The 144179-nt window shown below is 34.2% G+C and overlaps 11 protein-coding genes and 1 pseudogene across 22 annotated transcripts; 7 read left to right on the top strand and 5 right to left on the bottom strand.

Moving 5' to 3' along the window:
* Window positions 1-30073: 30073 nt before the first annotated feature.
* LOC122597843 lies at window positions 30074-31325 on the top strand. Its single transcript, XM_043770414.1, has one exon. It carries the CDS (start codon window positions 30192-30194, stop codon window positions 31095-31097), a length of 906 nt encoding a protein of 301 aa, XP_043626349.1. The 5' UTR covers window positions 30074-30191; the 3' UTR covers window positions 31098-31325.
* Window positions 31326-35050: 3725 nt separating this feature from the next.
* LOC122596860 lies at window positions 35051-38653 on the bottom strand. Its single transcript, XM_043769505.1, has 6 exons — window positions 38558-38653; window positions 37082-38239; window positions 36348-36935; window positions 36173-36257; window positions 35644-36065; window positions 35051-35359 (listed from the first exon to the last, which is right to left on the bottom strand). The coding sequence occupies exons 1-6, from the start codon at window positions 38651-38653 to the stop codon at window positions 35051-35053; spliced, it is 2658 nt and encodes an 885-aa protein (XP_043625440.1).
* Window positions 38654-54537: 15884 nt separating this feature from the next.
* Window positions 54538-60630, bottom strand: LOC122598185 (5'-nucleotidase SurE). 6 transcript variants are annotated; one of them, XR_006323552.1, is made up of 12 exons: window positions 60377-60630; window positions 60209-60303; window positions 59628-59692; window positions 58258-58301; window positions 57835-57912; window positions 56788-56941; window positions 56547-56720; window positions 56373-56432; window positions 56169-56289; window positions 55700-55799; window positions 55261-55537; window positions 54538-54716 (listed from the first exon to the last, which is right to left on the bottom strand). XR_006323552.1 is itself a non-coding variant. In XM_043770788.1 (10 exons), exons 1-9 carry the CDS (start codon window positions 60520-60522, stop codon window positions 56179-56181), a joined length of 927 nt encoding a protein of 308 aa, XP_043626723.1. In that variant the 5' UTR covers window positions 60523-60630; the 3' UTR covers window positions 54538-54716; window positions 56169-56178. The 6 variants fall into 6 exon arrangements, 3 of the variants coding, with proteins under 3 accessions (XP_043626723.1, XP_043626722.1, XP_043626721.1); XR_006323550.1 differs by lacking the exon at window positions 55261-55537; XR_006323551.1 differs by lacking the exon at window positions 55261-55537 and having other exon boundaries at window positions 55700-55795.
* A 6967-nt stretch (window positions 60631-67597) lies between these two features.
* Window positions 67598-68746, top strand: LOC122596859 (probable receptor-like protein kinase At5g38990). The gene has a single exon (XM_043769504.1). The coding sequence runs from the start codon at window positions 67598-67600 to the stop codon at window positions 68744-68746; it is 1149 nt and encodes a 382-aa protein (XP_043625439.1).
* A 409-nt stretch (window positions 68747-69155) lies between these two features.
* On the top strand, window positions 69156-75870 carry LOC122596858 (annotated as a pseudogene).
* Window positions 75871-89212: 13342 nt separating this feature from the next.
* LOC122595828 (5'-nucleotidase SurE-like) lies at window positions 89213-93295 on the bottom strand. 3 transcript variants are annotated; one of them, XM_043768279.1, is made up of 10 exons: window positions 93069-93291; window positions 92805-92899; window positions 92509-92573; window positions 92279-92322; window positions 92088-92165; window positions 91783-91936; window positions 91534-91686; window positions 89803-89862; window positions 89609-89723; window positions 89213-89450 (listed from the first exon to the last, which is right to left on the bottom strand). In XM_043768279.1, the coding sequence occupies exons 1-9, from the start codon at window positions 93224-93226 to the stop codon at window positions 89619-89621; spliced, it is 912 nt and encodes a 303-aa protein (XP_043624214.1). In that variant the 5' UTR covers window positions 93227-93291; the 3' UTR covers window positions 89213-89450; window positions 89609-89618. The 3 variants fall into 3 exon arrangements, 1 of the variants encoding a protein (XP_043624214.1); XR_006323257.1 differs by lacking the exon at window positions 89213-89450 and adding an exon at window positions 90085-90170 and having other exon boundaries at window positions 89693-89723; window positions 93069-93295; XR_006323258.1 differs by lacking the exons at window positions 89213-89450; window positions 89609-89723; window positions 89803-89862 and adding exons at window positions 89868-89935; window positions 90085-90170 and having other exon boundaries at window positions 93069-93295.
* Window positions 93296-97326: 4031 nt separating this feature from the next.
* LOC122595441 (5'-3' exoribonuclease 4-like) lies at window positions 97327-106373 on the bottom strand. The gene is made up of 21 exons (XM_043767799.1): window positions 106292-106373; window positions 106021-106209; window positions 105535-105654; window positions 105368-105430; window positions 104691-104822; window positions 104436-104600; window positions 103782-103859; window positions 102855-102935; window positions 102610-102672; window positions 102211-102299; window positions 102071-102107; window positions 101662-101732; window positions 100288-100416; window positions 100089-100165; window positions 99941-99981; window positions 99771-99845; window positions 99302-99453; window positions 99110-99214; window positions 98962-99034; window positions 98729-98798; window positions 97327-97718 (listed from the first exon to the last, which is right to left on the bottom strand). The coding sequence occupies exons 1-21, from the start codon at window positions 106337-106339 to the stop codon at window positions 97597-97599; spliced, it is 1980 nt and encodes a 659-aa protein (XP_043623734.1). The 5' UTR covers window positions 106340-106373; the 3' UTR covers window positions 97327-97596.
* A 9590-nt stretch (window positions 106374-115963) lies between these two features.
* Window positions 115964-117702, top strand: LOC122598092 (general transcription and DNA repair factor IIH subunit TFB5-like). Of its 2 annotated transcripts, none has more exons than XM_043770700.1 (3): window positions 115964-116163; window positions 117123-117201; window positions 117303-117702. In XM_043770700.1, exons 2-3 carry the CDS (start codon window positions 117167-117169, stop codon window positions 117478-117480), a joined length of 213 nt encoding a protein of 70 aa, XP_043626635.1. In that variant the 5' UTR covers window positions 115964-116163; window positions 117123-117166; the 3' UTR covers window positions 117481-117702. The 2 variants fall into 2 exon arrangements, with proteins under 2 accessions (XP_043626635.1, XP_043626634.1); XM_043770699.1 differs by having other exon boundaries at window positions 117118-117201.
* Window positions 117703-118432: 730 nt separating this feature from the next.
* LOC122596856 (F-box protein At5g07610-like) lies at window positions 118433-120532 on the top strand. Its single transcript, XM_043769503.1, has 2 exons — window positions 118433-118491; window positions 119206-120532. The coding sequence occupies exons 1-2, from the start codon at window positions 118433-118435 to the stop codon at window positions 120530-120532; spliced, it is 1386 nt and encodes a 461-aa protein (XP_043625438.1).
* Window positions 120533-121085: 553 nt separating this feature from the next.
* On the top strand, window positions 121086-123128 carry LOC122596855. The gene is made up of 2 exons (XM_043769502.1): window positions 121086-121714; window positions 122039-123128. Exons 1-2 carry the CDS (start codon window positions 121086-121088, stop codon window positions 123126-123128), a joined length of 1719 nt encoding a protein of 572 aa, XP_043625437.1.
* A 2292-nt stretch (window positions 123129-125420) lies between these two features.
* LOC122595537 (transcription factor PIF3-like) lies at window positions 125421-129902 on the bottom strand. Of its 4 annotated transcripts, none has more exons than XM_043767912.1 (9): window positions 129609-129902; window positions 128990-129159; window positions 127953-128901; window positions 127763-127867; window positions 127263-127328; window positions 126832-126897; window positions 126343-126688; window positions 125910-125994; window positions 125421-125830 (listed from the first exon to the last, which is right to left on the bottom strand). In XM_043767912.1, the coding sequence occupies exons 2-8, from the start codon at window positions 129067-129069 to the stop codon at window positions 125951-125953; spliced, it is 1656 nt and encodes a 551-aa protein (XP_043623847.1). In that variant the 5' UTR covers window positions 129070-129159; window positions 129609-129902; the 3' UTR covers window positions 125421-125830; window positions 125910-125950. The 4 variants fall into 4 exon arrangements, with proteins under 4 accessions (XP_043623847.1, XP_043623848.1, XP_043623845.1 ...); XM_043767913.1 differs by having other exon boundaries at window positions 125421-125804; XM_043767910.1 differs by having other exon boundaries at window positions 125421-125804; window positions 126338-126688; window positions 129609-129901.
* Window positions 129903-141261: 11359 nt separating this feature from the next.
* On the top strand, window positions 141262-143257 carry LOC122598044 (glutathione S-transferase T3-like). The gene is made up of 3 exons (XM_043770650.1): window positions 141262-141367; window positions 141887-142105; window positions 142366-143257. Exons 2-3 carry the CDS (start codon window positions 141916-141918, stop codon window positions 142677-142679), a joined length of 504 nt encoding a protein of 167 aa, XP_043626585.1. The 5' UTR covers window positions 141262-141367; window positions 141887-141915; the 3' UTR covers window positions 142680-143257.
* The last annotated feature ends 922 nt before the right edge of the window (window positions 143258-144179 follow it).

Below are 144179 nucleotides of genomic sequence, written 5' to 3'. Positions count from 1 at the left end.
TACTTGGTACTTGTATTACTGCTTTATCTCTCAGGTTGAGCCTAAGAATGTTGGAATGGCTCTTAAGGAACCGTCATGGGTTGAGGCGATGCAAGAAGAATTGGCTCAGTTTCGGAAGCTTGAGGTATGGAAGTTAGTTGACTTACCTCCGGGTGAATCTCCTTTAACAACGCGTTGGGTTTTCGTTGTAAACGCGATGACAGAGGTGTAGTTACTCGAAATAAGGCTCGATTGGTGGTTAGAGGATTTGAGCAACAAGAAGGTTTTGATTACGATGAGACATTTGCACCTGTAGCTAGACTTGAAGCTATTCGATTATTTCTGGCATATGCTAGTTATAAGGGTATTAAGGTGTATCAGCTTGATGTAAAGAGTGCCTTCTTGTATGGTGATATTAAAGAAGAAGTGTATGTCGAACAACCTGCCGGTTTGAGGATCCAGACTTTCCTAATAAAGTATATCGTCTCGATAAGGCTTTATATGGTTTACATCAGGCTCCTCGATCATGGTATGAAAAATTGTCAACTCATTTGAAGGAAAGTGGTTTTACCAGAGGTTCTATAGACAGCACGTTGTTTATTAAATGGAAAGGGAAGGACTACTTGCTTGTACAGGTTTATGTCGATGACATCATTTTTGGTTCATCTGATGACCAAATGTGCAAGGAATTTGAACACAGCATGAAGGCTAAGTTTGAGATGAGTGCTATGGGGGAATTAACCTTCTTCCTTGGACTACAGGTGGATCAACTGAAAGATGGTTTCTTTATACATCAGACCAAGTATGTTAGAGATTTGCTTACTCGGTTTCGCATGTCTGATGCTAAGGATGTTGTTACTCCCATTAAGACTAATCATGGGTTGTGTCCTGATAAGCCTAATGATCCATCTGTCGATGCCACTCAATATCGAGCTATCATTGGATCCTTGATGTATCTGACAGCCTCACGTCCAGATATTACCTTTGCTGTTTCTATGTGTGCTAGATATCAGGCTAATCCGAAAGAGTCTCACTTGAAAGCTGCAAAAAGAATCCTTCGTTATGTGAAAGCCAAGCCTCGTCTAGGTCTTTGGTATCCCATGTATGGTTCTTTTGACTTTGTAGCTTATACTGATTCGGATTATGGTGGTGACAACTCGGATAGGAAATCAACGTCAGGTGGATGTCAGCTTTTAGGGGGGAGAATTGTATCGTGGCAGTGCAAAAAGCAGACATCTGTTGCACAGTCATCCTGTGAAGCAGAGTACATTGCTGCTGGATATTGCTGTTCTCAGGTGCTTTGGATACAGCAACAACTGCGCGATTATGGTATGAATATCTCTAATACTCCTATTTGTATTGATAATAAGTCTGCCATAGATATTACCAAGAATCCGAAAAACTTTAAAGTCACCAAGCACATAGATATAAAGTATCATTTCATACGTGACTGTTTTGAGAAAAAGCTTATTCATTTAGAAAAGGTTATTACTGATGATAATCTTGCTGATTTATACACTAAAGCTTTTGATGGACCTCGTCTTGAGTTGTTATTTCAACTCAATGGTATGAAGAATGCCGAGTAGTTTCTCTCAAAGAACTTAAATGTATTTTTCGTGTCTTTGTAGTATAAGTTGTACATAGATAGTGTCATAAAAATACAAAAAGAGTTGTCTTAGTATAAGTTTGTATATATCTAGTGTCAAGAAAAAAAAAAAAAATATATATATATATATATGAATAAAGTAAGGTTACTGCGCTAAATGAGTAGAAGTGACGATACTTTAGCTTTTAAGCCTGCTTAATCGTAATATAACTGCTTAGTTCAGTGATTACAATTTGGGATATATCGGTAGACACAAAGTACCAAGGTTTCCTTCAATCTGAACTTAAATTATATAATGTTCTTGTGGGAAACATATTCAATATATGGCTGAGATTGCTTGCTTTTCAGTAATGAATTGATCTAGTCCTTAAATTTTGTGAAAGATCTAGCATTACTATAAGATTTGTTCAATGAATAGGCACGAACCTCTACCAATCATGAACATAAAAGTAAATGTGATATTGTTATGCAAATCAATTATATGCAAATTAAGGGGCTAATGTGGTCTTTGAGATTCGGACAAGTATGTCCTCGGGGTATCTTTGTATACCTAGCCTACCTAAAGCTTCCAACTTGGGATAGGTTGTCAGAAAGTTCGCTACATGGATCTCATAGAAAATCACGGGTTCCTTATAAATCATGAAATGCAGAAGCATATATGTGAAATCACAAAGTAATTCAATTCAGTTATCCACAAAGTGTCTCATGATTGGTTAAGGATGTTCTTGAATATATTGAATATTTTTTATCTTAGTGCTTGTATCGATTACGAAAGTATATCTGAATGTGGGTTACATAAGTTCGCAAACTATTCAAATGGCATATTAGGCTACTCGGGTTACATGGTGACTGTCCTTGGCCAGGGTATGTCGAAAGTGTCATAACTCAATGGAAACTGGATGTACCGAGTGTTTAAGAGGACAAACATACCGGTAATCGCTGTTGGGTCACGGTTCAGAACTTATAATAAGAGAATTATTTCTCACTCGCAGGCTTATGTAACATGCTATACTGATCTAATCAGCAGTAATCATGCTTAATGTGAATAATGTATAAAGTCTAGTTAATTAGAATTTAGATTAGTTTATTATTCTGCAATTTTTATTCTGTGTTATTTTTCTTTTTAATTGAGTCAAAATAAGTATTTTTATAAGTTCTTATTCCATGAGAGATCCTATTCAAATTCTGAGTATATTTTTGCTGAATTCCTTCATGTGAATTTTTAATGAGGTTGTGTAGACTGTTCACAAAGAAGATTTTCTAATATGGACATTAATTTGTTTAAAGTTTAGAAAAGGATCTTTTCAAGTGTAATGTGAAATGTCAAAGTCATTTGAAATCTCATGATTTTCACTTGTCACCAAATTATTAATCGGTTTGTTTAAATTTGTGTGGTGACATTTTAGGGTTTGACAAGAAATGACCTCCCTTGATCTTTTGTTAGATTTTTAGTTATTTCATATTTGTTAACCCTGATTGAGTATGATTGTAACTTGAATTTTCTGCATTATACTGTTTTGTTCTCAATGCGTTGATGAGTTCTGTGGTAAGTGTGCAGTGTTCAGGTTAAGAAGATAACGTTGGAATGCTGACTTCTGTTACTGCATTGTTATTTACATGGATGATATCATTACGATAAGATCCTTGGTGTGTAGTGATAATATTTGTGATGCAGATTAGAGCATGTGAAGGATGAATACATGAACTGGTTTTTGGAATAGTTATTTATTTATGATTCATGTATTTAATGAAAATAATCAAATTTGATATTAGTTTCCTTTGAATTTCATGCTGTGATTTATGACATACTTTTGGAAACTTTACTAAGTTCTTCAGTGAATTTTGTTGGATAGTTCATTGTTTGTTAAGTCTTGTAGACGGCATTTAGTATGGGACTTAAGTGTTTCAAGATGGTTTGCTGTCATGCATATCTATGATCCAAGGAAGTTCTCGGTGTCATAATCATATTGGTAATGAGGTTCATATTTACATTGATTATTTTCAGGATAGCGTTTAAACCATGGGTTTTCATTCAAGATTATAATGTTCGGTTATCTACGTACATTATGATTATGAATTTGGGTGCTAAGCAAGTTTTTAGTACAAGGCATGAACAGGTTGCTATCTAACGAGTTTTTGCTATGTACAGATTGTGATAAAGGGTTGTGTTTTGGAAGATTGCTTGGATGAAACTCTGAAATTTTTGCTGAACTACGGAATATTTTCAGATTTGTTCTTACGAAGATAACTGCTATCTTCGTTCGACACACCTTTGTTCAAACGAAGTTTATCTTCGTTTGCCTAACTTCGTTTGTGAAGTTATGCCCGATCCATAGTTGGCCCATTGTTAGTTCCATATATAAAGGGGTTTTTCTTCGTTATTTCTTTATCAAACGAAAAATACTCTTATTTTCGAGCAAAAACCCTAAAACACAAACTTTTTTCTTTTTTCTCACTTTAATTCGTTTTCTTGATTCATTGTCCAAACTGAGATCTAAGTAAGTTTTTAATGTTCTTTTCATTCACGAATATGATTTAGGTTTCCATGTATCTTCGATTTGATTTGTGTTGATTATATTTATAAAATTCTTGTAATCATTCACCTGGTTTGATCAAACGAATTTAGATTTGAATTGAACGAATTTACCTTGGGTAGAAACGAAGTTACTTTTATGCCTTACGAACTTAGACCTAAGTTGATGAGGAACGAATTTAGCTTAACACCCTTAGGTTATTCAAACGAACTTAGAGTTCGTTTATAGGTTACGAACTTGCATGTACAGTTTAGTCTTAACGAACTTAAACTTCGTTAGGTGTTAATTTAGGTTTAATTCTTACGAACTTAAGACCTATTTTCGTTTAGTTATTGCTTACGAATTTAGCTTCTATCTTCGTTCTGTCTACTTAACGAATTTATTGGTTATCTTCGTTCAGACTTATTTTGCGAAATTAAGAATTAGGGTTTTTCAGATTAGAGTTTTTTCAACTTAGGGTTTTTCAATTCTGCAATCCATTTATCATGATTATTTATATTTGTTTCGATATTGTGATTGGTTTTGCAGAAATGGCTCTTGCTCCTCGTCAATTTGTGAAAAAGCACAATCTTGCCCTGAACCTAGATCCAGATCAGCATAATTGCGAACATTTTCATGAAATGTTCAACTACATTGCTCGCTCACGATTATCTTTTGCTTTCTGTGATTCGCCGAGACTGATTAAGCTGTATATTGATTCTTTCTGGTCTACTGCTCATGAAGTCATGATTGATGGCCAAAGTTTTGTACGAGCAACTGTTGAAGGCACAACATTTGATTTCAATGCTGAATCGCTTCGAACTATTTTGCATCTAGGAGCAGAAACAGACGTAGATGAAGAGGAAGACGTTGAAATGACTTACGAGTTCGAACTCCTTCTTCGCTGCTTTCAGAGAATGGGTTTGTTGGCCAGGTCAAACTTCCTTTTGACAAGAGTGGTTTTCAGGGAAGATGGAGGTATCTGGCGTATGCATTGCTTGTCTGTTTGAGCAATCGCAAGGCTGGCTTTGATCAACTATCTGCACAGATTGCGTCGCAGATGGTTGCTTTGGTATATAATCGCCCTTATCCTTTCTCCCGATATTTTTATCAAGAGTTTGTTGATCAGATTAATGCTAGGGGGAGAAAGCGATTTCTTCTGTATCCTCGATTTGTGATGGCTATCGTTAGACATTTTTGTTCAGACTTAGACTATGACCAAGGTCCCCGCTACGTTCTTCATGCTTGGCCTTCGCGTCTTTTTGCTGATCTTGAAGCCAATACGAGTAATGTGGCTGGTCTTCATGATCCACCACTTTTTGGTCACCTGATTAATCCAAACTATCGATCTCATCTTGAGAATGATATGTTTGTGGATGATGTTGATGACGATTCTGAGTCTGGTGATTCTGAAAGTTCGGATGATTCTGTTGATGGTTCTGATGATGACTCCGGGGATGAGTCTGCTGGTTTGGATGTTGGAAATGATGGAGATGATGTTGATAGTTTCGACGGTTCTGCTGCTACAAATGCGACAGACACAGATGATTCTACTACTGCTGAACGTCGAACTAAGCTGATTCATGATGTCGCCGCTGCTTCTGAAAGTGATCATTCGCATGAGTCGTTTGATCAAGAAGGTGTTGCGTTTCATAGAGAGCGTCGAAGCAAGAATTGTCATGCCATTCCTGCTCTTTCAGATTCAGCTGTCTCCACTCCTGCTGTTGCTGCTGAGATTGATCCTGATGTTGCAGCTCAGCATGACTCTGAATTACGTGAGATTTTTGAGGATATGGAAGATCCTATAAACAGAGCAAGTTCGGTTAGTCCAGCAAAGAGGCAAGGGAGTATTGATCTTCAGTATACCAGAATTAAGCGTCGACGTGTTGTTGAAGCTTCTTCTGTAGCAATGCCTGATTCTCCACGACCGACTGCTGCTGTTGTTCCTGTTCTTGGTCATCGAGTTGATCTTTTGGAGACCAGAGTTCGCACTTTGGAGTCAGATCTCACTGCTACTCGCGCTGCCTTAACATTTTTGATCAACTGGGTCAAGAATCAAGGGGGAGAAGTTCCGGAAGAGGTCTGCAGATTGTCAGCGGTTCAACCACGACGTCAGAATGACGATGATGATGCTGATAATGCTGCTGCAAGGAATGTTTCTCGCCCAGTTGAAGATAGAGGAAAGGGTGCAGCGATCGAGGGGGAGACAGGAGGTGATACTTCTCAAACTTCTCAGCAAGGTGCTTCTGGTTCTGGTGCTGGTCCTTCTGGTGCTCCTCGTGATTCAGGTTTCTAAATTTGTCTATGATAAAGATTGATAGATAGAATGTATACTTGATTGTGTGTAATAAGTTATGACATTTTATGTAATGAAAATGTAATGTATCTTATTTTAATACAAGTACATTTCATCTTTATTATAATTATTATGTTTATTCTTTTATTCTGGTGTTCATTTTGTGTAAATTTAAATAGATGATCCAGATTATACAGATTTATTCTTTGATGGTGATGAGCTCGAGGAAGGCGAATTTGTCCCTGAACCAAATCTAGATATATTCAAGAAGCCTTATGGGTTTGATGAAGTGTGGGACTCAATTCCTGAAGATCCGTTGATTGAAGAAAATAGAGTGTTGGATCAGCAGAGATCAGATATTAGAGAAAGAATGCTTCAAGTCCCATTCAGCAGCCTAACTCAAGTTCTACATTTTGTTGTGTATGCTAAGAATGGTGATGTGTCGATTCCATCTGAATATGAGATTAATGTGACAAGACCATTCAATTCAAATGATTTTCCAGTTTCTCTCAGAGATGATGATTCATTACATATTGTGGATCGACGTGTTCCCGAGAAAAGAGTAAATGATTGGATAGTACATTGGGAAACGTGGAAACCGAATTTGTATTGGACTCATATCTCAGATAAAGATGCTGCAAAGTACAAGACAATCATCTGGAGTTGGTTTTATGATGATGAATTGAAGTTGTTTGTGCTTAAAAGACCAGAAGGTTGTCAGTACTTAGCATGGTGTGAGAGACATTTCAGAAGTTTGTGTGAAGAAGATTTACATGAGCTTGGAAATAACTGGATTATCAATCCAAGTGATGATGGCTTAGTTGACGTTGTTGGTAAGAATCTTAGAAAAGATTTTTGGTTAAGGAAGAACATGAAAGATTCTGATAAACCACAATTTAAGATTGAGCCAAGATCGAAGAAAAGAGTGGTTAAACCAGATAAAACAGTTGAGTTTGTTCAACATGATATTAAATGCATGATCAAGGTTCCTGCCAAGAAATGGGCACAAGATGTCTTGGACAAGATGGATAATTGGGAAATTGATCGAAATTCTGGTGAAGCCAAAATGTATGCAGATTCAAAGAAGCAGATTTTGTTGAGAAGAGTTTATGATCCGATGCAGCTGGTGAACTTCTCAAGAAATGATCTGAGGAAGTTATACGATACGGAGTGCTCGTTTTTGCCATTTTGGAAGCATGAAGAAAGTAGATATCGTAAGATACTTCAGCTCTGCTTACATGAAGATATTCATGCAAATAGCAAAAGATTGTTGTTTGATGAATGATCAGATTTTGAAGACTAAGAAATCGAAGGTGCTGCTGTCAAGGGGGAGTTTGTTGATGCACGTTGATGTGACAACAGCAACTTAGATTTAATATGTTGTTTAGATTGAGACATTATGTTAATTTATGTCGTATCTATATATGTAATTGATAGATTATGGACTTTATGTTTTGGTAATGATCGATTACATGTTTTGGAGTTGTATATATATATGTGTTATGTATGATGTTTGTTGTGTGATATACAAGTACAAACATAATATGTGTTAGGATTCCTTAAGATGAAACACTTAGGAATATAACCAAGTATTACATCTAACGAAGATAAGGTATATCTTCGTTAGAGGCAAACGAAGATAAACTTCGTTTGGTACAAACGAAGATTAACTTCGTTAGATGGGCTGGCAGCTAAGTTCGTAAGAACAAAGCCCAGCAAGCCCAGTTCGACCTGAAACATATATATACGAACGAATACCCTAAGATAATACATACGTTCGACATACAAGTACTCCAGACACCTAAGTTCGTTCTATAGCTTATAGAAACGAAGATAGCACAATACGGCTGATTATTTACTTGATAATTAGCGATATACCATTTTACTAATCAAAGTAGTTATCTCGTGAGGATTCCGCACTCACGACATAATCATAGACGATCTCGAGAGCGATCTATAGCTATCGAGGGACTTACACTCCCTAAGGGGGACTGGAGAGACCCAGGAGTATACCCACATTACTAATACCCACTATTTTTTAGTTTGTAAAAATAAAAGACGCACGAGTATTTTAATTTGTATATATATAAAATAAAAAAATTACACTTTCACGATTTATTTTATAACTAAAAGAATAGTTTGAGGTTAAAATTGACATCCTTTAAATTTTCTTTTCGGACCTAAATTTTCTCCTACTTATTCTATATCTCTCTTTTTTTTTCTGGAAAGTTTTTAACTTTTAAAGATATATTTAGAAAAAAAAATTAAGAAATTTAGTTTGTTGTCAATTGTAGTTTGATTATGATTTCTTCTTCTATTACAAATGAGTTTATTTTTTTAAATTTGTTTTGTTCATGTTTTGTTATTTTTCATCTATTGGTTATTTATTATTTTGATATTTATCGTTGATATATACTGTTGAGACTACCCGTTTATCAAATGAACCTAAATACTAGTACTACTCTATTTGAAATCGTGTATCTTTACTCCTTTATAAAGTATTTTAGGTTTTTTATATATGGTATATTTTAAGAAATTAAACATATTTTTTTTATCACAAAAAACCTCTTTCGACATATTTATGGTTCCCAAAATATTTTTCTACACACTTACAACATTGCATTATCATATCTACTCTTTTAACAAAATTCCACGGGGGTAATATGGTCGTTAATTCTCATCCATATTATTGACATGCACATAGATGTATTTTACATGAACTTTCATGGAGTTTTTTTCCAAACTAGTGTAATGAGAAAACTTATTTACCAAAATAGTATAATTTCAAAAATATTTACCATTACAGTATAAAACCTAATTAAAATTATACTGATCAAATTTAATAATAGAAAAAGGATCCTGTAGTGTAGTGTATCAAATCTCAGTGTTAGTCTCCCATGTGTTCTCATATTGACCACACTGGGCATCATCATAAAAACTGTTAGGTCCAGATTTACTGGATTCGCTCCAGACATGATTACTGGAGCCCTCTGAAAATTTGTTCAAAAATTATGTAAAGACCAGTGAACAACTTACTTGTACAGGAATCTGGATTCCACCAGATTTGTTCACTGGACTTCACTCGAGTCAAGATCTTTCCACTGAAGAACATTCTCACTAAAGTCGAAGACTGAAGTCTGAAGAAAGAAGTCTGACAAATAGCGGAGCTCACTAGAAGACTTACCAGATCTCCTGACTGGAGTCCTTGTCAGTGTTCTAGACCTTACAAGTCTGAACACTGATTACGAGGAATTGACTTTATGCCTTTACATGCCTTTACCCGGACAATCCATTTGTCCTTTGTTAAAAGCCTTACTCGCATGTAAATGTGGTTCGGACAAGTCACTATCATGTGATTTTATTCTTGTACTTTAATCAATGCATTTAAGGAATTAAAGTAATTTCCTTAAATGCATGTAACCATATTTGTACGGCAAAAAGAATATTATATTTATTCTTTTTGCCTATAAATACCAAGTCACTTCCCTCGTCCAATATACACTTTTGCAATTTGGTGCTTTTGCTCAAATACTCTCGATCTAAACAGTTATACTTCAGAACTTTAAGTATTTCGATCAAGGAGTTTATTTAGCAAAATTAGATCACTTGTAATTCATAGCTTGTTTAGATACTTACTTTGTAATATCTTGTTCCGCAACAACCTTGTATTTTATTTAACATCAATAAATAAAATACACTTGAAAATTACATTGTGTCTCACAATTTAATTTACTTGCTTATCTTTTTATTACTTTATATATATTCTTGCATTTATATTTATTGTAATACTAGTACAATCTAGTGCTTACTTGAAGTTTCATACTAGTCCTATCTAGTGATTACTTGACTTGTTGTATTCTACACTTGTGGGTTAAACCATCGAGTGAGGGACTTCACAAAAACAACTTCAATGTTTGAAGTTTAAACATAACTAAATTACTATATGTTGTTTCTTCACATAAAGTAAAACTTTTCTAATCCAAATCCAACAGACATTGTAGTAGCCACATCTGCCTACACATTAGAATATGTGAAAGTTTTAGAAAATTAGTAAAGGAACACCAAAAGGAATACAAATAATCATGCTCGAGTGTAGAAAAAGATGCTATTAATCATGCTTCCAATAGTTCCCCTGTGGTTAGTCATACTGAACCACCCTGTGCGGCATTAATGTCTTCTGAGAATGTACTTCTATAAAGAAGATGATGTCTGAATTAATGGATTCTGGAGCCATGAATAATATCTCTCCAGATTGTGATGAAACTGAAAGTGATGATCTGATGGCTATGATGGCTAAAACGTTTAACCGTTTCAAAGCCAGAGCTAACAGACCCACTGGATACAATGCACCCAGTTCTTCTACTGACAAGACCAATTTGACATGCTTTAAGTGTGGCAGAAAAGGTCATTTTATGAAAGAGTGCAAGTCCAATCAGTTTGTCTCTCAATCTGGTCCATCAACTTCTTATAACAAGCCTGATGATAGCTACAAATCAAAATACAAAAAGCTTAAGGCTCAAATTGCTCTCATGTTTGCAGAAAAAGATAATAATAAATGCATGGTTGCTGAAGAAGAATGGGTTCCCTCTGATGACTCATCAATTGATGATGAAGAGGAAAGAGATTGTTGTTATATGGCTCTGGCTGATGAAGAGCATCTGGTGAAATAAGATGTCACATCTGGAAGATGGCTGGATATTGTTATTAAGAAGGTAATAGATTATGACAAAGAAACTGATCCTGAATTAAAATTGGACATTGCTGAAGCTTTAAACTCTGATTTGATTTTTGTGGAAACTGTTCGTTCAGAAATGTCAAACACTTTTGAAACAGATTTTTCTGAAATGGCAAATTTACAATCAAAGTTAAAAGAATTGCAAGATATTGAACTCGCTTTTAAAGCACAAGTTTTGGTTACTGAACAACTGGTCCAGGAAAAATAAGAAGTGGAAAATATTTTAACAAAAGAAAAACACGTTATCCAGTCATCGCTTGAGACCAAGAAACCGTATGATGCTGCACGTAAGCAGTACCCCTCCCAAAAACGTGCAAACCTGGGGGGTGATGTCAATGCTGCTGCATTAATACCTGTTGTTGACCGATTGCCTGAAGTGTTAAAAACTAGCACTATTTATGATGAACCAACAACACCCAAAACTTGTATTATTCCTCCTGTTCAACTGGTCCAGGAAAAATAAGAAGTGGAAAATATTTTAACAAAAGAAAAACACGTTATCCAGTCATCGCTTGAGACCAAGAAACCGTATGATGCTGCACGTAAGCAGTACCCCTCCCAAAAACGTGCAAACCTGGGGGGTGATGTCAATGCTGCTGCATTAATACCTGTTGTTGACCGATTGCCTGAAGTGTTAAAAACTAGCACTATTTATGATGAACCAACAACACCCAAAACTTGTATTATTCCTCCTGTTCAATTGTCTGAGGTTAAGACTGGAGCTTCCCAGATGAATGCTCCAGTTAAGAAGGTTAAGTAGAATAAACCTTTGCCTCAATCATCTTCTAAAGAACCTCATGTTCAGAAAAACAGGAATGTTGTTCCTCCACCTAAGCCAAAAGTACAGTCATCTGGAAAGGCTATGGTATCATCTGAAGAAACTATTTTGTTAAGGCTGGAGAGTCAGTTTCAACTACTGGCTCGTCAAGTTCAAAGTTGCAATGCAAGAATCAACAATTTTGAGGGTACTTCATCTGGCCCTAAACAAAATACAAAACCTTTTTTCAAGAAAGAAAAATCGAGCACACCTGTTGATAAGAAAAAGAAAAAGGTTTCAAAACTGTCAGTTCTAGTGGTGTTTACTGAGAAACCCACTATTTTTGAAAGTGAAATCAACCAGATACCAGCTGGGATCCATCCTTGTGGATCCAGAGAACCCATCAGTCGATGGGTTCGCAAATCTTTAAACTAATAATCTGGTGGATGTGCAGGGCGATCGAAAGAAATATATTTCGTATATTGACAGCGCTGCTGGCAGGACAATGACCGGATGTAAGACCCTGCTAGAGGAGTTCGTAGTTTCAGACGGACCCTCTATTACTTTTGGGAATGATGGTTCTGGAAAGACTGAGGGATATGGTGTTCTGAATAACGGCCAAGTCAAATTCAGACGGGTGGCTTATGTAAATGGTTTGAAAAATAACCTCATAAGTGTGTCAAATATAAGCGAAAAGTGTGTCAGTTAAGAAGTGACAATGGGACAGAATTCCCGAATGCAACTCTGGAGAAATTATGCACTGACACTGGCATCTCCCAGAATTTCTCATCAGCACACACTCCAGAGCAGAATGGAGTTGTAAAAAGAAAAAACAAAACACTGATAGAAGCTGCCAGGAGTATGCTTGCTGAATCTGGTCTTCCTAAAATGTATTGGGCTGAAGCAATTATAACTGCTTGCCATACCCAAAATCGCTCAGTATATGTGAAAAGACACAAGAAGACATCCTATGAAATATTAAGAAATAGAAAACCAAATATTGGTTATTTTCACGTTTTTGGATGTCCTGTATACATCCTAAACGACTTCAGTCAGCTAGGCAAATTTGATGCCAAAGCTGATGAAGGATATTTCTTAGGATATTCAGCCATTCGCAAAGCCTTCAGAGTCTACAACAAAAGACTGAAAAAGGTCCAGGAGTCAATTCATGTCACATTTGATGAAAGCCAACCCTTAATTCTCCCACAGAAAATCCAATTATCTTTGGTGAATCTGATCCTATCAACTATAATAAAGATTCATTTGAAGATGTTTCCAGTCATCCTGACTTGGAAACAGTGCAAATCGAAAAACCTCCAAGTAATACTTCATTTTGTCCTTCAATAAGTTTCAAACTACCCTCTGAACTTGTTATTGGATCAGATGTTCGTACTACACCACCAGTATCAGATCCAATTGATTTTGAGCCAGTAATTCAAGAAATGCCTTTAAATGAAGAATTTCATGATGCAAATCGTGATCTTACAGATTCTGATGAAGATACTGAAGTTGTCTGGCAAGATCCCATTCCAGAAAATCAATTGAATTCTTGCACTGATATTGTTGTCAGAAACAATCCTGGTCAATACTCTAAGTGGACAAAAGCTCACCCAATCAACTTGATTATCGGTGACTCCAGTAGAGTGGTTCAGACTAGAAGTGCCTCCAGTGAACAATGTTTATATGTCAGCTTTTTATCACTGATTGAACCGAAGAAGATTGACGAGGCAATGGAAGATCCAAGCTGGGTGATTGCTATGCAAGAAGAGCTTCACCAGTTCGAACGAAATAAAGTTTGGAATCTGGTTCCTCCAGTTGGCAAGAAAGAACCAATCGGAACCAGATGGGTCTTCAGAAATAAGTTTGATGAAGATGGACACGTGATAAGGAATAAGGCCAGATTGGTGGCACAAGGGTACGTCCAGACAGACCTTGACTTTGAAGAATCATTTGCACCAGTAGCAAGGTTAGAAGCCATCAGAATGTTTTTAGCCTTTGCTGCTCATCATAAGTTCAAGGTCTACCAGATGGACGTAAAGAGTGCATTTTTGAATGGAGAATTAGAAGAAGAAGTTTATGTCAAGCAACCTCCAGGCTTCATTGATGAAAAGCATCCACATTGGGTATATCGTCTGGAGAAGGCACTGTATGGCCTCAGACAAGCCCCTCGAGCCTGGTATGATACTCTAACCAAACACTTATCAGAAAACGGTTTCAAAAGAGGTGCAATTGACAATACCTTATTTATTCTTCGTGAAAAAGGTAATCTTCTGTTGTTATAAGTTTATGTTGATGATATTATTTTTGGTTCTACTGATGAATCTTTGTGTAAGAAATTTTCAAAAATCATGTCTTCAAAATTTGAAATGAGTTTGATGGGTGAATTAACATTTTTTCTTGGACTCCAGATTAAACAAACCAGTGATGGTATTTTTATTAATCAAGATGAAAATGTTAGAGATATTTTAAGAAAATTCGATATGAATTCTTCACCTTCAAAATCAACTCCAATTTATGCACCTTTAATAATAGATTCATACCCTGATGGGAAGCCAGTGAACACCACTGCCTATAGAGGCATGATTGGTTCACTAATGTATTTAACTGCCAGTAGACCAGATATAATGTTTGCAACATGTCTTTGTGCCAGATATCAGTCTAACCCAAAAGAATTTCATCTGGCGGCTGTAAAGCACATTCTGAAGTACCTTAAGGGTACTCCCAGTTTGGGTCATTGGTATCCCAAAGGCTCAGGCTTAGATCTAATGGGTTATTCAGATTCAGATCATGCAGATTGTAAGATAAACAGGAAATCCACTACTGGTGGATGTCATTTCCTTAGTGACAAACTGGTGAGCTGGACCAGTAAGAAGCAAACTTCAGTCTCTATATCCACTGCTGAAGCAGAATATGTGTCTGCAGCTAGTTGTTTTGCTTAGATACTTTGGATGAAGCACCAGTTGCTTGATTATGGTATTAAGTATTCAAAGACCCCTATCTTTTGTGATAATACCAGTGCCATTGCTATCCCAAACAATCCAGTCATGCATTCTGATATGTCCATTTATATGCATATTCCCATATCGTTTCTAAGTCGTTTTAAGCTTAATTATGTGCAAATTACATGTATATTCGATGCTTTGATGGTATTGTTAGTGATTTCAGGCTTAGAACAGGTACATTGACTAAAAATAGTTTTTGGAAGGTTAAAAGATGCATTAGGATGATTCTTGGATGAGTACGAGTGAAGACGAGTTGAAAAATACAAGTTTTGAGAAAACTGGAAGCTTGTGCGGCCCACAAAACAGGCATGCGGCGCACAGAAAGTTGTGATTTTGGACAGGGAATTTGGCGATTGTGCCTGTGCGGCGCACAGGAGAGACGTGCGGCGCATAACGGGTTAAGGAAAGTCTGAAACATGGAAATCTTTGGTTTTGTGCGGCGCATGGATGGTTTGTGCGGCGCATAAACAAGGTCGGCTGAAGGGTTTTTGATTTTTCACTATAAATACAAGACAATAACCCTTCCATTCGAGAGAGAATCACCTCTAATCGATTTTAGGGTTCTTTGGGGCTATTCTCAGCAGCTTTTTCGTCCATCAAGGTCTAATGGTTGTTCGTGAGCTTCAAGGCATTCGGTTATCGATTTTCTTAGCGTTTACTTGTTTTCTACACATTGGTACAATATGTTCTTCTATATTTTTACTCTTTGTCCTTTGTTTATGATTATGAGTAGCTAAAAAATTCGTCATCCACTGAGATGAAGTGATACATTGAATAATGGTTGCATAATATTTTGAATTCAAGTTGATTTGATTTAACGTTGGTGTCGTAATCTTAGCTTATTAATTCTTTGTTATTTAACTCTTAATTGCGGATAGTTTTTGCATGATCCTAGTGGTAACTTAGGTTGTGTAGAAGTTATTTTGATTGCTTGGTTAGAAGCAATTGTTTCTATGACGGGTACGGTAGAAAATAATTAATAGTTAATAAGGGTTAACGGGTTAATGGTTGGGTACAATCAATAGACACAATTGTTATCTAAATAACCAAAACAATTAGTTGGCTAGGAAATTTATGAAAGGCGTCTTGGGGTACCAGTCTTAGTAATGGAACTAGTTAATTAAGGGAATTGAATAAAGTAACGAACTTGACGGGTACGGGGTGAGTCTTTGTTAGTTCTCGGTTATAAATCAACATATTTGAATTGGTTCTTCAATTATATGCAACCTAAATAATGTGTATCATGGAGTCGAAGTGGATGATCTTCTCATCTCATTTGATTTAAAACAATTTTCTTTTCGATAAAATCTTAGGAATTTCTAACTCTTTCAATCAACTAACTTTTAATTTAAAATCAAGATGACGTGGTGTCTTTAAAAACCAAACTCTTTTTAACTACTTAAAACTCGCTAGCTCTTTGTAGTCTCTGTGGAACGAACCTTTACTTACTTTAATCTATATTGCATACGAACGGGTCCACTGCCCGATTGTGTGTGGTAATCGATTAGGAGTATTTTTAAGGATTTTAATTTAACTAGATTTTCACACATCACATTCCAAGACGAAACACATTGATGTCAGGTATCATTTTATTCGTGATCATGTAATGAAAATGATGTTGAAATCCACTTCATCCCCACTGACAAATAACTTGCTGACATATTTACAAAACCTTTAGATGAGAAAACTTTTCAAAATCTTGTCAGTGAGTTGGGAATGTTGAACCCTTAATCTGGAACCTTGTTATGAACGCCTTTGTGACACTGGCAGGATTCTTTGATTCCAGATTTATAAATCTATACCAGTAAAGCTATCGAACGCCTTTGTGATACTATCTTTGCACTGATAGATTTATGGATCACCATTCTAAGGGGAAAGACTCATACCACATTTTTTTTATATATTTAAGTTTCAAAGGGAATTTATTAATTTATTTTCTCACTGGACAAATTTTTCTAGAAAATGCTTCCAGTACCATGTAAATGTGTCCCTCTCATTAATATTGGATAAGTTGATGTGCATGTTTGGAGTGACTTCAGTCGCTTTGTAAATGTGTCCCTCTCATTTGTTTATATTAGTTGATGTGCGTGTTTGAGGATTACCAGAATGGTCTAATCTGGGTACTTACTGGAGTGTCCCTCCAGTGTACCATTAGTGCATATTCTACTGGCCTAATCCACCAGTGAAACTGGAGTGTCCAGTCAACCTCCAGATGCAGTAAAATGAGTCTTTGTGTGTCAAATCATTATATTTTTTAATACTTGATACTAATGCATGCCAACCTTACAATTTTTCATCTGGACAGTTACTGTTCAACTTACGTGGCATAACTTTTTCAACTTAAATGATGGTTTTGTTACCTTGGGAAGACAAAAAGTGCAAGTTGGTAATTTTTGTGGGTTGTCAACCGTCATACATTTATGTGTGATGGGAAACATTAAATGCGGATGTCAAAACCGATCAAAACTGTTTTGAAATTTTTCAAACTTACCGTTTTGAATTCCATTTTCTCTTTCCTCTATAAATACCCATATTTACCTTCACTTTCAGTTTCATCTCGAAAATCATTTACTCCCAAATCTTCAAATTCCTTCATTTATTTCATTCTTCATTTACTCTCCAATCATCATCATCTCTCTTCTTAAATTTCTTTCCTTATCAATATTCAATTCTTTCAGTTTCATCTTCAAATATCTCTAATGGCTCCCAAACCTTCTCCAAAAAATCTCTTAGCCACAAACTATGCTCCGGCTGCCACTGTTATAAAGGCAAATCAGATCTCTCTTTCTGCCGATGCCATCAGAATAAATATGAACAATTAGATGGCCAAACTCTCAACAAATCACTCGGCAACATCTATTATTGGAAGGTTAAATACCTTTTTTTTTAAGCAGTCCCTTATTTGGTGCCCTAACCTTAAATCCGGGCAAAATGTACCATGATTATTTGTGTGAATTTTGGTACACTGCTGTGTATGTGGAAAGTGATGAATCCATCCACTACACACTTAAACAAGGCACCAAGAGCTTCACCATCACTGTTGATTCCCTCAGAGATGCCCTGAGGATGAACTACTTTGATGATAATGAGATTCCCATTGACATTCCTTCTGGCATCAATACCAGGGAAGTGTGTAGGTTGATGGGGCACACTGAGATTGTGGATAAGAATGGCCAGCTGCTCAGGAAGGGCACTGTATATATGAGCAGGCTGACAGATTCATGGAGATATTTTTTCACTCATCTTGTTGAGTGCTTGGGTGGCAGTTCTGGAGGTTTAGATCAAATAAACCAGACGCAGCTCTAGATTGCCTACTGTTTATGGCATGGGTATAGGGTGGACTTTACCCAAATTTTCTTCAATGATCTGGTGGACAGATTGAAGGTCAAGAGCAGGAAAGCCTTCATTCCCTTCATTCGATTTTTGTCCATTATATTCAGAAGGGTCTTGAAAAATGAGTACTCTGTAAATACAACTCATTTTTCATTATGTGAATATCTGAGGGACCTCAACCAGTTGACCTCATCTCCTACTGAGGTTGACATTCCATCGGTGATGTTATATCAGTTCAAAATTCAAGAAGAGGCAAATGCATCATCACCAGATGAAGAGGTTGCTGGTGAGCCTCAAAACAATGAAGAAAATTCTGAAGTTGTTACTGCTGAAAGGGTGCTACCCATTACTCAGGTAGCCCCTAATCCCACCAGGCCAAGGAACAGAATTCGTCGTCTTAGGAGAGACGGAGTTTTGGTATCATCTCTTATAGAATCCTCTCATCTGGATTATGGAGATCTTGTTCAGGAGATTGCCCAAGCAACCATTTCCACAGTTATTGTAGAAGGAAGTGGTGAAGAAGAAAGAGGGTCTGGCTCACCTCTTGTTATACCAGTCTCAACTGCTGGAAGTGGGGACATTATGGCTACTGATGGGTCCTTAATTATTGAAGAGGTTGAAGGGAATAGGATGTGCAGACTGAGAGAGAGAATTTGGAGCAAGGGGCTCAGATTGATTTGAATATAAGGGTGGAGAATGTACAAGTAGAGGACCAGGCAGGTGGAACTGGCCCACATTGGGATATGGTTGATTCTCCACTGTCTGAAGACAATGACTTTGATGTGAATATGAGTTTTCTAGTAGAAGAAGAAGTTGATCGCCCCGTCCATTCTGTCTCCCAGTTAATTCTTACAGATATGCCTCCTCCACCACAGAAAATACACCAGCACCTCTTCCAGAACAAACAACAACTCCAACAACTTTTGAATCACGAATTGCACCAGAATTTCAACCATCTCAAACTTCTGAACCATTGGCAGTCACCCAATCAACTGAAAATATTACAAGGGTGTTGCCAGTATCGTCTATCACCAGAATCACCAATCCTTCCAGTGGTCTCTCCTCTTCTTCTTCAACCGAGGTCCAAGGCCTTTTTGATAAGGTGGCGGACCTGGAGAGATCACTTCAGGCTTCTTCTCAGGTTATTTCTGACTTCAAATCTCTAATTTCTAATAATCTTAAGTCAGAAATGAACATATTTGCTGGAAATGAGAAGATGGTCTTTGAGAAGCTGGATGAACTTGTCGTGGCAACAAACAAAAATTCTGAATCTATACAAGTTGCGGTCCAGGGAATTAAGGAGGATATGGTGACAGTTGTTCAGACTGCCATTAAACCCGAAGTTGTTCAACCTCTGGCAAGTCTGACTGGTGAGGTTCAGAATTTGACCACCAGAATAAGCTCTCTGGAAAGCAGGCCAACCCTAGAGAAAAACTCTGTTGTCAGCACCCTCAGTGATGAAGTAGTTCGAAAATTTAGGGGGGATATGCTGAAAGAAATTACTGAAGAGGTGTCTGAAACTCTCCTTAGAAATCTTCGTGATGGGTTGTTGCCTGAAGTAATGAAGATGATTGACACCCAGTTGGCTCGCCACTTTCCTCAGGATCTTGAAATTTGTAAAAACGTGTTTCAGCACGTTCCCGGATCGATTAACACGAGATCTAACAATCATAGATGTGCGGAATCCGTCTATGATCGTCTTTAGGGTTAATTAATGATTATCATGATAAACACACATGAAGATAATAAGAACAGGAGATAAACATGAAAATACTATCATTAATCATATGATTACAAGGTGAATCCGTCTGAAAAACATCTACAATGATTACGGATTACAATCATTGAGACGAATCGTGATAGTTTGGGCGGTATCTCGAGGTATAGATCTCTACCTCGAGAACCTAGTGAATGACTCTATGTTGCAACTAAATCATCAACTTAAATTCGTGACCTAAGACTTATATTTATAGGCTGTACAAACGGACTGGGCCTTATTAACTTTATAGTTCTTAGCCTTTTAGAATTATTGCATCGGACAACAGATTGTGCACTTTATGTGCTCTAACAAACTCCCCCTTGGCCGGTGCAATCAATTCTTCACAAACCGATATTAATTATAGAAAGTCTAAATGAATAGCCTCCCCCTTAACTTGAGATATCGGCTCTTCAATGTTGAGACTCGATCTTCTGAAACTGCAATCTCATCTTCAACCTGCAAAATCTCTATATCTTCATGAAAACTAACCAACCCAACACTTCTCGCTGTAGTTCTCCCCCTCAGTAGTAGCACCTCCAAATTAAACATCAGCAATCTTCCACCCTAGGATTTATTGCCGGAGACTCTGCTCATCTTGCTTAATTGGCATGTAATGGCGGAGTTGAATTTCCAACAATCAACATCAAATCAATCAGCTCTCACAAAAATAAGAAACTCTGTAGCTTGAATCACAAACTGTAGTATCATGAATCCTGTCTCAACTAGCAGTGTCTGACTCTGTCTTGTATCTTCACAACTCAAACATTATAATACTTTAATCACCATCAACCGTTAAACTGAATGAATGAACAGAATAACCTTTGATCTTCAATGAATGTCGAGTAGTTCATATTTTTGCTTAGAAATACCGAGGACTGAAAGTTTTATCCCCCCCATTTCTCTGCAAAAATCTTGAACTTCAGCCTGTCTTAGGTATCTCCTATCCTGTATGAGGTTCCAAATGGCCTAGAGCATATAACAACTGCAAACTCTTCGCCGATAACAGGGTACACCATTTTCCCTCCAAATTTTCTGGGAAAAACACCTTTACGTGAAACATTGGTATTCACATAAATTATTGAATCTAAGATGGTAGGAAAAATCTGATGATTGTCGAAATTTTGTGCCAAAACCGTGCCAAATATGCGCGAAAACGGACCAAAATTTTCCAACCATTACCAAATTTTGAATCTCGCGTAAAAATCCACTTCTAAGACCATAGAAGAAAGTAAATTTTACTCGAGATTTCCCGCCTTTTTTTTTTTTTTTTAATAACTACCCTGTTGTGTGCTTCCATGTAATTGATCTTCTGATGTTGAAACACACTGAACCTCTAAAGTAGCTTGAGAACATCTTCGTCGTCGGATAAGAACCATATACGAACTTGTCTCAGCTAGAACGACTATCTTCGTGATGACATCAACTCTCAGTTAAACTAACTTCTGGATGACATCAGCACGAACTTAGATGTTATCTTCGTAAGAACTAAGTCTGCATGAAACGAAGTTTAAGTTCGTGAGAACAACTAACTTCGTAAGTGCAATCTAACTTCGTAAGAACAAAGTTACTTTGCAACCAAATGCTAAGTTCGTAAGTGTAAGTTCGTGAGGTGAAAAGGGTTAAGTTCGTGAGGGTTTTTGGCTATTTTGGGTTAAGTTCGTAAGGTGAAGACCTCATCTGTACGAAGTTAAGACTTAAGTTCGTAAGCACCACTAACTTCGTAAGTTAAATTCGTTTCTTATCTTCGTGAGATGAACTTAGAACGAATTTAAAGATAAATTCGTTTCCTATCTTCGTGAGATGAACTTAGAACGAATTTAGCAGATCTGGTCGAATTCTTCATCAAAAACCTAATTTTCAGATCTCGTTTGAGGAAATATCATCCTCCAAAGCTCTGATACCACTTGTAAAAACATGTTTCAGCACATTCCCGGATCGATTAACACGAGATCTAACAATCATAGATGTGCGGAATCCGTCTATGATCGTCTTTAGGGTTAATTAATGATTATCATGATAAACACACATGAAGATAATAAGAACAGGAGATAAACATGAAAATACTATCATTAATCATATGATTACAAGGTGAATCCGTATGAAAAACATCTACAATGATTACGGATTACAATCATTGAGACGAATCGTGATAGTTTGGGCGGTATCTCGAGGTATAGATCTCTACCTCGAGAACCTAGTGAATGACTCTATGTTGCAACTAAATCATCAACTTAAATTCGTGACCTAAGACTTATATTTATAGGCTGTACAAACGGACTGGGCCTTATTAACTTTATAGTTCTTAGCCTTTTAGAATTATTGCATCGGACAACAGATTGTGCACTTTATGTGCTCTAACAAAATTATTAAAAAGGAAGTGATGCAATTGAGGAAAACTGTGAATAATATTGCTCCAGTGTCTGGTCGAACCTTTGATTCTGCTGACAGACATAAGCTGGACCAGGTGTGGAATCATCTTCAATCTGGAGATGCTTCCAAGGGGGAAGGTTCTGGAAAAGAAAAGGTTGGTGATCTTCAGAAGAAGATTGAAGTCTGGAAGAAGGTGATTGGAAAGGATGTCACTGGTACTGATGCTAGTGGACAAATTGAAGAAGAAGCTGTTGGTACTGATGCCAGTGAGCCAGTGTTTGAAGAGTTCCCAGACATCCCAACCACAATGAAAAGATCAAGAGAAAGCAAGTGGTGTCTGGTGAACCAACAGATGAAGCAGAAGAAGAGTATATTTCTACTGATGAGGCCAAGGCAAAAAAACTAGAGCAAGAGTGCATCTTGATTGAAATTTTCAAAAAGAATCTGAAGGATGACTTGATTGCTCACCAGTTAGATATGGCCAGGCATGGGACTCTAGATTCTTATAACGCTGGCATGTTGGGCGTTTAAATTGAAGTATATAAAAAGATGAAGGATGATCCCAGGCTTGACAAATGTCTGGATGCCTTGGATGATGTCTATATTCGATCCATGTATGCTCAAGATAAACAAGTCTATGATTCTGAAATCTATGGTGTGAGCATACTGGATCTCATTGCCCAGAGAAGAGAAGAGTTGAAAGATCTCCAGCAACAAGTAAGGAGTAATGCTACTGCTCTAGAGCATGAATATAGAAAGAAGATCAAGGTTTTGCCGAAGGCACCAGCCAGAAAATCCAAAGCTGCCAGAGATGCGGATCTTAGCACCTTCATTCCCTTGAACACTTCAGAAAGAATCTGATGTGCAAAATCGAGCTTTAAATTTATAAAACTAAAACTACCCAAAAACTCACTACTACGCACTCACGGGCAGTGAACCCGATCGTTTGTAATATAGTTAAGAGGTAAGCCTGAGCTCGTTCTTAGGGATTGGGAAATGATTAGTTGCTAGTAAAATAGTTTGGAAAACGGGTGTTGCTTCGAAAAATCCTTTTGACAAATAAAGTAAATTGGTTTGCAAAATAATCGCATAAATTTAAAAGAACACTTCAGACAATATACTTAAAAGTCATCCACCCCGACTTCCCTCGACTTCAAATGTGATTGCATTTAACGAAGAACAAATTCTCTAGAGTTTAAAGATAATCGTGACAAGATTAAGCTACTCACGTGGTACCACCAACCGTGAACAAATTATCGAACACCTAACTACTAGTCGAATTACCCAAGCCGGTACCACCAAATCTAAGACAATTCTTCTAACAATCAGTTTTATTGACTATCAAATTATCAATCGAACCTATGTGACAATAGCGTGGTACTACCAACCGATATCAATCACGTTGACAAATTATTAATCTTTTCTTAAAACGATATTCACTATCATACAAATTATTAATCTTTTCTTAAAACGATATTCACTATCATACCATGAACTAGTGATAATTACTTATAGACAAGTAACTATTTTAAAATCACATACACATTCAACTGGTACCACCAACGAAGAATCATATGCAACCAATATCGAAATTAATTAATGAAAAGAATTAGTATCATCAAGATCACAGAACAACGATAATTAAATAAACCCTTTTGAATTAAAAATATTCCAATCACATTATCCATCTAGTTTCATCAAGGTGGATGATTAAACGTTTAGCCACTCATGATCAATTCACAATAATGAATAAAATAGAAGAGAGACATGATGTACCAATCGTTTGAAGAAAATAAAATGCAAGACAATAAGTAGATACGATCTAGATGGGTGCCCGTGAATCTTCAACGAATCCGCCTAAGAAAATCTTGATTGGAGGAGTAAGAACCCTTGTAGAACAGCTCCTAGAAAGATTTTTGATGCCTTATTTTCGACCTAGGGTTTTGTTTATATACCCCTCCAAAATCTGATGCAGAAACAAGGAAAGGTCTGTCCTCCCGTGCACCCACTGCGGCGCAGTGGGGTTGAGCCTTCCCTCACTGCGCCGCAGTGAGGTGATGTTGACCTTTGACTTCAAGTGACTGCGGCGCAGTGGCTAAGCAAACCACCACTGCGGCGCAGTACATTTCCACGGCCTCCTTTCTACTTTACTTGACTGCGGTGCAGTCGTCTCCTAGCTATCCCTACTGCGGCGTAGTGGGGGTTTGTCCATTTATTTCCGTGGATCAGGGCTGCGGCGCAGTCACGAGCTTGTATAGAAAACTTATTTCGATCTCGATTACTCGCCAAACTCTGCCGTATCTTCCACTCAAATCAACTCTCATAAACATAACGCACTTCCTGGCCAATAATCACCCGAAAATGTACCAAATGGACGCGTAACCTGTTCAGAGACTGTAAACACTAACAAACACCATAAACGCGCCAAATGCATACAAAAACGACTTAAAACATATAGTAAAATGGCCAATAACGATGTGGGTAATGGGTATAAAGTAGTCACATCAGAATCAATAAAGAAAAATTTCAACAAGCTGTTGAACAGAGAAAGGTGTCCAGGGAAGTGGATGAGATGGTAAAAAGGGCTCAGACAAAGGAAATGTATGAACATTTGTCACAATTCAGAGCTGATGTCCGATCTATACTGGGTGCTGAGATCCATCTGGCAGAAAATCATGATAACTTCTCAAAGTTCCATGTCAAACTCTTCAGAGAAGGGAACTTTACTGATGAAAGAAAGGATACGTCAATAAGGGCATTTGGATGGTCAGAACTTAGAGAGATTGGCCTTTCCTACAGAGGTAAAGATGTTTTCCAGGATGTTAAGTATTTTATGAAGAGGATTGGCAAGGAATGGATGAGGAAGGAACTAATGGAGATGGAGTTGGGCTTAAGGACTACTCTTACTACTTCATCATCTCCAGGTTTAAAGAGGAAGGCCACAGAAGAGCCATCTGGGCATGCTGAAAAGAGAATGGCCTGAATCTGATATTGTACTTGTATTTTTTTTATGATTGTAACTTTCCTCCAGTTGATGTCTGTAAATATAAGTTGCAATTCTTATTTTTCACAAGTACTTATCCAAATTAAGTATAGAAATTAAATTGTATAAACTGGGAACACTGATGATCTATAAAGTGGCTCTCCAGTAATTCAAATTAGACTTAGTCAAATTTTTCCAAGGATTTTTTTAAGTACAAACTTGTATAGATAAAAGCTTGAAAATCCTTGCATAATTTCTAAACAAATAGGGGGAATTTGTTAGGTCCAGATTTACTGGATTCGCTCAAGACGTGATTACTGGAGCCCTCTGAAGATTTGTTCAAAAAATATGTGAAGACCAGTGAACAACTTACTTGTACAGGAATGTGGATTCCACCAGATTTGTTCACTGGACTTCACTCCAGTCAAGATCTTTCCACTGAAGAACATTCTCACTGAAGTCGAAGACTGAAGTCTGAAGAAAGAAGTCTGACAAATAGCGGAGCTCACTAGAAGACTTACCAGATCTCCTGACTGGAGTCCTTGTCAGTGTTCTAGACCTTACAAGTCTGAACACTGATTACGAGGAATTGACTTTATGCCTTTACATGCCTTTACCCGGACAATCCATTTGTCCTTTGTTAAAAACCTTACTCGCATGTAAAGGTGGTTGGTTAATTAGAAGACAAGTCACTATCATGTGATTTTATTCTTGTACTTTAATCAATGCATTTAAGGAATTAAAGTAATTTCCTTAAATGCATGTAACCATATTTGTACGGCAAAAAGAATACTATATTTATTCTTTTTGCCTATAAATACCAAGTCACTTCCCTCGTCCAATATACACTTTTGCAATTTGGTGCTTTTGCTCAAATACTCTCGATCTAAACAGTTATACTTCAGAACTTTAAGTATTTCGATCAAGGAGTTTATTTAGCAAAATTAGATCACTTGTAATTCATAGCTTGTTTAGATACTTACTTTGTAATATCTTGTTCCGCAACAACCTTGTATTTTATTTAACATCAATAAATAAAATACACTTGAAAATTACATTGTGTCTCACAATTTAATTTACTTGCTTATCTTTTTATTGCTTAAGTACATATTACTTTATATATATTCTTGCATTTATATTTATTGTAATACTAGTACAATCTAGTGCTTACTTGAAGTTTCATACTAGTCCTATCTAGTGATTACTTGACTTGTTGTATTCTACACTTGTGGGTTAAACCATCGAGTGAGGAACTTCACAAAAACAACTTCAATGTTTGAAGTTTAAACATAACTAAATTACTATATGTTGTTTCTTCACATAAAGTAAAACTTTTCTAATCCAAATCCAATAGACATTGCAGTAGCCACAGCTGCCTACGCATTAGAATATGTGAAAGTTTTAGAAAATTAGTAAAAGAACACCAAAAGGAATACAAATAATTATGCTCGAGACAAAAACATTATATAAGAATAATGTTTTGAAGGAAATCCTCCAACCTGAAAGTGAAACACATTTTTAGGTCATATTCTTCTTGAAACACATATATATTATGGCCAACTGTCGAATACTTTAATTGCATCACATACAATTTCTATTAGTGCCTAATAAACACATTTAAAGATATAATGAACTTAGCATTATCAGTACATATGTGAGAATAACAAAACAACTATACATTTCAACAGAGGTTCTATAAAGGAAAGTGGGCCACAAATGCAAGTAATGAAAAAAGAAAACACAAACTTAAAAGGGAAATAAAATACATGGGCTAACACGGGACTCAATTTTTGTTTTTAAATTTGATCAATATAATTTTAATTAAATTTTATACTATAATGGTAGGTAAATATTACGGCTAAACGTTACCACGTGAGAAACAAATTAAGAAACACGTATATAGCTAGCCAATAAAATCAAACTCAATATACATACAATCAAAAAATATATGCAGTCTTTTGTTGAAGACCGGTATCCTCAATACGGATTTAATGAAAAATAGTTGAAGACATTGAAAAATAGCTGAAGACCGACATTGGAATCACCGCCCTTAAGTCCCAAAGCCACCTGTATAAAAAGTTAAAGCCACGTATTGAAGTTCAGGGTTGGAGATGCCGGACTTAAAAAGATGATGTAGTTCGGTGTTATAGATACCGATTTTTTTAGTTTTCCAAAATTTTATGAGTAAAATACTAAAAATACCATTAGCTTTGAAAATGTTCCTAGCGGTACAAATTTTTCATGATATTACAATAGGCATAATGCCATCATTTATACATGAGTTTGAGAATTCAAAAAGAGAATAAAAATCTGTCTTGTAAATTATGGTCGAAGACAAAATCTTCTAAAACAAGAAATGATAAATTTCTTTTCTTAACACTCCCCCGGCAGTGGGATCACCAAATCTTCTATTACGTTCATTAACACTGCTCAGATGTTATATATACACACTCTATATTAAGTTAGATGGATGTGAATATTAACTCGTCTGCGTGGTGAGTTATTATTGGTCCATTTTACACCTTGTATTACTTCTTTGGTTTCTTCTCAGGCGAGTTATTATTTGTCCATTTCACACCCTATATAACAGAAGTAAATAGTAACTCGCCTGTGTGGCGAGTACTATTCGAGTATTCGTCCATTTCACACCCCTACTACTATTCGGATTTCACCAAATCACATCTTGTTCGGATTTTCTACTACGAGTTACTTCTTGGTTTCTTCTCAGGCGAGTTAGTATTCGTTCATTTCATACCCCGTATAACTATTCGGATTTTTCAAGTTGCATCCCGTTCGAGTTTTCTACTACAAGTTACTTTTTGTTTTGTTACAATTTTTTTTTCCTTTTGGGTTTTCAAATAATTAGATTGACAACTTTTATTTTATTTTCTTTTACCACTATTCCAATATTACCACTATTCAAATTTTGTTTGGGTTTAAAATTACGTGTTACATTTTGGTTTATTACATTTAAACAAACCTATCTAAACCGTTAATCAGGCAACATGCGGAGCCTTAAAATTAACTAGTTTAACATATTGCGAGGGACCAAAAATGCCTATTATATGTAGCAACATTTTTCTACATTTTTATATTTTAAGAAAAAAGGGACAAAAAAACACAACTATATGTAGCACATTGATGAAGTTGTGGTACCACCCACTTCATTAGTTTTCGATATCATCAATTCTTTCAAGCATGGTCGTCCCATAGATTATGTAGACCATGTATATATAATTAAAAAAGTATACTTATTGAACAATATATATATATATATATATGGGTGGGTTATTTGTAGTACATGTATTTTTTATAATACATTTGTAACATGTGTAACTTAACTTACACACTTCTTCTTCCTTCTTCCTTCCAACTCCGACCACCACCATGATTATCTCCGACCACCACCATGATACTCCGGCGACGGCGACCATCTCCGGCGAAACTTACACATGTGTAAGTACAACTTTTATTTAGCATTTTAGCGTTTAAAATATCTAGGTTTTTTCCTTCGCGAGACAACCACCACCAGCTACCATCATCCCTGACCACCCAACGACAGCGTTGGCGTCGGCAACAAGGGCGGAGCCCATACCGTACATGCATTAAAAAAATTACAAAAAGTACATGTATAAGTTAACTTACTTCCTTCTTCCTTCCATCTCCGACCACCACCACTACCACCACCAGCATGACCATCTCCGACCACTGTCATGATCTTCCGGCGACGACGACCATATTTGGCGAGACTTACACATGTGTAAGTTATATGCACATGTGTAAAGTTATATACAACTTACACATGTGTATATAACTTACACATGCGTAAATTTCGTCGGAGATGGTCGCCGTCGCCGGAGGATCATGGTGATGGTCGGAGATGATCATGGTAGTGGTTGGCGGCGGCAGTCTCGCCGGAGAAGAAAGAAGAAGAAAGAAGTAAATTAATTTACACATGTACTTTTTTAATGCATGCACTATAAATAACTCACCCATATATATATATATATATATAACAAGTATTAAAGTAAAACAAATAAAACAATAGGTGAAAATCACCATGCATAATGAAAATCATCGTGCATTAATTGGTTCGTGAATCTTCGTGCATCATTTTAACGTACCATGATCTAAGGGTTAAGATCTTGTCTTATTTGTTTTACTTTAATACTTGTTTTAAAATATCCAACCCTTAAATATATATATACATAATAAAACAGTAGTTATCCTAGCTTTCTAAAACTATCCACCTATACTTAAAGTTATCTTTAAATATTGACACATAGGAGAAATCCTATCCTGCCAACTTTAAAGTAAAAGTTGACCTTTTTTCATTTAAGAAACAAATAGTGAAAAATATATCAACCTTAAAGACGAAAAGTGTAATTTATCCCACTTTTTATGACACAATCGACGAATAAAACCAATAAAACTGTTGTAACAAGCCTTAAAAATATACTAATACCGTTCAAAAAAAATTAAAAATAAAAATATCTACCGATATCCACAACTCCATTTTAATATTGTTGTAGTTCACCCTATACACTTACATATAAATATTCCCTACAAAAAGTATTGGGGCCGGCCAGCGAATTTGTTGGTTGGCACTAGTAATTTTTTTGAAATACAGGACGTGACATACACGATTCTTTATATGTCTTTTTCTTTCTTTATGACCAAAAAATAAAAAAGCCAATAAATTCACTCCTCTCTCTGCTGCATATAACATTCCAACTTTTATTATTTTATCATTTTTCTAATTCCTTGCTTCAAATTTTCTGTCTTCTATCTAAAAATATTTAATGGGTCTCTAGATTTCATCAAGAACTCATCTGGGTATCTCTTAAAACATCAAAAAATGAAAGATTTCCCATCTTGTTTTGGTGAAAATGGAGTACAAGTTGCTGATGCATCATGTACAAGTGCTTCTTCAATATCAAGTGCAGCAGCATCTATATCTAACAATGTAAGTAAAGCTAGAGCTTCTCAAAATATGGTTACATGTGTTTACCAATGTAAGTTACTTGGTAAATCTAGATTAATAATTATTAATTGGAGTAAAAGTTTAGTTGGACATTGTTTTAGTGTTGAGATTGAAGATTTGTCACGTAAATGTCTTAATAGAATTGATGTTAAGCCTTCTCTTTTTACAAAAAGAAGAGGTTTAAAGTCATTACAAGTTGATTTTGTTACACTTGATGTGTATTGGGATCTTACTAATGCGAAATTCGGGTCTAGCCCGGAGCCCGTTGAGGGATACTATTTGGGCCTTGGTTACAAAGGTGAAATGATTTTGTTACTTGGTGATTTAAGAAAGGAAATGTTGAAGAAAACTAAGCATTTGTCGAATTCTTTGAGGATATTGAAAAGGGAACATGTTTTTGGGAAGAAGTTTTATGTTACTAAAGCCCAGTTTAAAGATAATGGGCCGGTTCATGATTTAAGGATCGAATGTGATACATTCGGGCTAGATGACCCAAAACTTGTGGTTCGGATGGATAGTAAGATAGTTATGCAAGTTAAGAATTTGGTATGGAAGTTTAGAGGGAATTTCACCATTTCAGTTGATGGGCTTCCTGTGGAAGTATATTGGGACGTGCACGAGTGGTTGTTTGGATCAACGACGTCAAGCGCGTTCTTCATGTTTCAAACGTGTCCGGGGTATGGAAAGAGTGGTGCATTCGCTGATCGGTCTATAGTTCCATGGTCTTATTCGCAGGGTTCTAATTTTTGTTTGACACTTTATGCTTGGAGGAATGACTAGAAGATTGCAAAGGTTGATTTTCTTTTTGGCAATTGCTAACTTTGTTTACATTTGTGAAAACTTCCGTGAAGTGCATTCAATCCTTTGTTTCCGGGATTGAATCTGAACTTTTTGTCCAAGATACATAAACCTTTACCAATTGGGCTAACTCCATACTTGTTTTCGGGTTTATGTTAAGTTTATACGGCCCAAGCTATATAATCAATGCATTTTACTGTTTATATTTAAGTGTGATTGTTTATCTATCCTATATCTGATGTTTATATGTGATCTCCTTTTTTACATTGTTAGATTCTGAAATATCATTTTGCGTCCAATAGCAAACATATTCTTCAATAGCCAAAAACTTGTACTCAGAGACTAAGACCCATAGTAGTAAAAAAAAATTAAATTAAGTGTTATATACTTGTATACTTAACTTAGAGCCTGGATAAAAATTTTCTTTTTTTTTTTTAACGACATGCTATTCTATTCTTATTTATACATTACACAAATGTTTGAAATGGAACTTAAAACTCTCTAAGATATATTCTTTTTCACTTTTCACCATGTTAGAATAAGGATTAAGTTAACACAATCAATAACTTATAGTTTTAATTTTATATAATCGTACAAGGATTCTCAATTGGATAACTAAGCGTAATAAATAACTTCTCTTTTCTTGTTCATATCTTTAACTTGTTAAAAGTTCTAAGATTCATTTAATTTTTTAAATACTAAATACGACTTTTGATGATTAACTTTTCCAAAACCTGTATTACGATTCTTGGATATAAAAACATGAATGTGAACATGAAAATTGTAAAAGCAAATAATCTCAACATCTCTATACTAAATAAAAAATTTTTTTACAGCATCACTATTTTATATAAATAGATTATTTGTCATTTTTAAATTGATTCTTAAAAGTCTTTTCTTCTTTACTCATTTTATTTATTTATGATGTCATAAACATTTTCTTTTTTAAAATTTTATGCATTTTTATTTTTGTTATTTTATGATGTTTTTTTTTCAATTTATTTTCTTTTAAAAACTTCAATAATTTATACGTGGTTTTTTAAGTTCAATCATCTAAATAATTTTGTCATAATAGATTTTTAATTATTAGCATATTATGCGGGTTAATAAGTTAATTTTAAGGTATAGTTTTCGAGGTTAAGAATACCGTAGGACTACCGCAACATACGCTTCTATAAAATTTTTATAATATATCCGGGTTAAACCTAGATTAATTAGCTAGTGTTGGAATAAGGGACTTTTGTTCAAATAGCCTCGCAAGTTTCATTTTAAAGAGTCACAAGTTTTCTTCATAAATAGTACGGAGTAATTTGTAAGCATGCAATTTAATTTGCACATATCCAAGTTCTCTCAATGTTTATTGGGCCTATTTTATCAATTAAGCAAATGACCTCAAGAAATCATTAACATGGTTTATCACTAATACAACAAATGCACGCACTACAATGACATCCTGACATCGCTATGCACTTCATTCCCGGCGTTTCGTTGCATCTTATAGCACAAGTGCCAGGATCGCAAGCATCTGGTGCATAATCATAAGCATAAGTTTTGAAATCGCCAACTGTATGATAACCAAAATATATGTAAATTATAAGCATAAACAAACAACGTCATGATTGCAATACTTTTCGCTACTATTAATATATACAATAAAAATAAGTAAAGAGGATAATACGAAATAAAATCAAACCCTCAAATAAGTTATTACCATAGACTTGACACATTTCTTCTGGAGTGTCCGAAATAACATTAATAAAATCTGTAAATAATATGGAAAAGAAGAATAAACACATTACATGTTTATTCATTGTTAACCTAGATTCTAGATTATAGCTTTCGTTGAACTGAAGTATCTATATTTATAGTGATCATTTATAATATTTGATATTGTATATTTACTAAAGAACAATTTTAAATATATTACATTATAGCATATTATATCATATATTATAGTATATATATATACCGTATTATATCACATACTATAGTATATCATATTATATCATGGGAAGTAGATATAAGGTTGTTATACATCCAACTAAGATAGGAGAATTTCTCACAGTAATACATAAAAAATTTGGAGGCTCAATTATTTATTTAAAATTTTAAAAAATTAACATGTGTTACGGTTTTCACTCGTATAACTTATACTCACGTTTTCCTTATATCATATCATATTATCATATCACATATTTACCCATTTATAATAAAAAAAACATGATTATAGAGTTCTTAAATTGTCGAAGAAAACTAATTAAGCATTTGTTTGAATTATATTTTTCATTATAGGTCAGTGGTTGACCAACTTTACATGCTGGAGGTCTCGAGTTCGAGAAATAGAAAAAACATTTTAAAAAATTTCACAATAAAGTTCTTCAGCAAAGCAGGTTTAATTGAGTCCTGCAGAGGGGTAGGGTTTTATCCTAATTAAATGTCGTGCCTTCGGGCGGTTTAGTTGGGAGTTTGTCCTCTTACTAGGTATTGAGGGTGAAAAGGCTCACTAGCACAGACCCGGTTAAAACAACGTAAGTTAGATCCTTTGTTGAGAGCAAATGATCCACACCTTTCAAAAAAGCATTTGTTGAATTTTGAGTGGATATTGAAAAGGAAACATGTTTTTGGGAAGAAGTTTTATATTACTAAAGCCCAATTTAAAGATAATGGTTCGGCTCATGATTTAACGATCGAATGTGATACATTCGGTCTAGATAACCCAAAAGTTGTGGTTCGTATCGATACTTAGATAGTTCTGTAAGTACGCATTTGGTATGGAAGTTTAGAGGGAATGTCACCATTTCACTCGATAGGCTTCTTGTCAAAGTAGATTGGGACGTGCACAAAGTGGCGGTTTGGATCAAAAACGTCAAGCGCGTCCTTCATGTTTCAAATGTGTCCAGGGTATGGAGAGAGTAGTGCGTTCATTGATTGGTCTTTAGTTTCATGTTCTTGAGCAGACAAGAAGATTGCAAAGCGTGATATGTTTTTGGCAATTGGTAACTTTGTTTACATTTGTGAAAACTTGAGTGAATTGCATTCAATCCTTTGTTTCCAAGATTGAATCTAAATTTTTTTCCGAGAGGCATAAACCTCTAACAATTGGGCTAACCCCATATTTGTTTCCTAGATTACTGTTTACTATATACTCGTACGATTTACGTACAATAGCTATATATACACTACTACAAAAAAAAGAGGATAGAGACCGGTTAATTAAATATAGATCGGTTATTCTATAAATATGTGGTCTGTATACTTATACAACTAGTCTATATATACATACGTACATATAGAGACCGGTGAAATAAATTTCCTCATTTAAAAACTAAAGATAGAGACCGGTTAATTATAAAAAATAGTCTCTAAAGTTAAAAAGTTTAAAGACATGTTCCCTCTGTAATTAACTGGTCTGTATACTACTGGTCTGTATACTACTCTAACCACCTAGTTTTTACTTTAAAACTTACACTCATTTTTTACTATCTCCCATTCAAGAATGTGTCACACAAAAAAAAACACACCCATTACCTTCCCCTAATCTCTCATAAGAATCAAATCTCATCCACTACTTTAATTACTCTAGCCAGATTTATATTTTCTTCATTCCCTATTTTTAATTTTAAGGGTGAATTTCATTGACATGCACAAAGTTACAATCTGTACAAAAACAATATACACAAATTACAACCAAAAAACACATTCTAACCTATGACATTCAGCTCCAAGACTTAAAAAATGTTGTACAAAAACAACAGACACCAACATCTAAAAACAACTCAAATACACCTCAAAAATTCCAACAAAGCACATTCAGGTCAGAAAATCCAAGGCAAACAAGATTAATGCTAGAATGAGACCAAGAAGCGTCATTTTTCACCGCTCTCTATTCTCATTCGCACACATTAATCCACACGTCATCCTGTCAAAAATCATCCTCAATCTTGTGCAGAATCAGCTACCAAAACATTATTACTCCAAGTTAAATTCCATCTTTTAGCCACTAAGTCTACTGTCCAGGACTTCTTGACACTAAGAGACATAAGCTTATACTTGATTGTCTCATTTATTAATCTGCATACCAACACCTCACTTCTTTCTTCTTTATTAAACACCCTTCGATTCCTCTCTTGCCATATAAAGTACACAGTTGCAGCCAACAACAATTTATTCACCGCCACCACAATATTATTCTGTACTCTATTCTTAGCAATTACATTCACCAACTCCTGCAGATTAGAAACATTCTGCAATAGTGGAGTTTATTCAGTCATATTTAACCAAACCTGCTTTGCATAATCACATTGGAAGAACAAATGTGCATGACTGTCTTCTCTTCCTTTACACAGAGCACACTACAGTGTGACATTATGCTGCCATTTCATAATCTTATCCTGCGTCATTAATTTTTCTTGTACAGCAAGCCAAAGGATGAAGGCATGTCTTGGTATCATTTGATTAGACCAAATGAGATTCTTCCACACTACCTTCGGCCAATTACCTCTTAAATCCTCCCATGCATTTCTGGTACTAAATCCACTAATTCAGCTTTATTATTCACCCACATAACACCATCATTCTTCTCCTCCTGCAAATTTGGAATTCTAATATTTCTCAGAAAATGAAATTTATCCATCCAGTCTACAGGCCACATCCAATTTCCTCCCCTAAACATATCAGCAATTTTAAAATCATCCCCCAATCTGGCGTTATATACATCTCTTCTTGTAATTTTCTCATACAGAGGTCCATCCTCATACCACTTATCATACCAAATAGATATTTTCCTCCCATTTCCAATCACATATCTCACATGACCTCTAATCATATCTCTAATATCCAACATTGTCTTCCAACCCCAACTGTCCTGCTTATCAATTTTGACAGTCCAAATGTTGTTGTGTTTTAATTTCACCACATTAACCCACCTGGCCCACAATGATTCATTGTCTTCTAAAATTTTCCAAAAATGTCTAATTAAAAGCAGAGTTCCATAAAAAACTATTTAGGTTTACATACATTCTTCCAAGCCACTCTGGCTTTTCCTTTAACTGAATTACCAGAGTTCCATAAAAAACTTTTGAAGCATTTTTCAATTTCTTTGATCACAGTGAGAGGTAACATGTAAACAGATGCCCAATATAACTGCATGGAAGTCAAGACAGAAGAGATCAACTGAATCCTACCTGCATAGGTCAGACTCTTATTCCTCTAACACTCAATTTTGTCCTTAACTTTCTCAACTAACATCCTCCAGTCTGCAACTCCCAATTTTTCGGCAAGTAAAGGAACTCCTAGGTATCTAACAGGTAATTTCCCACACTTAAATGGTAGAATTTGCAGTAAATCTTGTCTTTCCCTTTCTGCAATACTTCCAAAGAAAATAGTGCTTTTTCCAAGATTAGGAACTAATCCTGACACACTTGAAAATTCCTCCAAAGGCTTTTTCACAACTTTAACAGATCCTAGATCACCTTTGCACAAAACTAGCAAGTCATCAACAAAGCATATGTGGGACAGATTTAACTCCTTGCAACCAAAATAATATTTGTAGTCTTTTGAATCCTCAATATTCTTGCACATAATCAAATTGAACACTTCCATAACTAGAGTAAATAAGTATGGAGAAAGTGGGTTACCTTGTCTCAAACCTCTACCTCCTTTAAAATACCCATGCATTTCTCCATTGAGACAAATAGAAAACTTGGTAGTTGTTACACAAGTCATGATCCACTGCACCATCTTCTCATGGAAGCCAATATTATTTAAAATTTCTCCCAAAAAACTCCAACTAACAGTATCATAAGCCTTCCGTATGTCAATCTGCATTGCACACCTTCCTGAGCAATTAGGATATTATCTTGTATGTGTCTTCCAGGAACAAATGCATATTGGTTAATACACACAATTCTACCCAGTCCATTCTACACTCTCTTAGTCAGAATCTTGCTAATGCACTTATAAAGTACATTACAACAAGCAATGGGCCTAAAATCTGACACTCTATTTGGTGTGGCAATTTTAGGAATTAAAGCTATAAGAGTAGCATTCAAATCACCCAACAACTTACCATTTAGGAAAATTTCCTTTATACCATCACAAACATCCTTACCAATCACATTCCAAGCTTTTTTAAAGAAACCAGAAGTGAATCCATTAGGTCCTGCAGCTTTATTACTATCAATATCAAACAGTGCCTCTTTAATTTCCTCATCAGTCACATTTCTCACCATTGCATTAGCTTCCTCATTACTGAGCACATTCTTAAAAATACCTTCCATTAATGGTTCAACACTAACTACTTTCTCAAGAAACTTTTCAAAATGCTTAAAAAATTGATCAGCCACCTCTTCTCCTTCATATTTATTCCCCATATCATCACAAATAACCTCCACTTTGCTCTTATTTCTTCTTGCTTTCAAAATACTATGAAAATAAGCAGTATTTCTGTCCCCCTCTTTTAACCATTGAACTTTCACTTTTTGATGCAGGAGTTTAATCTCATCATTAGCAGCCACCATATATTCTTTAAGAGTAGTAACAACTTCTCTTTTGAGCATCTCATTATGAGGATTTTTATCACATGCTTCCTGATCTTTCCTTAATTTTTCCTTTAACATAGATACTTTCTCAAATACATTTCCATTCTTCCAACTCAATCTTTTTAAAGCCTTTTTAAGCTTCTTAAGATTCTGCACCAGTCTATACATATGAAATCCTTTCCCTTTTCCTTCCCATTCATTCTGAATCAACTCCAAATAACCTTCCTTTTCAGTAATGAAATTTGAGAACCTAAATGATCTCCCCTTTCTGTCTACTTCCTCTTTAAAAATTAATACAGCAGGGCTATGATCAGATATGAGATAAGGCAAAAACCTCCCATGTGCTTGAGGATAGCTGCTAATCAACTCATCATTCACCATAATCCTATCTAATTTCTTTAAAGTGCTACATTGTTTGCTCTTTAAAGATTTTGTCCAAGTAAAAAACATTCCACTGCTCCCAATATCATCAACTTCTAATTTATTTCTGGCCTCTCTAAATTCAATCATATCAATGGTGACATTAGATCCCCCAACAGAATGCTCATTGATGTTAATAGTAACATTAAAATCACCAATAATCACCTAAGGCCAGTTTCTTGCAAACTGCTTATGTTTCTCCAAATCTATCCATAATAATCTTCTTTCAACTCCACTATTACTTGCATACACAAAACTACAATAAAACTTAATCTTTCCCTGACAAGCTTCAATATAACACAACATACTTTGGTTATTCATATCAATAACCATAAATTTCATATCATTTGGGTTCCACCCAACTAAAATCCTACAACTAGGACTATATTGAACATTAGAAACCCAATCCCAATTCTTAAATACTTTATTCCCAACTTTATTCACAGAATGCAATTTTAAATGAGTTTCAATTAAGGCACAGACCTGTAATGTTTCCTCTTTAACAAATCTCATAGCTTCATTCTGCTTAAATTCAGTATTCATTCCTCTTATATTCCAGCAAGCAATTGCAAAATCCATTACAAAACTAAATTGACCTTCAATACTCAATTTAATAATTGAGTATCACCACCACCTATCTCATCTGCAGCCAAATTCTTGACTCCCTCATTCTCAACCTCCCAAAATTCTCCTCCTCTTCATTCTCACATTCCTGATGTTCAGCTTCCCATCTTATTTTAAAAAACTTGATCATCCTTTTTGACTAACTTTTAGTAACTTCCATTGATGGCTGCAGACCCATCCCAATATATTTTTCAACTATCAACTTCTCTTCCTCACCAATTCCATTCTCCTCATTCTCCTCTTCTACAGCTAAAGCTGCATATTTGTTATTATTCTATTTATCTTTTCCTTTATTATCATTCTGTTTATTATAATCCTTATTATTCACATTCCTTCTATCAACTTTATTCTGCCATATTTTCCTAGGCTTCCCAGTTTCCCACTTCTTTTGATTATTATTAATCCAAATATTTCTTGACTGGACATCATCATTTGTTTACTTGTTGATCTCCTTTTCCTTCTCCCCATGTTCTTTCTCAATACTGGCCAACTTTTTCCTGTTACAAAACTCATTAGAATGCCCAAAAACATTACAATGACCACAGATATCAGGCTTCCAATCAAATTCTACAACAACAACTTTTGTTCTCTTTATATTATTTTGACCATCCTTATACACTACCTCAATCCTATCCTGCAGGCCTTTATTAGCATCCACCTCCACCAAGACTCTAGCATATCCTAATCTCCCAATTCTTTTATGACACATATTAGTAGTCATATTATCCATCTTCATAGGTTTCCCCAACCTACTAGCCAAAGCACTAATGCCTTTTAAACTCCATGCCTCTAATGGCACATTCATCATATTTATCCACAGAGGGATCCTACTATGCTCAGTTTTACTGATGTTTATATCAGCACTCCACTCCTGAACTACAAGAGGATTCCCATTTACCATCCAGGGACTTTGTTCCATCACCTTATTCATACCTTCTAAACTCCTAAATTTAAAATAACATATTTCATTCAAATCTTTCAAAATCTCTCCAACTCCATACTTTCCCCACATTCTTCTCAAATGATACCACAAAAAATCCACATGCAGTATTTTGCCATTTCTTACTTCCATCTTCCACTAATTCATCCTCAAAAATGACAACTTCTTCTCCTAATTCATTAATCTCAGTAGGCACAAAGAACAAGTTATTATCTAACTCTGTCCCATTCCATTTAGTAATTTGAGCATAAGAGATATTATTATCCTTTACTGCACTTTTACCAATATTTTGATATGACTTATCCCCTAAACTGCTCAAACTGTCAACATCTACACCTTCCTCCTCCACATTCTTCTTCACTCCTTGATTACTTTCAACCTCCTGATTCTCCTTTGTTCCATTACAGTTATTATCCTTTTTACTCTCTAATTCAACAGTAATATTGCCTCTTTTTCCATTTTCACCTTCTTAAACAGAATTATTTTTCACTGAGCTGACGTCATCTTTATCATGAATGCAATTTACATCATTGTTCTCTTTTTTATTATTATTATTCTTATTATTCTGTATATAATCATCTAAATTCTTTGGAGTTTTACTATTTCTACCAGAAACTCTTTTTTAAGACATATTTGAAAAAATCCCAAATTCTAGGGTTTTTATTTCATCCGAAATTCCTCAAAATTACTCCAATAGATTGATGCGGAAATGGAAATAGAACAAAAATAGAAGAAAAACGAAGAAATTTGTTGTACAAATGATGAAGAATCGAAGGTTTATTAATGGCGGTTTTTGAAACTAACTTTCCCGCTAAAATCGCCTAGCGGGGAGTAATTCTAACTACTCCGTATCTTATCCATATTTCATTCCCTATTTTTCCTTTTACTAATCTAATGAAATGTTCATAAATCATGGAAGAAAGATACAGGTTATTGTTAAAAATAAAGATCGCCGTGAAACGGCTTTTTTTATAGCTTTGGAAAAACAAAATAGGTTTTCGGTCACCGGATAACATGTGATAGTGATGATTTTAAAGATTTGTTAGCGGCGGCATAAATCCCATCGGACTATCGGAGCATGAGGACGCATATTGCATGCGGCTGGGATGTTGGATATTTTGGTTTGTTGTATAGATAAACCTAGAATCTTGGGATGTTTTTGCGGTGGTAGTGGCTGTTGCAAAGTTGTCAGATGTAGATCCCGCTTTCGGTTAACACTAGTAGCTTCTTCTTTCTCCTTTTTCTCCTTTTTTTAATAGTTATATCTACGGATGTTCATTATAATTTATAGTGATGTTGTTATAAAAATGGTTCATCAGATCTGCCGCCGCTGTTTTCGGTGCGGTGGGTGTTGCCGATGCTGGTTGTTGCCGGTGCTGGTTGTTGGACGGCAGTGGTGAAGGAAGAATTATTTATGTATGTGTGTATGTCTTGTGGGTATGTCTTAATGTTTATGCTTTAAAAGTTGTATCTTGTGTATGAGATGTTGTACAGTATTAAACTAAACCGGAGAAATTAAACCGGCTACAGTACCAACTGAACCGGTACTTTAGCTGATGAAATTGGGATTGTTATATATATATATATATATAATTATTAAAACAGTACGAAACCGAGTCTTCTAAAGCATTCTTCAAACTCAAAGTTATTCTAAAAAATTGCCACGTAAGATTTATGTTACGTGGCGTCTCCATAAATTTTCTACAATATTTATATGTGAAAAAGAAGAAACTATATTTATTTCATTATTTAGATTTAATTTTATAAGGCATGTATACTCTTTCATTATATTAAAAAAAGATTTGCCATGCACATTATTGTTTCTCATCGATCAACTAGCACAAAGTTTATTTTGTATACTAATGCATAAAACAATAAATTTTGTCATCATTTCCTTTAATAAAATATTTACCAAAGTTTCTAACGAAAATTTCATACAGGACCATTTAATGTTTTGATGTTTATGTGAGCTCTTTTAATAATATTAATATTATAATATCATATATAAAACTCTTTTGTTACGTGATTCATAATTTATTTATTTTCCTCTAAGTGAATTTTGAGTAAATTCGGGTTGCACAACTACAAGAAAAGAAGGTTTACTATTTCAAATTCTTATGGATTTAGTATTTTAGTTTGAAGGTTTTAATTATGGGGGTGGTTGTTTGTTTGATAAGTTGTAAGATGACCCCTCATATAATATTTAGTTTCATAAACATTGAAGAACGTAAATGTTATGTAGTATTTGGTGTAAATGGGTTTTTCGTTGATATGCAATTGTGTTTTTGCTACAAAAAAGTTTATGGATATTTTTGTTTCAGTAGAAAGTCATTCTTAAATTTATGTAACTTTATTTATTTGCTTCTATTAAATTATGTATATTTTGCATCATCTAATTTTCTTTTTTTCGTTTTTATCTAAATTATATTTATGTGTAAACATTATTTCCCATCTTTGTATGTATCTCCAAAACATTTTGATAACTTGATATATTTCTTATATTCATATTTAACATTGTTTTGTTTTTATTAATGTGTTTGCAAAATAGATAATAATCGCATTGAACTAATTAAACAAAATATTAGTTATTGTGTGTGTCTACGTCAAAGGGTTTAAATTAACACTAATCTAACAATAACTTATAATATTTTGTGCATCGCGCGGGGTAAAAGACCTAGTATATATATAATTCTCTATCTCCAAACGAAGATGTGGCATACCTCTTTGCTCGCCACGTCATATTTTTCCTACGTGGCATTCATACGTTGTTGGTCTCTCATATGTTGACACGTAAGCAACCATCTATACACTTTGTATTTATATCATCTTTGTTATAAAAACTTTGTATTTATATCATCTTTATTATAAAAAAAAATAAAAAGGTTAGGTGGGACTCGAACCCATGCGCCCAAATCATCAATTGACATATGCATAAAAACCAATTCTTCTAAATTAGTTTTTGTTAATTAATTCATATTCGAAAATTAATAAAGCTCGCTACATCCCATAACTTTTTTATGCAACAAAGAATGTCACCAATTTTCTAATATTAAAATAGTAAGCTTGCTATCTTGCCAAATTCTTTCTAAGCAAGTTTGTATCTTAGATTGAATTTGGTAAGAGATTATTAAATATTTAGAATGAACAATTTATAAAAATTTATCGCGATAACTATATTCAATTAAAAAGTGTAAAGTTTTAAAAATCTATAATTTTAGATGTGGACTTTCAAATCTAATTTGTCACATCATTTTTACCCACACCTTTTTAGTTCAATATATTTTTTACACACATAAAAACATAAAAAAATTTTATAATTTATTCATGCTAATTAAAACTGTAGATAACTACAATAAAACTTATAGTGTGAGTTTTATGTATAACTAGAATAAATATACCATTTTGTTTTACCTATCACCCCATTATAAGTAGACAAATAATAATCCAGTCAACTATCACATGTTTGTTTTTAATGACAAGCACAAGCCACTTCATCTAATGAGATTTCTTTCTAATCTTTTGCAATATAATATATACGCGGTCCAAAACTTCACATAAAGTATTAAAAAGACATAAATCGAGTGGTGTAAGTTAATATAAATGCAATTGTTGTAAAGGTGGTAGTGAATATTTTGTAATGGCTTAGGGTGTAAATGAGTAAAGTGAGAGTTTAGAGAGTAAATTAGTTAATTAAAAGTAAATTGGGTAAAAATTTTTATATACGTTTTAAAAAGAGTGGAGGTTCATCAATAACAATTGAGTCATTTACAGTGTCTCATTTTTTCTCAACATTTTCAAAAAAAGAAAAGGGGGGGGGGGGGGGGGGGGATTTTATAAGGTAGTATAGATTATAAGGCCTCTCCTTATACCGCGTTTTCCCGGCGTCGGACGCGCGGCGACTCCTCGCCGCTAGTAGCACCGCTACGTCTTGGGACGCGTCTTCGCCGTTTCTTCCAAATTTAGCCGCGCGGCATAGGAGTGAAGTGGGGTCCGCTTGTGTAATAAAGTAACATTAAAAAAAAAATTAGAAAGTAGCCGTTGCTTTTTTGAATCACGTAGCCCGCTCTTTTTTTTTTTTTTTTCCTATTTAAACCACCACCACTTCTTCCTTCTTCACATTCATCCACCATTTCACATACTCACATCTCCATCATTCTCTCAATTTCAAATTCATCAAAAACCTTCTTTCTCACTTCATCCACCATGCCTAAAAGAACCAACAAAAACCAAAACCAAAATCAAACCACTAACCAAAACCTTAATCAAAACTCACCCCAATACCATTACCAAAACACTATCGATGAATTTGATGCGTTACTGGTGGGATCTCCCCCGTCCATGTCGTCGTCTAACATGATGGGGGCATCTAGTAGCTCGGGTGCTATGAACCAATCATATACGCAGTTGTTGCAATCGCCACTGCTGAACGAACAGTTTCAGTAGTTCATGTTAATGCAACAATTTAATCAATTCCAGATTCCTCAATTCCAGAGGCCTATAGGTGAGACTTCGTCTCAACCAACACTACTAGTGTCGCCTCTGTCGAGGAAGAAGTAGAAGAAGTTCCTGCACCGCCCAAACGGTTGACGAAAAAAGGGGTTGCTGTAGCAGATAAGGCGAAGTGGTCAACTCAGGAGGCGGTTTTGTTGTCGCAGGCGTGGACACATGCTTCTCAAGACTCGAAAGTGGGGGGTAAGCCAAGACGAGACAATGTTTTGGGCCAAAGTGGTCGAGGGGTTTCAACAGTAACCGCCCAGCAGGAGAGCGCAATAAAAGTCAACTACAAGGCAAATGGAGCAAGATCAAGAGAACCACCAAGATGTATGGAGCAATCTTGAAGAGATTGCTAGATCAAGGTCGTTAGAGCAGGGCAGATGACAGACAAATTTATGTTGCTGCTCATGAAATTTATGAACGGAACCATGGGCCACCCCGATATCCATATGAAGAGTGTTACGATGTCCTGAATGATTGTCCTGCATTTTGGCAAGACCATAGTGTTGCCAAAAGAACTGCAGCTGATTATGTTGATTTAGGAAAGGATGAGGGGCATGTTGGGGCTGGTCCGAGTGTGCAACCAGATGCGCCTTTGAATCAGTTGTTTAGATACGACCCAATTAGAAGGCCACCGGGTCGTAATGTTAGCCGCAAAATGTCTAGTGGCTCGGATGCAACTTCCAGCCGTGGAACCGGTTCGAGTGGGTCAGATTTGGCGTTGGCCAAGCTTGATCAAATGCTCCAGATGCAACAAGAGTCGATGTTTAAATTTGAGGAGGATAGGAAGAGGATAGAGGAGGAGCGTCAGGCGAGACAGGATGAACGCTTCCGGAAGCAGGTGAGGAAGGCGCTTGGGCTTCTGCAGTAGCCAATTCCGACCGGCATTGACGAAGACGAGTTGGAGCAGATCAGAAGCACCCGCAAAACCTCATCGATAAGTACGGCCCATATTTTAAGGATATCTAAATGTAGTTTGTCTTTTCCGATTAAGTGTGTTTTAATTATTAGCTTTAATATGTGTTTTTAGGATGTAATTATAATTTCAATGTATTGTTTTGTGTTTAAGAATAAAAATGTGTTTGTTTTAAAAAATTGAATGTGTTTTTATTTATTTTTAGTAAAAGAAAATGAAATAATAAAATAATAAAATGGATAGTGGAAGAAGTGGAGAAGAAGTGGTAGTATAAGGAGGAGGTGTTCTTGGGGTGTTCTAGGAGAGAGAAAACTGATGAATAGTAGAAGAAGTGGGTAAGAAGTGGGGAAGAAGTAGTATGTATAAGGAGGGGCCTAAGTATCATTAAATTTAATAAGGAGTGAAACAAATTCGATGACTTCGTTATCTCAACCGGGTCCACTTTGAAAGCCCCCTCGCATCCCTAATTTTAACCTCTAAACAAGAAACTTTTGTCATCTAAAGATCTTTGAAGAGAAAACCTTACTTAGTCTTACCATATGTAAAAATTAAATACATGTCCCGAATATGTGTAAGGCAAAACTCAAACCTGAGGCCGTTTTTTTAAATGTTATTATATGCCATATAAAATACATTCTATCTATAACTACTACTACAATAATTTAAATGTTATCATATGCCACATAAAATACATTCTATCTATAACTACTATTAGATTAATATTTATTACATTAATATATATTAATGATTCATATATACATGATATATCTTTTTATATACGTATAATAAAACATTTTTGTATTAGGAATGTGAATATCATTGTAATCATATGTTATGTAGGTGTAAGTGTCTCCTCATTTCACTGTTTCCACTTATAAATGTATCAATTTTTCTCTAAAATCGTCATGAGTTATGTGTTTAGGTTACAAGATTTCACAAAAGAATATGTTTGTTCTTCAATGAAAGTTGTTTTCTTATATTAAGTTATTTGTTAGAATTTTATGTCAGGTCGTGCAACGCACGGACCAAAAGCCTAGTATATATATATACAGTATATATATATATATATCTACCAATAAACTAAAACATAAGTGAAACATCTATTAATCGACATATGACATATTATTTAAGCGACATGTGTACTGTATTCCAAATTATTATTATTATTATTATTATTATTATTGTTGTTATTATTATTATTATTATTATTATTATCACTTTCCTTATTGCAACTTAATACTTATTACTTTCCTACGACAATCCCATTAAGTTATTTAAGGTTTATCTCTATGTGTTAGTTTGGAATCTCTTTTTGCAAAAACAATTAGGAAACTTTCATATATATATATATATATATTAATTAACATTTTTCTTTTTAAATATACAGGCATCAAATTAGGAAATATATATATTTATCTATATCAGATTTTCTCCTTTATTCTGCATAAAATCAAAGCTAAATTCTTAATTCGTAAAGTCCAATCCTTGGCATAAGGTAATATTATCTCATTGGTTTGTATAATTATTATACGAGCATGGTACCCGCGCAATGTGGCGACAGTGTGGAAGGCGGTCTGCTGATTTTGGGTAGTTACTGGCCTAAAGAAAAAAAAAACAAAAAAGTTTAAAGGCAAATAAGGTATTTCAAAGACAGAAATATTTAAAAAGGGAGGAATTTGCTTTATTAGGGAGTAGAGATTATTTAGTTCTTTTTCATAAAAATTTTATATTCTAAATTAAAGATTATATGATTTCTTCTAATGACATTATATATTGCTTTTTGTAAACATGTATATGTGTTTTTTTAGTCCTTTGTTTAGTGATTTGTTATTGTTTCATTATTATTTTGCATGAAACTTGTGTTTGATTTAAGAGTAATTCATCAATGATACGACATATATGATCAATCCGTACATAATACAGGTATTAGAAATAGTATATATACTAATAATAATAATAATAATAATAATAATAATAGATACGCCTGAAGTTATATACGATAGATGATGTTTAGAAAAACGCTCATGCTGTGGCAATTCCACTCATGATATTAACGGATTACTCCTATAGCACATTCTTGCACAATGTTTAAGGCTCATCTCTTTTTTCTTGTTTTTTTTTTTTCCAACATTGTTAGATTCTGTACGTAATACCATTTTGTGTTTAATAACCAACATATTTTTTATTTCATCTATTTTCTAGGTAGCCACACCATAAACTTTGTTATCGCATTGAGTGCCTAACGAACTTTCAAATCTGTTCACAATTACATCGCACTAAATTATTACCATTACTAACTTAAAATAGTTCAGACATGGTCATTAAAATTTCAGAATTTGTACATTACGGTCGTTAGGAAATTAACTTTTGATGACCATTTGTAAATGTTAAAGTCAATCTTAAACTAACTTTAAATTTTTAATGGTAATAATAAAGCACGATATGCATATGTGAACAATTTTTAAGATCCATTTAATTTTTTTAATCACTAAATACAATTTTGATGATTAACGTTTCCAAAACATGGAGTATTATGGTCCTTAATCCTTATATATAAAAACCATGAATGTGAACGTGAAAAATGTGAAAGCAAATAATATTGTAATATGGGACTTTTGTTCACATGGCCTCACAAGTTTTGTTTTAAAATCACAAGCTAGTTTTCTTAATAACAATAACAATTATATATTTATAAGCATGCAATTGTGTTATGTCATTTTTAGATGGTTTTGAACAAGTATATCAATTTTTGCATTATTATCAATGAAGCCTTCACTACAAAATAAAATGGGCATTTGCTGGTATACAAAAAATGTCACAAAAATAAAAATGGTGCCACTAAGCACATATTCAAGTTCTCTCAGTATTTATTGGCCTAGCTATTTTCTTATTAAGCACATGACATCAAGAATTTATGGACATTTATCATAACTAATACAACAAATACATGCACTACAATGACAACCTGACATTGCTATGCATTTCATTCCAGGCGTTTCATTGCATCTTATAGCACAAGTGCCGGCATCGCAAGGATCTGGTGCATAATCATAAGCAAAAGTTTTGAACTCACCACCTGTATGATAACCAAAATATATAATTATGAACATAAACCAATAACCCCATGATATTTGAACATGCAATACTTTTTGCAACTAATATTTACACTTAATAGATAATAGAATAATAATGAGAATGTTCAAACCCTCAAATAAGTTATTACCATATATTTGACACATTTCTTCTGGAGTGTCCGAAATAACATTAATAACGTATGTAAATAATATGCAAGAGAAGAATAAGACCATTACATGTTTATTCATTATTAAACGAGATTTTAGATTATAGTTGTGGTGAACTGAAATACCTATATTTATACTTAACAACTCTATCATATCAACACCATCCCAAATATGTTTGCTTTAATATTCTTAGACATTAATTATAAAAGTTATCTATGAACTTAATTACTAATTAATGTAACTTAATTACTAGACGACACAAAATCATAAAATAAAGTCAATAATACTATAATAATATTACAATTTTCTATATCTATCACGAAGTAATATATTCAGATCAAAGACCAAATATAATTGCGGAGTAATTATCTAAATATACAACTTATATTTATATTTATTTTTTAAAAGAAAAAATTTAAATATCCTTGTAACTTCATAGTAAATTGATTTTTTTTAATATAATTTTTTTTAACAAAGTCACGTACCACATTAAGGGACACCTCATTATACGTGGTGAAGTTCTACACCTATTCTGAATTACAAGATATAAATTATGGGTCGTTACAAAATATACCAAAGAAAAACTAATAGAATGTACCACTCCAAAGAGTCGAACCTTTACTTCAGGTAAAATTGAAGATGACTACAGCAAGTAAATCTAACTAACATTTATCATAATTAAAAAAATATTATATATTGAATATAACTAATAAATGTTTAACAACCACTAAATCATCTAAAATACCATTTAGTACTGATTAAATAAAGAATTACAAATGACAAAATCAATGTTAGCATTAATGCATATATGAGTCGTTAAAAAATATCAAAAAATTAATGACAACAAACAATATATACCATCTATATCTATATTTTTATTATAAAAAAAAAGTCCTATGTTGAAAATTACATTGGAAGAAATGTCTAATATACCTTTAATTATTATATTATACTATCGGTGCTTTATCTTTTAAAATATTTTTATTAACCCTTTAAATCAATTGCTTTTATATCAGTTATCAACACCACCCACCTCAACTACCACATGGTCACCGCATTGTGTAGGTACCGTGCTATTAACTTCAAATTTGTGATGAGTCAACTACGTAGATAACACATAAATAAATTAATCAAAAAGGCATTCGGAATACTCGATCGCAAGAACTTAGTTTTAAAACCATGTCTGATGCCAATGGGTTGGTGGCCCCTTGGTAAGGTCTTTGACCTTGGGGAAAACCACCAGGGTTTGAATCTCATTTTCTACATGTGTAGGAGTGGATTATTATGGGAGGTTTCGAGATGTCCTGGGTTTCATCCCAGACATGCGTGGTTCGTGCATCGCATACTGCCCAATTAGATGTCACTGTGGTGTCTCGAATGCTAACTGCTAATTAATAACTAATAACTCGCTGCTTAAAAAAAAATAATGGTTGGATAACCATTTCTACCAAGGATGTTAATGTTTTCCATTAGCTAAAACTATCCAAATGTTTGGACCTGCAATGAACATGACCTTTATATGGAAAAACAATTAAAATAAGTATAAAATATCAAACAAAGTATTTTGAGACTTGAGTTGACAGTCTCATAAAATAAATTTTCAATATCAACATTTTGAGTTCAGAAAAACTTAAATTCTAGAGTAAGATACAAATTAGTTTATAATAATCTGATAGGAATATCACTTTTACGCCACTAACTATTTAGATTTTAGAGTCATTTAAATAGTATTCATAATATGTCATAAATACAATCAAAAAGAGCTAGGTACGTCTTGATTTGTATACTTTCAGGTTTCTACTTTTTTCTTAAGGTGTGGGAGAGCTTTTTCACTCCTTTCCTTCCCTCCCCGATTTTTCTTCTCTTCCCCTTCCCTCCCCTAATGCTAGGAGCGCCTTGCCACCCCTCCCCTCCCCTCCCCACCCTTTTCTATTTAATTTATTTTATTTTTATTTTTATTTTAAATAATAACTAAAACTAATTTTAAATAATAATAATTATAATAATATTATTATATAATTTATAGAAAACTAAAGAAAAAAAACAAAAGACTTTTGTATCAATTTAAACTTCAGGGTATAAATTATAAAGATGAATTTAATTAATTAACATTAATATTATAGATATAGATGGATACGTGGGTCGTGGGGTCTGTCTTCTTCTCCCCTGCAAAATATAGATATAACTATGTGTATATATAAATATATATATATATATAAATGACAGTTAGCTTAAAACAAAAAAACAGATCCAACGGTCAGATATAACGGTCACAACATAGGCAGCAAAACCGGCACCACCCTCCCCATCTTCCTCCCCACCCAACCAGTACCGGGGGGTTGGCGCGGTGTGCCAACCGGTACCGGCCCGGTACCGGTTCCCTCCCCTTTCCACTCCGTCCAACCTTATGGTTTATAAACTGGAACAAAAATACAAAATAGTTACTATTGATTGAAATTAGTGGTTAAAAACCTCGCTACTTAGGATTTAACTTGCATTCTTTGTTTGGTTGAATATCAACCATTGTGACAATAATATTATATCGTGTTGAAGAACTAATAATATTTCTGCGCGATGTATTAAATACAAATTTCGTTCTTGTAGTTGTTCAAAAAACGGCTCTTTCATCTCTCTGTTAACTTTTGAGTTTTTTTTCATCCCTGTGGTTTTTTGAATAACCATATGGACGAAATTTGTATTTAACCCAAATTATTATATACAGAAATTAATATTCTATTTCATTATAAATCCACGATTTTATGCCTCTTAAACATGTTATTGAGGCGAGGATGTAATCAGTTCGACACTTCAGTTTTACTACGTACACCTCATTTTTTGTTATAAAAAGGCAAGCATTATCGGTAATATATATTGGCTCTATGGTGTTGATCATTGTTTACTTTAAGAGCGTGTTATGCGACCGTTTATTTTTTTTGGTGTAGTGTCAAGTTAAAGTTCACCAGAAACCTATGTGTTTTTTTTGCCTTTTATTGCAAGAAAAGATGCCGGAAATCGATATGCCGGTGCTCCTCAATGTTCGACATTATTTTAGTGAGATCCTAAACCAGTTCCGAAAACAGGAAAGTGGAAACTCCAGAAGAGAAGAAAGAGTACGGAGAACCCAAAGGGACACAGGACTAAAGTAAAGTGTAACCTTATAGAATAGGCCATAAATCTTTTAGCAAATTCTAGAGCACTCACGTTAGGGCTATTACTTTTCTAGCGACCCTTTGTTTTCTTCATTTGGGGTTTCCAAGGTTGTTGGTTTTAGAGCTTTGCATCTCCTTGTATGAGGGTTTGTATGTCTTTGATTTTAGGTTTTTTTTTTATCTCTACCTTGTTTTCGGCCCATTATTTAAAAGCATGCTTAGTTTAACGACAACCTTTATAAAGTCAACATCAACTTTTTCGAACTATCATACGAGTATTTTTTATTCCTAATACATATGTGATCCATCAACCAAGAACATTGTAAATCTTACCAACTGTTTTAGAATTTTAACTAAGCTTTTATTTTCTCATAAGTTTTGAACATTTTGCAATGGTACAAATAAAAATTGGTACAATACGATTGATGATTTGTTTGTCCTCAGTTCTCACCCATAATGTTTGTAACTTCCAAAGTTTACCTTTTAGAGACGGAACAATTTATAAAAATCAAAGACAAATTGAAGCAGTGTATTGATTGAGTAACATATTTCTAATAATGCCAAAATGAAGCATAGCGTGTACCACCGATGTACTGGTTATAATTCATATTACTGCTATCTGGTCACTTCAATATATTTAGCTAACATGAGTCTAATCAGATATGTTAATCACATTTTTGGTGATCACCGGTGATAGTGATATGTTTAAAATTAAACGAGAAATTGAATCGTTTAACTTTGGGCTTCTACAAGAGCATGGGTCTTGGTTGGTTCATAAGAGTTGTATCAAGAAGAAGATGAATGATTCGTTACTGTATATTAAACCAGTTTTATGGGTTATAGGGTGGATCACACCCTTTTTTTATATTAAGTTGTGAATTATAAAATTTAACACGAGAGCTATTTATTAAGGGGAGTAATATTCATACCATTTTTTTTTTATGGATGTGACACAATTATGCATTACTGGCTTGTACTGTCAGTTATACAATATATACATTGTGATACATTAATCAAAGATAGTGATACGAATATCACTTCCTATTTATTAATCTTCGTAAAGTTATAAGCATCCAAAGCTGTATATATAAAGTTGTATAAAAAGGTAAAATGATGATGACAACTCATTAAGCACTTAAGCAGTTAAGCGCTGAAAAATTGTATGTAAAAAAAAGGGTTAAGAAGAAAACCTTGTATCCGGGTATCATATTGACATATTACCTCCCGGTAGGATTTTTGATGCTAGCTAAATACCTCTATAAAGATCAAACCCACGTCATTTAAGTCTTTTATGTAAGCCTTAAGCTTCATTGGTAAGAACGAGGGTTCGAATCTCACTTTCTACATTTGTAAGAGTGGATAACTAAGGGAGAGCGCTCGAGAGTCTTAAGTTTCATTTTAGGCATGTGTAGTTCAAGCTCTACAAACTGCTTATTTGGATGTCATTATGGTGTCTCGACTGCTAACTACTAACTCGTTGTTAAAAAAAAAAGTTAATACGTATTACCAATGATCTAACTATATCTATCGAGATTTTTCCATTTCCTAAAGAGTCCATATACAATTGCGACTTTATTTTTGCTTTTTACAAAAATGTATATTTTTCATATGAAGTTGGTTATATGCACATGTAAGGTCGACAATTGCTCAATTGGACACTAAAATGTAGCTTTGTATATCCCAATTAAAAATTTGGTTGCAAAATCTTTATCTTTTTCTATATACTAAAAACAACTGACCTAATAACTTATTAATCAATCATAATTCTCTATTCTATCAAATTAACTTTTGATGATATCATCATTTAATTATTAATATAATAAATTTGATTATAAAAATAAAAAATCTAATATAGGTCGACATATATGGATAGATACAATTATCTTTTACCATAGACTACAACTTTTCTATTCGTTTTTTTGTTCAGTTCTATTTTCAATGGACTATTATTTATCTATGGTTTTAATTTATAAATATCATATAATTATCAAAAGATTTTTAAAAAATTAAATAATGAAATTTTATAATGAAGGTACGTTATCAGTTATCACTTCATAAAACATGATAAACAGTATAATCTATATTTTCCAATTCTACTCATTTCAAAACAGTATAAACTTTTAATTCATGTAATGAATCATAGAGAAATTTATATATTTAGATATAATATATATATATATATATATGGGAAAGATAATTTGAGACCAACTAAAAAAAGTCCAAAAAAGGACCATTGATCTTTGTAAGTCAAACACCACCATCATGATCTACTATGATATACAAGACTTTTTTGTAAAAACACTAAGACTTTCCGGCGACGGGCCCACAGAAAAATCATGTGTACATGTGTAAGTTAACTTACACATGATTTTTCTGTGGGACCGTCGCCGGAAAGTCTTAGTGCTTTTACAAAAAAGTCTTGTATATCGTAGTAGATCATAATGGTGTACAAAAATCAATGGTCCTAGTTGGTCCTAAAATAAGAGGTGGTCTCAAAATATCTCAAGCCTATATATATATATATACATATAGCATCAATATTACTATGATTTGATTTGATATTTACTAACAATGATATTAATCTTACTATGCTCTATTGGATAATTTTTTGAAAAATAATCCATATCATTTGAGTTCTTATTATTTATCAAAATAAACATATATAAATATACCAAATATTAAAAAATATATTTTATTTTGTTTAGAAATTACATTTTCTTGAACAGATTATTGTTAAATATACCAAATTTAATTCTACTTATAAAATTACTCCAAAGCTTATGTCAAATGGGCTGACAAAGTCCTGATAATTACATTTTTAAATGGAACTTTATAAATCAAACATATGTTACTTCATATAACTTATCTCACAACTTTTGTTATGAGCATATTTTAAGTTTGTTAGGAATATTTTATATTTATAGGGTCTAATATCTAGTTGAGATATTAAAGAGGAATTGAAGATAATATTGCAGCTCGTTTAGGTTAGAGCTAAATAAATTTTAATTAAGGGTCTCCGACAAAGTAGTTTTGACATATAATCACCTCCTATATCTTGTACTCAATATTAACTTTTGCAACCATATTTAACACATTAATTAATTTTTAATTTGTAAACGGAAAAGGCAGAGTTTGTGGTGGTTAACCATTTCGAATTGTTACCCAGATCGCCTAACGTAAGTACCTAACTATTTCGGGTCAAGTTGTTTAGCGGTGGCTTCCAGAGGTTCCTATTCACGAGATCCACCCACAAGACAAATTGTTGGAAAACTGAGACCTGTAGATGATAGGGTAGAACATTTTCAACAATCAGTCTTTAAATTAGCTAAGTTCGAACTGACAAATTGTAGAAGCAGAACTGACCAAAGTGGGATTAAATCCAAATAACTCAATTTCTTATTTCCTAAGAATAGAAAAAAAGGTTGAGATTCAAATGTTCCATGTGTTTAAAGCTTGAACGTCTAAAAAAAAAGCTGGATTGGGCATCAAAAGCTTGACTAAGGGGAACATTGCATTAATGGCCTCCCACATTTGGAACTAAAACATTGCAAAATCGTCGGATTAATAATACGGGTTAAGTGAGAGGAGCCTTTGAGAGATGCAAATTAAACATGATGCTACATGGGAAAGGAGGAAAAAGTTGCTCCTTAGATAAAGGTTACGTGATATATAAGCAGGCAGATATATGATGTCTGATGGCTTGGCATGATAACTAGAGTAGCATATGCTCTCTTGAAGCATTACTCAAGGCTAGGCAGATATATGAGCAACGTTTTTCAAATAAAACAAAAATGCATAAGATTGTAAACCCGAAAAGGCACCTGATCAAGTGGCCATGTGCATGGTAAACCCAACACCCAGATTCTCAATTCTATCCGAGGCGTCCTGATTTAGCATGGCACAAAAGACAATATCCTATGGAAGACATCACCAAGTGACTCAAGGGGTTTCTCGTACAGGAAACTTTAGAGGACTTGGGGCTGGTTTGAACTCTGAAGTGATGTAATTGCATGGCGAAGGTTTACAGCCACTATGTACCGAGCCACACTTTCTTAATATGAATGGTCATGGAATATGCGCTAGAAACACAGGGATAGACTAAAATCATGGGAACAAAACAACTAATAAACGGTTATTTTAACAACTGCAAATCCCATTTTTTCTTTAATTGCGAATATCTGGGGGAAATCTGTTCACATATTGAAGTCACTAGCAAATCTAGTTGGATTTTCTAATCAAAGGAAAGAGATGGTGTCTTACCTTGAGCTAAGATGCCAAAGAAGAGCTGTGGTTGAGGTTGAAAGACAACTATCTTTTGCGGCTAACTTTTACTTTATATGGCAAGAAAGGAACAATCTGTCTATTCAATAAAGAGGAAAGAAGTATTGATGGTATATTTATCATATTTACCAGGGTAAACCCCTTTCGTTAAAAAATAAAAATCCCCCCGAAATTTGATGAAAAGAAATTGACAAAGATAACGGCCTCTTTAACAAAATACAGAGCCAAGAATTTTTTATTAGCAACACCACAACGATCTTGTCAAGTTAAGTATCGGATTCTACTAGCCATGTAAAACACATAAATGAGTTTTAGTTATAATATATCAATAGAAATAACAATGGTTATTCAGCAGCGCCAACACACGAACATCACAAATATGCTGCTAGAATAATTTGAAACTTTATAGAGATTATTATGATATATGCAATTTCCAGATTGAACTTACAGAGAAGTAATCACAAAGCTGAAGAAGAAGAACGCTCAGCCACTGTTGGCAACCATTGCTTGAAAAATGACTGGCAATCAATATCCGCATGAGTTAAGGCCCCAAGCGGGGTGACAGTTATCTGAAATCAAGCACAATTCAGACGTTAGTAATGGGTACGTGATCTTACAAAAATTACATTGAAAATTATATAGATATATGTACATATCCTTCTCTAAGGGAAGAGTGGTCAGTTTCACCGTCTTCAACCTTGCTTCCTCTGACCTGAAAGCAAGTACAATTTAACAATGACGGTCGTTTCCTTTCAATAAATAAAGTTTATATTCAAAACAACATTTATTTGAAACTTTCAAATAGCTACAACTAAAGACCATGCACCTCTCTCTTAAATAAAAGCTGTTCTTGTGAAACAGCTTTAGCATCAGGGTTTGATGCTACTGAACTTGGCTCGTTTGTCATTGCTGATGACATATGTCCGCCTTCGGCATCCGAAGAAACTTGCTTCCATCCCATTTTAATAACACTGTTTCCTTGCTTAGTCAGCTTATAACCCTAATGAAAAGATCACATAAGATAAAAATATAGATATTCCAAATTTTAACAAGTATATACGACTCACCTTATGATTCTGAATATTTGTGGGCAAATCCACATTCAGAAAACATTTCTGAGGATACGTTTTATTCCTGATCTCAGAAACAACTGCATTTATTATGGGCAAGCAAGCTTCAGCAGCTAGTGTGAAATCGTCGATACTGCTAGTAGCTTTAACCCTATCAATCACTCAATTCAATCAAAATCTGTTCTGTAATTGGACACCACATATTATCTCACTTATGTACATCTGACTACCTTACTAGTCTTAACTAATATTGTGACCTTAGTCATGTGCCTGTATAATTTGATTAATTTGAAATAACCGATTCTTCCTTTTCCATGGAATAAAATTGCAGTTAGTTGTGAGAGTAGAGCAAGTTGTAACAAAAATTTTCCTTTAACTACTTCCACTGAACTTCTGTAAGTTGCTAACTCTCAAATTTTATAAATATATCAACATACAAAGGAGTAGAAAGCTTTGAATATTTAATGATTTTTAATGAATTATAATCCTCATCACGGTGCTCCTAATTGCAAGATGGATGCATGGAGAAGGCAAAGAGGGTAGGTTGGGTAATGGGTCAAACAAATTAGGTGAAAACTGGAGCTGGTTGATATTTGAATCAGAACAAATGTATATTGAGGAACACAGATGCTTCAAAAACTATTCTTATTTCGGAACAGGTCGGAGTTTCAAAATGATATTTACAATTCTGCAAGTGAAGAGCAAAAAGACGACCCATCACCTGTAATTATACCGACAACAGTACCACTTCTAACGAAAAACAACGATTTACTTGCAAAAAGAATAAACAAAAACTCCCCTCCATGCAAACATGGATTGAAGTCACGAATTAACAGTTTCCAGTATGACTTCAACTACACAAGTGTGAAACATCAGAGCAAAAAGGGAAAGAAAGAAACATTAAAACGATTTATTAGGTTGATTATGCAGTATCAGACCATATATATGATCCTTAATTTAAATTTCTTGATAAGCCACACTTCTATAAATGCATACCATACATCATGGATTGGTAACATACTTGAAGTGAAGAAGTTTACATACCAATCATATGAAATTGAAATGGATGGAACACCATAGAAAAAGGCCTCTCGAGCACCTGCCACTGTTCCCGAGTAGACGCTGCATTTCAAACAGTTCCAGTTAGTAAGAAGTGTGGAGCAAAGACAGTGAACTATATCATCAAGCAACATACATATGCTAAACAAAGAAAAAATAAATAAACGGTAGGAAAGAAAAATATAAGCAGACACAACAATAATAAAAATTAACCAGACTTGGCAAAAAAGTAAAATTGCTTAACAAAGTTATGCATATATTTGAAGTTATATATCGAGTTATAAAACACAAAAACAACCCTCTTTGGAAGTGGCATTTGAAGTTATATTTCTCTGGCAATAATGAATGCCACGAGACAAAGAAATCATACAAAAAGGAAATCGTATAACAAAGAACATATGTACTAACATGTGATAACCACAATTGCTGCCCATGTTTATGCCACTTAATACCTGTTGACAATCACTGAAATAGGTCAGAGGATTAAATATGATACAGAATGCATCAGAACTATGAAGATATAATCGATCAGATTCAAGATTTCAAGTAGCACGTGGCCCTAAGACAAGGAGTATGTCATAACATATATCAATGGACTAAGAACAAACCAACTATACATGTATTATAATGAAATCAAAAATATAATAATAATGAAAAGAAAAGTTTAAGCAAAACACTGATCATGAAGAGGCTGAACAGATAGACTCATAGAGAAAGCCACTAAAGTTTGAAATTATATAGAGATAATGACATATATATATAAAATAAATTCCTGTCTGTGAGCATGCATTGAAGAGGGTGAACTACCGATTTGGTGCTCTTTGCCACTAGGGACAGCTAAATCATTATCTTGGACAACATTGCTTATGTGATTCTACCATTTCAAAAACAACAAAATCTGCAAGCAGATCTTTGTTGGAGTTTATTTGATAATGAGTTTGGTTTTATTGTGACCCAAGTTGCTAGTATATTTGGTCAATTACAGCTTCTCTAAAATTTAAAGGGACAGTATATATCAAATGTTATCTACCAAAAATCACCCTACTGACATCTACCCTTAAAAATCTGAAGGGATAATTTTTGTTTATCACACATTATTTTAGGTGTTAAAGAAAAATTGTATACCTCGAGATTTAATGGAAACTAATATTATGGTAACTTAATAATATATAAACTAACCTATGTCTAATAATACACTGTTTGTTAACATGTCTGTTGGTGATACTACAAATTCATGTTAGTATCAGTCTTTCTTTATCTTTTGGTTTATCTAGTCATATTTATTCATTTGAGTGTTTTAGTAATTGAACACCTTACAGCTCCCCGCACAAATAACTCAACACCTTCTGCTTGTGATGAAGTTGTTGTTTAGTTTTATTGTAAGAACACGACCACTTACGACTTGTATAAACATTGCTTTCTCAATTTAAATTTAAGTTTTCTATGTTTCTTCTTATTTGTTTTTCAAGCTAGAATCGCTCCACGCTTAGCTTGCGGGGGAGTATTAGACATAGGTTAGTGTCTATATATTAAGTTACCATAATATTAGTTTCCATGTATTAGGTTAGGCTATTCTATAAATATAGCCTCTTGTTATCCCCTTCAATAACACAAGTACACAACAATATAATTCAATACAATTACCTACAAGGTTTATCATGTATCGTTTTGGTACACGTTTTCAGGTAGAACATTAAACCTAATAAATACCAATATAAGATGAAGCTTTAACTAAAATGTCGAATATCAGTTATGCAACATCAAGCTCAATAACATACCAGATCAGGAACAGAAGGAAATAGTTCCTTTGAGATTCCCAATGAAGTACAGTCAGCTGGAGTTCCTGCAAAGTGTTGTTGGTATTATTAACATAAAAAAGAACCATATATAATACGTATGTCACACATATCAACAATCTCGTAAAAGCATTCCTATGAACTTCAAAATTTGTCTTGTGGTAACAATTCTATCAATTTCAAGAACTTAAAAATATCATCTGAAACGATACTTAAGTTTTACCCAAATCTTAAACCCAAGGTAAACTTACTACAGTCTACAGTGCAAAACATGAAGCATAATATGAGGAGTCAACATCAGTCATTTAATTTAAATATTAATATACTTTTACATTGGCCAATAACCATTCACGTCTATACAAGATCATCCCAACATATAAAGAAACTAGTTGTGAATGACATAGCCTGAGTACATAAGATATGACCTAAAACCCAAACATTATTGAATATATACGACCATACCCAACTTTTTCGAGTTTTCACAAGATATCCATCGAAATCGATGATTTTTGGGTATTTTTTGAAGTTAATAAAAATAAAACATCAAAGCAAAAGAAAGTAACCAGAAACAGCAAAGGCGGTCGCGCCATGGATTTGGACAGGTTTAGCGGAGAGAGCATGTCGCCAAGTAATGGAATGACTGACTGCTGACATTTCCCTGACAAACCCAAAATCATGATGCAAGGAAAGGAACAGAAAGGAGACGAAAGGGAAGGAAAACGACTTCTTACGAATCAGGGGCGCAGACCCAAACACGATAACGATGAGGAGCGGAAACGAGAACACGAACAAGTGCCTGGAGTCCAGGAGCCTCTATTCCGTCATCGTTTGTCACCATTATTGTTGCCCGATCATCGATCTTTTTGTTATTTTCCATCACTCCCAATCCAAACAGGTGAATTCGAGTGTCTTTGTTTGTTGTCACTTTTGTGTAGTGTCGGATTGGCCGGTTCAGTTGGTAATTTCTTCTTCTATTTTTTTTTTTTTTTCCCGAACGGCTTCTTCTATCTATATTTACTAGTCCTCCTAATGTCTGGACCAAATATAATAAACAAAAATTAAATCTCAATGCCGTCCTGCTTTCAGGTTCTACCATACGTAGAAAAGAACCTTCAGCCTTGCTGGGCATGAGGATCGAACTCATGACCTCTGTTTTCAGAGACATGAGCTCCAACCACTAATCAACCCAGTTGGTTTACCAAATATAATAAACAGTAATGATAAATATAATATATATTTAGTTAAATTTTTGGATTTATCTTAAATTTTTAGAATCATATCCAAATCAGAACTTGTACATGATGAATGACGACAAATATTTTTGTGATTTGGAACGTAACTCAATTTTTGTTGATGAATTGCAAAAGAAAAAGAGACAATTTGTTAAAAAGAAAACGATCAATCAAATAAGATTATAATGACTTTTATATTAATAAGCCAAAAGTTAAAGTTTAATTCTAAGTCTAATAAGAAAATTGTATGTATATACAATTAAAAAAGCTAATTTAATATAATAAATGGAATAAAAGGACACGTGTCGATTAAGGATTATACCACGAGTCGTTTCAAAAACATCTCAATCATGTTTTAGTTGATTTGTAGATAGAGACATAATTTGCTTTTAGGAGATAACTTGAAATAAAAATCCATATGTAAATACAAAACCATAATTTGCTTTTAGGAGATACCTTGAAAAAAAAAATCTAAGCGATAGCTCTTCGTGTTTGGTATTGGAATAAATTTGATATAACGTGGATATCCATATTTAGTGACTATTGTTATAAGGTAACTAGAATTTAGTTAGGAATTTTAATTTGATTCATTTAAAAATATTAAAAGGGACACTTGTCGTTTAGGTAATACGTCATGTGTCTATTAAAAAATACCTCAATTCTATTTTAGTATACTGGTAGATATTTTATCTATAATTTAAAATATATAATTTTTCAAATTCGCAGAAGATGATTTGAAATACCTAATATACTTCTATTCTTTATTTACTAATTTAAACTCTCTACCTAAAAATACCCTTAAATCTCAACCACCCATTTTTTTCTCTCTCATCAAATCTCAACATTTACCTACGATAATTTTAGAAAGGATTTTAGACAACTAAAGTACCAAAGATTTGTAAGTGGAGTTTGGTGTTCAAGGATCTTCAATTTAAAAAGGAGAAAGAGTTTTTAGAAGACCTTTGAGATAGAATTACTTTGAATAATTAAGAAAACGGTTGAAGATAATGCAAATTAATGTAAATTAAAGCTAAAATCTTAAAGTAATGCGATAAAGAAGTACGATAAAGAATAATGACACCAGAATTTTGTTGACGAGGAAAAACTCTTGATCCAGTTAAATGATCTTAGGTAAAAAAAACCCCGGGAGGATGCAATCGACCCTTCCTTAGTTCTTTTATTATTATTTTGGTTGATTACAATACAATGAAAGTGAGAGTGGATTGATCGAGCTAACGAAAGTAAGAATGCAGTGATTATGTGTGTGTGAATACAAGTGTGAGCAGATATCTAATTTCGATCAATCACCCGTTATTTATAATGTAAAAATCTAACTAACTCCCTGAAATATCCGGGATCTTCCGTGCGAACTCTTTCAACGTGTTGAATTTGAAAAATAGAAGTTGAGTCTTCCTTGACACGTTTATTCTTCAAGTCAGTTGCGATTTTCTCGGGATTGCTCGTTTACTCTTTCGCTGAATAAATGTTTGACATATTTTCGACCGTTGGAGATGTCTTGAACATCCTGGATCTTGATGTTGAACTCAAGATCTTGCAAAGTATAAAAGTATTATCGTGTACAACAGAAACTTATGTTAGAAATGTTCTTGGTTAGGATCCTAATTATAGAAAATTTGACCCCAAACATCAACCACCTATTTTTTTTTCTCTTCTCCATAAATCATTTTATTTCTCTAATTCATTCAACATCATTTATCTCAAAAGTCGTATATCGATAAATTATAAAAATTATATGGGTGTTCTTAAAATTTGATGCTCTTTAATTAGAGATGTTGTTTGATATCTTTTCGACGAATTTTTAAATCCGATGGCGGAGCCCGTATGGCTAAAATTTTTGGCTATCACACTCTATGAGTTATCACCCCTATGACCTATCCCCCCCCCCATCATCTTACCGCCGCAACGCCGCCACCATCAACACTCGTTGCCGCCACCGTCACCATCAACACCCGTTGCCACCACCACCACCGCATTGTGCGGGTACCCATCTCGTTTATATAAATGCTACTTGTTAAAATCTAACGAATATAGTCAAAACTCGAAACATAACTACATTCAACTCAAAAATGATATCAAATAGGTATAATTCAAAGATATATAATTCTAAAGTTTATATATAATTAAAAAAATAACACTCTACTATTATAATCTACACATCATCATAAAAATTATTAAAATAAGGAATTTGAAAATATTTGGTTGAATCCTGACCAAAAACTAAAAAATTGACATTAAATAACAGGTTTTAAAAAATTGGACCTGCCTTTGGGCCCTATTGTGTAACTTGTGCCTATTTTTGACTTATTTGACTTGTACTTTGACGTGTTTAAACGTGGCTAAATGCACTGTAAATTTCATGATTTTGGAATTCTATTTACTTGAATCGTTGACTTGTTCGTGTTAATTGACTAGCCAATTTAGCTAGTCGATTTACTTTAAACTTTATTTGACGATTTAATAACGTGTAAAATGCTAGACGAGACTTGGTGTTCGTATTGATTTATGTCATGACGTAAAACGAGTCTTAACTTGACTAGAAACGTAAAACGAGTCTTAACTTGACTAGAAACGTAATTAGGTTGACCCTTTGACCCATTTGTCTGACCCATTGACCCATTTGAACTCAACCCTACCCATTTTCCCCTCCCACTCTTTCACACCCTTATCCGTTCATTCATTTCTTCCAAACACACACCCTCTCTATCTCACTAAATACATTACCACCAACACATTCCTCACTCTCTCTTTAAATTCTTGAGTAATTCATTTTATCCAAGCTAGATTTGTAATAAATTCTTCATCATCATCACCAATTAAACACCAGATCAAGAAATAGCCTTCTAGCGCAAGAAATTACCATTTTTGACTCAAACTTGGATTTAAGGGCTATTGGAAGATTTGCTAAGTTAAAACTATTTTATATTAACCATTTTATGTTGTTGAATGTGTTTCTAGTCAAACTTAACCGTTCTTGAGTAAAGAATCGAGTCAAAACCAAATTTGAGTTAAAACTAGGGTTTCAATTAGGGTTTGGATGGACTTGAAGTAAAATTGGATTGGTGTTTATGTTTTGGACGAAAATATGAAGTGGGTTATGTTTGTTTTAGTGTAATGATGTTTCAAAACGAGTCTTGAAGTTTCTCCTAGTCGATTTTGAGGTCAAAATGTGGTTTTGGTTGAAAATTGGGGTTTATGCCCGTCACTGGGAGCACGACCTCTGAGAGGATGAACACAGTCTTTGCTCTGCACAAGAGCCATGCTTTACTGACCTCAGCGACTACTATTTCACTTCCCGCTTCGTTCTACATTCAGTCGACTTGTAACTTCAAGGTAAGTCTTATAACATCATTCTAAGGTCAATAAAATTGTTTAAACTCAAATCTAAACACTTTGATTTTCATGTCGATTTTGGTGCTAAGTCATTAAAACGTATTTGACCAAAACTCTGCACTTGCATCTAAACGTTCTAGAATCACTTCTAATGTACCTAGTTGACCTTATCATTTGGGATACCCTGTGATGCTAAGATGTTGATGTAATAGGTTTGTGATTTGTTGTGCTCCCCACTCACCCGCTTAAATCTCTTTCTAACGAATTCTAAGGCTAAGATGAGTTTCGTAGCCCCGTCTTCTTATACGTTTGGGGTGAAAGTGTACTTGTTTCACTTAAACGTTTTAACGATTTGATTAAAATGATTTGTTATTAAACAATGATTTGTTGAACTTGAATGCTTTTTTTCCATTAACGTACTTATAAATGCTTCCTTGTGTTACATGATTGAGATAACGATAACTCCATGATGATGGCATAACGATAAGTCCATGTTGATGGCATAACGATAAATCCATGTTGACGGCATAACGTATTAATGGCATAATAATAAGTCCACGTGAGTGGCATACGATTAAGTCCATAATTGTGGCATAATGTTGCAGTTAACGATATTGTTTAACGTGTATATTGTGTATGAACGTTTAGTTGTAACATAACGTTGATATGATGAATTGTGAACGTATGGATGATGATGTAAGTATCTTCATCCTTAAATATCATTAACCTTTGTTATCCCGACACTATGATTTTAACGTTAAAACCTATGAACTCACCAACTTTATGTTGACTCGTTTTAGTACATTTTTCAGATAATCAAGTTAATCAAGGACGTAATGGATGATTGCATGACTTTTCTAGTATTTAGGCTTGACTATTGGATCCGTGATTCATTGATTTCCCTTGACGGGTTATGCTTAAGATTATCGGCCATCATTTTCGGATTGTATACTTTTGTAACATTTGATGGTTATATGCTTCTTGTGCATTTGTGATCCCATGTTGTATTTTGTACTCGTATTTGAACCTAATTCATGGATTACCCAATCCTTAATTGCATGTAGTCTCGTCTCTATTTAATTTCTATGTCGTGCTGTGTTTTTCTTGTGATATCCCATGATTCTGCCTAGCTTGTTGGGGTTTTACATTTTGAGCTGATCCAACCAAGTAGTCTAAAACCATTAACTGAAACCCTAGACCCATATAACATATATATACTGACACGTAATATATGGGCTGGACTTGGGCTTCCAGGACGTATACTACAATATCATCTCATAGAGATTAGGGTAATATAGATATCATCACATACAACTAATATCACGTATATATTAGCCTCTTATAGCATTATCTTATAGACATCATCTCATAGAGATTAATGTAGTATAGACATCATCTCATACACAATGTAGTATAGATAATGTCTCATACACAATGTCTCATACATAAATATGAGATGTAGTACATGTGAAAATCCTATAGTCCATCTCCTGAATTACATTGCAGCGGACAATAATATGTGCACGGAAACTGCACCAACAGTTTACCTTTTTAAATACTCATCGCGAAAATAATTCTTTAACACCATCTTTAAAATTGTTGTTTAGGGAACACTGATTATTATTTTTTTCATTAATCAGTTATACTTAGCACTACATCAATTAATTCCTCTCGACTGCTAATCTCCTATGCCTTCATAAATATAAATCCAATTATTTATTTGATTTTATAACTTCGAATATGCAGATAAATCAATTGTGAGAAGGGAAAACAAATAAATAAATAAAATGTTTGAGTCTGACTCATGGTCTGAGCCATTAGGCCTCTCCCTATGCATGGTGGTCATTATCTCATCGTAGTCGTCATGAGATGTCATCATTGGCATAATCTCGTCGTATCATGTCATCACCAAAGATCGTCGAATTCGCAAAATGTGTGGACGAGTTAGTAGGGTTTAAAGGTGGGTTAAGGTATGCTAATGTATGTTATTATTATTATTTTATTTGGAGATGAGGAAAGAGAATGTACGTGCATTTGGGTTTTTAAATTGGGGATGAAGTGATGACGAAGTTATGATAAGGAGAAGGTTTTTTTGGTGTGTTTTGGAGAAAGAAAGCTAATGTGACAATACAAATGAGGAGATAACAACGTCATGATAAGAAAAAGACTTTAACAACTCCACAATGAGATGATCATAAGTCGGTCATTTATTCATTGATGAGCATATAATGAATAAGTCATGGTGGTATAATGATCGCTCTAAACTTCAAAAGTAGTTTTTAAGTTTGTATTGTTTAATAGCTAAGCTTTATTTTATTTAAATACAAGTTTATTTAGTATTTTGAATTTGACACAAATTATTCATAAAAATATTATTGAATGATTTTTAAGAAGAGACTATTAAATTAACAATAACTTAGTAAGTTATAAACTCAATGTAACATCCCATTCTCTTTAAGAGGTAATTATATATACTTTTTAACCAAATTTTACACATTTAAATCTTAAATTAATAAAACTGTTGTTTTAATAAATAAATATAATACCATTTATATAAAAAATTAACAATATAACAAAGGATAAAAACAAACAAACAAATATATAAAGTAAATATAGAAAGTATTGTAAGTAAAAATGGTATGAAAGTGTTGTGAATTTAAAGGGGTAAAAACGTTATATTTTATTTTTAAACTTCAACTTTCAAAAAAGATTAAAACGGTCACTTTCAAGATCCCAACGTCTACCTAAATGCCGCGTGCTGATTGATGCTGACAAGTGGGGCAATAATTATAATTTGTGTCAAAATCCGTCAATACTTTTATGCAGACCAAATTCTTATATTTAAAGATGGATTTATATTTAAAGAATTTGAGCCCAAAGTTCTTGTCTCTAAATTTTGATTTAAACATCATACTATGAAAATAAGGGTTTTCTTAAAAATGAAATGCCTGAATCCAAAGTTACTACTAAAATTTTTTATAACACAATCTAAAATAACAAATACCTTTCACCGAAAAACCAATTTGCCAATAATCCAAATAAGCCAACGATAGGAAAAATTTTCTCATTTTATCATTAGAGGCATTTGGACTTTAAAATGGATTCAAAAATCTTTTTGAAACTTATTAGTAAGTTAATTTCAACTTTACAAAAAAAAAATTAGTAAGTTAATTTCTAACTTTAAAAATTCCATTCCATAAGCCAATAAGTTAATAGGTCAATCCTACTAATCAACATCGTTAATATTTTATTAGTGTAGAGGTCAATTCTCTATTTCCAGGAAGATTTCCAGTTTCAACTTTCAAGGAAGACTATCATCCTAAATTAAATAAGGCAAGGCTTTTCAATATCTTACCTTCATCAATAATCATGTTTCCAGATAATGGCAATGGAAAAGGGTCTGAAGAAGTATCCACTTCCACTGTTGGTTTTACACAAAAATGTTGTCAATTCACTATTGATGAAGTTTTGTTAGCAACAGAAAACTTTAATGAATCATTAGTAGTTGGGAAAGGGGGTTTTGGAAAAGTATATAAAGGCAATATTAGCGTAGGAACAACCTATGCAGATGTCGCAATCAAAAGGTTGGATTTGATGTCGAATCAAGGGGAGACAGAGTTCTGGGCAGAAGTTAAAATGCTTTCTGAGTTGCGTCATGCTCATTTGGTGTCTTTAATTGGTTATTGTAATTATGAAAAAGAAATGATCCTTGTTTACGAATACATGCCCCACGGAACACTTGAAGATCATTTGCATAAACTCCATACCCCTCTTTCTTGGGTCGACAGACTCAAGATTTGTATCGGTGCGGCCCGTGGGTTAGACTACCTTCACACGGGGACAAGTATTGAGGTTGGTGTTATACATAGAGATGTCAAGAGTTCAAATATCTTGTTACATGAAAGTTGGGCGGCAAAAATTTCGGATTTTGGGTTGGCTAGAATAGGTCCAACAAATCAACCATTAACTTATGTCAATACGTTAGTTAAAGGGACTTTTGGGTATATTGATCCAAACTATTTTGCGACTGGAAAGTTGACAAGGAAGTCTGATGTGTATGCTTTTGGGGTGGTATTGTTTGAAATGTTGTGTCAGAAGCGACCATTGGACGAGAGTTTTGAATGTGGCCTAGCAACATGGATACATGAATCAATTAAAGAAAGAAACTTAAAGCAATTAGTTTATCCGGGTATACAAAGTGAGATATCTCTAAAGTGTCTAAAAGGGTTTGTTCGGATAGCTGAAAGATGCTTGGATAATCATCCAAATCGTCGTCCTACCATGACTGAGGTTACCTCTACTCTTGAATCTCTACTGGCTCAATCTGTACTGTTCTCGCAACAGAAAACCAATAATTGGTTGCCAACTCCAGGCAAGATTTTTGGAAGAATGTTTGATGCGTTTCCTTTTAGCTCCCCTGGTGAAAGTTTAGGTATTTCAGTCTCCCCTGATCAAGACTCAGATATTCCGATCTCTAGTGGTGAAAACTCAGGTATTCCAGTCTCCCTATTTATATAATTAGTCCATACTTACACATAGGAATACAGATTCTATATACATAACTATGAGGTATCTGAAACTTTAAGGTGGTCGAATGTGGTATACAAAATTATGTAGGTCTTTAACCTACAGGAGTCGATAAAATTAAGGTCCCTGAACCAACTATGTCAGGTCTGGTCAGATTGGGTACCTAATACAAAACATATATGAAGATGTATATACTTTTTTCTTTTTCTGAAAATCGCATATATGCACGATAGTTTTGAATGTGGCCTAGCAACATGGATAAAAAAAATCAATCAAAGAAGGGAACTTAAAGCAACTAGTTTATCCAGGTATACAACGTGAGATATCTCCAAAATGTTTAAAAGGGTTTGTTCGGATAGCTGAAAGATGCTTGGATAATCATCCAAATCGTCGTCCTACCATGACTGAGGTTACCTCTACTCTTGAATCTCTACTGGCTCGATCCGTACTGTTCTCGCAACAGAAGACCAATAATTGGTTGCCAACTCCAGGCAAGATTTTTGGAAGAATGTTTGATGCCTTTCCCTTTAGCTCCACTGGTGAAAATTTAGGTATTTCAGTCTCCCCTGATCAAGACTCAGATATTCCGATCTCTAGTGGTGAAAACTCAGGTATTCCAGTTTCCCCATTTATATAATTCGTCCTACGTGTTATAATTCTTCCATACTTACACGTAGGAATACATATTGTATATACATAACTTTGAGGTATCTAAAACTTTAAGGTGGTCGAATGTGGTATACATAATTATGTAGCTCCTTAACCTACAGGGAGTCGATAAAATTAAGGTCCTTGAACCAGCTATGTCAGGTCAGGTCAGATTGGGTACCTAATACAAAACATATATGAAGATGTATATACTTTTTTCTTTTTATGAAAATCGTATATATGAATACATAATATAATATGTTCTACACATGTTATAGGGGTTGTTTAGGATTGTAAGGTTAACGGATCATTAGTATTAATTAGGGGTGTTCATTTGGTTGAGTTTTGGGGGAATAGAGTTATTCGGTTTGGGTTATTCGGTTTTTAAGAATTAGTAAATCGCCCATTACCCAATCCATATACGTGGCCACCCAATCCAAACCACCCAAATAAAGTTCTGGTTATTTGGTCGGGTTTTGGATTACCCAAATAAAAAACGTTTTCAAGTTTTAATTTAATATATTTGAATAATCATGCAATCCGAATGTTAATGTACACCATTTTATTTATTCATGGTAAGGTTATTCAAATAACCACGTGTATTAAGATTTTTTGGATTAAACTATTAAAATAATTGAAGTTGTATTTATGTCATTTAAATTAGGTTATTATAGTTTTATTAAATAGTAAATGTTTAATTGGGTTTCGGTTGGCCCCAATCAAAAATTTTTTAAACCAAAACCAAACCATTTAATAACTTGCTTAATCGGTTTCACCCAAACACTAAACCAAATCTAAATAACCAATCCAAATAGTTCACCAGTCAAATGGATTGGGTGGTTATCCGGTTAATCCTATAATGAACACCCATAGTATTAATCATACCATATATTTTTTTGAAAAGCAATAATACCATATATTTACTTAATAATTTATGTAGCCTTCTCTTTTATTGAGCAAAATGAGTATTTTTATCAACTTCGATTGTTGAAAATAGATGCTTTATTATTGTTGAAATTTATATTTCGATAGATTGTATGACTTTGTAAACTCCTCATCACATATGTGTGTGTGCTTTAATATGATTTCTATTGTTTTTTACAGATGAGTCTCGTGACTGGCCACATGAATATCGATATAAACAAGGAGGTGATTTCCAGAGTGATCCCAATGGTACATTTTGTCAATTTTATTTCTGTTTATTGTTACAAAGTAGATACATTTAGTGTCATCAAGTCTTAGTACTGGATGTGTTTCTTCTAATAGTTAGATCTGCATTATCTATACAACTGTATAAAGCAAACTCCCATCCTTTTAAGTAATTAAGAACCTGAAATGACCATATTACCCTTCTTATTTATTTACTAATTTAAACATCTTTACCTATATACCTATAATACCCTTAATAAAATAAACTACAACATGGATTCTCCAATCCTTAAATAACCATATTAACCCTTACCGCCGCACATCATCGCCACAATTACCGCAGCCACACCTTTGTCGTTACCACCATCACCGCTGCATCGCGCGGGCACCCGATCTCGTTATTCTTAAGGAAAAAGTTGCTGTTAACCTGTTGTTGGTGTATTGATTAAACCGGTTTAAGAAACCATGTGCTCTCTGTCAGTTTTATCAGAATGTTACCTAATCAATATTATCCCTCACGTGAATTGATAAATGGCTGCCCAAGTTTATGTATGCACACTCTATAATCTACTCATTAATCTATAAATACTCATTGACTATAGTATATGTATGCACACTCTAGAAAGGTGTTTATGGTGCTATGTACATCTTCTTGATATGTTCTTACTTTATTATTAGAGTAAATTACACTTTTCGTCCCTGAAGTTGGAACGTTTTTCACTTTTGATCCCTAAACTTTAAAAATTACAATTTTGACCCTAAAGTTGGCCAATTTTTTCAATAATCGTTCTTTGGCCTTACGGCGTTAAAAAATAGCCGTTAATGTACACACGTGTTAGACACATGAGGGCACTAATGTCATTTCACCTTACGCCGAGGGACGAAAAGTGAAAAAATAGCTACCTAAGGGACGAAAAGTGAAAAAATAGCTACTTGAGGGATGAAAAATGAAAATCATACAAATAAATTTATTCTTCCATTCTTTCTTTTCCGATCATCTTTTCCGATGAAATTTTCCGACTAGACATTTATTTCCCTTTACCCCAAGCCTCTCCAATCACCACCACCACCACCTAATAACCACCAACAACAGCCGCCGCTACCAGCCACCGCCGTCTGTAACCAACACCAGCCACTGCCGTCTATAACCACCACGAGCCACTGCCACCCACCGCTACCTCCGGTCACCGCCACCTATAATTACCACCAGCCACCACCACTACAATCAACACCAACCACCACCGCCTACAATCACCACCAGCCACCGCTGCCTACAATTACCACCAAAGGTCGCCGTCTACAGTTACCTCCAACCTACATTCACCATCAACCAAACGTCGCCGACTAGAATCACCACCAACCAACTGCCGCCACCTAGAATCACCACCATCCACCGTCTCCCTTTCAATTAAAATCAAAATTTTGAAAAGAAAAAAAAACGATGACTATTTGAACTATAATTTGTATGATTGGTTGTGTTTTAAATGTCATTAATTTGAGTAAATGATTTTGTTTGTGGTTTAGATTTGGATTCAAAGTCGAGTTTTATATTAGGTATCATCGGAAAATAAATGTCTAGTCGGAGAATTCCATCGGTAAAAATGATCGGAAAAGAAAGAATGGAAAAATAAATTTATTTGTATGATTTTCACTTTTCTTCCCTCAAGTAGTTATTTTTTCACTTTTCGTCCCTCGGTGTAAGGTGAAATGACATTAATATCCTCACGTGTTTAGCACGTGCGTCCGTTAACAGCAATTTTTTAACGCCGTAAGGCCAAATGACGATTATTGAAAAAATTGGCCAACTTTAGGGTCAAAATTGTAATTTTTAAAGTTTAAGGATCAAAAGTGAAAAACATGCCAACTTCAGGGACAAAAAGTGTAATTTTTTCTTATTATTATTATCCTTTAGAAATTCTTTACATATGAGAAAACATGCTCTTTAAAATAGGATATCGGGTGTTTTTGGTACATAAGTTATAGAAAACTGATGCAAGTCTGAACTTGTGCTTTTGTTAACTTCAAATTCCCAAGTTTAGTTTGCATCACAAAATTTTAAGAGCTTATAGAAAAAACAAGTAAGTTGTCATTCCATAAGCTACTTGAACTAGATTTTGTAATGTAACCGAAGCTTATGAAGAACGTAAGTTGCGTAAATACACGATAAATAGTTAGCTGTATTTTACATTTATAGATTGATTTGTTTGCCCTATCATGTCAGTTTACATATATAAGCTCCAACTTTAGTTACATTGCCAGATACATTTATGCAACAAAAGTTTTACCGAACATAGACATACGCCTTATTGATTCACAACTCCATAAATGATTGTGATTTGAGTTTCAAATTCATACTGCTAGTATGTTTTAGTGAAACTATTCATTCTTACAACTTGGGGTCAGTTAATTTGAAATATTTGTTGGTTTATGATGCCTCTTTTGGTTTTTAGGATCTTTCCCCAGGTTAAGAAGACAAAATTCGGAGCCATATAGAGCACAGTACATCGATGCGAAAGAACTCAAGTGTGTTTTACTTCCCTCTTAAACATATATAACGAGTATTTTTGCACACTGACTGCTGTTTGGCTACCATTAGTATCAAATGGATTTATCTGATACCATGTACTTTTTCTTGCATTCTTGTATTTTGCAAGAATATTGGTTAGCACTTGGAATGTTGGAGCAAAACTTCCACCAAAGGACTTGGACATAGAAGATTTGCTTGATGTTGACAATCCAGCCGACATATATGTGATTGGGCAAGTTATCCCTTTTAATAATGTTTTGTTCTTTATATGCTTCTATAGTTATAATTAGAAGTATACCTTGTGCTCAATTATGAATAATAATATATTTACTTTGTTGTGTTATTCATTTCCGGACTTTAATCTTGGTAGGTTCATTTAATTAAATGTATATATGTGTCAACGTTCAGTTTTCAGGAGATTATACCTATAAAGGTTGGCAATATTTTTGAAGCTAAGGATAATCGTCCAGTCCCAAAATGGGAAACCGTCATTCATAGGACCCTAAATAAAGTTCGACCTGAAAACGCTAAATTCAAATGCTACAGTAACCCTTCTTTTCCATCAAAGTTTACATCATCTGACGATACTCCAGATATAGAAGATGATATAATGCTAGAAAGTGGTATTAGTGAGGGTGAGGTACCATTCCACCCATGTGTAGAATCCAACTTCAATGATCTTACGGACTGTCCAGCAGGTCAAAACAGAAGTTTGAGCACACCGTCGTTTAAGCAAGATGGAGGAGACTTAGAGAAACGGTTCTCTGCTCAAAAGACATTGGACATGGTAAATAGCTTTACAGTTCAAGAATCTGAAGACAATGTAAAAGTATCAACTTTAATTAATAGCAGAAAGTTAACCAAAATAGTTAGTGAGTCCAAAAGAATAGGATCGTGCTGGCCAGAATCACCATTAGATTTGCTGGCTCAGTGTGTAACAGAGAGACCAAACCCCTTGAAAACTGCGGAATCATTCAAAGCTTCTGAATCTTTCAGAACATACGCCTCTTTCAAGTCATATATAAATGTTGACAATCAGGTCATACCAAAGGAAGCTATCCTTGCTGATTTGGACCTTGATTCAACCATGTACCGGAAGAGGAGATCCGCATATGTAAGGGTAGTAAGCAAGCAAATGGTTGGCATATTAATCACTGTATGGGTGCGTAGACGTTTGAGGAAGCATATCCAAAATGTGCACGTTTCAGCTGTTGGTGTTGGTGTCATGGGATACGTACATAACAAGGTGTGTTTCTTTCTTTTGGGGAAATTTTAGATTTGTCTGCGAGTTTAGTATATGTATCTCTTTAATAACATTTTGTGATATTGTTCCGCTTCTCTCAGGGATCCATATCCGTGAGCATGTCAATATATCAGACACTCTTCTGTTTTATCTGCACTCACTTGACTTCTGGTGAAAGGGAGGCTGATGCACTTAAACGAAATGTGGATGTTCGTGAAATATGTAAGAAAACACGTTTTCGCTCAGTTTTGAAGTCTACATTCTCCAAAAGCATACATGACCATGAGTAAGTATGGGAGTACTCTAGCTTCTTCTCCTTCTTTTTGTGCTTTGAAGCTTGTCTTACATATATCTTTTTTGTTTCAAGACGAATTATCTGGTTTGGCGATCTTAATTACCGTCTAAATGTGTCATACGAGGTGACACGTGACTTAATTAACAAAAACAACTGGTCCAAGTTGTTAGAGTATGATCAGGTCAGTTTGAATTACAGTGTAATGTTTTTGGAATTTTTAAAATGGTTATATACACTTTCTATAATTTAGATTTTACGTTATCTTTATCGTATCTATGGAGATAACGTCTTTCCAGTTTTAATTAGGTTTATATGAAATTTCTAAGCTCGTAAATTGATATCTTGATCTTTCTTGCAGCTCATTCATGAGCTAAGAAATGGCCGGGCATTTGATGGATGGTCAGAAGGCGTCATATATTTTCCACCGACCTACAAATACGAGCAAAATTCAGAAAAATACATTGGGGAGGATCCAAAAGTGGAAGGCGAACTCCAGCATGGTATGCATCTCGAGCTTATATATATATAGGAAAAGGTTCATGTGAGAACCATTTGAATTGGAAGAACCTTAACATATCTGCCACATCATCTCTTGAATTTGCAGTCTTGTTTCTGTTCTCGCAAGTTTGACGGCTAACCCAATCCACTAATTTTTCTTTTTGTTTCAGGTGTGATCGTATACTTTCATTTGGAAAAGGGATCAAGCAGCTGAGCTATAGAAGGGCTGAACTTAAGCTCTCTTATCATCGGCCGGTGACTGCAACATATATGATAGAGGTTGAAGGTTTTTCTCCAAAGAAGTTACAAAGGGCCCTCACAATGCAGACTGCATAGATTGAGAATGATGGTGTCATTACGGAAATGGAAGTAGATGGTGTAATAAACTCCATAGGATTATCTGAGGTTAGTCAAATAATCATTTAAATCTATAAACATGCAAAATTAAAGTCATAAAAAGCATTGGTTTCATAATTATACGGGTGTCAATTATCAAAGAATTCTAATGAATATATATGGCACTTACATGGACTTCTGTTACCATGACAGGATACATATTGGTAGTCAACGCACATGAACAAGACGAACTGTGCCATTGAGTTGAATTTTTGGACTCACGTCGATTCTCTTTGACTTGGTACCATATATTGCATTTAATCTGCTTCCTTGATTGTTCCAGAGTATACTTGATGTGGTGCATTCTGTGTCTAAATTGTAAATTATGTGGTGTTGTACAGATCTACTTAAATTTATGAAAGCAATGAAAAGTTATCTGAGATAAGTATAGAAAAATGTTAGTATTTGCACTGTATTGCTGCTGCTTTTTTATTTTCTCTTACTTTTGAAGTGCAGATAACACTTTCCACTTGAAATTTGTAATTGTAGTATGGAAGTTGATTCATTCAGCACTATGGGCAACGTAATATATTACAGTACATGATAGTGTTTGATTGTATAAAGATCAAAATCAATTGCCAAACTGCAATATAGGCAATCGTGACCCTACAAAGAATTATAGGGAAATCTGCATATTTTTTTAAAAATGGGAGCAGAACCTAAAAGCATAAATTACATCAACACTGAAAAGGTCGTTCCATCGAGCTGAGCAGTGACATCCAAACGGGCAGTATGCTCAGGGTTCGAGACGCCTTACACCGCTGGTACCCCCAAAGGGAGCCCATTTTAGCAACTCGGTATATGCCCCGAGGTTTACATATGAACCAACAAAACACTAAACCATCCCACAAAAACAAAGACTGCTAGACGTCTGTTAAACCTGGACCGAACACGATTGACAACGATGATAGCAGAAACGATCGAGAACACAAACAAGTTCCTGAAGTCCTGGTGCGTCTATTCCCTCATCGCTTGTTACCATTATTGTTAGCTGATCATCAATATTTTTGTTATTTTCCATCACTTCCCCCAATCCAAACACATAAATTCGAATGTCTTTGTTTCTTTCTTTGTTTTGTGTACTTCTCAAACGCATATTTAAACAAATTTCTTTTTTTTTTTTTTATAAAGGTAATCTAGTAATGGGTATAAATGTATATACTCGTTGCACATTGAAATTTAAAAAAAACTGCAATATTATAATCAAATTAGCTGATGATGAACACAATCATGGTCAAAAAGAATGTTGGTTATTTAAGGGGTGTTTGGCATTAGCTTTATTTATTTAGGTAAATGTTTCCTATAATTGATAATTAATTTTCAGTCACTATATATGTTTCTTAAAATGTTGTTGTTATAGCACAATAGTTTTCTAAAATGATAATCATAGTTTAATACGTTCTTACATGTATAAAAAACTTGCACATTAAACATAACTACCTCTTATATTTATAGATTTGATATTTAATGTACAACCTTTCATGCATGAAAGCACGTATTAAACATAGCTCGGGGTTAGTTTTTTTTTAATAGAAAATGATATTTGTATACTTGTTTTGATAAATTTATCATAACTGTGCATTATTAGTTTGTACAGTCTGTAAAAGTTGTACATTATAATACATCAATCAAAAGTCGTGGTATAAATATCAGCCTCCTTTTTTAATGGTTAGTTTGAGATGTTATTTCACAAATCTATTTAAAATTAAGTACAAATTATGGTTTTATGGTTTTAGCCCACAACCCACTTTTTTTTCTATGGACCCGTTTATTGTTTATAGGTTGTGAGCTTTAGTGTTAAAAAAAAGGATAACTTGAATTATTTTAACATTATTTTAGTTGGATAATGTTGCTCTCACAAACCACTAAAATCATGGGGGGCTTTTTGACATGTGTAGAAAATGATATAAGTGAGTTTGTGAGAGCAACATCATCCAACAAAGATGACGTTAACATCATAAATCATTTTAAAAAATAAAACAAGAATTATGTATTAACCGAGTCGTCATAAGGGATTTTACACTGTGTTCTTTAGATTGATTTATAAAAGAAAAGAAAAGATTAGAAGATAAGTTTGCTTCTTCTCAAATCATCCCAAATATGGGGAGAAAATTTTTTAGACAAAAACAACTAGATTACCCCATCTAATCATATTATTCCCCTTATTTTCTATCTTAAAAATAAACTCAAGAACACAACTTGTTTTATAACCCATTAGATTCCTTTCTTAAAAAAAGGGTTAATTACTTAGAAAGTCCTTCAATTTGTCACTGAAACCTTTTCTGGGCTCAAACAAAAAAAAGGTCTATTTAAATAGAAAAAAAACCGGCTAAAATAACTATTATGGGATATCGAGTAAGTAGTCGGTCAAATAATTTCTGAAAGTAATCTCTAATTTCTTTTATTTCATTTATTGATGAGTTGTAATTTCCATGTCATATTTAAATAAAAATTAGAGAAAATTTCATTAGATACCCTTAGGGTATGTCATATTATTAAGTTTCACCCCTTTCGTTTTTTTGTATCATTACATAACCTATGGTGGTTTTTTGTATCATTACATATCCTTGTATCTAACGTCCGTTTGCGTGTCTCCGTTAAGGCCCTCACGTGCACTGCACATGAGGGTAAATTTGTCTTTTTACCTATAAAAATCTTTGCTGGTCTTTTTCTTTTACCTGCTTCTCTTATATATATACACCTTTATATAATAACCCAGAAACAATAATCATCATCATTAACATCAACACCACCACACTTACAATATTGTGTATCATCATAAACCAAACTCTTACAAAATTCCTTTCCTTAAAATTAAACCCCCAACACATAAAAACACCTCCCTCTACCTGCTACCCAAACTTGTCGCCCCCACCTCATTGTTGCTGCTACCTCCTCTCTCTCTCTCTCTATATATATATATATATATATATAAATTTTGTGATTATATTTGAAGAAAAACTATTAAGGGATCTAATTCTAACCCATGCTCTTTGTGGATCAATCAAAACAAAATAATAATTGGTTAAATCCACACTGTCCTTTTGAATCGACTTCTTTCTTGGTAAACTTGAGTTGGCGGCTGCATCTTTTGGAAACATCAATGTCCAGCTTTCTCTTTCCGGTGATATTTCAGGTGGGTTTTTTGCCGGGGTTAATGAGTGTAGAACTAGAATTTTAGATCCAGTTGTAGTGTTAGAAGAAGAAGATAAAAGAGTAAAGAGACAAATACACCCTCATGTGCAATGCATGTGAGGGTCTTAACGGAGACACGCAAACAGACATTAGAGTCAGGGATATTTAATGATACGAAAAACCACCATTAGGGTATGTAATGATAAAAAAAACGAGAGGGGCAAAACTTAATAATATGACATACCCTAGGGGTATGTAATGAAATTTTCTCTAAAAATTAATTCCACATCATATGACCAAATTATAATTAACTATCATCAACATGAAACCTTCATATCAATTCATTTCCAAATTTAATAAATCCAAAATCATCATCTTCTTTACATCATCATTTTCATATTCATCCATTTTCAGATTTAATCAAAATCCAAAATCCTCATCATCTTCACACCCATCTATATCTCTATCATCTATATCTCAGATGTATGTAGTGATCAAAATCCAATTTTTCAACTATATAACTCATAATAATTCAAACATTTACCTTATATACTAAAAACCAACCTATTTTTTACAAGTATTAAATGCACAAAGTACTAATATTCATGCATAAGTTACAAGACCCATTTTCACTGTATCTAATATTCCCATATTATATCATATATGGAAACCAACTTCTAATTTACAAGTTCTCATACATAGAGTACAACACTTTTTTTTCAATCACTTTTACCCCTTAAGTTTGTTAGCTTTTCATTATACTACCTTTACTTTTCTTTTATGCAATTCTGTCTCTTAAAGTTTCTACTTTTATCTTTTGCCACCATCAAACTTTTCGTTTTCAGTTTTTTACACCAAGCTTTTGCAATCTTATGTTTTTATCTTTAAGCATTTGGTTTTTATTATTTCTTCCAGTTCAGTTTATATAACGTTTTTTAATATATAATATTTTTCATCATTGTTATGTCTTATGTTCATGTAACATCCAAAGTAAAACTTTATATCACATCATTGTCGTTAGAGTGCTATTAATGTTTTTATGCATCTTATTATTCTTATTGTTTTAGCACGTTATGTTCCATATAGCTACATATTTTGTTGTCTTTTTTAATATACTACTAAAAAGTAAATGACGTTTTACTCACACAAGCTACCGTAGCTAAAAGTATAGGTATTTGTGCACAAGGTACAATTTCTAAAGCATGACAAATACATACACATAACTACCATCTTATGTTCATTATAATTTTTGTTGTGTTTCTTCTTGTTATTTCGATCTATATCTATATCACAACCCAATCACCGCCATCGTACATCAAATCGGAAGTTTTGTTGACCTATCGAGTGGAATCTCAAGCCCAGCAAAACCGATACGCACTTGACGGTGTTTTTCTATAGGATCGGATCCCGTTTATAATACATATATATAATTATAATTATATATATATATGGGAAATAGAATATGAGGCTGTTAAAAACCCCTTACATACCTTTTTTTTAAACCATAAAAATCATAGGGGCAATCATTTATTCAAAATATTAAAATATTGGCATGTGAGGGTTTTTCACCCAACTTAGGTGCCTAACAGCCTCATATTCACTTTTCTCATATATATATATATATATATAAGGAAAAAGGAATATAAGGCTGTCCGGCACCTAAGCTTAGGTGTGGAACCTCTCACATACTTAAATTTTATTATTTCTTGTTTAATGAATAAATGCATGGGCCTCCATGATTTTTATGGATTAAAAAAACAATATGTGAGTGTTCCACACCTAAGCTTAGATACCCGACAGCCTTATATTCTCATCCCCCTATATATATATATATACTTAATTGTAGAAGAATAGATTTTTTGAACAAGTGTGTTTTGTTTTATAATTAAATAATCCACGTGGAAAATGAGTTAGGGTGTAACCGACTAATAATTGTCCACATAAGCGTAAATAGGTCGCGGCCCCATAATTGTTATTTTAGCCGTTTTCCTTTATTCAAATAGAACGTTTTTTTGTTTGAGTCCCAGAAAAGGTTTTAGTGACAAGTTGAAGAAATTTTCAAGTAATTAGCCCTTAAAAAAACTCGGCTTATGTTTTTACGTTCTTAATTTGTATTTACTTGAATGATGCTATAAATCTCCATTAAAGTGGTTATTTATTTATAATTGAACAAAAGCGAGGAGGTGAAGCCGCTTTACCGTATTGTAGAGCCCCCGTTCTGGAGCCAGTGGGTTTTGAATGACCTCCCTCTCACAGTTAAAAAAGTGGTTAATGTAACACCCCAATATTTTGAGGTAATAGAAAATAACCATTTTCATAGTTTTGACCTTAAAGTAATTTCCTTGCATTTTGTTTTGAGTTAAGGGGTTAATTTTGTTGGAACTCTAGTGGCTAGCGGGTATTTTACGCACAAAAAATTAAATGAGACGTGGCCTTCAGGGAAGAAAAGCCAGCCACTTAATCTTGTGACTCACATTTCCCACTTATTCAAACTCAAACTATCTTCTCATCACCTCCCTTTTCAAATCTTCTAAACTCCATGCAATTAAAACTTCAAAACTCAATTAAAGGATTGTAGTCCTGGAACAATTTCATCAATCATCATCAATTGTATTAGAAATTGAAATTTTGGGGCTTGTATCAAGGTGGTATTAGTCGAAATTTTAAGGAAGGAAAAAGGGGGGAAGAATTTTAATTGGAAAACCCTAATTCTTTGACTCTCATTCTTGAGGTATTGATTTCCATAACCCTAATTTTATTTGTTATTGAAATTTAGGGTTCTTAACCTTAGAATTGAGGATTTTTGTTAATTGAGATTTTCAAGAAGAACCCTAATATATTGGATTGGGAATTGGTTAGTTTGATTTAAAGAGTTGTTGATAATGGAAAATCCCTCATAGTAAGAAATTCATAATTGGTGGTGTTTGTAACAACCGCCTTAGAAATAATTTAAATAAATCCATGATATGTTCTAGTTTCGAATATGTGCTCACATGAAGGTCTATTCACTCTTAAATCTTAAATTATAAGACGCGTCTATGGTCTATTGTGATAAGAATGTTAGGTTTCAAGACGTAAGCGATTGTATTCAAGAAATTCTAGTCCGAAAATGTTTCATTTAGACCCTACATTTATTAGAATAATTAATTAAGGGAAAACTATAAAAGGGTTAGAAAACCCCCCCCTTTTTTTTTTTTTCCACTTCTTCACCATTTTCTTCCCATCTCACCTCTCTCTCTCTCTAAAAACACACACATACATTCACCATCTTCACCCACAAAAATTCATCATTTGATTTTGAGTTGTTAAACCAAGATTTCTTGCATTTTTAGCTTCTTTGTGATAATCAAACATATTTCTAGTATCGATTTTCAGGTAACAACAACAAATTTTGAGATTTTCATCAAAATAAAAGTTTACTTTTCAAAGTGTATGTTCTTGATGATTTGGTCCATTTTTGGTGTAAAAATCGTGTTAAAAGTTAGTGGGTTTGGGTCTAAAAGTGTTTAGTAACCTTTTCGTGATCAAATTTGGGTCGTAAACATGTTTTAATCTTCAAAACCCTCGTTTTTGTTAGAACAGTCCCAAATTCGTCCTAAAAACACTTAAAACGAATTTAGTATCCTAGAAACGAATTTAAGTCTTCCAAAACGAAGTTAAGCTTCAAAACGAACTTAGCAAACGAACTTAAGCTCTAAACAAACTTAAGTCCTCAAACGAATTTAAGGTCTATCTTCGTTCAGATACACCTTACGAATTTAAGGTCTATCTTCGTTCAGATACACCTTACGAATTTAAGGTCTATCTTCATTCAGATACACCTTACGAATTTAAGGTCTATCTTCGTTCAGATACACCTTACGAATTTAAAGTCTATCTTCGTTCAGATACACCTTATGAATTTAAGGTCTATCTTCGTTCAGATACACCTTACGAATTTAAGGTCTATCTTCGTTCAGATACACCTTACGAATTTAAGGTCTATCTTCGTTCAGATACACCTTACGAATTTAAAGTCTATCTTCGTTCAGATACACCTTACGAATTTAAGGTCTATCTTCGTTCAGATACACCTTACGAATTTAAAGTCTATCTTCGTTCAAATACACCTTACGAATTTAAAGTCTATTTTCGTTAGTTGTAGAAATCAGATTTTATACTTAGTTGTAATCCAAGTCTATCATGTACAAGGAAACCCTAATTAAGGTATAATCAAGACATATTCGATCTTGTTTATCAAAGTGCGAGTTCAAAGACGTTCATTACGAGTCTAGTGTATGAAAAACACTGTTGAGTCAAACGTTTAAAGATCTTTAGTGAACCAAATCATCAGTACATCAAGGACACTTAGTGAATAAATAATCATGAGAACTAATACATGTATCCATCTATGCTCAATGGTTTGTGATTAGGTTGACATCAAGACATACTTGGATTCGAGTAGATATATTTTACTATATCTTTGTTTATACTCTGTGCTCGCAGAACTACGTTGTAGCAGATCACTGTGAGTCTTCGTAGCCCCTTTTTCTTTACTTATTTCGGGGTGAAAGGAATACTACTTAAGCTTTTATACATGCCGTAACTACTTTTACTACTCTTTGGCTATTTGACTACTTGTTACATATTAGCCGGTCCTATTGAGGATTGTGTGTGCTCTATTGATACATAATAGCCGGTCCTATTGAGGATTGTGTGTGCTCTATTGATACTAATAGCCGGTCCTATTGAGGATTGTATGTGCTCTATTGATACTATTAGCCGGTCCTATTGAGGATTGTGTGTGCTCTATTGATACTATTAGCAGGTCCTATTGAGGATTGTGTGTGCTCTATTGATACTATTAGCCGGTCCTATTGAGGATTGTGTGTGCTCTATTGATACTATTAGCCGGTCCTATCAAGGATTGTGTGTGCTCGCTTACTTATGTGCAAGTTGGTCACTAGCCACTACATACTACTTAATACTTGAGATCTATTGGCGGTATAAAATGCTTTATACTACTTGTTTATACTCAAACCTACGAACTCACCAACCTTTGTGTTGACTCTTTTAAGTATTCCTTTCAGGTAATCAGGCTAATCGTGGCTAGGAGTGGTAGCATGGGACTATTAGCAGACTTCAGGATTTAGGGTTGGAGTTTGCATGCTTGTACTTTGTGTTTGGTGGCAATATGCCCAATCGTATCCCCTGTGTGGGAACCTTTCGTACTTGATTTGATCATCTTTGTTGAACTTGTGTGTGTAATAACTACTACTATGCTTGTTTGGTTATGAAATTGACTATTTATGTTTATCCTAAGCACTCATTTAGTATTCCTATGTAACATCCATGTGCGCGTGTGCTTTATCTTACATCCCGAGTTTTCCGCCGTTGTCGGGGTGTTACAGTGTTTGGCTAGAAATCATGAAATAAAGTTCTATCATGAAAATTTGGATTTGTTGGAAAAGTGTTGAATAGCCAAACACCATGGTGTTAGAATTGAGGAATACAAGTAGTTGCATGTAAGGCAATTGAGTCATGGAACTCATAGATGATATGTGTTTATTTTTGTATAGGTATTGAAGATTTAATTGTTGAACTTGTAGCCTTATTGTGTCAAGTAGCCAAGTTTGAGGTGAGTGTGTATACATATAATCATGTTCTTGTTATTAGAGGTCATAGGTGGGTAAATTCCTATGACCCAATATTGATTGATGTGTGAGAACTGGTAGGTGGGTAAATTCCTACTAGTCGTATTGTATGTAAGAGCTAGTAGGTGGGTAAATTCCTACTAGCTACTTTGTCCATGGCCATGTTGAAAATGTATTTATGTATGTTGTAAGATATGAATGAATTGGCTAGCTTGCTAGTCTATATGTGGTGCTTGATGCACATTGTTAAATTGGCATGATTATGATATGTGTATGCATTCACTAAGCGTAGCTTACGTTTTAGTTGTTTAACTCTTTTATAGGAGTTGGTAGTAGCAAGGGTAAAGAAGCGATCGAGTGAAGTTAGAATTGGAAGCTCTTGCCATTTGGAAGGTTGGCTTTATGGTTACTTTGGGTAGATGATCCCTTTGGTACATAATGGCTCTTGATACAATCCCCTTTTGGTTAACTTGTTTTGGTAATTTCTGGAAAATTGTAATTAAATGGGAAATGCAAGTCTTAGAAAGAACTCGTGAAAGATTTAATGAATTATTCAAGTTGGGCATCAGACCCACTTGTTGAACAATGTGTTTGTAAAGCTTGTATAAAGGACAAGTCTTTTGTAATGGTGTTTTATATGTCATGAACAAGTTTGGTTTAGTTTATGAAAGGATTTCAAGTGAAATGGCATTTTGGTTGAAACCATTTTTGTGTTAAGGTGCAGGAAAGTTGTTTTTGAACGAAAAGTTTTCTGCAGTAGTCCCACTGCGCCGCAGTGGGGAGCCATCCAGACTCACTGCGCCGAAGTGGGCTTATGGTCAAATTAGGTCGTGGGTTTCCACTTCGCCGCAGTGGGTGTATATTGCCTCACTGCGCCGCAGTGGGGTACAAAAAAAAAATTTTTACTCGATTTTGATTAAATGGTTTGGGTTCTTACAGTTAACCATCTCGATGAAATCCATATCGTCCATCCGAATTGTCTCCATTACAGCCAACTCCCCTGTATTTTTCCCTATCAAAAAACCAAGTGACACACTGGGGCCATGAACATAGTGTTAGTTCAGGAAAATCTCTCATATGTTTCCAAATTCCAATTCATCTTCAATTATCTTGTCGAAAATTCGAAGATCGACGACTACCTACTATAGGGTGGGTTTCAATTCAATTCTGGCGCCAGCGTCGGCGGCTGATGATATTGTGAATGACGTCATAGAGCAGATCCTCATTCGATCGGATGTGAAAGATCTGATGAGATATAAACGCGTTTGTAAGTCATGGAATTTTATAATCAAAACTCGTTGTTTTGCTAAATCTTATCTAATAAAACGTAACGAAAACGATGATCCTCAACAACAAAAAGGATCTATGTGGAGGACACGAGTTCCACTGTTCTTATGAAGAATAGGTTGTTTATAATTGGTTGTGCCAATGGTCTTGTCTGCATATCTCCTAAAGATTTTCGACTAGTTGTGACCAATCCTTTTACTAGACACACCTTGAAAATACCCACACCCGAACCTCTTCCCGAGACCCGCCACAGGTGGAATCTGGTTTGGGGTTTCGGTTATGATTCATCCAACAATGACTACAAGATTGAAGCCGGGTACATGGAGGCGAATAAAGAAGCCTCTTATACTAAACGTTTTTATGTTTATTCACTGAAAACATGTCGTTGGAAATTCGTTGGAGAATATCGATCAATTTCCACCTACTATTGGTAGTGTTTCAGGTATTTTATGTGATGGGGCACTTCACTGGCTTACGAAAAATTTACGGATAATGGAGCTAGCTATTCGTACTTTTAATTTGTCTACCGAGAAATTTACAAGGACTCAACTACCAGACGGCCATTCTCTATATAAGTGTGGTTTTTTCTATAGACTGGGGTTGCCGACAACTCTCTATTCCTTTATGAATCTATATGGTTGAATTTAACGCCCACCGAGATATGGGTTTTCGAAAGCCAACAACAATCTTATTGGGAATCGCTGCAACATGATTATGTCATGAGTAATGATGCCCTACTCCATCAACAAGGATTACTCTATTGATGAGGAACCGCTTGTTCGGTCCAACTCTATTGCAGGGCCGGTCCAGAGTTATATGTTGCTCAGGGCAGAGTCTTAAAAATATGCTCGTATCAAAGTGTTTGTAGACAAACAACCTAAAGGCTTATATCATAGTTAAGTTAGGGATCATTCATACGCCAATGCTTCTAAATAAATACTCGATTTTACATTACAAATCACCTAAAATGATATATGTGTGCGTATTTTGAAGTAAGAACATTGCTTATCTTTATAAATTAATGTTGAGCCACAATATAATAAATAAGTTTTGAAGCCAATAGTTCATTACGATTGTTATGAGAATATATGTTTAAAAAAGTGTAACTTTTTTGATTATTAAGAATGTGAATTTAATAATCAAAATTTATTTAATAATATGTTTGACAAAAATCTTAGGCACTTTAGGATTTCAAAATCGTTATTTATTTAATAAACAATTATTTAAATCAAAAAATACATAAACCTTGTTGATTTAATAGGGGCTACCTAGGCTAGTCAAAAGAAAAGAAAAGTAAAGTAAGTAGCTGCATCGTAACCCACAAGTTTAGGGACTAATATAAAACTTTAGATTATTATAAGGGTTTTTATAAAAATAAAATAAAAGCTAAAAAAAAGCACCAGCATTCTGACCTTCTCCTTCTTCTTCATGAAAACCCAAACTCCATTAAAATGAAAAGTGAAGTTTTATTATCATTTTAAATTTCACAGTGTATACCTATGGAAAACACACTTCATTCATCATTAAACTATGTTTGGTTATGCTAAATCCTTCGAAAAAAACTATTATAGATCTCGAAATATGCTCAGATCTAATTTTGGTGGAACACTGGAACTCGAAAATTTCTGCCCCCTATTATCTGCTGCTCAAGGCTGTAGCCCAGCTTGCCCATAGCCAGGGCCGGCTCTGCTCTATTGAAGCCCCAATATATGTGAGGAGTCTTGTGTCTCCCCATGTTAAGAAACGTGGATTCTTGTTGTAAACCCGGTTCCAATTATGTACTGGAAGAAAGAATGCTCTAATGCGTGGTCGGGTTCTAATGTACTTCATATGCTCCTTTTTCTTTTATTACATAGTATTTGATCGATTTAGCTGTTTTATACTAATTACTCATGTATCACTTGTTATCGCACTAGTTATCAACACATTTATTACATTTCAATTGAACACTCATCTTAGTTGAACCATGCCAATTGTGAAAGAGTTACTTTGGTTGGATCCTAAAACTAACAAGACATTTTAGAACTGATATTGTTCGATCTGGATGGATTTGCATTTGATTCTATGACTAAATAAATTTTTTTCATAAAAAGAGTACTATATACAGCACTAAGTGAGTATGTGTGTATTGATTACTATCTAACAAGTCGAGACAAGTCAGACGTCTTTTAATTAGGAAATCGATGTTGGCTTTTCTGCATTTGATCTTTTAATTGGTTTGTTTAAGCATTTTGTTTGTAGAGTTAATCCCACGTAGTACATACAATGGATGACCCAATACTGCATTCTCATTATAGCTTCTTTGGGAGATGCCTTATATAAGAAAAATGTAGATATTGTTTTTATACTAGCACGGTACCCGCGCAATACAGCGGTGATCGTGGCGACGGCGATGTGGTGAGAGCGACGGTTGGTGGTGGAGACAGCGTCAAGTGGTGTAGATAATTGATATAAAAGTAATTGATTTAAATGTTAATGGGTATATTTTAAAAGATAAATGACTCGTTGTGTAATTGAATCATTAATGTTATTTTTGATAATTTTCACGTGTAACATTTAAATAGCGAGTTGTTTTTTTATTAGATAGTACTAGCATGGTACCCGCGCGTTGCAGCGGATACCATTGACAATGCGTTCGATGTCGTGATTACCAAAAACAGTATCAGTAAACAATTAATTAAGCGAGATACCACGATGATACCGTAGCTTCAATATCAACCAACAGTAACAAAATACACGTATTAACAATATAAGTGGATATTCAATTGAAGTGAAATTGTGAAAATAGTTTAAATAAGAATGCATTTTAATTGAAATAAAGGAAGGGCATTCTTGTACATTCGCATGGTTACATTTCAACATTTGATGAGAGAGAGTGTTATTTCTTTTATATAATAGTATAGAAGTATAGATAAAAGTATGGATTAGGTGTATAGAAGAATTAAGATTAAAATATAGGGGTATTTTGGGTATAAAAAAGTGTTGAATTTCTTAAAATAGGAGAATTTTAAGATGTTTTATTAGGGGTTATAGATTAGTATGCTTTTAACTTTTAAGCATATGCGTATGTTAGTTCCCAAATACGAGTTGCCAATGGTTGTGACAAGTTTTCAATCCCATCATATATCAGAAAGATAAATAAGATTTATATCAGTCCTGTCCATTACATCTTGCTGAATTAATTTCCATGTCAAACTGAGACCGAAAATATCAGCACCCTTGTTGAAGGAGGAAAGCCACGAGTCGGGCTAAATCAATAGAACAGTAGAGGACATAATCAATTTAGGCTCAGAATTGAAAAGGGTATTAGCCGCAGTCCCTGACCAGTAACTATAATCAGTTCATGTCCATTTAAAATTGACCAACCCATTAATGTAGTAAATTTAGTAAATTTTTTCATTCACAATAGTTGCTTTTTGGCTTCTTAAAGCAAATGATCATAAGAAATCGGTTTTTGATAAAATCTCCAAGACAGAGCCAAATCAAGCAAACCAAAAGATAGTATCAGTTTGATAGATAGAAAGGGTTTGTTGGTCTGCACATTAGATGAACAAGGCTTCATTCACTTGTGTTTACTGCTAGGTCTAAAGGAAATTTAGTTGTGTTAGAATTTATAGATAGAAACGGTTTGTTGGGCCTGCAAATATGATGAACGCAACCTCACATTTTCCTCATGTGAACAAATTATCATAATTTCATATGATAGCATATGATTATTTTGGACATAAATGTTACACTTCGGTTCCTTATTCGAACTTGTAAAAAACTAACACCATTAAATATAGTACTGTTAAATAAAATCTGAATGAACTTATGCTATATCAGTAGAATAAAAGTATAGAATAGGTCCTATTCAGTAACTCCAACCCTTGTATGTATACATCCTGCATGAAGTTAAAAAAAATTCCAACAATTAGATTACAAATTCACAGCGGTTTGCAGGATATCTTCAGTTTCATTTCGTAGATGCAACAGGTGTATCGAAGATCATTTAGTAACTACAGAAAGTGAACTGATGACATTGTCCAAATTATACACTTACAAGATATTAATCAGAGTTCTAAAGTAGACGCAACAACTTCTGGTAACCATTCTTTGAAATAAGTTTGGCTTTCATCATCTGCATTAGTCAAGGCCCCAAGGGGAGTGACGGTTATCTGAAATAGGAGATAATCGAGAGATGAATAATGGGTAATCTTGCAAAAAATTCTTTAGGAAGTGGATAAAAGTACGTACATATCCTTCCTTAAGGAAGCAGAAGTCGGTTCCACCATTTTCCATCTGGCGTTCCTTGAGCTGAAAGGAAGCACAATACTCTTGTTAACATGATTTACGTAGCGGACTCAAACCCAATTAACCCCTTGAGATTCTGATGTGAAGGAAAGATAACTAAGAATGTGCACAGAAAAGTTCAAGGGCAGTTGTTGCAACTCAGAAACTTTATTACTTTAACTACAACTAATTCTGTATATCTTCACTAATATATGCAAGTTTTAAGGCCATTATCATTCTGAATACCTGTTATCGCAAATTTTTCCTTTTCATACAATCCAAACAATATTTCACAATTGTTCTGATGTGCACAGAGGTGAATACCACTATACCTATAATCACATAACACGGCAGTTATGTAAAAACCATGATAGCTTCCTTGAAGTATTAAAAAAAATTAGCGGAAGATTGGCAGGCTTAAGCTGAGAGAGATGGCAGTGTGAAACTCGAGTGTTTTTGGAGAGCAGCTTATCTGATCTCAGAGATAAGCTACTTTGTCATGTATGATGTATCTGTTATAACTTTAAGGGGCTAATTACTTGGAAAGTCCTTCAACTTGTCACTGAAACCTTTTCTGGGGCTCGAACAAAAAAAAGTTCTATTTGGGGAAAGAAAAACGGCTAAAATCTCTTTTATGGGGTTCCGTACAAGTAGCCAGTTAAAAATAGGGCTAATTACTTGGAAAGTCATTCAACTTTTCACTGAAACCTTTTCTGGGGCTCCAACCAAAAAAAGTTCTATTTGAGGGTATGAAAACGGCTAAAATTACTATTGTGGGGTCTCGTGTAAGTAGCCGGTCAAAAAGTATTTTGAATGTAATTTCTCTTTTATTTTATTTTATTTATGGATTACATAAAAATTCCAAGTCATGTCTCTATACAAAACACCAATATATATATATATATATATATAGTTCTGGGTTCCATCTCCATTCCATCTTCATAACCTCCGACCATCCTACCGCCGACACCACCTAAATCCGACTACCCTTTTGCCATTACAGATTTGGGATGCCATAATCACATATTCCCTATGGTAACGTCAGCTCATCATCAACATCACTAGTATATAATCACATCATCAGAAAATCAAAAACAACATACAAATTTTTCGGCCACCCCAACACCACCACCACAAAGATCTGGCCACAAAACTCATGAAACAATTTGAATAATCTTGATTGTATCTTTGTCCCCATTTAACCATTCTCATGTTTAACTCTTATTAAACAACCCAAGTTAAAGATTTGAACATTTTACTTAACACCACTGCAAATCTCCATAGCCGCCACCATAAAGTTTATGATGCCGACAGCGGTGGTTTTAAAATGGAAATGGCTAGATGTCATATGGTACAAGGGAATATAAAAAAGTGGCTAATTTGAAAAAAAAATTGTTGGAGCCCCAAAAAAGGTTTTATTGACAAGTTGAGAGACTTTTCAAGTAATTAGCCCTTAAAAATAAGGATAAAACCGGCTGCTACTGTACACGTCAGCAAAAAGTGATCACGGTCCTACTATAGTAATTTTAGCCGTTTTCATACCCTTAAATAGAACTTTTTTTTGTTGGAACCCTAGAAAAGGTTTCAGTGACAAGTTGAGGGACTTTTCAAGTAATTAGCCCAACTTTAAGTTAAGTAGCATTTGGGGCTTGGGTGTTCTTTTGGAATAGTTAGCTAAAATTAAGGACCACGCACCTCCATATTGAAGAAAAGGTTTCGTGACAAAGCTTTACTATTCGGGTTCAATGATACTGAAGTTGGCTCGTCTGTCAAGCCTTCACCATCAGAAGAAACTTGCTTCCAATTCACTTTCATACAACTGCTACCTTGTTTAGTCAGCTTCATACCCTATTACAAGAGCGTCATAAATGAAGAAGGATAAGTCCTCTAAGTATATCTGACGTTCAATCACTACTACGTCTTAGAGGAATATATGCAACTCACCTTATGATTCTGAATATCTGTGGGCAAATCAACATTCAGAAAACATTTCTGAGGATAGGTCTTATTTTTTATCTCAACCAATATAGCACTTATTATGGATAAGCAAGCCTCTGCAGCCAGTGTGAAGTCGTTGATACTACTCCTACCGTTTTTCCTGTCAATAAACCCAAGTCAAAAAGAGTTGATCATAATCTGTTTTTCAGTGGAACTCATGATAATGGGCTTTGACAAAATGCTTTTCTGTTCGATTTTAGATATAAAGTGAAACAATTTTCAGCATATCTAATGTGAAGAAGTTAACATACCAATCATATGATATGGAAACAGATGGTAAACCATATATAAAGGCCTCACGGGCACCTGCCACCGTCCCCGAGTAAACACTGCATTTCAAAAGACATGAAGAATTAAACTTTGCTGAATAGCGTGAATATGAATGAAAATGGTGCTCCTTGAAATTGTAAACTACGTCTAAAGTTTCAAAATTAGTACTAACATGTGATAACCGCAGTTGCTGCCCATATTTATGCCACTTAACACCTGTGCAGAGTTGCTGAAATAAGTCAGTCAGTTTCGATATAGTATAATATGCATCAAATTTAAGTTGTAGTTGTGTACAATTAGGCCTGGAAGAAGATAAGCCCTCACAAAGATCAAAAGGTGAAATACATTGATTGTAAGTAACTGACAAATTGTTTAAACAAATATGGAAGTTGAATAATCTACCAGATCAGGAACCGAAGGAAAAAGTGCCTTTGAGATTCCTAACGAAGTACAATCAGACGGAGTTCCTGCAAATTAGAAATAACAATCAAATGAATATCTGCAAACATAACCTATCAATCATGAGAATGTTTTGAAGGGTACTAATTAACTAAAAAAAAAGTAGACAAAAATCCTAACTATTTTGATATAGCAAAGCGTTAAAACAGAAGTGGACTAATTTCAGAATTGTAACTTATGTAGTATTGGCAGTTAATGCGTACTTATGTAGAGTAAGCAGTCATGAATTCTTAACTAACCAGAGACAGCAAAAGCCGTTGCTCCACTGATTTCGGTTGGCTTTGCAGAGAGAGTACGACGCACAGTAGCAGCGTGACTCACCGCTGATCTATCCCTAGAAACATATATATATGAATATCTAACAAGTTATTATAAATAAAAGTCAACTGCATAATACATATGTACTACATGTGTAGGCATTTTGCATACAAAAGAATGTGCATGATAATATTTATAATTAATCAGTGTCTGCAAACTCCAAAAGTTCAGGATAAACAACTTACGAATCAGGGGCGCAGACCCAGACACGGTAACGATTAGTAGAAACCAAGACACGGACAAGTGCCTGCAGTCCTGGTGCTTCTATTCCGTCGTCGTTTGTTACCATTATCGTGGGCTGGTCACCCTCGGTTACATCATTATTATATGTAACATCTTCCATGAGTAATATCCTGAATGGATGGATCACTGTTAGGGAAAAACAAATAAGAATTGTACATAGTGGAAGACTGGAAATGGTATGAGTTAGTAGAATCAAGTCAATGTGGGTCGACTACTTTATTAGTTGGTTGTATGCATTTGTCTTTATGTATATCTAATGGTTGGGTCATATTCCATAAGAAAAACTAAACCACTTCCTTTTGTTAATACTTATTATTCTACTTTGTTTACACATATTTAGACATGTTTGTCTTTTTAACTACGGTATTAAACAGCAAATGAATAAAATAATACTCCTATTATTAGAGATAGATTTGAGATGGGCCTTCTTCTTAATGAAATAGTAGTTGATTAAAAATGGATGGACTTGAAAACTTTAAGAAAAGCGTTTGGTTGGAGAAAACGCTCCTAGTAGTATACTTTTGTTTTCCATAAGAACATGAAAACGTTCAAATAATAGTTTTTCGAGTTAATTGTCGACGAAAACAGAAAATAATATTTTATAATCTTTAAAGGAAAAGTTTGAAAACATTTTCGAACAACCATACATAATCTAAGATTTTATCATCATCAAAGACTGACTTCTATGGCCATTCGATCATTTTCTTGCTACTTTTGTTTTTATATGTCACTTCTAAAGATGATCTTCACCCTCTCTATCTGACCATTAAGGCTATTCAAGCGGAATAGTTACCAGAAAACCGATTTTTGTCCTTCTTATAGACAAATAACTGTGTCCTGTTTAGAGTTATTGAGAAGTGACTAAAGAGCCTTGAAGAGGAATTACCAAAAGTTCATTTTGGGAGTAATATGGAAGTGGAAGGCTGTTATGGGTATAGAAAGACAATTGGCTCTGTACAAAGCATGTAAGCAATAGTTATGGGTGAAAAGATGCATATGGAATTCCATAATATTCAATAAAAACCATTGATTAGGTTGTTGAATTGATGGATACAGTCAGTCGAAAATTGGAGATACATCTAGTCTACTACATTTCTTCAAGAAGTGAGTAGTTGATATGGCGATTGGGATTATATTATTAGTTTAGTGTATGATGTATGTTTATATGTTGCAGCACAGAAGTTGATAATTATTGTTGATTGATTGATAGTCATGGTACATGCTGCTTATAAAGGACTTTCCATATCATGGTAAAATCTCACTCATCCTCCCGAATCTGATTTTGTTGTGTTAGTTTTTAGTTACAAAATCTTTAACCGCAGTCTCTCTTTTTTTTTTGGTTATGTACAGTGATATACCGATGGTTCAGCTTATCATAAATTACAATGCATTACTGCCCCAATCACAAAAGTTTATTCGAGGCATCCTTATTTAGCATGGCTAAAAAGGCAATATCCTATGGAAGACATCACACATGACTTAAGGGGTTTTTCGTACAGCAAATTTGTAAGGACCAAGGGCTTGTTTGAACTCTAAAGTGATGTAATTCCATAGCAAATGTTTACAGCCACTATGTACCGATAGAGGTGTACAAAATAACCGGGTTGGAACCCGAACCCGAAACTGGTCAACAACCGGGTTTGACCCAAACCGGTTCGGGTTTGACCCAGGGACGGCTCCAGCTTGGGGGCAGCGGGGTCCGTTGTCCCCACTCCAATTTTAGTACAATGTAATTTTTCAAAATTTAAATGGTATATTTGTAATTTCCTAGTAAAAGTAAGAAAAAATAAGTAGGAAATAAATATAAATGTTACCTTCGTTGTCAACTTGTCATAAACTTATTATTTGGATGTCATTGGTTATCAAACATTAATTTTAAGATAGATTTTTTCATTAAAAGATTAAAAAAACCCGAATTGTTTTGATTTTTAATAGAAAAAATGAAGTATAGTTTAGAGAAAAAACTTTTGTTGTTTGGGTATGTAAATGTGTAGTATAATATAGTGGAATTGTTTATAGAAAATGTATTTTCTTTTAATTTATTATATATATTTATCACAAACAATTAATTATAATTATCATAATGTAGAGAATATATATATATATATACAAGCTGATTACAGTATATCTAAAGAAGTATATTTTTTGGGTTTCTTGTATTATATGATTGAATACGTTTTCATTTAATAAGATCTTGTTTGATACGTGTGGTCATTATTTATTAAGAAAAACTAGTATCTTTAAATATGCGTGTTAGACATGGTGTAGATAACAAATTCTTTTGAAGGTCCATTTTCTATTTTCAAGCTAGGGCTTTTTGTTTTGTTTTGTTTTTTTCATTTTCCGATACGACTGTTATAAATATGACAAATAACTTTTAATTTTGCCCCCTCGCAAAAAATTTCCTGGCTCCGTCCCTGGTTTGACCCAACTACGGTTACAAACCGGTTTGAATTTTCGGTTTTATTTTCGGTTAGAGACCGGGTTGAGTTCAGCTCGGGTTCGGTTTTTGGTCAAAAAAACTTAGTCAAACCCGGTCAAAGTTTGACCCAAACCGGTTTCAAACCGGGTCGGGTAGGGTCAAACCCGGTTTTGGTTCCGTTAACAAAAAAACCGGTTCGGTTTCGGGTCGGATGGGGTAGAAACCAGTTTTTGTTCACCTCTATGTACCGAGCCACACTTTCTTAATATGGATGGTCATGGAATATGAGCTAGAGACGCAAGATACACTAAAATCATGGGAACAAACCAACTGATAAACAGTCAATTTAATAGCTGACAAGGTTCTCAATTCCATTTTTTTTTAAAATGCCAATATCTGGGGAAATTTGTTCACACATTAAAGTCACTAGCAAATCTGGTTGGATTTTCTAATCAATGGAAAGAGGTGGTATCTTACCTTGAGCTACGATGCCAAAGAAGAGTTGTGGTTGAGGATGAAAGACAACTATCTTTTACGGCTAACTTCTGTTATATGGCAATAAAGGAACAATATGTCTATTCAATAAAAAGAAAAGAAGTATTGATGTATATTTACCAAAATTTACCAGGGTAAACCCCTTTCACCAAAAACAAAAACCCGGAATTTGATGATAAGAAATTTACAAATATAACGGATATAAGTATCAGATTTTTGATGATAAGAAATTTGATGATAAGATTTAACAAATAGTAGTGATATTCGTATCAGATTTTTTGATGAATCTACCACATTATACATGTTATACAGCTGATGGTACAAACTACTACAATTGACCATGGTGGTGGTGAGGATAAAGGATATAAGTACTTCAAAAATTCTCCAGCGACACAGCTATCTCCTTCGACCACGTCCATCTTTGGCGAGCCAGAAAAATCAGGCGACTTTTTGTATATCCGGTGACCCCACCACCGCCGTCTTTCAAGTCATCTTCATTTTTCCGGCGAGTTTTGACCATTTGACCGGTTTGATACGGTTCAAAAACGGTCCGGTTAGCTCCAATTCACCCGGTTCATCACGGTTTGATCCGGTTCACTTTCATCAATCTGACCGGTACCAAATGGATCGGATATCTTTAAAAATCCGGTCAAACCCCGGTCCGATCAGTCCGACCTGCCGGGTTGAAAACATTGCAATTAAATATCACTCCGAGTAGGCAATTAGTAATGTTTTTGGAGGGTAAACCGAATTTTTTACTAAACTCTTGAAAAAAATGGTGGGAATTTAATGATTTCAAAATTTCAAACCAAATAATTTAAATTCACATTGAAAATTTAAAATATTCAAAATTTACACAAAAAAGAAAAAGTGGAAATAAAAAAAAGGTGGAAATATTAACCGATTCAAATTCGGTGAAATTTGTTTGAATTCACCTCGAAAATTTGAAATATTTTGATTCAATTTCAAAAGGATTTACCGTCCAAAATCAAAACATTTGGTGTTGTTTTCAAATTTCACCCTGTATATGTGGAAGTGTTATTTCACAACATAATTTCTTTACACAACAATATTGCCTCCCACATTTCCAATACTCATACCATGGAAAATCAAGAGCAGCCTTGTGAGGTATCATCAACTTGTGCAGCCAACCGACTGCTTTAGTTGATCGTTATCTCAGAGCAAGTCGTATGTTTCGATCTCCCATCACTTCTTCGATCAGCACTAAACATAGCCGTTTGCCTTACACATTTTGCTTAAGAGATCACTGAAACATTGCAACATACGCAACAGATAGAGTCATAATTACAATACCTGCAACAGATAAAGTCATAATTACAATACCTGTCTGTTTATCCACCACATACAATACTTAGATGAAATACATAACACCCGCAAAACTTTAGGCAAAACTTTAACTTATAGAAGGTCTATCAAGATTCCGTGTTCCTACACGTGTCTAAAACTAGTATTAATATTAGAAACAATATCTGCTAGATCCGAAAAACATTAAGATCTTAAATCTGAATTTGAATCAATGAAACTTAAAGATCTTAAATCTGGAAAACATAAAGATCTTCCTCTTCATATTCCTCTTTGTCACCTTCTTCATCAACTGGCAGCTGAACCTCTTCTGTTGGTGGCTGAATCTCTTCTGCTGGTAGTTGTAGTTCTTCTGATAGGAATGTATTGAGTGTCAGATACAGATGTATAGATATACAGATTTGTGTGAATATATATATATATTATTTGTATGTATTAATTGGAATGGAATGGAAAGAGAAGTTTGTGTATTATCACCATTTTCTGTTTCATTAAGATAAGGTTGTGTTTAGTTCTGGTTACCTGATACTTTGCCACTTGAAAACCTCTTAAAAATGATATATACAGGGTAAGGTTCATGTGATAACGGTTGACATATGAACAGGTCGACCGCGTCGTTGTAACAGGTCGTTGTAAGAAATTGCCAGCTCTAATTACAACCTCCTAAATCATTATTGCTTTCACATTTTTTCCACTATCATAATAATATGTTAGCTTTATAAATTATGGTGTTTAATTGTAAATCTCGATTAGTGGAAGGGGTTTTAGTGTTAATTAGTTTCATGTATAAATAGCCCCTTCCTTCACATTTGTAATTAACTCTTTCATATATACAAAATTCATTTACATCTTTTCTCTCAAAACACACACAAACACATACTAGATCTAATCCACCATATACCCATAATTCAAGCTCAAATTTATAGTTTACATAATATTATCTTTGTAATCATAATTAATGCATTAACAATATTATTATTATAGATGAACCAGGCACACAATGTTTGTGGGTCTAACCAACACAACCCTGCCTGGCTGCCCCTTTTTTAAATGTCCTAAAATGAGCCACAGTCAATCCAAATCCAGTTTGGCCAATTACTAAGCTTTGGGTTATGTGCGTCAAATTCAAATATCTCCATTATTCCCAACTGGATAGAGATGACTTGCTAGTTGGAATATAATTAGGACTAAATAACCTAATGAAATCAACTCGGCACACTAGCAAACATGTAATGTTTACAAGGTATTAATTTGTCCAGTTAGAAAGTTCGCTGTACAACCTTGATTATCATGTGTGCCCTCGACATGAGTGGATGTGTGTTTGTGACAGAGAGAGAGAGAAAGAGATGCATGCATACCTGCCTTGAGAGCGACGCCCACTATTGTCTTCATGCCAAAATTTAGGCAGAGGTTTGATAACATATTTCAAAATCTGCAGCGATGAATACATTATTTTTCATCAGAAGTCTGTACATCATTTATACACAGAGGCAAACACATTATCATACTTTTTATCAGGTCTAGTAGAAAAACAGTTGGGAAAGGAGAGGAAGAAAAGAGTGGGAAGAGGGTGGGGGCTATTGATCACAACAGACCTTTGGCATAACTACTCCTTCTGGAGGTTCTGGGATATGTTCATGGGGTAATGGATTCTGAAAAGCAATGTTCCTGCCAAACAAGAAAGGTCATTGTCATGTCGAGGGATAATGGATTTATAATAATCACTCAGATAAGAAATCTTACAGCGCATTGTTATTCTCAATATCCTCCAAACCATTAATAGGGGACTTATCACCCGAACTCTGACCATTTCTCTCAGACAACCACAGATAACCATTCATACCATCACTGTAAATTAGCTTAAACCATGAATCTATAGAAAAAGAAGAGAGAGAGAGAGAGAGAGAGAGAGCACAAAAAGTAGAAACAACCAACCTAGCTTTTGCTTTAATTGCCCTGGGGAGTCTTTCACTTTGAGGGGTACGCTTTGAATAATTATAATATGCATCAACTTGTGAGGCCAAGCTACTAAGTCGAGATATGTACAATAAATCAAAGGAAACACTATTTCTCACTAGCTCTTCAGCCTAGAAACAGAAACCCAAACTTTGCATTAGCCATTGAATAATACGAATGGAAATGTTTCCATTGAACACTCGGAGCTTGGCTTCGATTATATTAGCATACGCTAAATTGTACTTTCTAAAGTAAGCTCCTATATTCTTATGTGATCTGTTGAGTCGATATCTTCACTTCATTATGTTTTTATACTACATATAGAGATATTCTATTTAATTCCATACAAATTCTTCTTACTTCACTTGAAATAATATTATACTTCAGAAATGCTTTGAGATATAAGTATATATCAATCACAAACATGAAATGTAGCAAAATACTTAACTGTTGAAGTGTCATCAAGCTTTTTCGTTTCAGTGAGTAACCTCTCCTCATCAATAAATGGCAATTTGGCTACACCCTACATTAATGGCAAACATTAAAGAGAAGAAATACTATGATGAGCAAAAAAAAGATATCAATAGAACAATAACTATTTGACAAACACTAGATTACCTGCCAAGAATGAAGCTTTCCATTCATGTCAATGTCAAACTCTACATGTGAACATACATATAAACCTCAATGTTACTTTTATGGTTAATTTTCTTTTCTCATTATACATCAGCACAGAGACAAATAGTTGCAAATTGACTGAAGTTACCAGAAGGGTAGAAGTCGATTATGGGTGATGAAGGATCAGTCATCAGTTTTCTGTAATTATCAGGCAGGGCATTTGAACTGTAACGCAAAAGAAAATATAACATAAACTTTAATAAGATAGCACACTGGTGCGTCAACATATTAAAAAACATCAAGGCAAGCAAAACATATGCCAACTCCAATTGATAAATATGAACTACCTTGCCGCTGGCAGAGTTCCCATAAGCTGATCAAAAGGCTTGAATGGCTCTCCCAAAGAAAAGTTTAGTTCCACATCAGCAAAATCTTTAAGATCAGATGCAAATGGAGCATAATGATAGGGATAATACCTGGAAAACAGTAAGACAATTAACACTGTATGCACAATGCTCATTAGTAGTTTTTTGCTTTAAATATATACATCTTAAGTTAACACCTCATATTAGAAGTGGAATATTAGCAATTAAAACAAAATGAATCTTCTTTTTAATTGGCCATTCTATAGTTTTTTCCCCTTTAATCCTTAATCATAGATTACATTTCAAATTAAAAAATACAGTGTTCCGAGTTTATAATAATAGCAGACACGAGACGGAACAACACAGATGCTAAATTGATGATGACTAAATAACTACTGCTAAATGAATTATATCATATAAATATAAATGAACTTCAAATGCTACAAACATATGGAAGATCATTCAACAACTCGAAGAAATAGATCCAACTAGCAAAAGAATGCCAAAAATAGGGTTGTGCAGCAACATGGTAGACAGATTTTACAATGAAAGACTGAAATATATTATATCCCACATTGCTAAAGGTAACCGCACATTTGATCAGGTGGCCCTTTTGTCTCCACATAAACATTAGATAGGTGAACTTGTCCTGAGAGGCATATGATCCACCTTATATAATAAAGTTTATTTTATAATTTGTTAGGGTTTAAAGCCTGAAGGCATGCACTTCCGACCTTCAGTCACGATATCCTGGGCTTAAAAACCCGATCTCTACAGGACCCTTTAATCAATTAATCCTACCTTGTGAACCCTTGCAAGCCACCTAGCAGATAATAATTTATCTAACCACATGCAGATTTGTCAAATTCAGCTGGCGAAGCCAAAAGTTTAAGTCACGGGTAGCCAAATAGTTTACAAGATACTAACAATTGTATAAAATTGACCATAACTTCAAACTGCTCACCTGGGTGAACGTGTGGGATTCTAAGTGTATATTTTGTTGAGCAGTCAATTAGTTTTAAACTACAATAATTACTAATACATAAATATAAGACTAGAAATATAAAGTTTAATATGTATTGCAGGGTCTCAACGTTCCACCTTGGTCTCCATGTATAACTCTGCCAGTCTATATTATATAAGGATAATGATTAATAGGTCTAATTGGTATGCCTAAAGATAGGACTAATAATAAGATGATCAAACATTGTATGATGATTGGTAAAGATTAGGAGAAAGAAAACTCATGTTACATGTGTCAAACATCTTTATCTTTAGGTCCATATTTTAGGTCTATCAAAGGGGGCATAAAGCATAAAAAAGAAACAAAGTGTATGGTCAACATGTTTTAGGTACCACTGCCAAGAGCAAACACCCCGACAAGAATACTGCCAGACCCAGCATAACCCTTTCACGTAACTCATTACCTGCATATGCAACCAACGACATTAAGAGGACAGCAGTGTGTACACCATTTAAGAATCTATGGTTGAAAAGCAACTACAACAACAAAAACAAATGTAACCAATCCCGACATAAGCGGAGTATTGGGAGGTGAGATGTAGACAGTCTTGCCTCTACCGCAAGGGTAGAGAGACTGCTTTCAGGATTACCTCCGGCCATAGAGTGAAAGTGAACGTATGTGATAAGGGACAATACATATTAAAAGAGTAATTTATGAATAAAATACCAATAGAGTAAGAATAACAGAAACATATAAATATAATAAAAATAAATAAACATAAAACACAGACATAAAACATACTTGTACCAAGCATAGCACGCAGAGTATCGCATCATGCAAGCATACACCATTTAAGAAACTATGGTAGAAAGGATGTAACATAGATAAAACTCTTTGGCATATCCCTCTCTAGTGAGTTAGGTTTGGGACTCACCATTTGCCTTTTAACTTTTTCAACCTCCTTTGGATCTAACAAATTTAACTTCTCAATATAATACCTTTCCTTGTAACCGGGTTCCCCCAATCTAATCTGAGAAATAAAAAAAGCTATATATTACATAATAGATAGTATAAAATCAGTATACTTAAGGTCATCTGTAAGCACAAAACAGCCTAGTTAGTGCACAGTTTGCTAGATAGTCGGGTAACCGCAGTTGTATCTGATAACTGTGACCTTCATATTATGGAACCAAGAAAAGAGCAAACATATGTCAAACTTTTAGGTTTATGACTCCTTAGTTCAAAAATGGTTTTCTGAGAAAATAATATAATATGGTTTGAAATATAACATATGTTAGGTAAATTTTCAAGCATTCATAATTGCAGATATATTATTGTACCTTGTCCGCCACAGGAACCTCTTGTCTTGCTTTACGTTGATATTCTTCGTTGTTCTCAGACTCCTAAATTAAAAAACCAAACCAGCACAGAACATAATATATTTTCTTACCTTCATTGATAATAGTCGGTAGAATATACAAATAATAGCAATTGGAAACATGACCTTAAGTTACATAACAATATAACATAATAACATATAGGTATCCATTGGGGTAGCAAAGTCAATTGAGACCAAAAATATTACCATACGGGCACGCTTTTGAAAGATTTGGTCTTCATGAATCGCAACTGCCCGAATAAAGTACTCAACTCTGTCTAGCAAGACCTGAAATTCAGGTATTTGTACATAAATACAAATATATAGAGTTACACGATTACATGTTTACAGCCAATCACAATAAAGCCAGCCAGCAAATACTAACAGAGAAGTATAAAGTGCAAGCGAGGATGATAACCACATATCGTTTATTCTGCTTCAAGTATGTGCTATTCTTATGAAACCATGCAGTAAAAATAACCTCACTCAACTTATGAGCTACGACTATGCCATATTTCTGTTATTAGATTAGATGAAGTAAAAGAATGATTTTAAAGTTTTTTCCATTGGCCAGTGCTTCAATGGATAACTTCAAATTACTTGGACATGAATTTTCTTGTTAGACATCTTTTTGTTTGGAATTTTTTGGTAAGGCATGACCCACTCATCCACCTATTTATAAGCTGATTGTATAGAATATGGGGATATGCCCAATATATCAACTCCGTTTTATGTAATTAATTAATCAACTAATAAGATCTTTGAAACGTATCTCACTCTATATTCATTTCCATTCTCTTTTTTCTAGCTAGTAATCACTTCCGATCTTGCTTACTGTTCAATTAGGTCTCGATTCCTATATTATTTATGATATTAGGCATTTAGGCCTATCCAACGTCAAGATATTAGTGACTATAAGATTGTTTTGTATGTGACTAATCCCTTGTAATCTACAAAACTGTGAAGGTCACTAGATTTTTTCTACACTTATTTCAAGAGGTCATAGAAGACAGAAAACACAAAATTAGGGGCAACACAATTACATCAAGATAGCTTTCAAAGAGAAACTACAGAAATTAAGTATCGAAGATTAAAAAAGACATAATAATTTCATATAATGAAAGGCACAATTACCTTCCCGCGGTCAGTAAGATAGCCACCCATTGCAACAAACTCCTTTTTATAGGTTTGCAATAGCAGATTCATGGCACCCTAGATTAGCATAAGAAAAAAGAAAGTACGTATCTATTAACATAAATATATAGGATGTACTAGTACAGATAATGCTTATTGAATATATATATATGTGTGTGTGTGTCTGTGTGTGTGTGTATATAACAAATGTCTTAAATACAATGATATGAATCTGCTGGCATAATATCCAATAAAAGTATAAGGGTGTTAAGTGTGTTTTTCAATAGTAGTTTCCTATTCTTGGTAAGTACTTGTTCACCAAATTAGGTCAAGTTAGGTTATGTCTGATGTCTTCAAATAAGGCCTATGAGCCAATTGTTTAGGAGAGTGGAGATTATTTAGGTTCTATGAACTAGGAGTTGTGGGACTAAAACCAGTTGTGGAGCTTGCTGAGGCTCAACTCAGTATTTATCTATCTATCTAATATAGCAGCCGACTTTTGCCGGCTATTATTCTTCTTTTGTTGTGTAAATCTGATCTGTACGGACTGTACCACATCATACAATTTCCACTCCTTTTGCCAATTCATTCATATAAAAGCAGAAAGAGATCTTAAGACATATTCAGAATCAATTTCCTGGCAGCTGTCCATACCTCTCGAATCTCTAATGTAGGCAGACTTGGAAGAAAATCATTTCCCACAAAAAAGGAAATAAATACAAAATCATCAACCAGTCTTTCCCGGCTGACCTCAAAAGGAGGATTTGAAATCTTCAAATCATATTGTAAATATTCACGCAGACACCAAATTTTGAGGAACTGCCCACAATAACAAAAGATAATATGGGACAATAATTACATAGCATGTTAACTTAAGGTGGCATAAAAATAGCTATTTGAGAATCTTACCTGATATTTCTTCATATAAATTGGAACATCATTTAAAGCCCTGACATTCATACTACCAGGACACTCAACAGCCAGGTGACCTACTTGGCCACATTGAAAATATTCCTCCTGCTGAACAGGGATTGTGATCACCTGACAAACTTAATAGGTTAGATTTGTTCTTATTGACCAAAAATAGAGCAATCATTGCAAGTGACAGCATTCGCAATACATAGAGGGGCCAAGATTTGGAAGATCGGATGAGACGCTCTGGGTATACACTAGTGATTATTAGTACAAATACGACAGACCAGGCCAGGTGGTTTTACAGTTTACCCACCAACAGTTTTGTCCAATTTATGAGACGCTCTGGGTATACACTAGTGATTATTAGTACAAATACGACAGACCAGGCCAGGTGGTTTTACAGTTTACCCACCAACAATTTTGTCCAATTTATACAAGTAACGTGCGTTGATTATGATTACCAAAACACGATTATAACAATAACAATCTGGAGAGGAAAAATCAACTTATGAAGTTGTATGCATTTAAAATACACTTTAAATAACTTTCAACTCCTAGGACTCAAATGAACCTTTGCCTTTTAGCTATTCTTTTATGTGATTGATTGAGATGAAAGAACAAACCAAACCGATCTATAAGTTGGGATCTCTTACAACACGTTGTTTACTAACCTCCCTCAATATCGAGAAGTGGACCTCATGAGTAGCTAAAAACAACATAATAAGATCGGCATCCTACCAAAATATACCCTATTATTAGCTGCTACAAAAAAAATTTGAAAACACGATATATAAGATGGAAAATATAGCATAACTGCATAATCGAATCTTCAACTCACCAATCCATAAAGACAGTGTCGAGTGTTCGGATCAAAATCGGGAAGGTTACGCTGTAACCGAATAAACGACATTATCTTGTGTTCGCCTTCACCAGGCACGTTTGAGTCAGAAAGAATCACCTTCAAATAAACACGCAGAGCATCCATAAAAAAATTAAAAGAAAACAAAGCTAACCAAAAACAGAAAATCATAATAAAAAGCAAGCTAACATGAAAATCAAACAGAAAATACTAGAAGTGGCAACATGGGCGTGATGGGCCTGTAAAATACAGATTAAAGCTCTAGTGAACTTGATTTAGAAGGTCGTATGAATTAAACATACACTTTTGAAAATTTTCAATCCGCATTCTGATTGTTCCCTGTTTAGCTGAACTTTTCTATTTGACTGTTTGAGATTGCAAATAACCCAAATTTATTAGTTATACGTAAATGGGTGAATATTGCCACCTTTAAAGAAGGTATGGAGTGATGGGTTGTTAACAAACCTTTATATACTTCCATTTAGGATCTTGATTCAATCTACATTGTATAAAATACTGAAGGGCCACAGATAAATCAGACATAAACTGAGTTCCAGGTGTGATAACGTTTGAATCATATGTTTCAAGTTTCTGTCTAGGAGCAAGTACGGCTCCCAGGGCCGATTCAGCTCTTAACCTCTTTTCTTTAGCTTCCTAAATTAAAATGTAACAAAACTAAGTTCACTGGATATAGTAAGTAGTTTGACCATACAACAGATAAATAAGAAAACCTCACCGCATCTTCAGCGGCAGCCCTAAAACGGCGGGACCGTTGTGGATTCATTTTAGCTCTAGAGGCCACACCATCTGCAAAAAAAAAAAAAAATTGAAGCTGATACGTAATTCAACCTTAAAGATATACTCCCTATGGCCGATTGTAACTAATCCAAATTTTTATTTTAGTTTGACCGATTTTAAATGTCCACTTTCAAAATAGACTGCTATATTTTAAGGATACAAATAAATATTACCTTTCCTTCAGGATGAAAACAAGGGTGAATAATTCCATTCATATCCAAATACAGATTATCGATTTTAAAGGACAAATCTTTATCCACCACGTCAGCAATTGCGTCTGAGTAACGCTCAGCTAGCCAACTGTAAAACGCTGGTACTCCCATTGATTATGATTTAAGAAATTTATTTTACACTAACAAGAATAATAAGAATAGACTGTGTTTTGTAACCTCTGTCAAACCCTAATATATATATGTTGGGCTTGCCTTTTTTTTAGGTCGGCGGCTGTTGTCGTGGTGCTAGCGGCGGTAGTTTGTGGTGGTGGAGGTTGGAACGGTGGTGATGATTTGAAGTGGGTTTGTTATTGTGTCGGCGGCGGGCCTGTTGGGTGTGGTGGTCGGCGGGTTTCGGCTGATGCTTTTCTCTGGCTTGCTTTTCCAAATTGCATTTTGACCTGCGGTAATGTATTCGGGATTTTCAAAAATTGTCTGAGTTCAATTAGTAATTTTTGTTTCATGTGATAATGAATGATATTCTCGATACCCTGTTTTGTCCGAAAGAAGCGATTGAATATTGTTACCCGAGCATGAACATTGTTGCATCATTTTTACACATCCTGATGACAAATAGTTAAGTTCATCTTTATATTTATATTTAGTTACTTTATTACTACTCATGTTTATTAGTTACATTTGTAGGTGTAGCTAACCTTCACTTCGATGTATACGTTCTGTTCCAAAATTATGAATCCCGGTTCTTTGAATTTTCTTTCCAAAAAGTGTAACATTAGGGTATGTTCTTGAGTTTTTTCTAAAAGAGAAAGGAAAGGATTATGAAAGAAATTAAAATTTTTTGTGTTCTTTGGTTTTATTTAAAAGAAGAAGAGAAAAGAAAGGAAAAGATATGAAAGAAGAATTCAATAGATTTTGTTAAGGATATTTTCTTCCCAATTTTGGGATGATTTGAAAGGAAAGAAAATCTACTATTTCTCTTCCATTCATCTCTCTTCTCTTCTTTCATCTTCCTTCATAAAAAAAACTCAAGAACACAGGCTTAGTGTGTATTTGAAAAAATGGTTGTACCTCCACTTGTCACCTATTTATTGGGGTCCAAACAAAAAAATATTCTATATTAGGGACAAAAACCGGCTAAAACACCTTTGTTGGGTCTACCATCAGGTAGCCAGTAATTTTTTCTTTGTAATTTCATTTTGAATTTTTTTTCATATTTTCCAACTCATTTTTAATTTTCTATATATATTCCTTTATGTTTTTGGCAACCCTCAACAAAAATAAAGCCTGCATAAAAATCATCTCAAATCGTCTTCTGACATATATATCTCAAATCCAGAGAGTACAAAAATCAAGCCACGCAAAATCAACATCAACTAAGGCTGTAAAATAAAAACGAAGGAGATTACACCATGCTAAATTTATAGAAAAACTAGAAGAAGCCAAAGCAAGCATTAACATTAACAACACTGAATGTTGTTTTTGTGATATGACTAACAAATTTCATTATCGAAGTTAGGATATATGGAAAGATTGTTTGTCACTTTGTAGGACCAACTTGTAAAGGTGACTCATTATGTGATGCCATGGCAATTATTTGATCCCAGATGATGGTGATGAGACTCTGAATCAAAGACGATTGTGACCGTAGCTTCAATACAACGATCTCGTGACAGTAAACATTTGGTGGTTGATGTATCAAACTCGCCAGAAAATTTGACTTTTTGCCGGAAAAATTAAAAAGATCATATCTTCTTCGATTCTTCGAGTTAAGACACAAAGTTTGTACCAAAACACTCAAAAATCCAATCCGTACAAACCCTGACCAACAAAAAGCAATTTTGAACCTCCCGAAAAATTCAACCACTCGCCGGAAAACTCAACTGTCAATGAAACTTCATTAATCGGAAATATGAAAGTTTCATCATGTTCAGAATGTTACTGCGATCAAATCCTTGTGATTTTCAGATTTATTCGATGTATAACGGTAATCGAATTGATGAGAGAAGTTGTAGATCCATTTTGTTGATTTACTTTTTCTGCCTTTTTTTATTATTATATTAATAAAATTAAATTGGATATATGGTCATATGATTCAATGAAAGATCTATTCGAAATCAAAACGGTTGTTAATGAAGTCACAAGAAGTATTCTGACGGCCGAAAAGGGGAAGAGAGATAGGGGAAGAAGAATGGAAGGGTTAAGAGGGGTCCACATGGGTATTAAATAAATATATAACCGGATGGAAATATCATTTAGCCGGTAAAAGCCAAACAAGGTGTTTTAGCCGGTTTTTGCCCCTAACATAGAACATTTTTTTGTTTGAACCCCAATAAAGTAAAAAGTGACAAGTTGAGTTACTTTCCAAGTAAAAAGGTCTTGAAAAAATAAATATATATATTGTGTATTTACTGATTTTAAAAGTGGAAAGAAAAGTGTAACATTAGTGTGTTTGGAAAGAAAATTCTTAGTGCTCTCGTGGTGGTGTTTTGCATCTCCTCCTCTACTAGAGGAGGAGTTCGGCTGATGTAATAAAAACGTTGTTGTCAAATAGATAGGTTGTCCACGTAGGATTTTGACGTCAATGGATGATGAAATTGCTGTGTATTCGATGGTGTTTATACTGTGTGAAATTCATATAAAGTTCGTTTTTGTATTAAAGTTGGTTTAATACGTATATGCTAAGAGTATGGTGGGGTGGTTTCATGATATATAGAAAAAAGATATCATCGGGTTTTGATCTGCAAAACGTACAACATATATACATATTTTATGTATAATAGACAAGATTTGATGTTCAATATTTGTTAAAGTGTCATGCATTAAATACAATTTGTGTTACCCATGCCTTTGAGCCGTCGAACATGTCTATGAAACAGTAGCATGCATGCTGGTTTACACACATGAGAAAAATAACATTTAATGCTCTTAAGAGTTAAAGTACGATTAGGTTGACACTTATTCCTATTATTTACTTTAAACAAATATTTAATTTGAAAAAGATTCAAAATTACAATTCTATGTTAGTAGTTTTTGATGAAGACAGATACAAATATGATGGATACAGATATTACACACTAAAATCGTACACATACACACTTCTCTCCAAGATCAAAAATAAATTTGAATTTTATGAGAAAATAAAAAAACTCTCTCAACGCCTGTCATGGGTCAACAAAACTATAGTTTTGTTGAAGATTTGAATCCAACAAGAGACTTCTGGAACATTAAGATTCGTGTGATCAAGAAGTGGTGCCAAAGCTGGAGGCTTGATCTAATCGCCATTGATGAAAGAGTACGTAATCTTTGTTTGTTTTACTTTATTTCCCAACTTTTATAACACACTTTTCATTATGTTGTTGTTTTGTTTCTTTTATAGGGTCAAAAGATCCAGTTGTTTGTGAAGGGCATCTTGATTCCTCAGTTTCTGGACAAGCTACAAGAAGATGGAGTTTACATTATCAAGAGGTGTGGTGTTGGTGAACAAGCATACAAGTATCCTGTGCTGCCTCTGAAAAAGAAAATCAATTTTTACCGTTGTACTGAAGTAGAACCTACTTGTGGCTTCCAAGGTCACCCTTATGGGTTTCTTTTCAAAAAGTTTGAAGAGATTGATATGGAGTTGTCTAATTCTGTGTTGACAGTTGGTGAGTTTTCAACAATTATCAACTTTTATGTTAACTTAAACCCGTATCTCACTGTTATTTTGGTGTATTTAATTTAGATGTCATTGGAAACGTGGTATGGTGTAGAGACTTGGATATCTTCAAAGGGAAATCTGGTAAAGACACCAAGAGGATTCATGTGGCTTTCAAGGTCACCTTTTTTTTATTATTTACTATTATGTTTCACTCTGTCTATATCTTTACAATTATCCAAATAAGGTGGACTGTTTCTTTATTTCTTAGGACCTATAAATACGAATGGTCAATGTAGAAAAGGAAAACAGAATGTACATCAGTCAAACGACAACATGAATCCGTTTACTATAATGTCATCCCCTGAATCTAATATTTGTTCTAATGTTACAAATCGTACACCAAGAGTAAAGAGATTCAACACACATAACATACCTAGAATAGATTTAGAAATGAGTGATGATCTTGCTGCAGATTCTTATTCAAAGCGTAAAGGATTATCCACAGGTATGTTCACTCCGTATATGTATATTTTATTTCTATATCATTAAAAAGTTAATTACCTTTTTTGTGTTTTTTCTTAATTAAATAGCATACATTGATCACGGGGATGCCATATATAAGTGCTCCAAATGTAATGCTATGCTTTGGGAGGCAGAAATGTTAAGAGGAAATCATGATCTTAAGAAAACTGCATTTGGATTTTGTTGCTCTCAAGGCAATGTGCAGCTTCCTCCACCACCTGAACCTACCAATCTTTTAAAAAAACTATATACAGAAAAGAATGCTAAGGAAAATAATTTCATGTCTAACATCAGAGCATATAACATGATGTTCTCTTTCACTTCTATGAGAGGTAAAGATTGATAAAACTCTCATGAAAGGTAAAGGACCATTTGTCTTTCGACTTCAAGGTCAAAACTTCCATCTTATGCTTGGTTTCGACTTCAAGGACCAAAGTTTTCCTAGCTATATATATATATGATTCAGAAAACGAAGATGCAAATAGAGAAAAGGCTGTAAGGTAAAATAAAATCCGATTATATTTTTTTATTACCATATATCATCTTTATTTTTTTACCCTGATTGCCATTTTACAATGATCCCTTACAATAGAATATTATCCAATTTTCATTGAATTATTACAGTGATGGCAAAGATGGAAAGAAACAAACACTTGATCATGATACCATTGAGCTAATTAAAAATATGTTAGATTCAATCAATCCACTTGTCAAGTCATTTAGAATGGTCGGAGATTGTGTAAAAGAGAATGATTGGGAAACTGTAGGTCTGAAACTCAATGGAACAAGAAAACAAGATGCAAGACAATACAATTTGGCCACTACATCAGAGGTTGTTGGCTTAATAATTGGTGATATTGATGACATGATTGATAATCGAGACATTGTTCTGTGCACTAAGGCTGGTTGGCTTCAATGCATAAGTGAACTCCATCCTTCTTACTTGCCTTTACAATATCCTCTTTTGTTCCCATATGCAGAAGATGGTTACAGGGTTGATATAAAACATAGAGGTATTCCTCTTGATTCTAACATCGTTAGATCGAAAACAAGCATGAGGGAATTTTTTGCATATATACTACAAATACGACCGAACGAGTGTTCACTGTTGCTTAAAGACACAAAAAAAAGAAACTTCGTACTAATACTTTCAAAAATTTAACCGCCGCTGTTGAAAATGGTAACGAAGGTGCTTCCTCGTCTGGTAAATGTATCTTTTTGCCATCATCATATACTGGTGGACCATAATTGTAATTGCATTACTTCACATGCATGTTAATTACCACATTTGTGTATCACACTTTTTCACCAATTCCATTCACACAATTCTTATCATCCATACAACATCTCAATTCTGTTGCGGTCCATGTCACTAACCTCGTGGGTTGGACACCATTGACGGGACACCATTTCACCTAATCCAACAAATTCCTTTCATTTCAACCACTTCACACATAAATTACAGCGCACATTTAGCAAATTCAGATAGGGAAATAGCACATCACCTCGAGGACCGTCTATCGTAGCAATAGGATAATCTAGTGACGGAGAAGCAAGAAACGGAAGAATAAAGGCTAAAAACATATTAACATATCATCAATCAATCATCATATAGCCTAAATCCTACACTCCCACTCATCCCAACCCGTCCTAAAGCATTTCATCTCAAAGGCTAAGCATACCTACTTAAGCCTAACTTAACCTCTATCGGTTTAAATCCAATTCCTATGGCATACCTATAGTCATTGGTTCACTTAAACCATTTCTCTGATACCAACTTGTAATACCCGTCATTTAAAAATATGGATTTCCAAAAACTTTCGCCTAACGGCGTTAAAGGAATGCGGAATTAAACTTTAAAAGTCCAAACCAGCAAAATCTGTTTTGTTTATTCATTAAATGGTGTTACTAACCATATCATCAAAACAAGTCTAAATGGAAATCCATCGGTTGCCCAACATTATAGTAAATACAAATCATAAATATCTAAACATAAATCGATGTCTAATGCGAGCAGCCACTATGGGTAAACTATAACCAGCTTCAAGATTATCTACCCATGCCTCACATCTTCTCACATCTACCTGCTCAATATTGTTGGACCCGAGGGCACAACACATTTTAAAAGAGCAAGTGTTAGCTAACGAATTAGCTAAGTAAGATAACACATAGTTTATAAAACGTTTGTCCATTTAAAACATTATATAAAAGTCATAATTAAATCATTAAGGCACGTATCATCAAACATATTATCTCACATACATATCATAGCATTAACGTCTTTCATATTAGGATGAACCACCCTTAGTCATCTTTCATATCTTTTTCACACAAGTCACGCATATCATATAACAAATACATCTCATTAAGTGTAACATAAGTCACACCCGACTAAATGGACAAACCTTACGGCCGTACATCAATGTCATGAAGGAATGGCAAGCCAATCCCGGAGTAATTCGTATGTTCAAGACAAGTTGGGCGGGTCAGACCTCCCATATTATTCTTCACATCTTTGACCATGTTGCAAGGAGCCACCCAAGCAACCACATCTACGCACCCGCCGGGCAAGGGCAAGTGCGGGTTAAGCTTAACACTTCCCACATCATTTACGAGCTCGATTTCATCACATATAGTTTAGGTGTCCACATTACCTAAACATCATCACATATTCATATTTTACGTTTGGGCCCTTAAACGTGCACGTGTCATGACAACTTAATAAGTCTAGTGAACTAGATGAACAAGCCATGTAGTCATGCACATTTCACATATAATCAACATATATCACATTTCAATTCATCTCAAGACATTACATAGCATTTCATTACATATCGTATTTCATAACAAGTCAAGCATTTCATATCATTTCACATTATAACATAACGTCACATATCTTTGGGGTAGCATTTCAGGCTTCAATGTGCATATACATAGCCCATATCACCTCCCATGTAATCCCGATTAACCATAAGTAAAAAAGATATCAATTGGGAAACTATTATATGAAATCATGTTTTTGTTGAACCCTCATCGTGTCAAAGTTGTGTATCTTACCTTAAAGAAGGTTAACGTCAACCAATTAATGAGTTACCGTGCTTGATAAGTATTCTTGGGAACCTAGAAACGAAATATAGGAAAGCTAAGAATCAACACGAGTTTTCAGCATAATTAGGCTAGGTGCGCCGCACCCCTTTCCATGGTGCGCCGCACTAGCCGAAGAAACAATAAGAGGAAAGTAAAGGTGTGTCGCGCTCTATAACGCACCCTCTATCGCACCCCTTCTCGGTATCAATTAGTGCGCCGCACCTATTGAGAGGTGCGTCGCACCTACTGATGGCACAGTACCAAACCTCCACTCAAAACACTAGGTGTGCCGCACCATCTTTAGAGGTGCACCGCACCTACTGGACGAACCAACAACTTTCATTAGTTTTCACCTAAAACGAAAGCCAATCAAAACCAAACCATCCCAAACCCCATGAACGACTTTTAACCCTCAAAATTCATCATTTTAAGACTCTAATGATGCCATGAAAACAACCCTTGACATCCAATTGATTTGCAACACAATAACAATCGTTTTAGGTTACCGAATCGATTAAAACTCACGATTTTGACTCCAATCAACCCTCTAAAGACCTAGATTAGTTATGAAACGAATCAAGGGATTGAAAGAACATGAAATCAATGTAATATTACCTCAAATACCTGTAGATTACATGAAGGATGCAAACTATGGACCAAAACCTCTTCAAATCACCAAGAAACGATCGTAACACGCAAGAATTGATCAAGGGAAGGGAAGGGAGGGGGCGGTTCTAGGGATAGAGAATTGTGTTTGTGATATGAATAATGAAAGAATTAGGGCTAATAACCTTCTAATCTGCTGGACACACTTTCCTCACACTTAGGCCCCTCAACTTTACAACTTTACATTTAGGACTTAAACGACTTAACGAGAATACTTACAGACACATTTAACACATCTTAATCATCTTTGACATCTTAAACACATTAACATATACGTCATTAAGACATTGAAGCCTTCCACATATAGCACATTAATCACATATAAGCATTAAATCTCCTAGAGACTTAACGGACACGTTGTGTTGACTTAACGACTCAAGTCAACCGTTAATTAAAAACTTTGGGATGTTACAATGTCAAACTCCTATCCCTTCGCAATATGAAAGTGACACGTAGAAAAAAGATTATGTGGCGATACCAAAGATTTGTCACATCATCGCTTTAAGATAGAGAATATATATATATATATATATGTATATAGAGCTTATGATATTTTTAACACATGATTAGTACTTAAGATTATATATATGTTTATTTAAATTAAACAAACTTTTATAAGTTGATGGATTGTGTTATGTTTTTTTTTTATTGTATATAAATTTGTGATAAGATGATATTGTTGGAACCAAGTTAAATTTGACCGTCATTGATTGTTAATCATTCGTGATATGATAATTGACGATAACTGGAATTCCTATGTCTAGTAAATATACGATGGACGTATATACTCTTAAAGACATACTATAGAGTTTCCTATCAGATGGTTGTAACTACCGGGACTTGTATTGCACTAACTAAACACCAGAGACTACGTTGTAAATGCTTTCATTATAAAAATAGAGAGCTACTTAGCCTAATCTTCCCCCATATTTTCATATGTGCGTTTTTCCTCAATATTTGGTTCTAACAAAACTGAATACATACTCTAGTCTAAGATCAATTATCTCGTTTTAGGAACCCAACATAGCTAACAAATATGTTTGCTCATCTTACCGGTTCCTTTGAATTGTCAAGTATTATTATTATTATCATTATTAACATATATTCATTATATATACGATACGAATCTACAACAGATATCGTCAAAAACAACAAACAAAATGGAAATAGTTGCTGCCTTGCAAAGGATAATTTCTTGGTTGTAGTGACTAAATTGACCGTTGGCTTGTTACATGTCCAAATCTATTTTATAATCTATTTGTATAACTTTTACAATATCAATATGCGTTCAAAATTTTGGGTTAAACTCATTGAGTTTGTGTGGGCCTAACTAACATTTTTATTATATATAAATATTGAGTCAAGATTATCTATGATCTCTTTATATAATTAAACAAATAAAAAATAAAAAGGTTAAATTTCTTATTGGAATTTGGAAAACAATGTTTTATTTTTTATGAAAAACTATTTAAAAAAATTATGATTTTCTATTTATTTCATATTTTCTTAAATAATACGAGTAAAAATAAAAGAGTGTTTTCCAACTAAACTCCCAAAAATTTGAGCCCGTTTGTTTATCATCATCAAAGACCGTTTTACCAGCCTCCTTCTTCCCTTCTCCAACCAGATCTCTTCTTTCAGTTCCTGTTCTTCTTCAACGAAGCCAGAACCATCATCCCTGTTCGCATTTCTCGGTCCACAAGACGATTTCTCTTCTGATTTTAGGTTCGTCTGTCCACTTTTCTCTGATTGTTTCTTTGAAATTGTTGATTCTTTTGATTTTTGTTTATGTGGTTTAAAAGTAAAAAAACCAACTGGGTTGGATCAGTGGTTGGAGCTCATGCCTCTGGAAACAGAGGTCATACGTTCGATCCTCATGCCCAGCAAGGCTGGAGGTCCTTTTCTACCTGTGGTAGAACCTGGAAGCAGCCTCTCTACCTTTGGTAAGGGTAAGACTGTCTACATATCAACCTCCCCATACACCGTCGAAGACGGTATTGGGACCCAAAACCCGTGGAAGACGGCATTGGGAGTTACTTTACTTTTTTGTTTTAAAAGTAAACATGAACTCGGTCTTCTCATTTAGTAGTGTTTTAGAAATTTATATGGTTTGTGAAATTGTGATTGTGATAGTGATATTGAAGTATAAAAGAAATTAGGATTGGTTACAATATTGTCTAGTATAAATAGGAGTTTATGTAAGCAATTAGAGGGTTGCTTTACTCTGTAAGTTTGATATTTCATAAAGGTATTCTTTGTGTGAAAATTGATCCACAAGCTGTTTTTGTGTCATACATACAGCTGTTCTCTTTTCTGTTGAGTTTAGATAGGGTTTTAACCTTGCCATTTGTCGATCGATACATACAGATAGGAAAAGAGAAAGATAACGATAGTGTACGAGGGGATGTTGCTCGTCCGTCTACCAAAATGATTAAAATTTTTGTTGTCTAATTTAATCATTCTTGTCGATGGACGGGCAACATTCCCTCACATGCTATCTATATATTTATGTTTTTCTATAGATATGTGTTGACGGATTGAACTCTTCAAATTGGGGTTTTTTTCGTTAAAACTCAAACCCCCACTTTTAATTAATTATTATGATTGCTACTATTAGTATCATTATCAGTTGGGTTTATCTTATTAGTTTGGCGTATGATGTGTGTTTATATGTTGCAGCACAGCCGTTGATTATAATTATTCTTGATTGATTGATTGATTGATAGTCATGGTACATGCTGCTAAAGGACTTTTTATTTCATGGTAAAATCTCGCTCATCCTTCCGAATCGGATTTTTTTGTGTGTTAGTTTTTAGTTACAAAATCCTTAACGCGGTCTCTTTTTTTTTTTTGGTTATGTACAGTGATATACCGATGGCACAATTTATCATAAATTACAATGCATCACTGCCCCAATCACAAAAGTTTATTATACATATTCTAGATGCTACTCATTTGTTTGTCAGTAGCAATGTCGATGGAATGATTAGAAGTGCAATTCAAGATTTCCGCAATGCAATCACCTACGAGAAGCCTACTTGATTTTTGTTTTATATTATCAGACTCACTCGGGGATCCAAATTCACATCCAAGTCTTTTGTCTGCAAGTTTGCTCAATCCTTTTACATATCACATAGCAATTGTAGGCATTTGATGTGTGTGGTCATGTTTAATTGGCAAATGTCTCTGGTAGATTCCAGGTAAACATCTACATGGATAAACCAATGAACAATTAAAGTTATGAAAGTTTAAAGGATTTGGGTATATTTCTGGATACATGCTTCAGCTCTTTTAATGGTTATCTCGTTTGGGTTCTTTATCCTCTGGTGCACATATTTACTTTGATATCATGCTTCTGTAAGTTCAGATATGCACCGTATATATGGTGGTTTATGAGTTTCCTCATTACGTTTATAGTTTTGTAGTTCTTGTCTGCACGGTCAATCTTTTTATTTTATTTTTTAATTGTTTGTTGATGTACTGGTGTGGCTGTGTTAGCTTTATTGTTGTTCATTGATGTTAAGTAACTCTGCTTGTTTGACCAATATCATCTTTACAACTTATAGTGCTTGATTGTTTTTGGCACGTTCTAAAAAGCTAGCATAATGAGTGTGTTGCTCTTGTGTTTCCATCTTAGGCAGTAATTTCCTCATCTGATTGACTCACTTCACCAGGTGGTTATAGTGTAGGTCATGACTTCCTACATACTTTCTTTGTCTTCTTAAAGTTAGCGGCGCAAAAGAAACATTTGTCGTCTATGTTGCTGATTTGCAGGTAGTTTTACCCTGAAACTAGCAATGATGTATATTAAATGGCGTTAACGCATGAAATGACTAACATTTGGAGCTAGAAATTAGACTGACCGTGTACATGATGAAATGTGTAAACAATTTTGGAGCTGGATACTTTTCAAGAAAGGCTATCTGATGGATTTAGTTTTAAAACCTACAGCCCGGATTGCAGTAAAACACATTGTACATGCTGACCGCAAATGATGAAAGCTAAGACGTTCAGGAAAATGAAGATGAAAAAGGACGCGAGGTGGTTATTATGGTAAGTAGCCCCAGAATATGACTACTGCATCAGCTGATGAAATGGTTGTCTGAGTTTATGACTGAGTTTTGTTCTCGTGTTCCTTTACATATATGTGTTTTTTAAAATTATCCACCCCCTACCTCATTCTAATACTATATAGATCATCAAATCGATATATATGAGTATATGACCATATATATAAAAAGATTCCTCTAGCACATACTCTTTACGGTGTACAATTAGTACACCATAGAAAAATTAGTGTTTTTCTCAGTTAATTAACATAACCGGGGCTTGTGTGTTTGATCAGCATTTCTATTAATTGTGAAAACCTTTGGAAAACGGTACTCAACATAACATAATAGTAGGAATGAAAAAATAAAATAAGTTTACTTGTTCAAGATTATAATGTATATAGTTACAAATCAAAGAAACCATATGATTGATATGAAACCTAAGAAACGTTTTATTTAAAAAAAATAAAGAAATTGGAATCATAAAACCTCAGTGGTATCCCATTTTTTTATGGAGTCTTGGGACCTAGATTCGAGTCTTAAGGGGCAAGGTTTACTCCTATTAATCGTCGTGCCTTTTGGCGGATTAATAAAAAGGTTTGTTTTTTTTTCCTCCGTGGTTCCCTGAAAATTCGAATGACATTTTGCCCAAAGGACGTAGGTGCCGATAAGTGGACGAACAGGCTTTGACCATTGTTCAAAAATAAATTTAAATTAGGAAGCTTATTGACAATATACCAAAACCATACATAATCATAGTAAAACTTCGTGAAATCGAATTAATAATTGGCTTCCTCTCTCTATGTATTGCTAAGGGTTTTGAGTTACTTCTGCGCTGGAGGCAGGCAATTCTGGTCAGTGTTAGAGCATCCAAGAAGCTTATCGAAGATGACCAAGATCATGACAAAGTTCCTTCATCGTCTTTATATGCAGTCATATCCAACGACGACCTTTTGATTGAAATCTTACTCAGGTTACCCGCTGTCTCGATTCTTCTTTCTAAATCCGTATCTAAACGCTGGCTTTCTCTCATCACGGGCCCTATTATTTCTATTCTACGGTGCAGCCAAAAGTCAGACGTTGAACCCCCTTGTGGTATCTTTGTCCAGCAATGTATGTCTCGCCTTATCTATGATTATGTGCCGTTTGATATCAGATATCTGGTCAACAGACCGAAAACCACTTTCCGTTGTGGGTTTTCCTCTGATGGTGACGTTGAGATTTTGCAGTCGTGCAATGGTTTGTTTCTCTGCCATATCTCTAATCCTGATATACATTACGTGTACAATCCGTCCACTAATCAGTATAAGAAGCTTCCACCACACTGCAATTATACAGGACTTAAGAATTCTATCAATAGTATGAGGTTGGCTTTTGATCCTATAAAATCACCTTACTACAAACTTGTGTTTGCTGCTGGGGTTAAACATGATGATGATCATGGTTCTTACGTTCAAATACAGACTTACTCATCTAAAACAGGCACTTGGAGTATTTGTGCCTATGATAAATTTCCCAGATCTAAGTTTTTATCTTTTCAGGAATCAATATATCTGAATAATGCCCTTCATTGGCTAAATGATTATGGAAATATACGTTTCAAATTAGATGTGGAACATCTATTTTTAACAAGCATACCAACACCTAAAGTATCAGGTAGCTGTAGCTCCAAGTTATTCGAGTCTCGTGGTTGTTTGCTTTTTGTGTGTGAATATGCCATCCAACTTATTCATACCCGGTATTTAAATATATACGAGTTAAGCAAACAGTTTTCTGGATGGTCATTGAATTATATTGTTGATCTTGATAACATATTGCCAATAACCGGCGAGATAGCTATAATGGGATGTTGCCTTTGTATTGTATTGGGAGAAAAAAGAGAGGATTTGTTCCTCGTGATGGAGATATGTGGAAAAATTGTGCAATACAACTTGCTGTTAAAGACTAGTCGGGAACTTTATGATCGGGGACCACTTCGCCCTCCTGCAGTTGGAGGTCTTGGCCGCGGCTTTTATCAGTTACATGCATCTTTTGCCAATGTATGATCCTGCTTTCTCTGTTTCTTTCAAGTATGATTTTCTTTTCTTTTAGTTGGCTTGACATTAGAATTATGCACTTTATGATTTTATGAACAATGGTGAACAAAGATTTGGAATTTGGAAACACTATCTTAACTGATGATCCTGTTTTCATGAAATTTAATTATTAGGTCTAAGGACAAGTTGGCCTAATACCATCTTAATATAATAATTTAGAATGACACTATAATAAATTAGGTATCACATTATTGTTGAATGTGTTGATTCAGATCATGCTTTATATTTAATGGGCCAAACTGTTTAGTTCATCATATAGCAGTGTTGCAAGTAGGACTGATCATGGACCTAAAACCGGACTGGTTGTGGCCTGGACTGAACTAGAAAGGTGGAAGGATCGAGGACTGTTAACCGGAGCATGTATTCCCGGTTCGATTTGGTCAAGTTTTAGTAACGGGCCAGTTGAAAGTTAAAACCCTGGGCCCAGCTTATTCACTTCCACCACTGGAACATCATTTACAGTTAGTTATGGTTGCTCACTTGAAGCACCATTACTTCAATTATGACTACTAAACCAAAGTGCATTGACAATATCAACCAAAGTGCATTTATAAGCGGGAGGAATATACAAGACAATATTCTGGTAGCCCAAGAGCTATTAAGAGGATACAATAGAAAAGGGGGTCCTAAGAGATGTTCTTTGAAGATTGATATTGCTAAAGCATATGATACTGTTAGTTGGGTTTTCCTTGAGACTATATTGACTAAGTTTGGGTTTCATAAAAAGATGGTTAGTTGGATAATTACATGTGTTACATCATCTGCCTTCTCTGTGTGTGTAAATGGTGGAATTCATGGGTACTTTAAAGCGGGTAGAGGATTGAGGCAAGGGGATCCTATTTCTCCATACTTATTCACTTTGGTTATGGAGGTTTTTACATTGTTGATGGCTAAGAATGTGGAGAGTGCAAGTGAGTTTAAATATCATGCAGGCTGTGCTGAGCTAAAACTGACCCACTTGTGTTTTGCGGATGATTTGTTGGTTCTTTGTTATGGTAGTGTTAATTCTGTTAAGGTGATTAAGAAATCGTTGGAGGAGTTTAGTAAAGTTTCCGGGCTGGCTTCTAATATGAGTAAAGTACTATGTTTTTTGGGAATATTGATATTGGAGAACAGAGAAGAATACTTGAGGTTCTGCCTTTCCAATGTGGAGTCTTACCCGTGAAATATTTGGGAGTGCCCTTAACTACTAAAAGATTAAGTTTACGGGATTGTAAACAATTGGTTGATAAAATCAAGAGTAGGGTGGGGAAATGGCAGAATAAGTTCCTTTCATATGCAGGAAGGATGCAATTAATTGAATCTGTTTTGAATTCAATTCAAGTGTATTGGGCATCTGTGTTTCTCATCCCAAAACACGTTGTGAAAGATATAGAGAGTATTTAAGGGCTTCTTGTGGTGTCAAGGGGATCTCATTAAAGGTAAAGCCAAGATAGCATGGAAAACTGTATGCAGGTTAAAGAGCCAAGGTGGGTTGGGTTTGAAGAATTTAAGTGATTGGAATGAGGCTCTGCTGGTCAAGCATATATGGAATATTATTAATAAAAAGGAAAGTCTATGGGTGAAATGGGTTTATGCAGTTAAGCTTAAAGGGGGAAGAAGTTTTTGGGATATTGATAATGAGTATAGTGACAGTTCTTTGTGGAAGAGCCTGCTTGATTTGAGAGATAAGATTAGGCCTCATATCAGACATAAAATCGGGAATGGGAACAATACCTCTATCTGGTATGATTGGTGGCACGAGAGTGGTCCTTTGTGCAATATTATTAGCCGAAGAAAGATACACGAAGCTGGCTTTGTAACTACTATGAATGTAGCTGATATGGTGACTACTAATGGAAGGTGGAACTGGCCTGATGATTGGGTCAATCAATACCCAATTTTAGCTGAGATTTCAAGGCCAACTGATTCGGATACAAGGGATAAAGTGGTGTGGAAAAAGAACAATGGAAAGGATGTGGAGTTTTCTGTAAGCATTGTATGGGAAGATTTAAAGGAGAATACAGGTGATGTACACTGGAGTAAGTTGGTTTGGTATTCTCAAGGCATCCCTAGTAATATGTTCATTTTATGGTTGGCTGTTCAAGAAAGGTTGCTGACACAAGATAGGATTATGGTTTGGAACAAGGATGCCAATATGAGGTGCTACTTTTGCAAAGAATATGTTGAATCACATCAGCATCTATTTTTTCAATGCAAGTATTCAAATAACGTGTGGAAAGAAATGTTAAAGAAGAACTCTATTCAAGGGATGCCTTGCAACTGGAGAGACATAATTGCTTTTATGTCTTCAAATTGCAGTAATAATACTATTGCTAATGTAGTGGGAAAGCTAGTTCTTGGGGCTAAGGTCTATTACATTTGGCAAGAGAGGAATAGAAGGTATGTTTGTGGTGAGGAAAGAAGTGAAAAAGTATTGATCGAGAACATAAGTGAAGTTATCAAGCTGAGACTAATGGGTTTGAAAGTAAAGGATACCGCCAAAGTTAAGGAGGTGTATAAGAAATGGGGCATTCAACCGAATATAGTTGTTAAAATTGAATGAAGGATGACTGGATGAGGCTATGAGACAGTTTGCAGGTCAAACCAGGAGCTGGAATTTGGAGATGGAGCAAATAGAGATAGAATTATAGGATGTTTTGAATTGGAAGTGTAACATGTGATGTACTGAATTGTGTAAGTAGGATTTTGAATTAGTACTTGGAATTGTCCAAGGTACAGTAAGTGTTAAATGTAAATATTTGATTAATATAATTCACCTTTTTGGTAAAAAAAATTATGATACTATGGACAAAAATAAAGTTGAGTTGCACGAGGAATACATGGTCCGGTTTAAAAGACAAGTTACCAGATAACCGTCATAAACAAAAGAGCAGACAACAATCTAAAGTAGAAACAGAAAATACAAACGTTCTTCATGATAGTATTTGTACAACATGATCGAATACAAGACATTGAGAAAAAAATCTGAAACTTCCGTAAGTGCCAACGCAAAAAATACAAACGTTCTTCATGATAGTATTTGTACTTCTGAACATGCATACTGCATACGGATTAACAGATGCAGCAGCAATGAGGACTCCCAAAACCAGAATATAGAAAACGAGATTAAGCAAGAGATAGGTGACAAATCTATTTATGCCAAAGGAAGAAACGACTTGCCTGATCTGCAAAACACATTTAAGGAGAACACGTATGTGATGAACGACCAAGGCATCATATTTAGTAGAATAAAACCTTGACCTTTGACTGCAATGAAACCCTTATACGGACGGATACACTAGAAATATAGACATAGAATAAACAGCCATGGTGAGGCTAATGATTCTCAAACAAAGAAAAAAATTTCTTTCAAAATCAACAGTTTAAGCCATTTAGGATCTATCGATAAAACAGATAACCCAAAATAACCATTACAATGTCAAAAGCACAAAATACAGAACAATAAATTAAACAGAATCACATAATCATAAAAAAAGTGTAACAAAACAAACCGGCATTTGAACTTACAGATACACACATAAGAGATCAAGGTAAATAGAAATGCACACCGGATGAGTAAGAACCATCCACTTACCAAATAGAAAATACACCCACTCGCTGGGCCTTTATGTGATGTATCTATTTAAAATCATTCTGATGACCCTCTAGAATATTCGGTAGCTTCCTTCCACGACCACCAAAATAAGGCCGTTCGAATCAAAAGATTCGGCAACTCATTGGCTTGCATTTGTATCCTGCAAGCACAAGCTAGTTATTCTTGCCTTACCATGCAAATGTTAACCATTCACTACTTGAGACTGCTCGTGGCTAGGGTCCTTTGAACGATAGGATATCTCCCTCAGAAAAACCTTGCCCACTATTTCCGAAAGAGAAAGATGGCCCGGGTCCTGGGAACATTGGAGCTTATGCGAATATGACATTTCGGCAAACGTTGACATTCTTGACAAATGTACACTTATATAAACCTATATAATTATTTATTTATTTATTTTTTGAATGACATTTTATTCTATGCTTTTAAATTACACAGGACTCTCGAAAAATCCCTGTTAATCTACTCTGTTGAAAAAAATAAAAATTAGATGAAAAAGACTCCAAAGCTTTTGCAATAAATTTGTCTTTCACATTTTAATATTTTATCAAATGCAAAATTACATAATTTGTTAACATTGGTGCATGCTCCTACAACTATTTTTTCTGTATTCTATCTCTGTATTTCTTAAATATACATAATATATTTCTCATCTAAATTTAAAATAGTTGTGAGGAGGACAACACTTTATGATAGTTTCTTGTCTTCCATTTATTAAATAAATGCAAGCATGTCTTCTCCTAATGCAAGAAATAAAAAAGTATTCGTTCATCCCATGACTCCATGCAGTAGCTAACTAGATCACCTTAAAACTAACTAAACATGCTTTATTACTGGTTTCATGTCTAAAACATGTGGAAACGGCCATGTAAACACTAGTTAGACCCACGCACTAGAACCAATGACCTGACTATGCCCGAGTCTAAGGAGTCTTAACAAAGATCTTTCTTAGTTCGCTCGTTTTTGAAAGTCAATGATTGAAAACGCGATAGTGGAGAGGTCGTAAGTGTAAATTAAAGTGATTTTTGAACCTCTATCCTGCATTTCGAATAGAAGAAGTGCAAGTATTTGTCCCAAATTTTTTAATAGAGACAATTAGTTAGATACTCCGTACTACAGTATATATCTGCAAATCATATAAAAATTATTTGAAATTTCGAATTAACGACTGATCATAAATTTTTGACAAAAACAAATCTTACAGTAAAGATGATATAAATAACAATGATCAACCATAGAAAGTAAAAAAAGACCTCACCTCTGTTAAAAGAACTTTACACAAACAGTAAACTGTATCATCATCAAAATCAGCCTTGTCCAAGTTCATATCTATGGCTTCTAGTACTGTTATTTCATATGATAGATACATATTAAATACGAGTAACACTTTTTTCCATTAAGTATGAATTATGTTAACATGTAATCGCTTATAAGCACGGGTTCAACTGTATCGACATCCAAGTAGTCACTATAGTGGAACAATTCACAAGTACGATAATAACCCAAAACTTAATACGAGCTGATCTTGATTGGAAGTCACTGATTCCAAATATATCATTTGCAAGAAAGTCAACAAAAGTCAATGCAACCTTTCACTTTCCTATACTTTATGCCCTGTCATTGTTTCTTCAACAAGAAAGTTCAATCAGCACCTGAATTAAAACAATCTTTAGTAGGTCAAAATTGAAATCATATTGGACTTTTAACACAAAATAGAAGAGACTAACTTACGAGCTGTACTACATCTGGATTCTAGACCTCGATCTCTTTTGTCAACTGAAGTGGACTGGTTGAGGCTCTTGTTCGCAACTTCGGGCTGGCAACATACACAAACATTGATTAATTTATTTGATTTATATAGTTTGCTCAGCAGAAAAAGCATACATGGAGTGTGTTCAATCATACAACGGAAGATAGACTAGTAACTATAAAGCAGAGCCTCATTAGAAGGAGCATATTGGGGGGCTGTTTGGATGTGTGTTTCAAAACAAGTATGTAATGTCACATGTTCTTCAATCAAATAACAGGATGCAAGAAAAAGAGTTCAAAAAAGCGTTTAGGAATATTGTGTTGTATGAGGTAGTAAGAATGATATAGCTTGATGTTTGATCAGTTCTGAATCAACAAATATAAAGATACAGTAATTAATAGGTTAAAACCTGACTAGATATCTGTGGGATCGCACAAGGGTCAGAACTTGGCGCCACATTCACAACTTGGACTTGTGACCCAACCTGTTGGACAGGAGGGTTCATAGGAATCCCTTGCATTGGTTGTTGAGGGAATAACATTGGCATTCCTTGGCTATGATGCCCGTAAGCAGGTGGAGGTTGACGTGAGCCTTGTGTATGATGAAATGGAAACATATGATGGTGTCCTTGAGGTCTACCACTCATCTCCATTCCTATTCCCATTCCAATTCCCATGGATGAGAAATGAGGATGCATATGTTGCATCCCAGCTGGAAACATCATTGGCGGCATACATAATCCAGTACCCATGGACATGATCTGCAATGGTTGCATAACATATTAACATGAACCCATAAAATGAATATGATGCCATATTATCATTAATGATTCATAACAAGTATAAATACAATGACAAAAGCAAGCAGATTAGTATATTAGTAAGAAAAATAAAACCAATTTACCTGTACTTGAAGTTGAAGTGTCTTCAAATACTCGATTGCCTCATCAAGCATTGATGCTTTGTCCACCTTCCAAATTAAAGAACAAAAATGTCAATTTTGAAATACCAACAAATACGTTCATGCCGAAAGTTGCATAACTTGCTACTTTGCCGAAAGATGCCAATTGGACGACCTATTTCCGGCTCTCATATCTTTGAATATCATATATGACATTGATTTGGTTTATAGGCTGGCTTTGTTTTGCCTTGTCAAGTGACATATAAGTCATTAGAGAATACTTGACACATCATTAAATGCAGTGGACATAAAATTAAACGTATATAAAATCAATGTACGTTTGAATTTAAATAGGGAAGGATGGCAGCTTAACAATAGAGTTCAAACTATGGGTACACAGTTAAGGATTCATATTAGAAGATTACATTGTGTACCTTGTTGCAATTTGGTATGAGTTCTTGTAGTGCCCGCATCTTTTCATTTATCCTATCCCTTCGTCTCTGTTTCAATATTAAAAAACGAGAATTGATATACGTCTCAAGAGGAAAGTAATACTACCCAAGTGAATGACACTCATAAAGATTTGGCTTACATTTGATCTCATATAGGTCAAAAGGGTCATATAACTTAGTAGAATCAAGTCAAATGAGTCAAACGGTTAAAGTCACCGAAAAAGCTATTTTCAACATATACAACCACCTAAATCGTGTTCATTCTAATATATAGTTAATGATGTAATAAAACTGCATACATACTCATAATTAAAGGATTAAATATTTATTTTAGAAAAATCTGTGCAAGTCAACCCTGCTTGTGTGGACATAAACACATATGAACAGTAAACATTTCCGACCCATTACTGGAAGTCTGGAACTGCCAATTGTTACAAAAATACAAATAGTGCAATAAGTAATGACTAGATGATTATGCCCACCCTTTCTGACAAATTATGAACTTCAGCAGCGCGGCTTCTCTTGGAACCTGTACCAACACGAGAACCACCTGCTGCTTTTGTGTCTAATGACACTTCTTCAACATCCTGATCAAAATGATTACAGTTTTTTTAATTAATACAATAACAATACATATTAAAAGAAAAAATTAATAGTATAAGTTTAGCATACATGGCTCTCGCACTCAAAATCCTCCATATCACGAGACTTTCTCTTAGAAATTTTGGTCAAATCATTTGAAGCCCTCTCAGCACTATTCCCTGAGCAAACAGAAGAAGAAGCACCAACGGGCTCATTGCTCTTTACAGTTTCTGAAACTCCTTTACTTGCATTTCCATCAAGAACCACATTCATGGACTTCTCATTGCCAGTTGATGAGTTTTCGACACAATGTGCCTCATGAACTGGCTTACTAGAATACGGGTTCAAACCTACTCTGGCTGATTCCAAACCAACTTGATCAACAGGTCCAATGTCTTTTTGTGGAACATGATTCATTACATTAACTTGTCCATGGTTGGTTTTCGTCATGGCAGGGTGTCTTTGGAAATGAGAAAAATTCAACAAGGGTAGAGAATCTTGTTTCTGCACCTTCTTTTCAAGATTCCGCGGCGAGCCTTGAACCTGTAGCGGTTCTCTAAGAGCAACATTATAATGTTTACTGCTACAGTTGCTACTACCTATATCCGTAACTCCTGATCTGACCGTTGGATCTGGATTACATACTTGATCAGGCGACCCTGACAAAACATGGCTATTTTTTGAAGCCTTAGATGCATTTGGCTGGTCAAAACGAACACCATCACGCAAAGGCACATTTTGTATATTTGAAAGTGGATCCTTATGCATATGGGATTCATTTACTGTGACACCAGAAATCTCAGGCAAAAGATCGGAGCAGTAATCATCAAGCGGATAATTCAACCACGGTCCCATATCATCGTCATCTTGATTTATTCCCATCGACATTCCTACATCCAAAATACCATCTTTTTCTTGAAACTTTGGCGTATTAAAATGAAAATTATTGGTAACAGGTGCCTTCTTAGCTTTACTAGACTGACCCTGCATCATAATCTGACCCTTTTCCCATATTAACTCGACAAATTCATCGTTCGGTCTGCAATCATCACAACACGTATACATTAATCCAAAAGCTACAGCAACAAATTAACACAAAAAATAAAAAAGAAATTCAAAAAACTTACATATATGAAAGATCAGTTGTTTTTTGCTGCTGGGACTCATTCTTTCCATTAACAGATCTGTAAAACTCGGAAAGTGGCATATCTGTGACTCAAAATTATTACAAATGCAATTTCTCTTAAAATGAAATTTATAAACTTGAATACACCCCCAACTACTTGATATGAAACATCTGCAAAAAACCATGACATGGTATAGATTAAAATTATAAAATATATATCACTGACAAAATTAGTTTATTATATCTACATGAGGACATGTCTGTATCTATATTAACATTTTATATACGAGTATATGTCTAGCCATGTCTTAATCTGACAAAATATTATCTACAGCCGCAATAAAAGCATACAAATTTATGTATATACTAATTAATTATCAACTATTATTAATTAATTAATTAATTAATTCAGTCAAACATAAGTAAGCCATTTCTTTAATGGGTTCCTAAAAAGCTAAAGCAAAGCTTCAACTAAATCTAATTAAGCTTATACTTTAGTAATTAATTCAATTAAAGTACAAACAAAAACAAATATACTCAAATCATCATCAGTCAAACATAAGTAAACAAAACCAATATAAGATTAATTAATTAATTAATTAATGGATAAAGAAACTAACCTCAAACAAACAAAATTTAAGTATTAAAAAAAAGAAAAGGCCCAAATGGATTGTGGGTAAGATCAAGATCACTTTTTTCTTACAGATTTGATGTGGGTATTGATGGAAATGTATGAAAAAGTGAAAATCTTGGAAACCCGGTTGTCGCTGTTAATTGAGTAAGTGTCAATTTTTTTTCTTGAAAATGGTGAAAGAAAAAAAAAAGGGGGGAAACTGTTAGTAGAAGACGGCGAAAGGCTTGCTAAAAATGGAGGTAACCAAGAGGAGAGAAAAAGAGAAAGTCTATGGATGGAACACAACTCTTGACTCTCTTCCAAATTTGTACTCTCCTTAATATAATTTTCAATAATTTTATCACAATAAATATTTTTCTTTAAATAAATATTCCCTCCATTTCACATTAGATATCAATTTTTTTTTTTCAACTTTTACCATAAAAAATTTTATTTGTATTACTAGCCTTGTACCCGCGTGATACGACAGGATATTGGAAAAAAAGTTGGTTAAGTAGCGATACCGTATTATTACATGAATGTATGATTCAACTCAAATGTTTCTTAGTCCGGCTGAAAGTACAAACCGTCGTTGTTTTAGAATGAGTGTTTTTTATGTTGATTGATTATTAAATTCGGTAACGCGTGTGTTATTTTGGTATACTATGGATTGTGAGCAACTTCAGGAAAGGGAAGAGACACACGTAAAGTTTTTTTTAAGGGTATTTTTGGAATTCCAGGGATAAAGTGTTTGATGGTAGTATAAATTAGAAGGGTAAATTAGAGATTTTAAAGGTAGAGTGTTAAAGTTTTAGTGGATAATTTGTTTATATAAATAGTATAGAAATGATTTTAGTTAATGTTTCTAACTTGGATGCCTTTTAGATACGTTTACAGTATAGATCAAGTAATGTGACAAGATTAAAGATAAAACAAGTATTAAAGTAATTTTATTTTTAGACATATGAATTAGTGTTATATATATATATATATATATATTAGGTAAAATAAAACAAGTATTAAAGTAAAAAAATAAAAAAATATTTTTCTCTTCACTGAAAATCACCGTGCATCATGAAAATCGTTGTGCATTAATTGTTTCGTAAATCTTCGTGCATCAATTTAACCATGATCTAAGGGTCAAGATCTTGTTCTATTTGTTTTAATTCAAAACAAGTATTAAAGTAAATTGAATTAAAATATAGTTACCGTGGACAAATGGGGTGTGATATTTCTACGCACTTTTTAGTGTGGAAAAATTTCCACACACTTTTAATTCAATATATTTCTACACACTAAAAAGCGTGTCAAAAATTTTTAATTTGTTCAATATATTTTTAACTCGGATGTACATCATCTGACCACGGTACCCCCGTACCCATTTTCGATATCTTACCTTAATTAGCCACCTCAAGATGACACCTAGTGAAGATATACTACCTTATAGGGCTGTTTGGTTTTTGAAGAAACTGAAATATATATGTCAAAAAAGTTGGAAGTTCTAAAACATGTCATGTTTTGTTCTCGGCTTGCTACACGGACCCATGATCCTGTCCCTAATCCGAAAAATATTTCCTACGCACTATGTCTTTTAAGAAAAAACATATAAGCAAATTGCGTTACAACTTGTACATTCAGTCAACTTGTGTAAAGCTAGAACGTGGCGCTCTAGAGTCATACTACTGTACCATATATCACAAATTGAATCTTATCCATAATTAAAATTTTTGTTTTTGGTATTTTACAATGATGAGGGACGTGATACATGCATGTCGACAACAATTGGCACCGCCGATCGAGGAGTGCTAGTTGTAGTGGGGACTAGTGCTCATCATGATCATTTGCTAAGTAGACGACTTCATAAAATTATGGATAATGATAAATAACCTAATTGTCGTGCTTAAGATATGCCTAATCGTAAGATGATGACATGTAAAAAAATCAGGAGGTAAGATTAAGAAAGATAATTAGTGGAATCCATATGTCAAATTATTAAGATTTTAAGTTGATTTTTAGGCATATGAGTTAGGTTGATTAATCACACCCTTGCCTCTGGAGACAGAGTTCATGGGTTCGATCCTCATCCCATGCAAAGGTTGGAGGACCTTTTCTACCATTTAGATAGAAACTGGAAGCAGCCTCTCTACTTAGGTAAAGGTAAAACCTCTTCCATATATCGTCGAGGTATTGGGGCTCAAAACCCGCAGAAGACGGCACTGAACAGTTACTTACTTACTTACTTTAATTAGATTGATTAATCATTTTTCTAAAATTATTTATGATCATAACAGAATATATTTACTTGTGTTTGAATTATGTTTTTCTTGATATTTAAATTTAACATATGTATAAAAATGTTATTCCAAGTATATATATGTGTTTCCAGATATGTGCTTTTGGGTTAATAATAATGATACATATTCTTTTGATTACAGTTTTTTCTTTTTTTTTTATCATTCTTTCTTCTAGGTTTTTAGTGGACTTGTCTCTAGCTTAGACAATCATAAATTATGATTCATACATGCTTATAAATTGTTATTGTTCATTAATCTAGCTATACAAACGTATTGAGATTTCTTAAAATTTGATCAACTTTAACTATTGGATTAAATTTAATTGTACGTGATTTAGGCTTGAATACTTGTGTTTAAAAGGAAAACATAAGTTACGTGGAAAAAAAAAGAAATACATGATAACATGTTATTGCCGAAAATTTTCTAGATTAATAAAGATTAATAAACAAAAGAATTAAGATATAAGCGCACAAGGTTTGACCAACCATTTGGTCAAAGTATAATCGCATCTGCTAATTTCACCATATTTTAAGTCAAATAATGTAATCGCATGTCAAAATCTGCCACTTTGACCAAACCATAAGTCAAAGCGTAAGGCTTAACTTCTGATTTATTTTGGGCTTTTGGCTGCTCCATAAACCGGATAACTAGTATCCAGCTTGCAATACCTTAATCTATTTATCTTTTAACCATTAAGTAACTTAATTGATTAAGTTACTAAATTAATAAAAAAATATATATGTGTATACAAACACTCTTTACTGACTTAATGAATTAAATACCTTAATTGCAATAGGTTTTTTTTTTCCGGTTACATATCTCAAAGGCTCAAAATTATTGGAAAATACGCCCCAATTGAATAGTACTCAAAGAAGAGTACACGTTACTTGTTAGGGCACCGAGTCGATAACCACGTTGGTGATTTGACTCCCCGAATACTCATCGCTAGGCTCGAACACTCGCAACTTCCAGTCGGCTGAGTTGATAGAACATAACTAATTCTACAACCATGCTCGAAGTTTGGTAGATAAACAAATCATATTTCCCATTTAAAAAATTATGTAAAGGATCAATATCTAGATCTCTTTCTTATTGAAGATCTAAAATACCATCTCTTTGAGACTTTGAATTAAAAATTTATCATGATATTGTATTCCTAGGGAACACCCGCATGACGAAATATTCGACATCTTGGAAGACATTGTACCTATGCGCGTCGAAAAAACTGTGAGCAAAAACGTGATTGTAGCCACACAACACATATAGCATCTCTCTATCTCTCAAATCTTAATCTTAATCTTAATCTTATCTTAATATATACTATAAGACAGTTGAACTAATGATTAATTAACCAATCACGTCGTTCGATTTCATTAAATTGACTTTTGATGATGTCATCATTTAGATAAACTACAAATTAAAAATCATAATAATCATTATCCAAATATATTATTATATTAATATTTATATTAATTTGTATAAAAAATCTCATTAATTTACACTTTTTTGTTTTCCATCAATAATTTACACTTTTTTGCCCTGAATACTTCATTTATATTTATTTTTAACCATCAACTTGAGAGAATTTTTTAAAATTTACAATCATTTAATTATGTAAAAAAAATTTAACATATGAAATATTTTTTATAAAAAATAATTTGAAAACCTAATGACTTATTAACAAATATTAGAAGAGTCTCAATTGTTATCAAAGAATATAAAAACAATTCTAATTGTTATCATATTATCATAGAACAAGTGATTGAAAATAAACATATGCGTGTTATGAACGCGCATCATGATTAAATACATATACTTAAATGTCAACTACAAGATCACAAATATGTTTATATTTTAATTCTTAATTATTTTTTCTAATAATATCACATTATAAGTACATCTGTTTCAAAAATATTCTATAATGGAGAAACTATTATATATAGCATGTGCCTTGTGGAATGACTACGACAAACAATTTCATCAATATGACTAGGCTAATAATGACAATGAGGAACCTATGATTATTGTACTATAACTTGCAAAATATAACACTTAAAACCGTGTTTTTTGAAATTGTAAGCTTTTATAACTTAAATGTGTGGAGATCTAATATTGTTAATATCGTAAATCCCGTGTCCAGTGTTGAACACGGGTCTAAAATAACGTACTAAAGAAAAAATGTGAATCATAATTAAGTTACCAGACGTATCTCCACACAATGCGGTGGTGTGACGGTATCGGTACGGGTGGTAATGGGATGATGACGGCGGCGATGGTGACTGCAACTGTGGTGGTGGTGGAATTTTTAATATAAATGTAATTCTTGTAAAAAAAAATAGTGTAATTATTTTTTTTAAAACCTCAAGTTTTTATTAATAATAATATTAATTAAATACTGATCCTTCAAATTTAAATATGTATTTTATTTTATTTATGCAATATAACGGTGAAGAACCGTTGTAACCCGCGTCTTCTTTATATTGCTTAAAAATTAGATTTCCCGTTTTGTAGTTCACGTGTATGCATGTAAGAATAAATTCAGACACCGACAATTGACTCATGGTTAATGTTTTCTTTTTTATATAATCAGTACCAGAACCAGAATCAAAAGTGACTTATAGTATAATTTTTTTCCTCTAGCCTTGTATTGGTATAAGGTCACGATAACAACGTTAACGACTAAATAGTTAAGATTTTTAAAATAATTTTTGGCTATCTCTAATGAATTTTAAGAATTTTTGGCACTTTTAGTAGTTTATTTTTTTTTTATCATTTAGTTGTATAAATACGTTTTTATAAGTTATATTATAGGAAAATGTTTCAAAAGTTTAAAGTTGCTTACATTAACCAGTATCTCATATTTATCTAACACGTAGCACCAATATAATATTACATCATTTTTCGAAAAATTTAAACCACATGAATTTAGCGGATCTGTAACCCGGGCTACCCCTAACACCCGTGTAGTTCCGCCCCTGTATATAATGTTATTATTTTAATGGAAAACAACTTTAAAATGATTAGATTAAGCTCAATTACATCTTCAGAAGAAACCTTATAATTTTCCAATAATTAAATTAAGTTTTTTATTTTTAACCTTTGATTTTAGGTTGTTTTTTTTTTTACGTCTGTATACGTAATTGATATGTGGTTTTTCTTACCTACTTGCTAAAGTTTCAAAAGGGATATAATGTGTGTCATGTCTGTATCTCTAGAATGTATATTATGCCTTCGAGTATCTTGTATATTTTTACTTTTTGAACAGCAACTAAAATTTTATTAAATGAGATTGAAAACCACGACAAATATACAAAGCCAAAATATAACGGGTACCAAAAGAAGACATCAAAAATAGAGCTTTAACACTTCAAACCTCTTTCGCTGTAACCAAGACAGACCCGATTCTTTGGATCTAGTTTTGACCCACAAAAAACCTAAAGGTTTTATCACCTCGATGACCTTCTAGTATTAGTTGGTATTTTTATTATTAATAATAATCTGTTTGGCCATGGGGTAAATAGCCTAGTGGCACAGGTAAGGGGGTGTTTGGTATTGCGATTACAAAACAAAATCTGCTTTTTAAAAATAGATTATGCGTTTTCAAAACTGTGTTTTCATAGCCAATAATCATTTTTTCATACAAACACTTTTTTAGATTATTTGCGTTTTACAAACGTAATAATCAGATAATCATTTTATAACGTAATCCCAAACACCCTCTAAGTCTTATCTATGAAAACTTGGATTCTGGGAGGCCTTTTGTATGATTTTTGATTTGTACCTGTTAAAATAAATAATAATCTATTTGGCGTTCAAAAAGAAATTAAGATTTTGTTTTTAATTCGTAAAGTATTTGGCTACGCTCGAACTTGAATTCAATACTTCAAATCATAAGTTTACTGTCTGAGGAGGCAGGGTTTGCCCCTATTGATCGTCATGTTTTCGGACGAATTAGTAGGGGTTTTTCCCCCATCGGGTATTTGAAATAGACATTTCTACTTCGAGGGAGCTCTCTAGCGCGGACCCGATTAAAACAACGTATGTTAGAGCTCTCGCTGTCGAATCACGACACAAAGTTCTTAAGCGAAATTCAGCTTTCAAAAAAAATAGTTAGTGAGATAATTAAATTCTACATTTTTTTCTTTTCTTTACATATGATTCGGTCATTGGAGATGAACACATGTGTCATATATGTTGCTTGGTCAGGATGCACTCAACATCTAAATTTTCTTCTTGTTTCAATTCGTATAATGATTCGGTTCGATCCATTACACCCCCTATAATTAGTCATGGCCTATTGCCACGTGGACCCTATTTTCAATAAGATACGGATATGGTGCTATCCGTGTGGGCCCTTTCTTATCTCCTGTCATATCGCAATGATAATGTAAGTTATTCCGGTCTATCCTTCGATTCATTTCTATTTTTCTTGTTTATTTTTTTATAATTTTTGAATGACGAACATAACATTGTACATTATATATCACCACTTACACCAATACTTTCATAACATCAAAATAAAACATTACATTATTTTAAATGAATGAAAATTAAAATCACACAACTTGTCTATTTTTCCTTTTTTAATTATCAAATGTGTTAAAGTTCGAAAGACGAAAAAATTTGTAATATTATTATTAAGTATGTTTATCTGTAATCTTATTATTAAATATGTTTATAAAGATTGTCCTTATGATCATATATATATATATATATTGTAATATCATTAGTTAGTGTGATTATGATTATGAGTGTGATTATGATGAATAGCATCTTTGTCATACAACTTGTGACAAGCGACATTATTCATAATTATGCACATAGGCGCTTTGGTGACAACATTCGATTGGTTTTACGTTGCAAGTTACGTGACGAGTTACGATGGGTCTATCGTTTATAACCACCCTCTATCATTACTCGGATTTTGTCACATCATACCACGATTGAGTTTTGTTTTAGTACAACTTAATTCTTGGTTTCATGCACAATTTTTTTCTTTATGGTTTTCCAATATATTCAAATCTTTCCCATTTTTTACTCTTTTATGTTTTTAACTAATATATTGAAAATTTTTATTCAACTATTTTGTGGTTGTATACCGTACCACTATTTGGATTTTGTCAGATAACGTCCTGCTTGGGTGCTCAACAAATATATTGAAGACTTTTAATCAATTTTTTGTGATAACAACCCATATTATTATTTGAATTTCGCCATATCGTATCCTGCTTGAATTCTTTTTCAGTTTATTTCTAATAATCTTGCACATTTTTTTCTTTTAGTCTTTCAACTAACTAATTTACTAACAAATTTTCATTTCATTTTTGATTTTTGTTTTATTTAACATAATACATATATGTATTCAATTTTGTAAAATTTTAAAATGTTTGTGGTATTGTCTTTAATAAATATTTATTTAATATGTCAAAGTTTGAATTTAAGGATTGAATGTTCAACGCAAATATACTTGAAGCCTTTGCAATACGGATCTAACATTTTAAGGTTTTATATTAAACGACATGTATAATAGGTAATTATGGTGGTAAAAAAGAAAAGCCTAAACTTTAATGGAGTGAGCATGTTATTAGGTAATTTTCGTGGTCAAAATATGTGACACCCATGAGTGACTTTATTTGACCAGTACTTTGACTTTACTAATTAATGGTTATATGGTGATTAGTGAAATTATGTGATAAATAAATTGTCGAGTCGACTTTACTTTGTTTGTGTATTTTGTTAATGTTTTACATTTACGTGATTAGTCGAGATACCCGTAAAGTCGTGACTAGCTAGTATAATTGGATTAGTGTGCATGCCTTGTATGTATGTGGTATGCCTTACCCCTTCCCTACTGATGCGGACCCAAATATAGATGAGCAGACTGAGTTTATTTGGAAGCCCAAGACAAGGCTTCAAAGGGTGTCTCATTAAAATTGGCATAACTTGAGCTACAAGGCTCTGTTTTGGGAGTATTACCTGTTAAAACGACCGCATGAACGAGGAGCACCAAGCTGCTAACGGCGAAGGCAGTTTAGGTCGACCTTTGAGCCCCAAAACGACATTTTTTTTTTATGACTTTTGGATATTTTTATGCCTTTTTCGGGGTTTTATGGACTTTTTTTTTGTTATAATTTTCGGTCCACTTATGTTTTTAGGCTTGTATGAATTTTACAACCCTTTTTATATGATTTTTAATCTAATGCAATGACCAGTTTTCAGTACGTTTAATCAAAAATCAAAATTTTCTCTATAATTGTGTGATAGTTTGATTTTTTCCCTAATTTTCGGTATTCATCTTGAATTAACGAATTTTACAAGAATAGTTCCTGGTATTCTTTCGAATCAACAAACTCGATTAGTTATCCCAATTATCCATCTGTATCAGTTACCCTCTCATTTATCACACTCACCCTCTCACTCTATCTTATCTCTCTCTCTCCCTCTCTAATGCATGACCAAACATCATCTTACATTTTTTTTCTTCTTTCTTAAATTCATGTTTAAAGGTTGTTTAGCTTCAAAATTGTTAGTTAATTTTTGTATAATACAATAATCATTCTTGAAACTTCAAGAATTTGTGGGTTATTTCAAGTGTTCATCCATTCTCTAGCTTCAAAACAGATTTTGGATTTACAACTCAATTTGGTAAGTGTTTCTTGCCTCAAAATGTTCCTCTTACTTTGTAAATTACTTCATTCTTATAGATTTAAATGATTGACGGTCGATTTGGGTTAAAAATGCGTGTTTTAGCTCAAATACGGGTTTTGATTCAAAGGTTAAGAAATTGGAAGTGGGTTTGTGAAAAGATATGTATTTAGGTATGGTTATACTTGAATTTGATTATGTCAAAGTTTGGTAAACAGATCTAGAGCGAAATGGTTGATTTAGTGATTTTGGTTTTGGAACTTGGTTGATCTTTTTTGGTGTACCAGCCTGCACTGGGCTCTATCGCATTACGCCTTGAGGATCTGTGTTACGTTGCCCAAAATGCCTCTTTATAAATAGGCGTAATTTACGCCAATGTATGCAGTAGCGGAGACAAGGGGGGCTAGGGGGTGCCAAGCCTCCCCCAATAGATGTAAATGTGAGTAGTCTAGATGAAGATTTTCCGAGGTTTATTGAGTTTAGCCCCTTCCAATGAGTACAAAAATATGAAAATCGGAGCTGCTAATGTATAAAAATGGCGGATGACAAGATCTGTATTGTTGAAGAAGAAGATGAGTGCTAACTTGGATGTGGGTCCAGAAGATAGATGGTTTTATTTTAAATTTTCACTTATAACCTTCAAGTTATTTCAAACACTTTAATATAACCCTTTCTTCTTTAACTTTTCTAGATGTTGGATATAAGTTTCAATAATTAAATTATACTATTATACTAATGTAGTACGAGTAAGTTGTAATTTAGAACTAGTTTTACGCCTTAAAAATGTCACTAAGATATATTCTATCACTTGACTCCAGTCAATCCAAAATCCTGGCTTCGTTCCTGAATGTATGGCATAAATTACGGTGGTCAACTTTAGCTTGGCGTACGCCACGCTTACCCCCCCCCCCTGTCAGCTTTTGTTTAATACTCGTAACTTTCAAACCAATAGTCCGTTTTCAATGTATTAGTTATCATTAGAATCGTGTGAGAATCTACTTCCTTTTTGGCTTCATTCTTTTGGGATGAATCTAATTTCATTTTTAAATTTGTTGGTTCAAAGTGTCTTCATTCTCGGTCGGGGAAGCTTGTAAAACACATTTTTGGGTGAGGACATGACTTACGTTAGCTAGGCCTTACTGTTTAAGCCGTTTCTATCAGATTTTCAAATGTAATGTGCAAGATAGATCCATGAAAGAACTCCGAAAGTACGAATAATGATGATGCATGAACCCCCAAAAATTGGTGATTGAATGTTTCCATTTAAATGGGGCCAGTGCGGTTGGGGTTATGCTCAAATATAACACGTGGGGTTCACATGCACCGCCCCCTTCTAATCTTTCCAAAAGTGAACAAATCATGTTGGTTTACTTGTCAACTTTGTTATTTCCATCAAGATAAAGTAGTACAAAAAACCACAGCTTAATTAGAAAAAAATTTCATGCTATAGAATCATATAATCAATTATTCATATACAAAAAAGTTCTTATGGCTTTTTTTATTCAAATAATTCTCACATAAACCTTTGCTATACATATAAAACAATCGTATATAAATAAACCATTTCTATTAAGATCCTCTCTGCTAAAATAACCTCCATAAGACCCCATAGCATCTATTTCTCTGCAAATTTGCACATTGACTCACATCATACTATATGTTATCTGGGTATCCACATAATGATTAATTAACATATTAATTTAATCCTATTAAGTTTTATGGAGAAAGTTTTTTTAATTTTTATTTGGTAAATTAAGCACTAAAGCATCTATAGAACTCCTACTCTGCAAATCTATATCACCTTTTTTTTTATATATTTATTAAGTACGATTATTAGTTAACATAACTATTATAGAAAGAAATTAACTAAAAAACTACATTTTTCTTTGGTTTATATATATGAACCTATCCTATATTTAATTCTAATAAGGAAGATGATTGATTTTCCTAAACATTAGTCTAATAATCCTCTTAAAATCTTAGGAATGTTACAAGTGACTTTCACTTAATCTTTTTCCTAATCTTCCTCTTTGAATTTTCATAGTCACCATCCAATAAATTAAGAAAAATTTTAAGTTAATGAATTAAAATGATTAATTATTTCCTCTCTCACAAACTTAATCTACACACTTTTTCTAACATTTCTCTGGACCTATCCTATATGGCTATATTAACATTTATAATTACAGAAATATTTGGCCATGATGCAGTATAATATAACATTTTGTAGTCCACCCATCAACATGTTTAAATGAAGGGAATGTGCCAATAGCCTAAAAACAGAATACAGAAAATGAGAGGCTAGCAATGAATGAAAGAGTGGCAATATATGATATGACAAGGAGCAGTATGTAATAACATCCCATGAAAGTAGTGGATGCTATTCATCGAATACACAGAGTCACAGAGAGACCAAATATGCCTACCTAGCTAGTAGAAAATGATTGTAACAGGCCTTTCTTTAAGACCAAATATATGCTATGTGCACTAGACTTTACTCTCATCAGTCCCCACTTCTGACTTCTTCACGTGGTCATCCCATGCATGCATGCTCTGCATTTTGTGTCCATGTCAAACTAAACTACAAAACGTACCTTGTGAGTTGACACACAAAATCAAATTAGAAACTTGTGAAAACAAAACATCGATCTTGCATCTAATCATTCTATATGTTGATATGAAAATTAATCTTCTTCCTTAAACTGTGTGGAGTGAGGCGTCACCTCACCCAACGCCGCCTGTTTGCCGCCACTTTGCCGTCATGCACACCGCCCTGAGGGGCGGCAAACGATCAAACCATGCGCTTCCGACGAATATTTGCCGCCCGGTGAGTTTGATTATTTCAAAAAATCTAGCCGTTTGAACGGCTAGTTTTCCCTTTTTCCAATTTTTTTTTTTAAATAAATCCTATTAATCCTTATATATATATATATATATTTAACATTTTTACTTCACACATTTACCATTCAATCAAATTCCTTCTTCTCTCATTTTCTTACATTTTTACAAAAACACTACTTAGATTATTACTAAAAATGCACCCCCGTAACCCACGTAATACGAATATCAATCCCGGTAACATTCCCGATCCAAACGATGCGAATTTCATGCCTTTTAAATAATATGCAAGTTCCGTCACCGGGTTATATTCCGTGGTCTCAAGACATGGGCGGTTACGGGGTGCTCCAACAACGCCGACTTCTATGTTTGTTACGTATATATATATACGGTTTATATATTTTTTTTATATATTTTCGGATTAATATATATATATATATATTACTAAATATATACGGTTTATATATATATATTACTAAATATATTTTTACGTTTTTATTTTTTGTAGATGGTCATTCTTTGGAGGACATACCAAACATGAGTCAAGCGGATTTGGAGACGGTGCAAGAGACGCAACCGGACGTAGGACCATCTACAAAGAGGCGACAACATAGGAAAAGAGTCCCGGGCGAACCGCGCGCAAAGGTGACTCAGATGGCTTGGTCATCCGAAGAACAAATCGCGTTATGTCGAGCTTGGCTAGACGTCACGGAAGATCCCGCCTCCGGTATATATATATTTATATATTTTCGGTTTTATTTATATATTTATACATATATATATATATATATTCGGTTATATATATATATTTATATTTTTATACATATTTATATATTTATATATATTTTCGGTTTTATTTATATACTTATACATATATATTTATATTTTTATACATATTTATATATATATATTTATATTTATACGGTTTTATATATATATACATATTTACATTTATGGTTTTATTTATACATATTTATATTTTTGTAGCGAACTATCAAAAAGACAAGACTTATTGGCGCCGCATTACGCAAAAGTTCCACGCGATACTCAACAAACCACCGTATCGTGATCAAGACGTGGTTAGTTCGAAATGGAAGAAAATGCGGCCGGTTATTCAATCATTTAATCAAATCTTCCATCGTTTGAGTGAAAAAAACAACCATCTTAGCGGGGCAAGTGACGCCGACCTCCAAAACATGGCGTTGGCGGAGCATCACGGATTGGGCGGTCCAGCGCTTCCTTTTTTGACGGAGTGGACTATGTTGAGGAGAAGCTCGAAGTTCTTGGAGATAATGAAATAAAATGTGAAGCAAACTCGTGGTGAGCCAACCGCGAAAAGGTCGAAGACGAGCTCTTCAGCAGAGCCGAGTAGAGCCAGTGGGTCGGATGCTAGGATAAACATCGACCTAAATGAGACTGATGATGATGAAGTACAAGAGGAGGCTCCAAGATACATCCGCCCGAGCGGTCGAGATGCGGCAAAAAAAGCCGCAAGAGCTGGGTCGTCTTCATCGGGAGCGGCCCCGTATTTCGAGGATTTTGCTCTTTTGGGTGAACGCATTGATGGGTTGTTAAGCATCGGGAAGCAACGTGTGGAGCTCGGGAGAGAAAAGTTGAAGTGGAAGAAGGACAAGGATGCACGGGAAAAGGAAAGGGAGCAAAGGGAGAAGGACAAGGAGATGGAGCATGATTTGAAGATTTTGGAGAGGGACATTAGCGGTTACACCGGGACAAAACGACTCTTCGCCGAACAACTCAAACAACGAATCATGGACAAATATGGTTTTAGTAGTTAGTTTAATTAGTGTAATGTAGTTCGTACTTTTATTTTTAGTTGTAGTTTAATTATTAGTCGTAGTTTTATTATTAGCGTAATGTAGTTTATAGCTTAATTTTTAGTTTAAGTAGTTTTCGTAATTTAGTTTATTATTAATGTAATTTTTAGTTGAATTTTAACGAAGTAATGTAATTTTTAGTTTAATTTTTAGTGGTATTTTAATTAAAATGTAATATATTATACATATTTATATTTATAAAACAAAAAAAAAATTAATAAAATAAGACTTGGGGCTTCCCCAAAGAGGAGCCCCACTCCAACAAAAAGTTGGGGCAACTCTTGGGGGAGCCTCCGCCACATGGCGGAAGTACCCCCTACGTAGGGAGCCCCAAAGCCCCCCACTCCACATAGTCTTATTATACATATATGCAATATATATGCATAGAATAATATATATGGGATGGGAATATAAGGTTGTTAGATACTTAAGCTTATATGTCGGATACTCACATATTAATTTTTTAAATCATAAAAATCATGGGACCCAAACATTGTGTGTGAGGGATTCCACACCTAAGCTTAGATGTCAGACAACCTTATATTCCCTTTTCTCATATATATATATATATATATATAGGGGAAGGGAATATGAGGCTGTTAGGCACCCAAGTTGGGTGAAAAACCCCTCACATACATTTTTTTAAAAGGTAAAAATCATGGGGGGCCATGTATTTATTTAAAATATTAAAATATTAGTATGTGAGGGGTTTTTCACCCCAAGTTGGGTGCATAACAGCCTCATACTCACTTTTTTCTCTCTCTATATATATATATATATATAAGGGAAAAGAATATGTGGCTATATTGTACCTAAGTTTGAATATTAAACCCTCACATGCCAATTTTTTTAACAAAAAAATTGATGTGGGTCATGTGATTTATTTATTTTGCAACAAATATAAAAAATTGATATGTGAAGGGATCTATACCTAAACTTGGATATATGATAACCACATATTCATTT

The sequence above is a fragment of the Erigeron canadensis genome, chromosome 4 (genome assembly GCF_010389155.1).
Source record: "Erigeron canadensis isolate Cc75 chromosome 4, C_canadensis_v1, whole genome shotgun sequence".
NCBI lineage: Eukaryota > Viridiplantae > Streptophyta > Magnoliopsida > Asterales > Asteraceae > Erigeron > Erigeron canadensis.
This window is presented reverse-complemented; position numbering and strand designations above follow the sequence as displayed.

Coding starts and splice junctions, on each gene's coding strand:
- LOC122596856 (XM_043769503.1), top strand. CDS start 118,433: ATGAAAGCTAAGACGTTCAGGAAAATGAAGATGAAAAAGGACGCGAGG. Junction 118,492..119,205: donor GACGCGAGGTGGTTATTATG/GTAAGTAGCCCC, acceptor AATTTAAATTAG/GAAGCTTATTGACAATATAC.
- LOC122598044 (XM_043770650.1), top strand. CDS start 141,916: ATGAGTCAAGCGGATTTGGAGACGGTGCAAGAGACGCAACCGGACGTA. Junction 142,106..142,365: donor CACGGAAGATCCCGCCTCCG/GTATATATATAT, acceptor ATATTTTTGTAG/CGAACTATCAAAAAGACAAG.
- LOC122598092 (XM_043770700.1), top strand. CDS start 117,167: ATGGTACATGCTGCTAAAGGACTTTTTATTTCATG. Junction 117,202..117,302: donor AAAGGACTTTTTATTTCATG/GTAAAATCTCGC, acceptor GGTTATGTACAG/TGATATACCGATGGCACAAT.
- LOC122595537 (XM_043767910.1), bottom strand. CDS start 129,069: ATGCCACTTTCCGAGTTTTACAGATCTGTTAATGGAAAGAATGAGTCC. Junction 128,902..128,989: donor ACAACTGATCTTTCATATAT/GTAAGTTTTTTG, acceptor TGATGATTGCAG/ACCGAACGATGAATTTGTCG. Junction 125,995..126,337: donor TCCCACAGATATCTAGTCAG/GTTTTAACCTAT, acceptor GTATGTTGCCAG/CCCGAAGTTGCGAACAAGAG.
- LOC122595441 (XM_043767799.1), bottom strand. CDS start 106,339: ATGAATCCACAACGGTCCCGCCGTTTTAGGGCTGCCGCTGAAGATGCG. Junction 102,673..102,854: donor TTCAAAAGCGTGCCCGTATG/GTAATATTTTTG, acceptor TTTTTAATTTAG/GAGTCTGAGAACAACGAAGA. Junction 99,846..99,940: donor GAAAGCTTCATTCTTGGCAG/GTAATCTAGTGT, acceptor CCATTAATGTAG/GGTGTAGCCAAATTGCCATT.
- LOC122598185 (XM_043770788.1), bottom strand. CDS start 60,522: ATGGAAAATAACAAAAAGATCGATGATCGGGCAACAATAATGGTGACA. Junction 58,302..59,627: donor TTCCTTCTGTTCCTGATCTG/GTATGTTATTGA, acceptor GATTGTCAACAG/GTATTAAGTGGCATAAACAT. Junction 56,721..56,787: donor CAAATATTCAGAATCATAAG/GTGAGTCGTATA, acceptor TCTTTTCATTAG/GGTTATAAGCTGACTAAGCA.
- LOC122597843 (XM_043770414.1), top strand. CDS start 30,192: ATGAAAGATTTCCCATCTTGTTTTGGTGAAAATGGAGTACAAGTTGCT.
- LOC122596860 (XM_043769505.1), bottom strand. CDS start 38,653: ATGGATTTTGCAATTGCTTGCTGGAATATAAGAGGAATGAATACTGAA. Junction 38,240..38,557: donor TTAAAGAGGAAACATTACAG/GTCTGTGCCTTA, acceptor AACTGGCCTTAG/GTGATTATTGGTGATTTTAA. Junction 36,936..37,081: donor GGCCCATTGCTTGTTGTAAT/GTACTTTATAAG, acceptor TGTGCAATGCAG/ATTGACATACGGAAGGCTTA.
- LOC122595828 (XM_043768279.1), bottom strand. CDS start 93,226: ATGGAAGATGTTACATATAATAATGATGTAACCGAGGGTGACCAGCCC. Junction 91,937..92,087: donor GTTTCCATATCATATGATTG/GTATGTTAACTT, acceptor GTTTATTGACAG/GAAAAACGGTAGGAGTAGTA. Junction 89,724..89,802: donor GCTTCCTTAAGGAAGGATAT/GTACGTACTTTT, acceptor CTCCTATTTCAG/ATAACCGTCACTCCCCTTGG.
- LOC122596859 (XM_043769504.1), top strand. CDS start 67,598: ATGTTTCCAGATAATGGCAATGGAAAAGGGTCTGAAGAAGTATCCACT.
- LOC122596855 (XM_043769502.1), top strand. CDS start 121,086: ATGACTACTAAACCAAAGTGCATTGACAATATCAACCAAAGTGCATTT. Junction 121,715..122,038: donor AACAGAGAAGAATACTTGAG/GTTCTGCCTTTC, acceptor AACTGTATGCAG/GTTAAAGAGCCAAGGTGGGT.